Below are 144,179 nucleotides of genomic sequence, written 5' to 3'. Positions count from 1 at the left end.
TTGCGCTTGGACCCTTTCTGCACTGCTGCCAGGATCGGCCCACATTTTTGTATTCAGTGGACACATTAGACCCGGCTGAACACCTCCGCTGTTAAAAATGAGAACTTCATCTGTTTTACTATTTTCTTTGATAAGATATAGTCATCTGATAAAATATACAGTCAAGAGAGCGGTGTGGATCTGAGAACAAACGGGGATAACCGATATTCTAGTTGACATTAAGAGGAAAAAATCGAGCTGGGCAGGCCATGTAATGCTAGGATGGATAACCGATGGACCATTAGAGCTACAGAATGGATACCAAGAGAAGGGAAGCGCAGTGCAGGACGGCAGAAAACTAGGTGGGGTGATGAAGTTAGGAAATTTGCAGGCGCAAATTGGAATCAGCTAGCGCAAGACAGGGTTAATTGGAGATCGCAGGGAGAGGCCTTCGTTCTGCAGTGGACACAAATATAGGCTGATGATGATGATGACAGTCATCTTGCACGTGTCACTTCAGCTTGGCACAGAATACATTGAAACATGCAATGCATAACGGTCGCGTGTGTTCGAAGGCCTAATTAGGCCCTTCAATGAGCGGGTCCGAGTCTGGCCCGGGCCCGCGGCTTCACGCCCGAGCCCGGCCGGGCCCGCGGCCTCAAGCCCGAGCCCGGCCCGGGCCCCACCTCACGCCAACGGTTTCATATAGAGTGTCTGCGGTCATCGAGTGAGGTGTGTTCACGTTTGCCTGTGCGCGCGTGAAACCATGCTTGTTAATAAGGTTACCAAGTGAATGCTTACATGTTTACGCGGCCGATAAAACTACTATCGTTACTTTGTATAGCTGTCTAATAATTTGCTTTCGCAATCGATGCTCCACCTTTAGGGCGAAACTTCGACATTTTGCTTCAGCCAATAAACAAGTCCACATGGCGGGCATCTCGGAACACCACCACATATTCGCGAAATTGCAGATACAGGGCAGGGGTTTCGCACGCTCCCATTAACTTTTTTTTTTTTGAAGCTATGAAATCGCAATATAGCTGTGAACAACAAAAAATGCAGTTTCTTTATTCGAAAAATGCGCAGCTCTGCATCACATCCGTCATCATTACGAAAGCGCAAAGTTTGTTTTTGCAAGAATTCCGCATCCCAGCGCAAATTTCAAAGCACTTGATCTATTGACAGCAAACCAGTCAACCAAGACGGCGAATAAAGGCGGCTATGCAACTGCCATGGGTGTTCAGAATAGAGCCTTTCATCCCAATGTGTATCTCCATTTTTGATACTCAATGCCAAAAATGTAGTTCGTTCATTTATCAGGCATACAGGGTGTTTCATTTTACTGGCACCAAATTTTTAAAACTTGCCTGTGGCATATCCCGCAATTATAATCTTTGATCTAAACTACTCGATGAAGCGGACATTACTTCCACGAGAAATCAAAACGCCTAGTTGAATAATTACCATAATTACGCTAATCAACTTTTTAATTAATCATTTTACGGCACATCTTTCAATCTACAAATTATAGCCGCTGAGTTCGCCAGGCGTATCCACTTGGAACGAATTCTCAGTACTGAACCAGTTTCGAGATATTTATTTTCAAAGTGTTCGACGAAATGCATGGGCGTTCCAGTTAACTTCCAGTGCTTCAATGCATAAAATAGCCTTTTCCTCAAAAAGTTAACTGGAACGCCCATGTATTTCGTCGGACACTTTGAAAATAAATATCTCGAAACTTGTTCAGTCCTGAGAATTTGTTCCAAGTGGATACGCCTTGCGAACTCAGCGGCTATAATTCGTAGAATAAAAGTTGGGTCGTAAAATAATTAATTAAAAGTTCATTTCCGTAATTATGTTAATTAGTCCATTAGGCATTTTGATTTCTTGCGGAAGTAATGGCCGCCTTATGGAGTTGTTTAGATCAAGGATTATAATTGCGCTATATGCCACAGGCAATTTAAAAAAAATGGTGCGTCTAAAATGAAACACCCGGTATACCGTCTTCTCATAAATTTTAATCAATCGTCTCCTCTACACCTACAGAGGGAACGTCTATGATCTACTTCAAGTCGTGAGCCTACGCCTTGCCAGGTTCTCGAATCTGCATAAATTGGTTTCATACGATTCTGTTGATTTTGTATCCCCCACGCCGGGATAATGAGTGCGACGCTCTACTGTTTAGGCAATAGTGGAAGCGTGGCTTCACTTGAGCCAACGACGAAGGAAAAACAAAACCTAACGAGAAATTTGCAAACTAGGGGTGCCGTGCTTATAAAATAACGAAGGCACGTGCGTGCTCTATATGCGTCGTCTAAATGAGCTAGCGGGGATTAGGCTGGAGATAGGGCAGCCGGTAACGAAATTTGTAATATTTTCATGAAATAAAGGATATTATTATTATTATTATTATTATTATTATTATTATTATTATTATTATTATTATTATTATTATTATCAATTCATAGAGCACGTTCAAATTATCAAGACTTCGCACAGCGCGAGTTTATTATACGAGAGATTTGTTGCTTTTTCTCACGTTTTAGTGATACAGCGGGCTTACTAACATCGGTGCGAGCTCTAAATTTGGTTATATAAAGCGCTAATTACATAACCTCAATACGCTTGGACCAGCATGCAATGTAATGCTGGGAAATGGCGCAATCACAATAATATAATTCGTTAATGCAAAAGTAGGAGTCTCTTATGCTAATTTCAAATGTACTGAAAATTAGAAATGTAATATCAGAGTAAACGTTCGAGAATAAACTAATTTTATTATCGCTGTATATGACGCACTTTGTTTCGCCACAAGTCTGCGGATTTTGATGTATTTTCGAAAAAAAATTGGCGAAGATTGATATCCCAGCTCTCCAAAATTGGGTGCCCTCGAACGCGCCTTTGCAAACAAAGAGTGAAACGAATAAAACAACAGACTTGTCTGTTGTTTTATATCAGACATGCAGACTGATCGAAATATTTGTCACATGAGTTTAGCACAACATTGCTATAAACTTGAGAAACAAAGTGGACAAGCACTCATAGACGCCCATCAGCAGAATGCTTCATTATAGAAACTACGTTACCTAATACCATCAGGGAAAAAAATGTATACCGCTAATACAAAGTGCCCAATTTCTTGTGGATTAAGTCCAAAAGCAAAAACAAAAATACGACGCTTTCAATGTGAGCGAAACCAGCAATATGTTTTGAGGCGCTACCTGAAGAAGCCTGCAGTATTTTTTCTATTGTTCCTAATAAAGAAGGTTTAAAATTAATTAATTAAATTATAGGGTTTTACGTGCCAAACCAGTTCTGATTATGAGGCACGCCGTAGTGGGGGAGACTCCGGAAATTTTGACCACCTGGGGTTCTTTAACAACACCTAAATCTAAGTACACGGGTGTTTTCGCGTTTCGCCCCCATCGAAATGCGGCCGCCGTGGCCGGGATTCGATCCCGCGACCTCGTTCTCAGCAGCCCAACACCATAGCCACTGAGCAACCACGGCGGGTAATATAAATCATGGTTGCGCTGAATATTACCATAACACTTTATTATTATACTTATGGCACATATGTTAACACTGAATGTGTTCAGGAACTTCGTTTCGGAGCACATTCGAAAACATCAATTTCAATTGCGTGCAGTGCGCTATTGCGTGACTCTGCTTGCCGCGTTTAAAAGAATGCCGGCGAAATATGAAAGACAAGAGATGACCAACGTGCCGGAGTTACCAGCCAAGATCAAGCAAGCCGATACTTCCTTATGAATTAGCTCATTCTAACCTTGCTAAAATAAACATTTCTGACATCTGTTTTAAAAATGTACTTAAAACATTCACCGCCCAAACACTCCGTTCAGATGGTTAACCACCGAAGCTGAAACGTGTGGCCCCGGTGTTTATCACTGGGTTAATCCCGACGTTCATTAAAGTGTTTCTCAAATATTTTTTACGTCTCTGTGTTTCATAATGAGATCATACATTCCGTCGGCTGCGACGGAGACCGACGTCACTGAGGCTATATGCCCGCAGTACGCCGTTGTCGCTTGCGTTCGATATATCGAGTTTGCTCGGTGGCGTGGTTAGCAGCAATAACCTGCCATTGCCCCTTGCGATTCATTGAAATTAAACTGCTTCAAAATTAAGTCTGTCCGTTACTCGGTGAGATAATGAATGGCTCATATCCCCTTAAGCAATAGCTCATCCCCCCGTAAACGCGGCCTCTCTCATACGACGACAGAAGAGAAGTGAAATTTCGCGCTGGAATGTGAGCGGCAACGCAGCCAGCTGTGGAAGACCACGACGGCGAACGCGGGAGTAGTGGCACGAGCCCATGACGAGCGCTACCCGAGCACGAGCGCTACCCGAGGGGCGCCAACGAGCCAACTGCGGAAGAAGGCGTCGACGCTCGACCCAATGCTGATGATGATAGTTTCTGTGGACAGGCGACTAACAGACGCTTTTGTAGCGAAAGCTACATTGGCCACATTCTTGTCGTTTCGCTGTGGTCGGTGGCTGCACCGCGAGTTCAGCCGTTGCCTAGCAACGGTCGCAGCTGGCAGCGCCACTCGCCGTGCCATCTGGCATGTCGTCAGAGGAGGAGCCGGCGAAACCGCGAGCTGACCCGTTGCGTAGGATCCGCCGGCGTTGCCTCGCCGGAGCAGCCGGCGTTGCATCGTATATACGAGGTCTGTTAGAAAAGTATCCGACCTTTGGCCGAAGAAAAAAAAAAAAAACTGGCGTAACTGGAGCGTTGGAAACCTAATAATCCTCAAAGTAGTCTCCTTTGGACTCCACACACTTCTCCGAGCGGTGCTGCCATTGTTGGTGGTGGTGAAAACTTTTATTGGCTGTATTTACAAGTGAGAGATAGGGACGGCCTTAAGGGCCAACCCTTTGAAAACTGTAGGAGGACTCCCTAGTCCGGGACCGCTGTGGCTTGCGCAGCGGCGCGTCTCCTGGTCACGAGGGCTCTCTGGCCCTCCAAGGTCGAGCAGCTGAGCAGGGCAGCCTGCCAGCTCTCTCGGGTAGGGGGGGGGGGAATGGGAGGGGATTGGCGGGACCGCCGGATTTGAGGTACATGCCCACACCATGTAAAAAGGATCCGCGAACGGATGATCACAGTGCGGGCATCCCTCGGAGAAGGCCGGATTGAAATGCTTAAGTATCGCCGGCCACAATATTGTGTTAGTGTATAGACGTAAGAGCCAGCGCGCGTTAGTCTTAGTGAGGCCCGGTGCCGGTGGCGGAAATCGGAGCCTATTCGTTTTGTACATATTCGTGATGTCTCGAAATGAAGTTACCAGATTAGGTTCTGGAACGTCAGGCGATGGAAGGCGAGGCGGGTCCCAGGAATTAAGCGCTCGGGCTGAGGCATCGGCAGCCTCGTTACCACCTAGCCCTGCGTGGGCCCGAGTCCAGATGACGACACGTGGATTTGGGCGGTCTAAATATTCACAGCGCTTGAGGATACGAGCGGCGCGAATAGTGATGCGACCTTTGGTAAGACTTTCAGACGCAGTCCGCGACTCGGTGACGTTAACCCGAGATGCGGGGTCCGCAACGGCGAGGGTTATTGCGACTTTCTCCGCGTGAGTGATGTCCGTGACTCGAAAAGTGAGCTCTTGAACGGGTACGTTTTCATGGACTACGGCTGCCGTGTACCACCCGCTGTGGTGAGGGCCAGACGCGTCTGTGTAGAAGACTCCAGGGTGGGACCCATTGCGTCCCTGCGAGGCGGTAACCCGCGCAGTCCCCTGCCTTCATAAGTCCCCCTAGTCATGTTGTAGGGCAGAGGCTGGATGATCAAAGCAACACGCCAGTCCTCAGGGATTGTAGTCCGCTCTTCTGTCTGATAGGTGTAAGAGATATGGAGGCGGTGTAACAGGTTTCTCCCAGCGTGGGACTTAGTAAGTCGCAGGTACTGGTTGTTGAGATGGGCCTCTTTCAGTTCCCCCTACGTGTTGACCATGCCCAAGTCTGCCAGACGCTGGTTAGACCCCGAGATCTGGAGGTCTAGGGCGCGTTTCTAGATTTTACGGAGAATGCATCCGAGCGTGTTCTCATCGCATTTGCGCAAACGCAGGAAGGTGTCGAATAGAGGATTCGACTGGTCACGAAAGCGTTGGCGAGGCGCAGAGCATTGTGGCTCTTTAGACTGCCCCCTCCCCCCCCCCCCCCCGCGTTTTCGAGACCCGGTGGACTATGCGGCCTACCTGATTCCCGACCGTACGTAACTTGCGCAGGGTTGTATCGACTTTTCGACTCTTGTGTATGAAGAGCCCCAGGATGCGGATTTCCTCGCGTTCCGGGATAGGCACGGTATGCAGTGAGAGTACAATTTGAGTCGTGTCCTTTGATTTGGGGCGAAGATGCACGTGCTATGATTTAGTAGGCGAGCATTCGAGACCGCAACGTCGGGCGTAGTCATCCACGACCGATGCTGCTTGTTGCAGGCTGGCCTCAGTGCTACCAAGGGAACCCTGGTTGCCCACAGCATGATGTCGTCGGCGTACAGAGCATGCTGCACTCCTGAGACATCCTTTAGCAATGGGGGGAGGTGAGCCATGGCGAGATTGAACAGGAGAGGAGAGAGGACCACTCCTGGTGGTGTTTCTCGTGTACCCAAAGGGTACTGGCCACGCTCCTTGTCTTGAATGCGCAGGTACGCCTGCCGTTCCATCAGGAACTGACGGGCTTACCTGAAAGCATTATGCCCCCAGTCCGGGTGGGACAGGTGGGCGAGAATGATGTCGTGAATGACGTTATCGAAGCCTCCCTTGAGATCTAAGGCGAGGACTACCTCGTCGTCACTGGGATGTTCGATCAGTTCTATAGCGTCACAATGGAGTTGCAGGAGGATGTCCTGAGCAGAGCACTGATGACGAAAGCCGTACATAGTGTCGGCAAAGGTGTGGCGCGCCTCGAGGTAATCGGAAAGCCAATCTCTAACCATTGTTTCCATAACCTTGCCCACACACGAGGTTAAGGAAATGGGTCGGAGATTTTCGATGTTTATAGACTTGCGCGGTTAGGGAATGAAAGTGACTAAGGCCGGTTTCCAATAAATCGGTAGTGGCTTGCGCCCTTCCCAGATTTGATTGAAGTAGTCAAGGAGGTGAAGGCATGTCGCGTCTGAGAGGTTGGCGAGAAGCTTAACCGTCACTTGATCTCGACCCGGCGCAGTTCCTCGCTTCATTTTGGATAGGGCCGCCTTCAGATCGCGGAGTCCAACACAGGGATCCAAGTATGTGTTCTCCGAGCCTGCATAGGAGCACGCCGGTCCGAGCGAGTCCTGTTGGCTGCAGAGATATCTATCTCTAAGAGCATGTGCTAGTTTATCCCCGTCACCCGCATAGGCGTGATACGCGCGTTGAACATGTTTTTGAGTTTCTGTGCATGTTTGGCTAGGGTCGATGAGGGCCCTAAAGAGACACCACATGTTGCGGTTTGACATCTGCTTGGCGGGAGTGTTACAGCGTTCTACCCAATTGGAGTCGGCGAGCTGGGCCGCGTATTCGTGAGTTTCCTGGGTGAGGGCTGCGATGCGGATTTTGAGCTGACGATTATGCTTTTGTCGGCGCGATCGACAGACTAGGTTATGGCGAGCTTCGCAGAGATGCCGGAGATGGTTATCCACCGCAGGCGTGGCCTCTGAGAGCTCAACCGTCTGCTCCGTTTGAAGAAGTGACGTCACGAGGTGCTGAGACCAAGTGTTGTAGTCCTGGTGAGTTATGGAAGTCGGATTCGTGTAATCCGAACAGAATTTGGTCCAGTCCGGAAGTTTCGCTTGGTGGTGGGGATGGGTAAGGTCTCATGAGAAGAATGCGATGGTGACTGCCGAGGGTTTCCTCAGTATTGAGCCAGTCTGCATGTCTGATGTGCTTGGTGAGTGTGAGATCGGGACATTTTTCTCGAGTCATGGAGTTACCAATGCGGCTCGGGTGTGCAGCGTCCGTTTGGATGGTGAGGCCCATGGTGGAAATAAGTTCCGCCATTTTTCTACCACGACGTTCCTCCTTATGGTAACCACAGTGGGGACTAGGGGGGTTAAAATTGCCTACTATATATGACGAGCGGTTCCCTGTCTGCCACTGTTCGGACTAAAAACGTCGGCGTAAGTAACGTTATGCTGTTTGGGTGAACTGTAGATGTTGAGGATGTGTATGGACAGCTCCTGCTTTCTAAGCGTGAGGAGAGTCAGCATAACATACGAGTAAAGCGGATCGCAGTCGATATCCACCGAATTGGCGGTGCAATTTCGATGCATGCTAAGTGAGGTTTGCGCATCCCTTTGGTACACTGCATAATTTCTGAGGGTGGTGTGCTCGCCTGGCGCCTGAAGAGCCACTATAGCGGGCAGGTTTCCAAGTGGAGCCGGAGAGCAGCCCTCTTAGTGCGTGCTTTGAATCCCCGGCAGCTTCATTGTAGGGTTGTAAATGGATCCTAATTTGCGCGGCCTTGGGGCGATCTAGAGCCGTTGGCCGCCATCGTGGGAGCTAGAAATTTGAGGGCCTCCAGGAGAGCAGAGAGGTCCATAGGGGCTCCGCTGCTCGATCCGGTGCTTACATCCGAGGTTGCGATCGAAACTTCGGACTGTCTGTCAACCGTGCCCACCTGGAGGGGGGTGCGGTTCGATCGCAACCTTGGATGTACCTGGAGGGGGGTGGTTGGGGTGCTTGTGAATTAGATATCTGTTTAAGTTTGGGGCGGCGGGTGCTGAAAGCGTGTTGGGGCAACTACCCGGGATGCGGTCGACAACGGTTTGGAGGACGGCGGCCAATCGGTCCTCAATCGTGGTCACTATGGATGCCACATGGGCCTCTAAGCTGCTAGCACGTGCCTCAATCGGGGCGAGGAGTGCCGTGGTGTCCCTGTGTTCAGAGAGGGCACTATCCATCGCCTCCGGCGCCTGCCCGGAGGATGTCGGGTTAGGTAAGGGCAAGCGGTTCGCGAGCGCCTCCACCGCCTGCGTTAACGAGGCAACCTGGGCCTGTAGCTGGCGGATTACAATTTGTTCTCGGGTGGGAGTGGAAGGGGTCGGCAACTTGGTGTGAGGGATCGTGGATGGGTGGGGGGGGGCGGAGAGGCTGCCCCTCCCGAGCCGCTCACTTGGGGTCCTTGCCGGACGCGGGTGGCCCACGAGAGATCCCCCTGGGCGGTTGGTTTTGGTTCAGGTGATGGCGGGTGCCGTTTGGGTGAGGCGGGCGAAACCTACCTCACAGTGGACTTCCTGGTTGGTGGTCCATCCGGAGTTGGGCCTCGCTGGGAAGGCCCGATAACCACCGCGTCAGGGTGCGGGGGTGTGGTGAGTTGGTGGCAGGGGGCTGAGCCCTCTCCGGTGAAGCCCGAGGGCCCATCTTCCTCGGTTTCTGTGGGCGTCGACGTTCTTGCTTCTTGGGGCCGGCTTGGGTGGAGGAGTGGGTGATTTGGGTGGCGGCGTATTATAGCGCTCCTTACAGCACCGGTCCTCGGTGACGTGAGGTCCGTTACATAGAGCGCACCTGGGCGTACACACGTGAGGGGCGTGGGCGCCATCCGTGAGCGGCACCGCTTTTCCGCAGATGCCGCAGATGTCTGGTTTGGGGCCGGGGCAGGCGTCAGGTCGATGCCCAACGGAGCCGCACCGACCGCACGCTGGTACAGTTTTCTTGTACGGTTGCACTGGGATCAGCAGGGCGTCGTAAGAGACGTACCTGGGCTTCGCCTTGCCGGAAAAAGTGAGACGCACCTTACTGAAGGTGCCCAATCGCCGGACGTGTAAGATTTCGCCTTCAGGCCAGTAGAGGCTTTCACGAAGAGTGGGTTCGGTGTCGAAGCTGTGCACCGTCACTACTAAATAACAAGAGTCTTGAGTGTCCGCACGCAGGTACCCGAACAGGGCACTGGTCCGACGGGTGAGGGAACTGCAAATTCACCGACAAGTTTGTCCGCTATTTGCGGGTTCGAGGTGTAAGTCAAAATGAGATTTTAGTCCCGCACCATCACAACTCTGCACCAGCCGGGTTGCGGTTGCTCCAAGGTGGGGGATGAGCGCGCGATCAGCGCCGTTCTTAGGGAAAACGGTGGCGAGGGATAACTGCGTCCGGGGTTTGAGTACAACGACGAAGTCTGTTGCTTTCGGCTTGGGTAGGGGTTGAGGTTGCCACGAAGGCGGCTGCTTCTTCCCCTGCTGCGATCCCGCGGAGCGCGGCGCGAGAGTTAGGATCATGTGCGACCTTCGGCGTCAGCAGCTGCGGCCAGGGACCGCCTTGGCGGAAGCCGCCGTTACTGCGTTGCTCGCTTGCTCTCGGCGAGCGAACGCGGCAGCGAGCGCGGCGCTTTTGAAGGGTTTGGGCAGCTCCGGTCTGCTGTCCGAGGACGGCACGGTTGTCCATATCATGCTGTGACGGTCATATACAACTTGGGAGTCCGCCACGGTTGCGGTCGCGGTGCGGAGCCGGCCACCCATCTTGCCGGGAGGCTCCATGGCCGTCAGGCCTAGCAGCGTGGCTTCCGGCATCGAGACGTAGATAGCCCGTAAAAGACGTAGAAGGGGTCCACTTGGCAGAATGAGATATCCAGATGCCGTATCACATTCCGGTTATGGAGGGGGGGTCCGAAGAGGTAGTCCGGGGTTCCTAACGAAATTCGACCAAAGTGGTGTGCTGCACGTCCGATCCGGTCGCGCGCTCGCAGCGTTTGTTCCTATTGTTGCAAGCATTCCGAGAAGGCCTCTTTCGGAATGCAATTTAGCAAAGCTGTCGTTGCAGCCATAATTTCCTCTCTTGTCTGAAATCGAGCTCCTTTTAATGGCCTCTTGATTTTGGGAAGGAGCCAGAAGTCGCAGGGGGTCATATCAGGAGAGTAAGGAGCCTGTTGAAGTATATGAGTCTGGTCTTTCGCCAAAAAAAGTCTGAATCAAGTGCGAGGAATGTGCAGGAGCATTGTCGTGATGGATGCGCCAATTTCCTGTAGGCCACAACTCGGGTGTCTTGCGCCGCACAGCATCACGTAGGCGACGGAGCACATCCCTCTAGTACTCTTTTGTGATTGTTTGACCCTGGGGTGCGTACTCGTGGTGTACTACAGCGGGGGAGTCAAATAAATCAATCAGCATCACTTTGACGTTGCTGCGCACTTGGCGGGACTTCTTTGGTCTTGGTGACGTGGAATGTTTCCACTGTGACTACTGGGATTTGGTTTCCGGGTTGTCACCAGTGATGGTGACGACCCGGACTCGCCACCGGACTCGTCACACCCAAGACTCGTCACCAGTGATCTTGTTCATGAAGTCGGGGTCAATGTTTGTGCAATCCACCATGTCCTGTGAGACTTCAACACGAAGTCTCTTTTGCTCCACTGTGAGCAGCTTCGGCACGAATTTCGCCGCAACGCTCTTCATGGCCAAATCTTCGGTCATAATGAAATGCGCAGAAAAACTGCTGGTGCCAACCTCTTCCGCAATTTCTCGGATAGTCACACGACGGTCCCGCATCACCATAGCGTTCATTTCGACAATTACCAGGTCATTTAGGCATGTTGATGGCTGACGGGAGCGTGGCTCGCTCTTCACCGAAGTGTGGCCGTTTTTAAACCAGTTGTACCACTACTTAATATGTGTGCTGCTCTTAGCATCATCACCGAAAGCCGTCTGAATCTTCCGAATGATTTTCACTTTGCTTTCACCCAGTTTGTGGCAAAATTTTATGCAGTAGCACTGCTCCAGTCGCTCCGGCCTTTTTACTTGTAATAAAGAATCCGACGAGAGCACTGCGCACTACCCCACTCAGACACTGCGTCCCAGCGACTGACGCTATAGGCAGGCGGATGCGCATCGCGCATGCGCATGAAGGTTCAAGGTCAGCTGATGCAAGCGCGCTTGTTTCATATCCTTCAGGTGTTTGTAAAAAAATCAGGTCGGATACTTTTCTAACAGACCTCGTCTGTTAGAAAAGTGGCGACTCGGTGAGATTTGTTGGCAGATATGGAAAGTGAGTCGGAGAGACTGAAAGAAGCCAGACTTCGTCGTCGGAACGAATCCGAGAGGAGGCAGCGAGGCGAGGAGACGGAGGAAGAACGAGCCGCACACCTCGAGAAGCGTCGTAAGTACAAAGCGGCCAGGCGAGTGCATTCAGATGAGGATGGTTGGTCTAGTTCGGCATCTCGTGCCAGGGGCGCGAATCAACGACGGAATGAAGCACCAAGTTAAACAATAACATTAACCATACCTCTCCCTACGCACACCCAGGCACAACTGAGTTATGCCACAGCCATTTTTTTTCGCTTCGCGTAGCCATATCAAGCTTCTCTTTAAAAATCTTGCCCTCACCTTGTACAGTGGTGTTTTTCGGAGCAACTGTGTCACCTGAAAGGCGTCTGGCTACCCTGACCACGCGTTAGCTTCAGTAGCCGAGGCGCAAGTTAAAAGAGAGTCAGAAAGCAATATCTCTGTCAGTAGAGGGGTGCTTAAAAAAACTAGAAAAGCTAGCGGTAATTGCGTACATTCATCGTCTCGTCAAACAATGTTAAAGGGCCCCTAAACCACCCAGACGTCAAAATTTAGTTGTGGTGTTGCAGTTATGCACGAGTCTACAACGAGCACGTAGCCACGAGAATGTTTCGAAATGGTGCCGTAATAGCGGAGTTACACGCCTTTGATGATCGAAACACGGCCCTCGCTCGTTTCGCTCTTTCCTTCGCTACTCTCCTCATCGGCTGGTCTCCCCTCCTCGCCGAGTGCTTCTCGAAAGGTCACGTGACATACGTCATCGCCAACGCGCTTCTCAAAACACTGTCCACTTCCGGTTAAGGCACGTCCACGCTAGTGGCAAATATAGCCGCTTCCAGTTGTGAAATATGGCACTGCGTCCATCCATGATTGCACGCATATTCTCAACCGGCCTCCTAGCAGCAGCGCATTAAGCTGCACCTTGGACGAACGAGAAGCTTTCTTCCGACTCCATCCATGCGCAGCGCTCACGACCGGTCGTGGCTTCGCTTCGGCTATAGTGTACTAGAATACGGTTGAGTGGAATGAGTGGTTGGCGCGGCGCATGCTTTGCAGTGAGGCGCCCGACGTGCAAAAATACTGTGGCGGCGCTGCGATAGAAGTGGATTGGGCCGCATCAAGGTCGCGCCGTTACAAACTGCTCGCGATACTGCTTGGCAGGGTCATTCGTACTACTTCGCGCTGGTATTTGCGTTCAGACCGCTCAAATGGTGTTCATAATTGCATATGGCATGTATTTATGCCTTAAGAATGCATTCCTTTCATTCTCTATATTGTTTCATTTTTTAATGCAGCTCGGTGATCTTTTTCCGTCTCGGGTCGGGTTCGGGCTGGTTTCGAGCCGGGCTCGGGCCGGGCTCGGGCCTAAGGTAAAGGGGTGGCGGGCCGGGCGGGTAACGTAGATTATTTCCGGGCCCGGGCCGGGCCCGGGTCTCGCCATAACACTTTTGGTCGGGCTCGGGCGGGCAGCCCAACATAAAAACGGGCCCGGGCCGGGCCCTGGTTGGAAAAATCGGCCCGTGCAGTGCTGGAGAGTATATTATCGAACATTTGTGGGTAGCATGTGTGGACAGAAAGTCAATTCCAAGGATTAGGTCATGGGGACACTGTTCTAGGATAGCAAAAAGAACAGATATGTGACGACCAGAAACACTGATGCGTGCCGTGCACACTCTAAGCATGGCAGATGTACTCTCGTCGGCTACTCGGATGCTACGCGAAGCCGCGGGCATCAGGACTTTCTGAAGGCGGCGGCGGAGGTTCGAGCTCATTACAGAGATTTGTGCGCCGGTATAAACATGAGCAGTGCCGCCACACCATCAACTAGTACTTCAAGAAGGTTGCACCGTGTATGAGGGACAATCAGAGGATTTTCAGGCAGGGTCGTAAATGCAGTATCACATCCGACGTCTGCGAATTGGCTAATTGTCCGAGAGGCGGTCAAAGGGAGACCGAGAGTGGCGCGGTTGGAGTGAGCGAGACTTACGGCGCTGGGGCGAGGGCGAGCGGCGGGTTCGGTTTTTCCTAGGACGACATTCAGCACTTGAGGCCTCAGGATGGAACGATGGAGCATATGGTGCACGTTCCGGGCGCCACCGATTCTAAGGGTTTGATCGGGAGGACTTGGGCCAGCGGTTGCGGCAATGGAGGGCGATGTGTCCGATCCTAGAGCATGCGGAGCAGATAGGACGATCATCAGGCGCGCGCCATTCGGTCGGATCTCGAGAACGTGGCGTGAAGGTCGTGTTCGGTGTAGCAGCAGCGATGACCGGGTTGGGAGCAGCATTACCGTTATGACAGGCGGGTAAAATGCCCATATTCGCGACGTCTTGACGAATCATGACCTGAATTAGTGAAATAGTAGCCAGGTTGTTGTCTTGCTTACCGTTATGGGGGGAGTAATGGGTGCCATGGCCCCGAGTTCTCGACGGACGATCCTGGTGACGTTTTGTGGAGCTGGCGTTTGACGAAGCGTGTCTAAACCTTCGCTTGAGGACGTGGCAGCCGTATTGGCAAGTCAGTTGAAGCGGTTAGTGATGCGCTGACTTTGCCCTGCTCAAAACGACGACATTCTGCGATGACCGACTCCACTGTAGCACAATTCCTACACAGTAGCAGATAGAAGGCGCCATCAACTATGCCTTGCAGTACATGTCCGACTTTGTCCACTTCAGGCATGTCATTGTTGACCTTGCGGCACAGAGACAACACGTCCTGAATATAGATGTACGGCTCTGTGGACGTCTCGACAAGAAATTGCGAGTTCTTTCTTGGCTGCTAGTTGTCGTCCCAAATAGTTCGCGTAATTTCTGCTTGACGTCCCAACTTGTCAAATGTTCTTCATGCGTTTCGAACCAGAGTCGCGCAGTGTCCCCCAAATAGAAGATTACATTCGCAAGCATTATCATCGGGTCCCACTTGTGATTGTTGCTGACGTTCTCGTACATACCCAGCCACTGTTCGACGTCCAAGCACCGACCACAGGATCGCCGCCCGCGACAATATAAACGTTGTTAGTGTGCGCTTTGTCCTGTGGCCTTCTTCCTTCCTTTCTTCCTACTTTTTTTTGCGCACTAAAATAATTTTTCCTTGTCAAAGCTGTGCGTTTGATTAGTATTTAACTAGAGTGGCTATGTTTTTTTCTTGTTGAGCGTACACGAGAGTTGTGGAGTGGAGCCCTCCATTGCATTTCCAGTCCATTCTGGAGAATGGAGATCTCTGGAAGTCCACACCTTTTAACTTCTCAGAATGGTAACATTTGTACCAATCGCACTAGTGTGGTGGCTGAGCTGGTCCATTACATTCCTTCGGTTTCAGTATCAGATATTGTTTCTTTATAATTTTTCACTACTTTCACACCTGAGACAAAGAAGAAAAAAAACATTATTGAACTCTTAACAACGTAACAAATAGTGTTACGTACTATTTTTTCGCACAAACACAAACACACTTTGATCATCCTGGCTTCTGTTGCCTGTAGTCTCTCGAATCGTTATTCGTTCGGCTAAAGCAAAGTTCAAAATAATTTCTAGCTTGGTCCCCCGTAGAGGTTAGCGCAATTATTTGAGGGGAGCCGCAGGCAAGAAAATTTAAAATCGCGTTCTAGAAGAGTACTTTGAATGGTAGCACAAACCACACAAGTACACAGAGAAGAAAGACCACGAAAACATGGTGCTAAAGGAGAATGCTTCTAGATTGCTTATAGAAGGAGAATACTGCTGCGGCAGAATGTGTTTAGAGTTGATGAAATACCTGATGTCTACTCCAATATTTTGTTTCACATTGAATGGCCCAACCACGGACACCATTATCCAGCACGCCTATTTGATCGCATTTTATCGCGCCTTCTTCGATACTCGATAGTATGTGATAACTGGAGCGTGTTTTACAAATCAGTGTCAACTCGCGCAGGGTGCCACCGTTTTAGAAGTGGAAATGTTACACTTTCTTATCTTTGTTCCAGATCGAGCACGCTATTGCAAAATGTTATATTCATTGCCAACTGAACTTCTTCACAAAAAGTAAAGGGCCAAACTCTACCTCAATGTTGTGATACATTGTAACGACGAAATGTTTACGGTTCATCGGAACTGTAGAATGTGTAGGATTTTGTGTTTATAATTAGGGTTGCAGAGGTAGTCACCTATAAGTAAGCACTAAAGGGCCGCACGGTGTAAAAAAACTATAAATGTAATAGATTGGCGATGTCCTGTGTACCCGAAGTGGCAAATTTAACTGTTTTGTAGGAATCTCCCTGCGGGGAGGGAGATTCTCGCGGTCTTAGGAGTCGGCTCCACTGTAGCGATGGAACGCACATGTGAAATGTCAGATTACTTACGGGACAACATTATGGTTGCTCCTTTTCCCAAAAACGTGCATTCACAACACAATGCGAGCAGGCGCAAAGCTAGGGCTGTGGCAATGCTCCGAAGGATAAAAGCCTCGCCTCACACGGTCACTATCGTTGATGCGGCCCAGTACGAGCCCACAATCGGAGTTCGTCGCAACGGTAGTCATTCACGACGGACACGTCACTTGTGCGGCCTCCATCAGAGACAGCACCCCGGCTAGGGCAGAGCATGGCTGCGATCGCTCTGGCACTTCTCGACGATGAGAGAGCTGAAATATTTACTGACTCGAGGGCGGCAGTTCGGGCATTTGCCTCTGGTACCATCGCCGAGGAAGCTCATCGAATTCTCAAAAGCAAAGTAATCCAGCCACATACAATCACGTGGTTCCCGGCACATCTCGAACCCCAACTCGACTCCCTCCCCAACCTCAATGACATCGCACACGTCCAAGCGCGCGAACTAACCCTCCGTGCTGACGCCACTGCGAGTCGAGGCTCCGTCGATTCTAGGCTCGTCGAGTTCCGTGACACTCTCTTCACCTTCAACGAGGTTACAAAACACTACTACCTTGGTAGGAGACTATACCCTCCCCCACACAGCACACTAACCAGACCTCAAGCTGTCACACTACGCATGCTTCAGACGGGATCATATCCCAACCTGAATTTATTTCATCACATCAATCCCGACTGCTTTAGTCCAGACTGCCCTAGCTGCGGACAACGTAGTACTTTAGACCACATGCTCTGGGAATGCCCCTCGTTACAGAGGGGCCCGCATCGATGCACTGCAGAGAAGTGGAGCTCTGCTCTTCGGAGCTCCGACCAGTCATGCCAATTTTGGGCTGTTCAGAGAGCCCACGATGCGGCGCTGGAGCTTGGTCTCCCCGTCCCGACGTGGGTGCGGCCCGCGGCTTCGTCGCCTCCCTGAGAGGGGGCAACGGAGCTTCTCAGGCCCTTCATTAAAGTTATTTGTCTGTCTGTCTATCTGTCTGTTTTGTAGGATCAACTAAGACCAGTATTTAGCGCTCCCGGACCACATGCCCATTCCATTCCAACTCTATTCCGTGATCTCGGGCTTCCATTCCATTCCCAGTCCACTTACAAGGCTGGTGCCATCATTCCATTCCCATTCCATTTCAGGTGTTTGAGAATGTGCAATGATTCCTGAATTGCCACTCCGCAATTGTTGCGTACACAGAGCTGACACACTATTATCTATTATGCTGAGAATTTTTAATCGGCTGATTTCTAGCGTGGTCGGCCTGGGCTCAGATGGTCGCGTTATAAATTTTGACTTCAATAAAATTCTTCTTTATTGGCGAAATCACGCACAACACAAAACGCGAACGGCCGTCGCAATGATGAGCAGAGTGAGCCAAGTGATGCTGCGAAAATGTATTATGCACTTATGCTCACACACAAACACATACACACTGGCAGACAGACACACATACACGCAGAGACACACGCACCCACAGACACTGACACATATTGGCGCCGACACACAAATGTACAAACACGCATACACACACATACACGCACACAGAGACACCCACATGCACATACAGACGTACGCAGAGAGAGCTTTGTGTGTTGAAACGAACAGTAAGCGCCTTCTAGCAGAGGGATTGGTTGACGAGTTACCATAGCGCTGAAAGGATACCACGAACGACCTCCATAGAAGATGGAAAAAGGGCCCACGGCGGCCAAGAGAATGAAAGGCTTGCGCTTACACGCACCGAGTCTCACGGCACAAATGCGATTGTGCGACAAATGAACACCTCTCCTTGAGAGCCCTTTTCAGCTTCACCTTCTAAGTGGCCACATGCGCACACCGATCGAAAGAGCATGTTCACCCAAATGAATAACAGGTGTGCAATGTTCTTATACCAACTGTGCGGCATGTTGGTGCAGCGTGTGTATCGAATGTACTATGTGAAAATTCTCTGAGAAGCAATGTAGTTCATTTCACAGAACTACAATTAGGGCTCACACGATTTGTGATCGCGTCCCTGAACAGTGCTGTTCGTGGGAACAAGCATTTTCTATAAAGAATGTATACTTAAGTGTATCGTTGCCCTTCTGATACGCCGATCAAATAAATCGGTTTGCTTAACGAATATGCTAAAGACATTTCCAGATTGGTTTGTGCGGAGTGGTGGGTCAAGAAAAGTGCAGGAAAAGGCAACGGGCCGTGTCGCATTTTTGTAACTCACAGCCTTGGCTGGTTCCATTACAACCACACGGGAGTTGCCTGGATAATAGCAGTTATCTCTCCGTTGCTCCTTCAGAAACGTCCGTACGGCAAAATGCACAAACGAATGAATCTACTTTAATTAAAACCATGAGCTCCCTTCACTGCAGGTATGCTTAAAAGATGATTTCATAAACCTTAGGGTCATTTCATAGTCATTTTTTACTACGAGTATTTGCAGCGCAGTTCAACGGAGTAGAAGAAGAAAGCACACGAAAACTTTGCCCTGCAAGCAGGAATGAAAGCGGCAAAAGCAACATAATTTTACTTTAAGGCATTCATTCGCAGCACGGCTCCATTAGACTGAAGAGGTCCGAAAATGGCGATGTCAAACATCCAGTGACCTGACGAGAGTGGCGTGAAACACAAAACTCAGGAAGAATTTAGGCTGATTACTCCCCTATGGGACCGCGAGAACTAGGTCATTTCGCGCCTCTTGATGATCGCTCTGTAGCAAGGGAGTTCATCAAAGTTAACGAACGATTTACCCCTTTAGAAACACACCCATGTAATGTTTATCTATCTTGAGTCTTCCTCTGATTTTCTTTGTCTTCTTTTTTTTTGCATCAAGCGACACCATTTCGGGATCTAGGTCAAAAGAGCAGGCAAGAATCCGGCTTCACATTTTTCATGTTTTCTGCCTTAGTCCGTGGTACAAAAACGACCGTGTATCAAGCCCCAAGGCGACACTAATGCACAGGTTCATATATGCATTTGGTTCTTTGGAAGTCATACTGTGGTATTTCAAACTGATAGTTTTAGCGTTACGTCGCGTGCAGTTTTGGTAACAGCAATAAAGCAATTCGGTTTAACTTCGTAGTTTCAATTTTGAAGCGAAGCTTTCTTTGACTACCGTCTCGTAGTTTCGCCTAGGTCGCTGGTCGGGCTCTCACCGTGAAGATTCCTCCTCACATTTAAAAAAAAAGAAGCGCATCCTGTAGCGGGACTCGAACCTCGGCCCCACATTGCCACAGTCGGATACTCCAGCCATTAGCCCACATTAGTTTTTCTTTTTTCATGGCCAGTAAAGCACAATGCAATTTCATAATGCAATAAGTCTAAGAAGCATTTATTTTATCATGTGAAGTCAACTGTTTGCTGTGCGAGAAACCTTAGACTGTGGAACATGTTCTTATAGACCGCAGGTATCATTAGGATATACTACATGGAATGATCAGACAGAAGCTACCAGTCCTACCCTACGTTAGCCACTTTTTACCAGTTCATAATGAAGGAGGTAGGCCACATGATATGATAATGCTTCTAAGTCTGCACAGGCTGTAGGAAACAAGAATGAGTGTTCGAAGCGCAGATTTACATATTTCATTTCATATTTATTCAAGACAACTTAGGGAGGTGTCTTAGATATGGCAAAATGATTTAAAGTTGTTTGGTTTGGCCATGCCATATAAGGTCGACAAGGAAAAAATCGCATTGACCATCTGCATTAGGCCCGTTTCACATGGTGCGATTTTGCAGTGCGTTTTTCGCAGCTACGATTTCCGCAGATGCAAAATTCGCAATCCCGTTTCACACGGATCTACGGCAGCTGCGTTTTTCACATACTCGTTAAGCATTCTGACTGGCGAAGACGTATGAGCGAGCCTCCTCCTATTGGTCGTCTGTTTCCATCGCTACAGTGGCTACCACCGCATCTGAGTTTTTCGCAGAGAAGTTCAGCACGCCGAACATCGAAAAAAAAAAAACGCACGCACGAAGGGTCCGGCGGCCTATTTTACGCAGCTGCGAATTCGCAGACAAAATCGCACTATGTGAAACGGGCTTTACACGACAGAAGTGTTCATGAAAATCAGGAACCACCTGACTCGGTGGGTTTGGTGAATGACTTGGGTGCTTTAAGCAATTTCAATCTACACGCTACCTTTTGCATGCAGCTAGTGTGAACCATTAGGCCAGAATCGCACGTACACTTCTAGATGTAGATGTAGAGCGTAGATGGTTTACTTTTATCGTGCCAACACCACTAGGTATTTCAAAATGTGGCCACGTGTTCATTATGACGATGACTTCCCAACGCCCCGACGGGCGTTGTCCATGATGCGAACGGTACATATCATGTCAGTGCCAACCAGCTTTTTGAGATGATTGAGCAAGTTGATTGAGCAAGTTGATTGTGATTTCCATACTATGACACAAAGCGACAACGGAGGACCGAAGAAGCATGTCATAGTGTTGATTATGATGATGATTTACAAACCATGGCACATACAACGATAGATTGGTAAAGAAGTGGGCGCTACATGTGCGCCATCACAGAAGGCATACAAATAGCATACCATAGCCTGCCCTGAACGAGCTATTTGAGATAATAGGTACGTATTGATGAAGTCTATGATTCTCATTGTATGGGACATACCCACAACAGGGGAGGGGTGAGGGGAGGCACAATCGCTTAGGGACGTTTGAGGCACTAGTCTGCAGGGCCGCGCGGCGGCTGCTAGTAACTGAGTGTGGGTCTCTTATCTCCGGGGCCGGGCGCAGCGACCTTGCTGAGCGCAGCTCCTACGTGCGTAGGGAGCGAATCGTTTAGGGCGCGTTGAATGTCAGGCGGTGTCTGGGCCACGCCGGCCGCGCTTTTAGGGGCGAAGCTCCTTATAGCGGCACCCATTCGTCCCCGTCGTAGTGTGTAACCAGTCTTAACGCTAGTACCAGATGTCGGTATAAACTAAACGTATTATGAAAACAAAAATTCCGAAAGTTGTGTCCGTAGCGCGGAATCGAACCAGGGACCCCTCGCTTCCGAACGCGCGGCGCTAACCACTACGCCACGAAGCGCACATGGACACACGCACCACGATGACAATAAATACCCAACTTTAACGAAAGACTGGCGCGTTTCTAACGCGTTTGTGCTAGCGCGTTACGGCCCGTGTAAGAAGCTGGTGTAAGACGCTGTGGCCTCTCCGCCTTACCCCCGTATTCATAAGCGCTCCTCGACTTGAACTTGACTTGCCACCGCCTTGGGCAGCGCGTTCGAAACGCGTTGAAGGCGGTGGCAAGTCAAGTTCAAGTCGAGGAGCGTTTATGAATACGGGGGTTATACTCTCTCAGCAGTCATGTGATGGCGTCGGCAAACGCGGTGCACGTTCCGGCATGTGTAAACGGCTGCGTAAGACGCTGTGGCCTCTCCCCCTTACTAGAGAGTACTGCACGTTTCTAACGCGTTTGTGCTAGCGTCCCCTTAAGCGGGAGATGGTGCAATTATAATCAAGGGCGCTGTTATAAAATAGGAATGACGTCACATATGGCGCGTGTCATTGGTGGAAGTCAATCGTTCGATTTAGTGCGGCGAGACTGGGCGAATTACACGGAAGATTCACGGTTTACCGATGATTCCCTCCGGAGCTTCGCCCACTCATCATCATTCACCCCGTGGATATGTGGTGTTTTTATTATTGTAGCGTTTGCTGTAGTGGCGGAAATCCTTGCAGTAGTGGTGGTGTGGCATGACGGCTTTTGATTTCGCTGAACTCTGGTGGTGTAAACAAGCGGATACTGCTCGCGTTTGAGCCCCGGTGCCGCGGCGGAAGCCGCGATGCCAGGCGCCGACGCTAAGCGGCGGTTGTTGGGGTGTTGCGGAGCGCAGCGTAGCAACACCCCAAATAAAAAATACTGCTCCAGTCAGGTAGACTGCTCCCTCCCTGATAGTGAGATTATATTTGCATCATCGAAACAGTGATGCGTTTACTTACGAATACCATCGTTTCTCTCTCTCAGGCGCGAGGACAAGCGGGTGCGAGAGAGAAACGATGAAATTCCTAAATAAACGCATCACTGTTTTGATGATCCAAATATAATCTGACTATCAGGGAGGGAGCAGTCCACCTGAATGGAGCAGTATTTCTTAAATTTCTTAAATGACTATTTCTTAAATGACCGCCGCTTCGCGTCGGCGCCCGGCACCGGGCGCCGACGCGAGCAGTATCCGCTTGTTTACACCACCACAGTTCATTTTGGTCAAAAGCCGTCATGCCACACCACCACGACTGCAAGGATTTCGCCACTGGAACAAACGTTACATTAATAAAGCACGGCCGGCGTGAGCCAGACACCGCCAGACATTCAACGCGCCCTAAACCATTCGCTCCCTACGCACGTAGGAGCTGCGCTCGGCAAGGTCGCTGCGCCCGGTCCCGGAGACAAGAGGCCACGCTCAGCGGAGACCAGTGCCTCAAAAGACCCTAAGCGATTATGTCCCTAGGCACCTAGGAGCTCCACGATTGCCATGACAACACGTGTTAAGCGGAAATCTCCGCTGTACCTACTAGCAAATGTAAAGGCGCGACCAGGCATGTGGCGAGCGCTCTTAAAACAAAGCGCTGGCATGGCTTTCAGACCCACTGCGCGTGCGCTACTTCGCCTGCGCTGCCGTCGCTGGAGAATGCGCTGCGCGCGCTCCCCGCGTTCCCGTGTTCACGCTATGTTTGTCCAATGAGTAACGCAACTAGGTGGAAATGCTTCCTCAGCCGCTGCTGCCAAACGAGCTGCCCGAGAAGACCGCCGAGAGGACCCTGTCGTTCAGAATCAAATTGTTCGCCACAATATATCGCGAACGCAAACCACCCTTATTGTTCATCGTTACGGAACAAACTTATTATCTGCCTAATTACTTCGCTGTTATTCTTTATTTTTAGATACGCGCATCTCGATCATGAATCGCAACGTTCTCCAAGATCGAACGGACTATTTTTGCCAGCCTAACTGCTTGTTTACTGCCACCTATCTAAAAGCACAAAACGTTGTGCGTGCCGGTATAGATAAGAGAGTTTTATGCGTCGGCGAACTTTCCATAAATGAACGCGCTATTCCTACAAACAGACGAGCTTGATTATTTCTGCCTAGCTACGCGAATTCCACGAATGTAGCCGCTGTTCTTATCTACATAGCAGCTTCTTTATTGCAGCCCATTGAAACGATACTTCGTTGAAGAGCTTTGTGCATACGAAAACTCTCGGTGAACGCAGGTGCTGCTTTTAAAAATTTAATTGTTTAGTTACCATGGCCTATCTAAACGACACATAAACGTGACGCGTGATGACATTGATGACAGAGGTTTTCACTTAGAGCCAACAAAACAATGTCGCCTATGTAAACAAAAGTTCGCGCTGCAAACCGAAGAATGATCTATTACAAAAAGGGAAACAAACACAAATGGGTGTTATACCTGCACTAATGCGTAAACGTGACGCTGCAACTATGCGTGTATGTGTGATTGATGAGATCATAAAATTGCGAGTACGAGTTTAAAGGCTGGCGCAGTCTCTTTTTAGAGAAAAAGCTCTACTACGCCATGTCTCCCAGGGTCACTCATCGCGTCGCAACGACCTTGAGCCGCCGGAGCATAAGTGTGGCAGGTATGACGTCACGCCACATAATCCGCTGCGGAGAGGCGTCGCAGCTGCCCTCGCTTGGAGCCTCGCCGCTGCGGTACCACAGTGACTAGGTCAGGGTTTAACGGCTGCTTCGCCAGCGCGCCGGCAGCTTCCATGGCGCGCCGAATGTGCGTGCACTTCAGCGCAAGCGACAGGCTGAATGCAATCATCCAGTAGATATTGATAGACGGCATGATGCGATACTTAAGCAAAGGCAAAGTTGCCTGCTGAAACACCGGAGCAAAGGGTGGCCAGATTAGCACGTTATAGAGAAGCTCACCAAGCGCGGAAGCGTGCATTTAATAAACACTGTGTGCATAGCCTTTGCAAAACCAAGCCAAACAGGCCTCTAGCTCGTCATAACAAGGTTTACAAAAGTTAAACCTCAATCAATTTTTCTGCTGCCGATTGCTACTGTTCTCTACCAAAGTGCATAACCTAATGCACGTTCGATGTTGCACCTAATGTAACGTCGAAGAGCCGAAAACATTGCAGCAAACATAGCATAAAACGTTATGTCCCACTTGGATTCTTGTTACGGTAAAAATATTTTCTTAAACATTTGTAGTGTGCCATATTTTATTTGCTGTATGACTGTCTATTTCTGCATTGCTCATTTGTTTACAAATCACACCAGACAATATGTACCTTGTAATATTTTCTGTTCGACATAATACCATGACATCAGGTAGGCATAAAGTACTTCGTGTACCAAAACGCCGCCTTCTCGTTTTTGTAAAACCTGTTTCTGGGCCCCTTAGCCCTCATATACAAGCCTTTGACCAAGTAAAAGCATCGTAAACATGTTTTAGAAAAAAAAGCAATTCAATCCGTTTAAGATAGTGTGCAGTAAAATGCTATGAGACCTTCTACTATCCTCCGCGAGAGGCTTCTTCGTAAATTTAAATCGGCCTTACCTTAAGTTCAACATGTATATCGGCATCCTTTGGAAAGGAACGAAAAGAGCTAGATGTCATTATCTTAAATAGGGTGTTCTTTAGCCACACCGCATTTAAAAATAGCTATGGAACATAGCACAATTCTAACCTATGAGCTACATTACTCAATGAGGCGGCCACTACTTCTACGAAAAATCACAATGCCTAATTAACTAATCAACACAATGACACTAATCGAATTCAAAATATTCACTGTACTGCACTAATTTCAATCTACGAATTCTAGCTAGTGAGTTTGCAAGGCACATCGAATTACAATGAATTCTGAAAATACCTCCGGTTTCGAGATATGCACTGTCAAATTTTCGATAAAAAGCATTGTTACACTTACTTTTTAAGAAAACAATTTTTTATGCTTTGAACCACAAAATTAATTGCAACGTCAATGCATTTTGTTGGGCCCTTTAAAAATAATATTTTTAAACTGGTGTATTTCTGAGAATTCGTTCCAAGTGGATGCACCTTGCGAACTCATCGACTATAACTTGTAAATTCAAATATGTGCTGTTACGTAAATAATTACGAAGGTAATGATTGTACATGTGGTAATTATTTAATTAGGCGTTCTAATTTTTTATAGAAGTAATGGCCACCTCAACGAGCAATTTTTCTCCGTGGTTAGAATTGCGCTGTCATAGGTCATTTTTAAGTTTGGCACAGCAAAAAAAAAGCACCTGGTATGTGTCAGTTGGTTGCACGGTCAAGTAACTACCGTAAAAGCGTAATTTACTTTCTCTCTGCGCTCCAGACCTCGCGTTAGAAACGTTTTGGTGGCGGTATTCTGAACGTGGAGGAATCATAAAATTCGGTTATTAGATTAAACATAAAACATTTCTTTTTCTGGAGACAATTCTAGATAGAAGCTTATTTTTCACCAGTGCAACCATGTGACATAACCGGAGGCGGAAGTGCGGAACACTAATAGCAAAGGAAAACTACAGCAATAGAAAGAGCTACAAGGTTTTTAAATTTAGGGTTATATGCGAGGATGTGAAATTTCTACGAATCGGTCATTCATTATTTGTAAATTGAGCTTCTCAATTGAACAGAGCCATATGCTGGAGTTGCTGTTCTTTTGCGGTTCAAGCTTAGTTGGGCATATAAAAAGTGCCGGAGCTGAGGCACTTTCCCTACCAGAAATAATAGCCGAGGAAAGTCAAAGAAAACTTGGGACATGTGGCGCTGATCGGGCAATTTGAGTTGCCTTTCGCTACGTTATTAAATATTCCATACCATATACCGCTACGGCACCGCTGCGTCTATTGCGTCCTGGATCATATCAAGCCCCGTTTGCCTACTTAACTACCCCTATATCGAGCTGTAGCGTGGAAACAGCGGCGAAGTGGTATTTCCATAAAGGTTTCTGTTGCACGATTGAACAAGCGAGTGAACAAAAGGCTGTCCCACATTTTTTATAGCGAATCTGTTAAGGGCTCAGTCTCCGATAGTGGTGTCCCCGTGTCGAAAAAAAAAATCACCGCATATCAACGAAGTGAATGATGATGAGTGGTCGAAGCACCGGGGGAGCATTCTGGTAACCGTGAATCCCCCCCGTACATGCGAGAGCGTCGGAAGCGGCGGCAAAACGCCGGAAGCGTTCTCTACCTGAGCTTGGTGGCGCCGATGCTCGGTTCAAGCGCGAGCTTCGCGAACCCTCAGCTCCGGGTCTGCTTGCCGGCGTTGCCGTACTGCTGCAGCTTTGCGAGCCCTCAGGTCCGGGTCCGCATGCCGGCGTTGCTGTGCTGCTGCAGCTTCGCGAGCCCTCAGCTTCGGGTCCGCTTGCCGGCGTTGCCGTTTTGCTGCAGCTTCCCGTGCCCTAGACTCCGGGTCCGCTTGTTGTCTGCGTCACCGTGCTGCAGCAGCTTTGCGAGCTCTCGACTCCGCTTGCAGTTGAGCCGCCACTCTCGCCTTTTCATCCATAGTGGGCGCGCCGTTATCAGAAGCGACCGTTATCATCCATGGCTGAAGAGAGAAAAAGAGTGCGCGTCGGGAACGAACGCCCTTGTGCACTGCAGCGCCCCTAGCGGACTACATGCAAACCAGAGCTACGGACGAGAGAGAAAGGGAGCGTGCGTCGGGAACGAGAGAGAAAGAGAGCGCGCGTCGGGAACGAACGCCTTTGTACACCGCAGCACGTCTAGCGGACTCCATGCAAACCAGAGCTACGGACGACGGGTGACGAGGGAGGGACAAGGCTCGGCCCTAAGGTGCTTCGCCCCTAAAACTCGCATTTGGGATAAGCTGTATGTGCGAGTGAAAGCGCGTGAGGGACGCGCGCTTTCACGGGGAGTGAAAGCACGGCGGAGAGCAAACGCGACTTCTTCCGTCGAGCGAAAGGCCGTGGGCGAACGGGGGGGAGGGAGGGGAGGTGACGTTTAGCTGTGGCACCAAATGCGAATCTTGCGAGTTGGCGCAAGGGGCACTGGCGACTCAATCACCCACGCGAAAGGAGGAAAGTGGGAAGTTAGCGTGGGAGGGAGGGAATGAGGCTTTCGCGCTGCGAGCTATTAAGTGCGTACTTGAACTTTGTGCGGCGACGGGTGGTCGCGCGCACGTATCTTGAAAGCAATCTGCAACACGGCTCCTACCTTTGTATGCGCTGTGCTCACGCCGCTAAGTTTCCGTTGAAGCGATAGAACGCATGAACCTTCGCTCGCTGCTGCTGGCGCGCTTGCTCACGCCAACGTTTTGACAGCGCACGTCAGCAGCGCGCAGAACTGTTGTCGACGGCGGCGATGTTTTGCCCGAGTTCGCACTGAACGCGCGCGGCGTACCAACCTTTGAAGAGCGTGCCAACCTTTGCCGTACACCCTATGGCGGTGTACCGTAGCGATCATAAGGCCATGGTCCTTGTGGTGACTGAATAAATTAAAACAGCGGAACATATATATTTCTCATTCTTTAATACTTCAAATACCCAATTACACCATCACATCTTAAGAGTCATAATTGGAAATACATAATTTCCACCATAGTACAGCTTTGCTCGTCTTCCATCTCCACCCCGGTTGAAGGGCTAACAATTTCTTTTATTATACGTAACGGGACACAGAACGAAGCTAAGAAGGAGCGGCTTGCGCGGAAGCACGCACGCACAAGAGAAATTGTGCGTGGGATGGACATTGCATATAAGGATCGCCCTTGACAAGCTCTGTTTCTAAGAAGTGTTTGCTCTCGCAAACCTTTCATATTCAGATGCAGCAAACCTCCTGTGTACGCGAAAATACTGTTTTGCAGACGTAAAAAAATGCGTGAAAAAAATTGTAATCCACCCCAATCTATGCCACGAAGCTACAATGAAAATCCATATTGATTTCTCTGAAAGAAAGCTTCGATGCTGAGGAAAAACTTAGAGGACATTTAATCTTCGCCATTAAGAGTAGAACGCGATAGCATTCAAAGATCCCTGACGGTTTATCACGCTTTCCGGAAACTGCAGCTTAAGTAACCGTAATCTTTACCGGGAAACGCTGGCGGCGAACGCTATGCACGAAGGTGAGCTTCCTGGTATAAACGCGGCCTGTTGCGTGGGCCAATCCGGGAGATAGTGCACAGCCACGTCAAAAAAGCAACAAAAAATACAACGTTTTCACGTTTCTGTTACTGTGTCGCTCTTCTAATATTTCAATCTGAGAGGATTCAACATAAAGGGCATGCGCTGTCGGTGTTTTGTTTCATGCGATTTGTTTGTGGGCCCTCATTGTCAAAATTCCGAGGAATAACATTGTCAAGAACGTCAAACAAGGTATGAGCAACGTTCGTGAAAAAATGGTGTGGCAATATAACCCGCATATACTGCATTTCATATAGCAAGGCGTGGCATATACATATAGCTAAAGATATACGGAAATTTTCGCTCACGGGACACTGACGCCGGAGGCGGACACCGGATTTTCTGCGACACGGGGTCCTTAACGCTCTCGCGTTAAAATTCGACCTGGAAATCTTTCCAGTTCAGGAATTTTCCCTCAACTGCGAAGCTTTCTTTCTAAGCAAACCATATCGGTTTAATTTATCGACACTGTGACACTTTATGCACCTTTCGGGTTTTCGAAGAACTGATTAGGCGTGACAAATGAGTCTTGGCAGGAGCACTGGCTTTCCCACAGACCAATTTGCTCGTGTCTGGGACAATTTTTAAATGCATGAAAGGGGGCACAAGCTTGTACAAATGGTAGTCTGTGCGACAATGTAATATTCTCAGATTACCACGTTCTCCTTTATCACGGAAAGTAGATCACATGCTGTTTCGTACAAATGAATGAATACAGAAGAAAAAGTTGAACGAGTGTCTGCTTGGGCGTTTCCTGGTGGCTGACGTGTCTGACGATCGGCTAGTGTGGAGGTTGTGCACTGCGCATGCAATGAAAAATGGATTGAATTCCTATGAATTAAGTAGGCTAACAAGGAATCAATATTTGTAAATTTAGTAGGCTTCTAGCAGCCCCCCCCCCCCCCCCCACCCTTAGTACATGTGAACTCGCTTTTCTGTACGGGAATAGTTTGGGTTGCATCTATTCAGTAGAAATCCAAACACAACAGAAGTTCGCAGGAAGGTAGGAATCATTCCAAAATGCTATGTGTCATATGTTCCTTCGTGAACTTGAAATCAGGCGCAGGAAAAATTCTGGTTAACGCTGGAGTAAAGCATGGAAAGCTTCCGGCATAGTCTTCTTGGCGTGAACGGGGGGGGGGGGGGGGATATGGTGGGAACGGGGGCGGGAGGTGATAGCTGAAGCCAATACGTGACGGCCGAAATAGACAGTCCATTAGGTGAGCTCTTACAGAATCCCCTCCCCCCTGATCAACGGTAATCAAACAAGGAATCCACCTGGAGCCAATGTTCCGAGAGGGACGCGTCTTCGGCAAAGTAGGAACTATTCCTTAGGAGTATTTATGTAGGCTTAACTCACTTTCCTCCTCATAAATGGTGGCTGGTGCTAAGTAGCGAAACGAAGTCAAACTTCTGGACCAAGAAAAGCAGTAGGTGGGTGTTTAGTTGGTGTATCAAGGGAGCAGGCAGAGTTACTGGTGTCGGTAATTCCAAAAGTTAATGGCGGCAAAGATTTACCAGTTCCGCCCGAAGGGCGAATCCTTGGCAGCGACAGTAAGGTTCAGCCACAGGCTGCGGTGCTGCTGTAATATACGGGGTGTTCATTTTTAAGTTTTACGAAATTTTTAGAAATCGCCTGTGGCAGGTAGCATAGTTCTTAACGTTGAGCTGGGTTATTTGAAGAGACGGACATTAGTAGCACAACAAATCGAAACACATATTCAACTTATTAACAAAATGCAGTAATTAACTTCTTATTTAAGTATTTTACGACACATATTGCAATTTATGAATTGTAGCCAGTGAGCTAGTCAGGCGTATGCACTTGGAATGAATTTCCAGAATGACACCCGTTTGGAGATATGCGCCACCAAACTTGCCGTAAAAATGCACTGCTGGTTGTTCAACTTACTTTTTTACCAAAATGCTATTTTGTACATTGAAGCACAAAAGTAACTGTAACGCCCATGTATTTCGCTCCACACTTTGGGAAATAATATCTCTAAACTGGTGTAATCCTGGAAATGGATTTCAAGTGGATGCGTGTTGCAAACTCACCGGCTACAATTCGTAAATTGCATGATGTGTCGTGGACTATCTGACAGACTACAGTTCCGACGGATGTTTCCAGCCTCCTCTATTTTTATTAACAGCGAAGCTCTTCTAGCTAACCGTAAGAAGTGGCGCCTGCTGTCGCAAAACCAAAGCGTCAGTGTGTTGCCTAGCAACCACCTCGCGGAGTGGCGTGTGCCTCGCCTCCTCGGCGTGCCGTGCACATGTTGCCTTGACATGGGACGTTAAGGAGAGGGAAGGAGAGCGTGCGCGCGGCGCGCGCAATGTTCGGGAGAGAGAAAGAGAAAATGAGAGCGAAATAGAGGGAGAAAGAAATTGTAGCAGCACCAACGAGGCAACGCACACAGCTGCTGCCGACGTCGCCCGCGTTGCCTCGCCGCGCATGCGCCGAAGCGGTAGCGATGCCATCACCTCGCGTTCCCTAGTAACTGCCGGCGAAAGGGGGCACTCGCTTCGCCCGACACAGATACGGCTACTGCCAGCCTGCCTGCGTTTTTGCTATGCCAGGAACGCGGTCGCTCGTAGGTGCCAACGCGTCGAGCGCTAGTCACGCGAGATGTCGCGAAAGGGAAGGTACCTCCTAAAAAGATGGCTTGCCAATACCTTTCCTACATGCGTAGTTAAGTTCAACCAAGTTAAGACCTAGCGGCAACAAACCTAATACCTAGCAGTAGCAGGCACTAAGACTTGAGGATTGACACTTTCGCTGTGCCTAAGCTTTGCATGACCGAGTGAAAACTTGCCCGCTTCTTTATTTTTTAATCGTTTTATTTTTTGTTCGTGACTTTGCTTTTCTCTTCGCTATTCTTTCGGTCTTTCATTTCCTCTTACCCTTCCCCCAGTGACGGGTAGCAAACCAGAATCTTTTCGGGCTAACCTCCCTGCATTTCCCACCCCGTTTCTCTCTCTCTCTCTCTCGCATGGGCAGAATGCCTAACCAGTAAACAAAAAGTGTAAATTGGAGGCTGTTATTGCCCTCCCAAATGGAATCAATGTTTTCTCATTGAACTGAGCAATAGGATTTCAAAAGTATTAACATCTGTCAGGCTGATATTTATTGCCTTGAAGGATTCAATTTTACATTGATTGATAGGACTAAACCATCTTCATCCTGTCGGTCGTCCACTAAATTTATTTCTTTAGCGTTAGATTGTAATTTATTCCAAATGGTTAATCAAGCCACCCACGGCACAAACATTTTAAACTTAGTTCTTACTAGCACCCCTGAAACATTTGGTTACGTAATTTAATTAGGATGGCTTTAGTGATCATAAGCAGCTTCAACTTACTCTTCATGTCCCCTTGCAGTTTATAACCGTCTCTAACAAAGTTATCCATGACTATAACAAAGACAACAACCACAACATACACGAGGAACTTGAGACGTTTCCTTTTTTACACGTTGTTACCTTCGTTTTCCGCTTCGTCAGCTAACGAAAACTGACTTCTTTTCAAGGAAAAGCTCTGCACATTAGTTTAAATGTAAATTCCGTTAACCAAAATAAGAGGTGATACAACGAACCGCCGCTCAACCAGTACTTTCTAAGGCTAAGGAGCAGGAAAAAAAAAGGTTGTACACAAATGTGAAGCGTGCACGCTCGCCCATGGCTTGGGACTGATATACCCTTTGTTTGAAAGCTTACTGCTGAGCTATGGTTGAGGCCTTCACCGCACGGGAATTGTTGCGCAACTCTCCTTTGTAGCTTCAGTGTAAAAGGCACTTAACACTTGAAGCCGTAATGAGAGCAAGATGGAGTAAATTCAAGTGTTAGCCTATGCTATCGCAGGTAGAACAGCACACACACACACACACACACACACACACACACACACACACACACACACACACACACACACACACACACACACACACACACACACACACACAAAACTGCCTTCTGTAGAGTGTCGATACTGAATGGGATGCGAAAACTGCTTCAAAAACGAGGCCGTCACAATTTTTTTTTTCAATAGTGCGACCCACGGGAAATGTTCCCACTCCTTTCGCTTGTAGACGTTTAGGACTACTTTTTTATAAGAATGGTGGCTGCCACTTAAGTAATACGCATGTTAATATTTACAGAAGCCATAAGGTTGAAGTCCACAGCCCCTTACAAACTTACGTAAACAGCTAATGCCAGGAACTCATTTCGGGGAATGCGAAGTGCATGCATGTAACATACGAGATGGTCGAACAGCCGTAACAGGAATATCAAGTATAGCAGTGACGGTAAGGAGAAATGACAGGCAGCCTAAACTAGGATGCATTACCGACTATGCTTAATGACATGTATAGGGTTGGCTTTTCGATCAGCAGAGATCCTAGAATTTCCCGAGTCCCATTTCTGATGGGCTAAGTTAGAGCAACGATTTAATGCGCGTGCAAGCAATCGCGACAGCGGCCCCGTCATCAGCGTGATATACGACGGTTTATACAGCCGCCGGCGAATCCTGCCAACTTTCGCATATGAGGGCGGCCCAGCGAGCGCCGGTCAGTGAGAGACGACGCCGCGACGGGGGTCCGTGGCCGAGAATCCCCGGTATACACTCAGCCTAATCCCCTCGGAGGCTTCGCCTTTGAGCTCGAGCCGCCCTTCTCTCCGTTTCCTGGGCCGACACCCTTTCACTGACTTTTAACCTTTGCGCGCCCATCACCCTCCAGGTGGCGCAGACACCGACGGCAACGGCGCGTCGTCCCGCGGCGGAGCCTTCCCGGCATGCAGCGCCCACCAGCCCTGCCGGCGGCGATCGATCGGCCGTCACCGTATACGCCAGGGCGCCGTGGCGTTGTCGCACGGGACAGCGGAGCGAGTTGGCAAGTGGGAATAGAGGCGTCGCCATCTTTGTGCTCCTAGCCGTGATTGCCTCCCTCAGTGAGTTGAAAGGAGGTGCACGCCGGGATATATGGAGCTGAACACTCAAAAGGGAAACAGTTGCCACTGAGGCCTCAGTATTCCCAACAGATGACCGAAAATAGTTCAAGAATATAACGAATCACACCTAGTGGAAACGCCAAAATCAGCACACTTATTTTGTTGTTTGCGTCCACCTGTTGGTTGCGGTCCGAAGAGAGGACCGATCGATATCACAGGTGCGATGTCGAAACAGAGGAGCTGGCAGAGAAAAAAAAACGCTTCTTTTGACATTTTTTAGTAGCGTTATAATTCCCTAACTTCGGTGATTGTCCACACCCGAAGCTTTTAGACATAGTGCACTTGTCATTGCAACTTTTTTTTTTAAGGCGCATATTTCTTGCCTCAGACTGCCACTTTCCTTATACGTGAAGACACATCCATTAGTTAATAACCAGAATTACCGTCATAGTACATTGAAGTATACAGCTTAATGATCATGTACTGCGTGTATTCTGTAAACGCAACTTGCTTAGTTTGAATCGAATGCAAAGCGCATCAGTGTTAGTGGACAACAAAAGAAGAAACAAAATGGCGGCGCTTGCCGTACTCTCCACTACAGCCTTTTTATGCGGTTTCCACGCCACCGCGCCCTTCGCTCTTCCCCGTCTGCCAACCTCCTCCCGTCTGGCTCTTTCCCGCATTCGGGAGCCGTTGTTCCGCAGCGCTCCTCCGTAGTCAGAACCTCGGGCCCGCTCGATGGCTGCACTTGCCGCCTCATCTAGCGGACGCTAGGAACTTCTGAGCTGACGGACAAGGTGAGTGCATGAAGAGTGGGCTTTTCGGAACGCGTTCAATACGCACTGCTCCAACGCATCGAGAACATGCCTGGCTCGAAGCGCGAGAATTAAGTGGCGCGATAAATTGCGTGACGGCACTGACCCCACAGATTTCTGCGCTGAGGAGCACAAAGATACGAGGTCCGGTACTACATGTCAACCGCGGCTTCATTCTGTTTTCCCGAATTATTTTTGAATATAGGCAGACCGTGATTTCGCACTCGACAAAGCAAGCTGCAAGAGCATTTGAAAAAAATTGGCAACCGTGCTCCTAAAGTAAGCGCGCGAACACACTGCAAGAGACAGTGCAGCGTACGTTTCGTAGCCGTGTTACGTTTCGATAACAACTGAGCGCTCAGGACTCCCGTCCAAGACGTGCATCACGAGAACACATAAGCATCAATTTTCGCGTCGGTACGATAGCGTCGCAATGCTAGGTGTCACCGTGAACAGCGACAACGTTCAGTGTACTCACCCTGCTTTCGGCGCTACTCCAGTGTGCACTGCGCTGGCAATTTTAACCATTTTTTTCCTTGGCTGAACCAATAGTACCATTAGTGCAAATTTTCTGAGGCTGTGAGTCCTAACCAGTCCTTTCTTGCATTACCTGTTTGGCATTGTTGAAAAAATGGAGTAAAGAATTATGACCTATGAAAGCCGTTAAAACTAGAATTTGACCCATTAAGAAAGCTTCAACTACATTGGCCAGACCAGATCCCGCTGATTATACCGTATTTGAAAGGAACATGCAGGAATCTGTCTGTAGGTGGTGAACTCATGGAGGAAAATTATCCTGGCTTCTTTCTTACGATTAGCCGAAATATTGCGATTGTGGCAACACTAGAAAGGCGACGCTTCTACACATAAGACGGAGTGAACATCGCAACACCCTCTACCGATGTCCTATATATTTAGTAGGTGTAATTAGCGTCACTCCGCAATTATACATATTTAGGGAACCATCAAGGAGACCCCCTGTTAAAGCATGTGGAAACGTGTTGAGTAAATCGAGTTTGCAGTCTACGTAATGAACAGATCTCTAATGAGAAGAGGTCTAGCAAGTTGCACTGTTTTTCACGTGAACCACAAAGCCGCAATACAAATTAAGCAGCACTGAATGTAAGCTCCAAAAAGTCTTACGCGCCGCCGAGGAGACGCTTTACTGGTGCTGGACATATTACCGAAAGAGACTGATCGATGGCGAAGAACACTTTCAAATGAAACCCTTTGTGAATTCGCTCCCAAATTTCTGAGAACGTGCAAAACGTACGAGCGGCGTTAGAACAGCAGCCGAACGAGTTCCCGCTCTGCCCATTTTTCGTGTACGCTTTTATAGATGTATGTTTTTGATGGCGTCAGTTGTGAAGCGAACGCTTCGACCTCATAGGCGTACAATTCTTGTCCTTTTGCAGGCAGAATTAGTTTATGATAGTGCGACTCCCTCGGTAGTGGACAAGTGCTAGGAGTTTAACCGTCTAATTTAGGCACATCGGTTCTGTCTGCTACGTTGTTTCTTTCCAGCTAAATTGAGTGAGTTCTTTCAGACGGTAAATTTTCCGGAAATTGTGCTCGCAAACAGTGACAGCATCTGTAGAAGCCTACAGATGCGAAAGCACGAAAAGTTCTCATTCGACTGATGCCTCTCTTTTTCTGAGGCGCAATCAAATTTTCAATATATTTACTAACCTCACCGTTTAGAGCGAGTTCTTCTTGAGTTTTTTTTTTTTGCGACTTTAAATAGAACTAGCCACTATGTACTTTTATGTAGTATGTTGTTCAGTTCGAAGCGTATAATCACGGTTTTTTCTAGAAAAGCCATCACGTGCTCTCTGATAGCATTGCTTGCTTTAATGCTTTGGTACCTGATGGTTCGTAGTCATGCGCAACTCTTACAGCTTTGTGAAATTACCGGTCATTAAAGAGGGCAAGGAAAGAGCCGTCGTCATCCGAACGAGATTGCGAGCGTAATTTAGTATGTTTTCTGCGCCCTATTATGCGCTAACAGATACGACTCACCGAACAAAATAATGCGCGAACCGCCGCTGCTGCTGCTTCTTGATTCATATTGCCAGCGCTGTAGGAATGAAACACAAAGTGAAGACGCAGACACAACAAACGCTGAGAGTGTCTGCGTCTTCACTTTATGTCCCGTCTCTATCGCGCTGCTAACACGAATCAAGAATCAAGCAACAGCCCGTCCAACAGTATTACTCGCTGTGGCTACATCACACATTCGGGGAAGTTGCCCCATTTTCTTTTTTTTTTCTTTTTTTTTGGCGCACTGGTGCAAAATATCTTTTGAAATCGCCCCCTCTTTTTTCTTCTTTTGCTGTATATATAGGGAAAGGTGAAAGTGAGTGAGCTGTTCCGGCATCTTAGATGGGCACTGCTTAAACAGTTCGGTTCGCGGGTTAAGCTGGCAGTGTCCACGGATTCTTCCCAGCACAGAGCGTGATGCGCCGTATACAAGCGGAGACTTGTAGCATTCGATTTTTTTTTTACTGAGATTACTGCGTCGCAAAATGATATTGATCGGAGGCAGGCCTTCAAGTGCCGCGGAACGAAGAAAAAGGCAAAGTTCTGCTCTTTCTTCTGGCCTAGTATCGAGTACTGCCTTTCAACACCCGCGTTCGTTGCTGTGGAGATCAGTGGAATCGAGTTGAGGGACAAGGCTGTTTTGTATGCACGTAATGACGTGGAACATCGTATAACATGGCAGCCCCGTTGGGCTTTCGCCACCTGTGCTGTACTTACATCATTACGCATATTAACCCGGTGCGCTGGCTACAAGCCAGCTTGCACGTCCGACATAACTTTAGGCGGCTAAAAATAATAAAGAAGTATATACGTAATAACCTTCTTTCTTCCCGTTTATCCAATGCAAGTTCACTACTAAACTACTTTGGGAGAGATGCTTATGCTAAGAAAATATTTATTTATTTATTCATCTTTTATTTATGTTTTTTATTTATCGTCTACCGATAGCGCCTATTGGCAATTACAGTAGGGAGGTTTACATACATAGGAAATAAAAGCAGCTGAACATGTCATAAGGATTACATAACTATTTAGAGCGCGCTCATTTAGAGGCGTATACACAGAGCGCACCATTAAGAAGAGCAACGCAAAGCGATTACTCGTTCAAAGTATCTTGCGTAAAAAAAGCACAGCGTAAGCGCAGCCTAAAAAGACGAAAGTTTCGCGGTTTTAACTTACGAAGTAAAACTTAAACTCGCGTGGTATCACTTAATGAGTAAAAAAGAATTAGAAAAAAGGACGAGAAAATGGCAGAACTGTGAAGCAGCTGAAAATATTTCGCGTGCCTCAGTATCATGTCCCAGGGGTACGCGGAAGGCACTTAGAAAGTAAAAAAAAAAAAACGATTCTTCAGAAGTGACTATCACCACGGCTGAAGGTTGCTTATTCCACTGCGTTATTGTTCGCGGGAAAAATTAGCTAGCAAACTGGGTGTCCAACGTTTGAATTCTCGAATTTCATGTCGATGATCCTGTCGTTCACAACTATAATAAGGTTGAAAAATATATTGTGCTCGTTGGATTCCGTTTGGTGAGGCCTACATAGCATACAAAATTTTTGCACGTAGCTTAACACTTCGATGATCGAGGGGTTCAGAGTTTCATATTTGCTTGAAATATGACGTTCTCACTTTCTTTCTCAATATATTTATCTTACCTAGGACATACCAGGACGCCATGCTTACAATTTTTCTGAGGTTATTTTTATGGAGGGCTAGAGGAGGGTCCCAAAGTTTGCGCGCATATCACAATATTGGTAGTACGTATGATTTGTACAAGAGTTCACCAGAGTGCTGCGAAAAGTTGCATGTGTTTCAACGCGAAAATCCTAATGGTATAGGAGCCTTTGAGACTGTATAATCAACGCGTCTTATCCAAGACAATAAAGGCGTAAAATTGACTACAAAGTACCTACGATCAGTAGCTGTTTTTAATACTCTACTAGACACTTTATAACATGAATTAGTTGGTAAAGAATTCCTGGAAAGCTTCACACATGCTGTTTTTTAAGATATATAGTTTGATATCCCATTTTTAACGTAATGAGTATATGGCGTCCAGGACATTTCGAAGAATACGGCAGTCATCATCACTGCATATTTGTCTATACGAGATACAATCATCTGCAACATCCTTATACATTAGGTTACCTAAGTACTGAGGTCATTGATGTACATAAGAAATAATCAAGACGCGATGACCGATCTTTAAGGTACTCCTGATAAAACATCAGCAGTATCTGATTGTTCTCCATCAACAACATACTTCTGTCTCTGATGCAGGTACGCGGAAATCCAGGAGGCCCACCATAGGGTCAACATAGTAACTAGAAAACTTTTTATCATTAAAGCAAGAAGTACTACCTTGAAAGCTTTCCTTAAGTAAAAAAAAATGGAGGTCGCTTAAGCTTCGCGTTTAAGAGTGGAACGCGATAGTTTTATCGGGCGCTGTTCACATCACATTTTTGTTTCAGTGAGCTTCACCGCAACACAGAACGTGGGAAATCCAGCTTACAAAGACCAAGCTTACACCTATCCCCTTAAAGTCGGCTTCACTTTTAAACTTAAATGCATTGCTGGGAAGACGTTTTTTCAGGGGAAATATAAGTCGTCTCATATTAAAATGTGAAGGCTCTAGCGCCTGTATTTATCATTTTATTATTTGTTTGCTATTGCTCCGACGCGCGCAGGTCCGGTAGAAATGCTTGTTTCCTCGTAGCAGAATTAGCTTTTCTCGTACATTCAAATTAAAATCCGACGCCGAATGGTAAAGTCGTACTTTACCGTTTTTCCAACGGATCTCACTGTGAGAAATTATATTTTTGTTCATCAAAACATTGCACCACGTGGAGGGCCTGCGCGGTCGATGTGGTTGAATGATTTTCTCCGCCATGCGCGATCACACGCCGATTGCCGACGCCGGATTTTCTGCGACACGGGGCCCTAAACGCTATCGCGTTAAAGTACCGTAAAAACCGGACTATAGGTCGAACCGGAATATAGGTCGAGCCCCCAACTAACCAATTCTAAAAATGGAAAACATCTTTTTCAATGGCAAAAGTACCGAAAGACACCCTTACATTTAAACAAATGCGACTCAGCCGATAGCACAATGGTGACAGTATTTATTTAAATGCTGCTCCGTGCCGTGATGATAAGGTGTTGAAAAACACGCGGGTCGATGGTCGCACGATACGAAGCCCACGGCAACCCGCCATGTTGCCGTGGGCTTCCGCGTACTCAATCGCCTTTTTCTTGAAGGCGACGGTGAATTGCCGTCGGCTTCCGCTCATTTTGAAACAATGTGAATAAGCAGCCTGAATGCGATGGCGAAGGCGGCTGTTTGCTTCATCTGCCCATTGTTGCAAGACTTCCATAGGTTTTCCGCCAATGTCCGGTATATAAGACAAGGGTCGACTTTTCGCAATGGCTTTTTGAAAAAAAGTTCGACCTATATTCCGGCTTTTACGGTACAATTCACAGATGTACGATTGTTTATGGAAGAGCCAAATTATGAAACAATTCTGTTAACTGCGTAACACAGGAAAATGTTCAAACACGCACATGAGGATCTTACAACAAACACATGTTATAGATGCTGGACGACTGTTAGACAATATGTTCCGAGGACCTAATTTATTAATATTGTTAAGCGAGGGACAGTCAATTAAACGGGAAACTATTTACATATTATATTTAACAGCAGTGGTTGCAGCGCTGGCTGGTTGGATTCACAGCGCGAGCCCAGTTCGTTCTTCCTGCTCTTTGCTCGAGTGATGGCTCCCACGTGCCTCGTTCCAACGACCAAATACAACACGAGTGTAGCAATATGCACGACTGCAGCTTTTTAACGCGACAGCGTTAAGGGCCCGTGTCGCAGAAAATCTAGTGTTCGTGTCGGTGTCGGCGTTGGGGCCGGCGTCGGTGTTCCGTGACCAAAACATTTACAATATATATTTGCAATATATAAAGTTGCCCATACCTTCTCCTATATTCTTGACAAAGTTATTCCTCGTAATTTTGAGAATGAGAGCCCACAAACAAATGCCCTGAAAGAAAACACCGACAGCGCATGCCTTTTATGGTGAGTCTTCTCAGACTGAAATATTAAAAGTGCGAATAACAGAAACCTGAAAATGATGTCATTTTTTTTGGCGCGGCTGTGCCCTACCTCTGGGATCGGCCCACGCAAGAGGCCGCGTTTCTACCAGAAAGCTCGCCTTAGTGCGTAGCGTTCAACGCCAGCGTTTCCCGGGAAATGTTACGGTTACGTAAACTGCAGTTGCCGGGAAGCGTGAGAAGCAGTGAGGGATCTTCGAATGCTACCGCGTTCCAATCCTAAAGGCGAAGCTTAAGGGCCCTCAAATTTTTTACCGATCAGAAAGAATATATTTATGGTTTATTAATTTCACCGCGATATTATTAAGATGTGGTTATACTGAAGTCGCACAAGTTTTCAGGGGTGCATTCGGTATATCGTCACGACCAGTAGCTTTTGACGCATATAATCTGAGTAGCGTTTCAAACCCCCCGCCATAAACAAAAAGTTACAACATAACTGGTGCTTCGTGCAGAGTAGGCTTGTCTACTGTGGTTGGTGGCAGTAAAAATCCAGTTTTATGGTATGCGTTAGAACATTCGTCTTTTTCGGCTAGCTCAGTAATGGTAACATTGTCTATAACTATACCTGAATTAGATACAGTGCCCTTTCAATTTTTTTGTTAACTTTTCGAACCTCTTTTGAATTCTGTCGCATCCAAGAACGAATTGACTCAAATAAAGCTGATAAAGCGCGTGCAATTTCAGGTTTTATTTAACCAGTAATTGTCTTCGGTTTATGAATATTTCCCAACGACGCATTCATTTCGAATGCTTGATATAGTCTCTTTATTTGCTGTATTGGCCTACGCAATTACTTAGCAAAACATGGCTTACCCCAACGTTCTTTTCGTGTCATTATCTAGGATCAGACAAACCCACTTATAAGAGAAAATATTTCATTCGTAAACATTGTCTATAGCTCGTCAACATTACAAGAGTCTGAAAGAGTTTCAAAGGCCACAAGATGTGCATCGATAGCCGCATTTATCACCGGTATATTATCTTTTGCGATAAACGTAAATTTGTCGTAAGCCACTGCTACTAATGAAACTTCATTTCAATATTCACGGCATTGTGATCCCTAATTCCCGCAATTGCATTAGTTGACAACATGACATGTGGCTTATCTGTCAGAAAAAGGTCGAGAATGCAGTTTCCGTGGGTCGGTTTAGAAGCAGTCTGTGATAGCCCGAAGAAATTCATAAAATAGGCCATTAGATCAATCAAGGCACTAGTTGAAACACAAAAAGAAGGCTGCTGGTGCTAATCGAAATGAGGGAGGTTAAATCACCTCCTATAACAATTAACTCGGTATCATTTGCTTCGGTTACAGTTAAAAGCTTTAATAAAACACCACTAGAGCTTGTTGGTGGTCAATTAAAAGAGCGCACTGACAGCCTTTTACCATTACAATGTTTCAGCTGACACTAGACCGCCTCACAGGAACTGAGTGCTATCTAAATTTCATCTGAAGCAGTGCGACGGTCAACGAGAATAAAGAAGCCCACTTCGTACCTATTTCGATGCTTTCTATTTAACAGATAAAGCCGTCGGTAAAGACTTCGTTATTGGCGGCATCATTTTCTAGGCCATGACTCTGTAGCAATGACCATAGACGGTTTAACCATGCGAATAAGGCTCATCTAATAAGATTTAAATGCTTGGTCAAATATATTACAAAAAAGCAGAGGTTATTCTGCGACGTAGCGTTCTGTCATTTCGCCTGCACTACGTGAATATGGAATCGTCATACATATATTTGACATCGTTTGAATAAGCGCTAGCATGGCGAAATCATGGCAAAGACGAAATCATTTTTTTTTTGTGATCCATGGTGGAAATCCACATAAGCATTGTTTTTTGTCTATCATTTTCTGATCTTTTGACAATCTGATGACTGATGCGCTCAGTTTTCTTGCATTCTTTCAGAAGCCTGCCTTCCTTTAACTGACGTAACGCTTACTATTAAAGGTCTAACTTAACTAGGATGAGATTTACCAATCCGATGAATTCTCGATTGATTAGGGAGAGTCGCCAAGCTGTGTAGCACAAAAGTACGACACCCGAGCTCAGACACAGACCATGGTTCATGAGTGTCAGAATCTGTTACAGCGTAAAAACAAGAGCGAAGCGTTGGCTACTGTTTTCTCTATCTTCAAGCATCAAGCGCGTTCTGCTGTTTACAACTAACTCCACTGCACTCCTTCACTGCTTCCTCTTACCTTGACAGCGCCGTAAATGTATATTCCCGGGAAGGTAAGCGCGCTGTTAGATCAGCCATGGTAGAACCTTGTGCGGTTTCATTTCTCTGTATAATACCAAGTTTAAAAAAATATTCTGCCCAACATTAATCGTTTGAAGAACCTTATTATCAGCACCCGCGCTCAGCTCGATGTCTCCACAAAAAAAAATCAGTAAGAAATAAAATTTTATATGTCGTAATAGAGCAAAAGTGACCTCGCATATGACGCTGGCGTGTAGAATTGAGTCGGACAAAATTACGCAACATTCGGGGTGTAGTAGCCGGCAGGATTAGTACAGGGACCATTACACGAGAAATGTTACTAACCTGCTAAGGTAGCAAACATTGCTCGAGTGCTGCCTCCATTGCCGCGCCAGCTACACGCAAAATATTGACGCAGAAACAAGCCAATGTTCGTAGACTGGCACATGACATTGTCCAAATTCAGCTGCGTCACTTTTCCCAAACGTGTTGCAATCAGTGTAGCTGTCGCTATGCCATGCAAACATGCCGTTGACGAAAATGCCTCACTGGGCTGTGCCACTCTGGCAGCAAAACAGTTATGGGTACAGTAGTAGGAATAACGAAAAAAGCCCAATATTACGATCACAGTTATGCTTTAGAGGTTGTAAGAAATTATAAGAGCAAAGCAATTTCATTGTATATTTACGTATAGTAAACAGTGAATGCATGAGAGATGTGACGTCAATATACATAGCATACGCTATGTCTAATACCCAACATTATAATGAACATATAAATGAGTGCTAGCGCTTATATGGTCACGAGTTTGTGATGGTGCGCGGGAAACAAGCAGGCAGCCAGAGGTGAAGGCTAAAATGGAAACGGTTTTGGGCCAACTGGTACCCTTTATAAAAAAAGGAAATATTCTGTTTATTCCAAAATTATGCACGCCTTTCTTACTGTATTAGTTTTTATTAGTTATTACAGTTAGCACGAGTTTAGTCATAGGCTTGATTTGAGCAGTGAATTAAATTGTATGCTTAAGTGTCAAATGACCCACTGAGCGAAATGCAGTTCCACTAATATGAAACCTGGGGAGGTGCGAAGCATGCAGTGATGCACCGCTAATGGGCTCATACTGCCTTAAGCAATGGCTAGTAACCCCGTAAACGGGGCTCCCCATTACGACGACAGAAGAGAAATTCTACGCTGGCATGATGAGCGGCGACGCAGCCAGCTGCGGAAAACGACGACGACGACGAACGCTTGAGCAGTGGCACGAGCGCGTGCCGAGCGCGAGCACGAGCCTGTTGCTTACCGTGACGACGACAGGAGACGCCGACAGCCCGAGCCCATAAGGTGCTTCGCACCTAAACGATAGAACATGGGTGTGGCGATAGCAACAGGTACGGTCCCCACTCGTCCAATTGAATGACGGTGCTTGCGTCTGACGACTTATTTTAACTGCGTGAGCGAATTTTTCGGATGCGCTTGCAGAGACGTCTTCAATGCACAACATAACACATACATCAGTCTATGCTTCAGCAGTGAGCTACGACGGGCCAGTCTCTCAAGAACACACTGTAGTGATTTCAAAATGCAGAAGCGACGTAATCAGGGGAGCTCAACTTACGCGAGCTGATTGTAGGGACACGGAAAAGCATTGCAACATTATCGAACAAATTCTATTCTACTTCTTCACGCAGACAGCGAAACATTTAAAAAAAGGCTTCGCTGTTATTAGACATTAGTATCTAATTAGTCTCCAACTTGTAGGGCGCACATCTCGGCGGGCAATGAATTTATAAATGTTCCGATTCCTTTAATTTCCAACCAATTCTACGCTGCTGCAGTTTTCTTTAATTTTACTACAGCTACTGCTTTAACCGAAGTGTCACAAACGCAAATCCTAAATGCAGATAATAATGCGCCTCAAGTGCTTGAGTACGTACAAACGGGAATCCCTGAAACTTAGATTTTTATGTTCGCGAATGTAATTAAAGATCAGCAACTACCTGCCGCTGTGACTAAGTGCTATGGCTTTTTGCTGCTGAGCACTAAATTACGTGTTCGATTGCCAACTATGGCGGCCATTTTTCTATGGGGCGAAATACAATAGAAAATTTCCGCCTCCATTTCAACCTTTGAATGTGGAAGTATAGCGAAGCTATTGCCGACGTCACACAAGCGCCACCACCACAAGGCGTCGCACCGTCGACATCAACGCAGCGGCCACGATGTGGTTCGCGCCCTTTTCGTTGGTGCTTCGACGGCGCTGTGCACGTTCGCGGCGTCCATACGCTAGCGCGTAAACCGCGTTCACCAGGTGAACGCCAATGTGATTTTATTGCGATATAAATTATATCCTCCTGCGTTCCAGCTATGGAGATTTGTCCAATATATTGGGCATCAAATACTCCATTACTATGCCGTCCTCAGCGTATTTTTCCGCGTAAATACCATTTGTCCAATATTTTGGACACCTACTAGTGCCATCTATGAAGCTTTGTCGAAGTTGCGCCATGCGCATCCAGAAATAAAGGAGACGACATGGCGGCGTTCAGCGGAGCGGCCTTCTACGGCGACCACCGGAGATGTAAATGCTGTTCATGGTAGTACTTGACCATTTTTCCGTGTTAGTTATGATTAACTGGAAAGGTAATGATGCAGGGAGTATTCTGAACGGAAAATTTTAGTTGCGCGTACACTTGCGTTTCTCTGCTAGGGATTTTATGTTGCATGTCCAACATATTGGACATTGGCACTCAAGACCATCGTTGCGAATGTACGGACGCCACGTGCAGTGCCTTGAACGCGTGTTAATTTTGGTGTCACGAGAAGTTTCTTTTTGCTTGCTTGTCTTTTAAGTGCGAAGCACGCGAGAAGCTCGGGCTACCGGTGTGTCATGTCGTGGTCACGCGCAAAAACGCAGTCAAAACAAGTAAAGAATTAATCAAAACCGGTTCAAAAAACCTAACATGCTTGAGAATAATCAAGCATTAAGCGCATTAATTAACAGAAACTCGTGAAAGTCATTAAAATCTTGTAATTTGATCGCATGTCGTCGTGGCCACGCGCAGCAAAGGCTTTGGCTCCACGTGCGCGTCGCTTTGCCTCCATGCGCATGGCGGTTTCCCACCAGTTGTGCCTTAGCACAGGTGTCAAAACGTATGTTGGATTGCTAAACACAAGATAAACACAGGATAAAACATCATAAGCACAAGGAACACACCGGCGAATCACTGCTTCGCACTTCCCCAGCTTTCACGTTGAGTAATTACTGCAGAGTTTACCAAGGCCACTGTACCAAATTTTCTTTTATGGCGTGCATGGATAAAGGGCCTCTTTTTTTCGTTCATGGGGACAGGCCTCGCGTGTCGGATGGCACGGCGGAGCAGATACTCCAGAGCAGCTCGTCAGAACTCGACTTGTCGGACAGCAACGATGACACTATATTGCTGATCCGACTTCTTCTGCGCCCCTTTAGGGCCAGAAATTAGGACCCACTTCGTATTTTATTTGATATTTGTAAAATGTTGATTATTTGTGGTTTTTCCAGCATTAGTAACAATTTTCTTCTGTAAAGTAGCTTGCGTTGATGCAAGCCCACTACTTCACAATTTACTTGATAGAGTTCCGGTGTCCAATATATTGGACCTCATGCCATACTAAAACCATGGACATTACTGAAATAATAAGCGGCACTTTTTATCTTTGTTGTCTACACGTCATATCTTGTAAGTTTCAGGAAAATCTGTGAACCTAAATCCACCCCGGAAGTCACGAGGATATGGACACTTCAAGCGGATTTCTGCCGTCGGCGTCGCCGTGAGGTTCCGTATAGAGTCCAACGGCGATGAAATCGTCGCCGCGCGCCGTAGGCTTTATGTGAGCGAGGGACAGGGACGCGCGCTTTCACGGGGAGCGAACGCACGGCGGAGAGCAAACGCGACTTCTTCCGTCGTGCGAAGGGCCGTGGGGGGACGGGAGGGAGGGAGGGGAGGCGACGTTTAGCTGCGGCACCAAATGCGTATTTATATAAAAGCGTTGCGAGGCGAGAAGGTGGTAAAGACTTCCGACGCTGCTCGACGAGCGTCCCGTTCTGATTTCGTCGAAAACCTCCGAGCCCAGAGGCACCGGCAACAGTCACCAACGGCGCGTGCGTTCGGTGCGAACGCGGGCAAAACGCCGACGGCATCGACAATAGTTCTGCGCGTTGCTGGTGTAGCTGCATGTCTAAGTGTATACAGCTGATAAAACTACTACCCATACTCCGTATAGCTCTCCACTAATTTGCTATAGCAATTGATGCTTCACCTTTCGGGTGAAACTGCGACATTTTTTAACAGTCTTGCCATGATGTCGATTACGGTCACAGCACACCTTGCGCAACCAATGCAACGGACAGAGCGCCTACTCATCAAGGACAGATACATCGTGTGCACACGTTCGTGACGCGCTCACGCAGATGTGCCGGAGCGCAGCATGTATTGTCACGCTAGTAGACCCTCCGCCTGGGGCAAGTGCGTTATTCAACTAATTAAATGTGTCAAAGTAAAGTGCGTCATAAAATTTGTAAACTAAAACTAACACGCAACCTGCAGACATGATACCATCGGACTGTTTTTTGAACATACGAGAAAACATAATTCTGTTACGCGGAAACTCAAAATTACACTTGCTCCGGCGACGAAATTTTTTCTTTGCCGACGCGACGGTGTGCACGCACGGACGCAGAAAATTTGCAGGGGTAGCCATATAAAAAATTAGGGGGTTTTGCGTGCCAAAACCACGATCTGATTATGAGGCACGCCGTAGTCGTGGACTCCAGCAAATTTCGACCACCTAGGGTTCTTTACCGTGCACCTAAATGTAAGTACACGGGTGTTTTCGCATTTATCCCACATCGAAATGCTGCCGCCGTGGCCGGGATTCGATCCCGCGACCTCAAGCTTAGCAGCCGAACACCATAGCCACTAAGCAACCACGGCGGGTGGGTAGCCATTTACAGCTTCACTGTAAAACAGTCGTGTACTTCGATCTAGGTGCGCGTTAAAAAAGCCCAGATGTTGAAAGATATTAGCTGCATTTTATTTGACAAGCAAGCACGGCAAATGTTTCGTGTCGTGCTAGAATATGAGTTCTTGCTACTTCTACGAAAACTCAAGCTCTTGGGCTTTACACTCGACAGGCGGTGGACATGCGCTCCGCTGATATAAGCGATAGAGTAGAAAGGAAACTGTATTATCAACATTATTAGTCAATTTGCAGGGTTGAGACGAGATAACACAACATCAGCTTTAGTACGCATTCGCACTTGGATAACTGGACTAAGGATAGGATTATCTTCCTGTACTGCACGGACTATCCTTTAATTTAGACAAAAAAAACGCTCTTCAACTACTACTAGCCAGGAGGCCTCGCACATGTCTGGGCATACATCGTTCCGCACCCAGCGCTTTGATAATTGTCTAGCCTCGCCAGTCAGCTTTCCATGCACTAAGATTTACAGAAACTTGCCGTCACTGTTTTCGGTTGGCAACACAGTGTGGCAATCAGCCCATTTCTCGAGCTATTCAGTATCGAAACTAGGCGTGCCTGCATGAGGTTGTAATACAATGTAGAAACCTTCGGCCTGTTCATGAATCCAGGCCCGCAGGCGTGTCGCATCCCCCATTGCTACTCAGAGTCCCTCAAATCTTCACTTCGATTCCGGAATAACTCGTAATTGTGAGATGCCCGCAATTGCAGTGACACAATTAACTTCTTCCCATCTCTACACTACACACGGGGATTGCGTTCGCACCTATGTATACCTAAGGTTCATGTCGGAATCAAAACTCTACATCGGCGTTCATTATACCAGCATACTAAGGGAGAGGAGCTTATAACTCTGTCACTTTAGAACATTTATAACCTCGAAGTTTTATGCAATACTATCTGCATTGCGCTTTATATGTGTGCAGTCAGGAATTCTTTGCTATACTCGCGGACAAGTTTCTATGGCAATGAAGGGAAAGCTACGGAGGCAAAGCGCGCACTAGTGAGAGCGCTTCTGAAAAGCGTCCCGCGTTGTAGTCCACATTCGTTTAGGCTGGGGAAGATAAAGCATAAAGTCCTTACTAGCAACAGTTCAATAAGACAGAACACACTACTGAGTGTAAAAGATTACTTATTTTACAGGTTTTCCCTTCCGCGTCTGGGCAAACGCGAAACCGTCCCACGTGGAAGCTGCGTCGATTCAGCGTCTGTCCCAAGCAACCAAAAGCACTGTAAAACACTGCCGGACTACCAGGCGCGGTAACACATGTGCAGCAGCCACGTACGCGCCTGTAGCTTTTCCCTTCATTGCCACGGAAAGTTGTCCGCGAATATAGGTAGTTTTTTTTTGTAATTCGCAAGTCTCATTGTTGCGCATAAAATAAATCAGCTGAGGAAAATGAAACGGCTCATTAACATAGAAGATATAGAATGCTTACGCGTTAGCAAAGGATTTTCAACGTGACATAACTTTCCAGTGGTGCCCGGATCACTGCGAAATTAGAGAAAACGTCACTGCTTATGAGACGGCGCGCGTGGCTAACCTAACGTACGTAGGCTCCCTAACCTAACGGATGAACTGTCACTACTACCTCTACGGTGAATGATGTGATTTGTTTCTTAAACAACGCTTACAGTTGATTGTCCGTGGAACATTGGTTCGTAATTGGTGCAAAAAACTTCCGGTTGCACTTCGTACAACCCGACATGCAGTTCAATATGGGCATTGAAACCAGCCACTTTCGTGATACAAGGAATCACAGGCTTCGGCTAGGCACAGACTATATCAAAAGCTTCTTTTATAAGATATGAAAAAAAATGACAGCTCTACGCGCTCCTGTCAAGAGAATGAATAAGACACAGAGCCCATTTTGATATTTCACTGTAAGAGGTTTTCGGCAAAGCAATACACATCAGATAGACGACCGCTATCATTAGGACAATTTGGGGTCCATGACCACTAGAATAATTGAAACGCATTGCGGCAAGTGCAGTACTACAGTCATGCTGAAATCAGAGATGTCCAAAAGATACAAAATGAGATAACAATTCATTTCATCTATTTATTCTTATTACTGTTCTTCCTGCTGTCATTGTTGTTTTGTTCTTTTCATTCAGCAGATATTCATGCCCTTGTGTTTTAATGATTTTGTGGCTCCTGTTTCCTAATGTGCTAGTGTTCTGCTTGAAATCTCAACTTGAGAGAGACTTCATTTGCAATTGCCATAGAACATTATTATATTGTTAACGGCTATAGGGTTTGGATGTTTATGTTGCGTGAGAAAGTGTATTTCGCGCACGCCAATGAGTACCTGCTTGTTTTCCTGTAATCGCTGTTTCTGTTATAATAATTAGGAGCATAATTACCATAGAAGAGGCGTAGCCGGAGCGACATATAGACACAAACCTCTTCTTTATCGCAGTCATTTAAAAAAAGAGGCTTCTAATAGTGATGGATGCGTAAAAAAAGTTAGGTTTTTCCGCCGCGTGTTCTCTTTGATGACCTTTTTGCAGACTCGCTCTGACTGAATATGTGACCAGGGGCGCTAAAACATAAAATGATTCCAAACTGTTTTGATTCCAAACACCTGACGTCAAATTTACGTAACCACCGACGCAAGCATCGGGCGGTGGCCCGCAGCGTTGTCTGAACAACCAAATCACTCTCCTCGTTTATAGGGGGTCACCTTTGTTCGCTTTCAAAGCCAATAGCATTGTATAAACTCAGCGGTTTTTCTTATCTAATTGACTGACAAGAGGCGAGGAGCACGCTTTAGTGGAGAGGGTTTCGATGGGGCGGAGCCACCACAGTGAAAATAGATAACCGCACGAAGAGAGTGGTGCCGGCTTCTCCGATTGGTCCACCTCGCCTTACTTAGCTTGCGGTAGGCTGGTCGAAAATGGCTGCGGCGTGCAACGGAATGATAAGAATGCAGCTAAAACGGATCCTCAACAAGGAAGACTTGGCAGAGTGATGTCGTATGCATGCCGAAAAGGCTCGATAACATTTTACTACCATGCGAAAAGTTGACGCACAAATAAGGTGCCGGCTACTCCTTAGATCTTGAATGAGTCTAACCTAAAACATACAGGGTTCAACATACAAGAAAACATGTCAAATAACCTTCTCATACAAGCAATGTTTTCACGGCTACACGACAACGTAAAAAAAAAAACTTGGTACATGCAATGAAGAAGTTCAATATCTCCACGGCGCTGCAGAGGAAAGTCTGAAAAATACAAATAATTATGGCACTTGCAATATAGTCTCTAATCATTGGGTGGTGCACACATAGTGTAAAGGCAATATCACATATAGTCCGAACATGATAATAAACATAACGTAATCCACAAACACATATACATATACAACGACATTGAAATATCAGGAACATTATCAATGTTAATAACGGCCAACAATGCCGCTCTCTTCCAGAAATGTTGTTAACGCTTTTATAGCGCTCTTTTGCAAGGCCGTTGTTGACCAAGGGCCCAAAGTTTCCGTAAACTGAAAGGTCTGTGGTCTAATGTCATTAGAGTTGATTTAAGTCGGCGTCTTGGTGTGTCGTGATGTGGGCAAACGTAAAAAAGGTTCGTCATGCGCAAACAAATACATGCTCACCGACAGGTGCGAGTAATGAGGGTCTGAGCTATCGGCGGGCAGCCATCTTCTATTCCTTTCGGAAAGGGGCTATTCTGTGGCTATTCGGCAAATTTTTCAGTTTTGTTCGGCATGTTAATGCATTTTTTTCGAGTACACGTCACTTTGACGTGATGAGTTTTCGCGGTTTTGTGAGGTCGCGTGACAGACAGGCGAAGTGAGTGTAGCCAGAAAAATATTGGACAAATAGCAGAGGGCTAAAGCTGAAAAGGCGTCGAATCAGAAATGACTATTTTCTTTTCTGCTGTTTAACGATGCATAATCAGTATGTACACGTTATACCAGATGAAGAGCTATCGCGGTTTTCGCGACGTCACGTGACAAGAAAAGTTGGGAGTGGCCAGAAAATGTTTTGACCAATCGTGGAGGCTGATCGCAGAAATCGGAAGCAAAACAGTTTGAAATCATTTGACGTTATAGCGCCCCAGAATATCCTGTTTTTGTTTCCTTAATTCATAATACGTGTTCTAGAATGTCATAACTTTTGCACATTGTGTGCACTTCTGCTATTAGTGGAAGCCGGAACCCTTTCTACGATGTCACCTTCGCGCGAGTGCTATGGCACGCTCACGCTCTGCAAGTTATCTATTATCCTGCGTCTTGTAGACGCGTGTTTTGCGCTAACAGAAGGTATCACGCAACAACAAACAAAAGAAGGAAGGTGACCGTACAATCTAGGTCCCTAATGTCATTGTGCAACCGGCTGCAGTCCAAGCTCCGGTCCTGTAGTGGCGTAGGAATCCCAGGAGCCAAGACTCGATCACATCCGCGTTGACGTGTTGACGCCAAGGGCAGCGTAATCAATGCTCGTCTGATCCCCGGTAAGGCTTCGCACTCCCTAGAAACACCGCGTCGAAAGTTACACCGCAAGGTCTCGCGTATCCCCCTCAGCGATTCCTTGTGCCTTCCCTTTGTTTACTGTGTGTCCTCGTGCTTCAAATAACATCGTTCGGGGACATGCCCCGCCCACTCGTCGTTTCTTGTTTGCATGTTCAACGCGCATGCGCATGCTCATCTCGCGTTTGCCTCGCTTTGCCTGAATAAAATATTATTCTCAGCTGCGCCCACTGAATAAATAATGTAGTGTGCCGCCAGGAAAGAAACACCTCATGAGTTCCGTGAGCCGTAGTGGTAGGGAGGAATAATTTGGTCCACCTGGAGTTCTTTAACAAAAACTACTATTTGTTCCAGATTTGCGTTTTTTTTCCGAACACGCTACACGGAATGTGGCCGTCAGAGCACGGAAGCGAACCTGCCACCTTCGGGGACTAGAACAATATAAATATTGACAAGTGATGATACGATATTGACAATTATTATTGCGAATGAACTTTGCACTTACTCCACATTACAACTGTTTCAGCTGCATTTCCTTCCTATCCTCTTAGGCTGCGAACTTTTGGGGAACAACGTGCTTTCAAAACACTGTAGTTCCTGGAATGAATGTATGATGCAGAGCCAGCACACATATTGCAATACTAGTGAAGCAAAGCTTTGGTGGAGCGGTCGATGATATTTCATGCAACTAAATGCGACACGTATATTTAACTTTATTTTCATGGTGAGCAGCGAGCAATCTCATGCAATGCGTACGTATATGCACTACAAATGTCCTAACTTTAACGTTGTGCTATGTTTATATTCATGCCCTGTATCGTTGAAAAGCTATACCGAAATGCAAACAACGATTTAGGCGTATGCACGCTGTGACACGTCGACGCCACGATGTCCTGAGGATGGTGTTGTTGTGTGATGCTTGTCGGGGGAACACTGGCAAAGAGCAGATGCATGCACAGAAAAAAAACGACGCATATGCAGCTACGTTAATGCGTTCTGTACCTATTGTGTCACAGCGACACACGCCCATGATGTGAGCTCATTCAAGAATGGGTCAGTGGTCCATACAGTAGCCCAAATATAACAAAAAATTCTAGATAATCAATGAAGCTTTCAGTATTATGCACTATTCTATTAATAGAAATATCCACTTTAAACGTGCACGTATGAGTGCCTAATATATGCGCAGGTTTTAATCGACTTCCATTACGAGGAACAGAGGAACACTGACTGGTGCCTCTTCTATGCCGCGGGCTTGTCTCGTTCTCACATCGTTCTCACATTGTTCTCATAAAACCTCATTAGCAATCAGCGCTTTGTCTGTTTCTTCCGTTTACCTCGTCCCATGCGATGTTACTGTTTAGCTGTAAAACATCACACTATGTTATCCTTCACCGCAAGCAGCACGCCAATACTGTCACCAGGCTAAATTGTCCAATCATCAAGAAACTTTCTTGAACGCACGCTCCCGCAGTCACACTTTTTCTTTGCAGATTTCTGTCGCAGTTCCTTTTTGCTCATGCATGTGCTTCTGCGCAGGCGCACAAATGAGCTTAAGATGTCCGTATCAGACCTTGCAAACATACATACACAACCTAAAAAGAAATTATCGTGGTCTTTTACGCTTTGGCCCATGTCGTTAAACGCGCAGGTACGACATGTGGGGCGACCCGAAATTGTGCAGATAACAATATCGCCTGCGTAGCGGAAGAAAAATAGGGGCCCCGCTTCTTCTATTACGGTATATTTGAGAACCTTTCTAGTGAGGCTTTCAATCAAGCCCACGGCCGGCACTGCACGCTGTTTACAATGGTGCACTAAACCACCTTCGGTGCTTATCCATTAAAAGCTGGTTGAAAGGTGGGCGTTTTTCATACAGCAAAAACGTGATGCTATGCCTTTGTGAGAGGGCCGGCGCGTTTTTCTTCCTCATTACCGGAACTTGTATCAAGAACGAAACACAGCATAAACTAAGTAACCATGGGGCTGCGTTTACTGTTTTATCAAGGCGCTTTGAAAGACGGAGCCATTAACGCGGCTTGAAACACATCTTTGTCTCCAGGAAAGTGATCGTAGTAAGCGAAGAAAAGCGAATGCATTTTGAGCCGTCTGGTGATATTTAGTTACCGAATTGATTTACAGGAGCAAACGAAAGACCACAAGAAGCATGGCTCGCGCTAATGGACTCGCGCAAAATATGTGAAAGCAAAAAAGAACTTCCTTTTAACAGGCAGAAAAATTCTTAGCAATCTATATTTGCCATGACACAGTCTCTTCGAATGGGGGGCGACTGGAGTGTTCTAGAGAAAAGCTGTCGGCGGAATTCAATCATTATCCATGCAGTAATATGCATAGATAATGCAGTAATATCCATGCAGTAAGTAACTAGTGCTTACTAGTTAAAAGCACTAGTGAGTAGTGCTTAGAATATATATATATATATATATATATATATATATATATATATATATGTACATGAGGGAGGAGAGTGAGAGTGCAGAGGCTGCCGCACAAGTGAAGACATTTTAATAAACGGGCGCTTCGGCCGTGGGCCCTGGTCTTCATCTGAGGAGAACATGAAGCCCTACAATCGTTGGTTTATAAACGAGTGGCTGTTATATACCGGGTGTTAAAAATTAAGCTTTACGGAATTTTAAAAAATCGACTGTGGCACGTAGCATAATTCTTATTGTTGAGCTGGGTTATTCAATGAGGTGGACATTATTATCCTGAGCAATTCAAACACATATTCAACTAATTAACAAAAAATCACTAATTAACTTCTTAGTTATTTACTTTACGACACATATTGCAATTTACGAATTGTAGCAGGTGAGCTTGTCAGGCTTATCCACTTGGAATGAATTTCCAGAATGACATCAGTTTGGACATATGCGCCATCAAACTCGCCGTAACGATGCATGGTTGTTCCACTTACTTTTTTATCAAAACGTTGTTTCATACATTGAAGCGCAAAAGTAACTGGAACGCCCCTGTATTTCGACTCATATTTTGGGAAATAATATCCCGACACTGATGTCATCCTGGAAATTCATTTCGAGTGGATGCGTCTTTTAATCTCATCGGCTACAATTCGTAAATTGCATGACGTGTCGTAAAGTAATTAACTAAGAAGTTTATTGGTCAATTTTTGTTAATTACTAGAATATGTGTTTCGATTTCTTCTGCTATTATTGTCCGCCTCTTCGAATAACCTAGCTCAACGATAATGATTCTGCTACATGCCATACAGCGATCTTTAAAAATTCCGTAAAGCTTAATTTATAACACCCGGTATATACAGGGTGTTTCAGCGAACACTTTAAAAATTTATTTAAGGTTGCCTGTGGCAGATAGCCCGATTCTAGTTATTGAGCTGGTCTACTCGAAGAGGCGGACATTACTTGCACAAGAAATTGAAATTCATCATTGAATAATTAACAAAAATTGACTAATAAAATTTTCAACTAATTACCTGATGGCCCGTATTGAAATTTACAAATTTTAGTCATGGAGCTCGCAAAGCGGACCCACTTGGAACGAATTCTCGAGATGACACCAGTTTCGAAATATTAATTCCCGAACTTTACGGAGAAATGCATTGGCGTTACAGTTAATTGTGTGCTTCAATGCATAAAGCGATGTTTTGTTAAGAAACTAACTGGAACGCCAATGCATTTCTCCGCAAACTTCGGGTATTATCTCGAAACTGGTGTCATCCCGAGAATTCGTTCCAAGTGGATCCGCCTTGCGAACTCCATGGCTACAATTTATAAATTGCAATACGGGCCATCAGGTACATAACTGAAAACTTAATTACTCAATTTTTGTTAATCATTCAATCATAAATTTCAATTTTCTGTGCAAGTAATGTCCGCCTCTTCGAGTAGACCGGCTCATGAACTAGAATGTTGCTATCTGCCACGGGCAACCTTTGAGAATGTTTGCAAGTGTTCGCTGAAACATCCTGTATATATATATATATATATATATATATATATATATATATATATATACACCGCCACTAGTAAAGGCACAGGTACAGCCGAAGAACAACCACAATAGGGAAGCAATAGAAAGCCAAACTACGAGAAGTGGTAAAGCAACAAAAACAGTTTGTGCCCAACACGTCCGGCGGACATATCTGCTTAGTACTGGCAAATATACTCAAATATAGCAGCAGGCTACGACAACAGTTTTCGATTAGGGCGAAAAATGTCATTTGCTAAAAGTTCACGTAAAATCCGTATTTGCTAAAACATTCACATATGCTCCCGCTATTCCTTGACTACGCAACGCCTCCTTGTGTTCTTATAGCTCTACTCAATTAGGCGTCATTTTGTTATCTAATAAAACAATATAGAGCTTTGTTGTATTACCTATATTTCTCAATTACCTGATTGATTACCCGGATATGATCCAGTGTAAAATACCCCTTCTTGAAGCCAGCCGGTCTCTTGGCTGGTTAAAGTGTCGCCTTCATTCTATTGGAAATTAGCTTAGTTATTATTTTCTGCAATACAGGATGTAACCTGTCTGCAAGTAATCTGTATTGCAAGGTAAAGGGTCTATATTTCATCAATTGTTTAGGGTGTCCCTTTCTATAAATTAGTATGATTTTGACATTATTCCAACTCTCTGGAACATTTAAAGTCACGAGGCATTGCGAGTAGTGTCGCGAGCTTTTAGTGCGCGATATCACTTCCAACTTTTTTCAAGTGACTCTTGTTCCATTTTGCGCTGGCGATATTTCTCTGGACATATGTCTTCCAAAAGCCCTTCTAATTCATTGCTAGTTACCCGTGGAACCTCTGTATGCAGTTCGTCAGTATATCCAATCGTTATGTGGCTTCTCTGGGCATTGTACAGTTCTGTATAGAATAGAGCACTGCACGGGCCGATTTTTTCAGCCCGGGCCCGGCCCGGGCTTGTTTTTACGTCGGGCGGCCCGCCCGAGCCCGATCAAAACTTTTATGGCGAGACCCGGGCCCGGCCCGGGCCCGGAAATAATCTACGTTACCCGCCCGGCCCGGCCCGCCACCCCTTTACCTTAGGCCCGAGCCCGGCCCGAGCCCGATTCGAAACCGGCCCGAAACTGGCCCGAGACCGAAAAATAATGCTTTTCAGAGTTTAGACGCCCGAGAATAACTCGCTGCACCTTACATGCACACCACCAGAAAGCCCGAGCCCGGCCCGGGCCCGCGTCAAAAAACCCGAGCCCGGCCCGGGCCCGGGTCAAAAAGCACACGCCGTGCCCGAGCCCGGCCCGAGCCCGCGAAAAAACTGTTCTACGCGGCCCGGCCCGCCCCACGGGCCGGGCCGGGCCCGGGCTTTCGGGTCAGCCCGAGCCCGTGCAGTGCTCTAGTATAGAATACCTCTGCTGCCTTTGTCATCACAGGAATTGCTGATGACATTTCCATGTTTATATTTCACTGCATACATCTTGTTATTTCTACTGCCAAGTTTCCTTGTTATTTCAACCTGTTCCCTTTTTTTACTGTAGACCTCATCTATCATAGTTTTTAGTTTCGGATATCACTTACTATCCTGTTTATCAGTTCAGCTTATTCTATATTACTCCTTTAGTTTGTAACTTTTATTCATTGTGGCTTCTTTATTAGGTCTATCCTTACTTTAGAAAGCTTGCCTATCTGCTCGCTCGGTGCCTTGCGCCGAACTTCCATTGCGGCCCGTGAGATTAGTTTATTTACTGGTCTCATTCAGTACTTCTATGCTATCTTCATTTTCACATATGAAAGACTCTGATATCGTCACGAGCACTAGCCTTAATTAATCTGCTTTTACCCTGACGGCTTTTAGTCTCGCCTATTTGTTCTTGACTATTTTTGGTTTGTCTCTCTTGAACTTGAAAGCAATCTTTAACTTCGCTAACTTAGCTAATTATGGCATTGACGTTAGAAAAACGACGTGCATTTTTGTCTTAATACGCGACCAAATTTACTATTGTACGTGCGCGAGAAATTTGTTCCGTAAAAGCGCTGTACCCGCAGTTTTGGGAAAGCTGTAGCAGGCAGAGGTCACAAAGTGGGGCAGCTCATATGTGCTCTAGATCGCGACCTTCGTCAGCAAATAACAGCGCCACTGATTCGCAATCCTATATGTGGTACAATTTTGGGAAGACTTCAGCGAGGCAGTGCCTTGCACACTGGCTCGCTTGCTTTCGGAGAAGGAGTGAGTCGTGTGTGCAAAGCTATTTCCGGTCTACTCGAAGAAGAGTCAGCGCAGCAACAGGAAATGAAAAGACTGCCTGCTGTCAAGAAGACAGCCAAAAGAGGTCGCCATTGAAGGCTCGGCATTGACGTGCCTCATCCAAGAATAGACTCCAATCGACCCTCTGACGTTTGTGGAAATATTGTTGATTTCGGCTCCTAATGATGTTACTTAATCTGTCTTGCAATTGCGGAGAGCTTTTTTGATACTGATCAATACTACCGAACACATGAGATTCTGGAAGGTTAAGTAGGGACCACGTACTAGCGACGTCAAATGAAACGCGAACAGCGGAGCGCGTGGCCGAAGCATAACTGCAGATATAGTGCACACAATCCAGTCATCACCAATGACCGGCGCGTACAGCGGTGAGCACTGTTAGGGTGAACACGCGAGCGCGTGGCCGACGGCACTGTCAGCGCCCCGTTACGGTCATCACTGGAAACATTGCGCATGCGCATCACGCCTTCCGCGAAATAATTGTTCCACCGCGCGCATGACGTCATGAATGCACTTGTTCGTCGTCTGCTAGCCGCATTTTTGTTTTCTAAGCCCATGCATCCTGCATTTTAAGATTTCTTTAAACATCTGTGCTTGAACAGAACAAGACAAAAAAACTTGTATATCTATGGGGGCGTGTCTATTCGTTCCCTTCAAAGTTGTTGTGCATGCAACGCCGTATATAAAACAACCAAACATCTTTCGCAGCCGTTCATTCTGTCGCCAGATCGTATTATGGCTAGGGTTCCCGATGATGAACGGCGCTCAATTGTCGATCTTTCCCTGAAAGGTTATTCCCAGCGGTATATTGGCGCTTTAGTTAATAGGCCCCTGAAGACTGAACAGGATAATTCAAGCCTACAAGTATGAAGGTCGCATTCAGGATGCACCCCGCGCGCCCCGCCCTAAAGCTACCACAGACGATGAAGACGCCCTCATAGTTGCAGCTGCTGTTCGTAACCCTTTCTTACCAGCCCCAGCAATACGCGAGGACTTGGATTTGGACGTTTCGGACACCACTGTTCGACGTCGCCTGCGTACTGCGGGCCTTCGCAGTCGCGTCGCAGCGCAGAAGCCACTACTAACGGCGGCAAATAAGGACGCACGACGGCAGTTCGCTGAGCTGCACGAAGCATGGACATCAGAAGAGTGGGGTCGCGTCATCTTTTCGGATGAGTCGACGTTTTCGACGCGACAAGACCAAGGATTGCGTGTTTGGAGACTACCAGGCACACGGTGAGGCAAACTTCCTGCTTTGAAAAGCAATTGTTTTAGTTAACGTCACAATGCCACGCAGGAACGACCCGGACAACGTGCAAGGTGTTTCTGCCAGTGGGAGATCGAGTGTGAACGTGTGGGGTGCTGTTTCAAGATATGGTTTAGGGCCCCTGCAACGTATACGTGGACACTTATCGTCGGAACAATACTGCAACATTTTGAACAATGTGCTGTTGCCATATGCGAGCAGTTTATTCCCAGACTGTGATTACCTGTTCCAACAGGACCGGTCACCGATACACACGGCGCGGGCTGTCAAGGAGTTCCAGGCGGAGCAGCACATGCAGCTACTGGAATGGCCTCCGAAAGGAGCGGACCTGAATGTGATAGAAAACGTGTGGGGCCGTCTGAAAGCTTCTTTGGCAAGGAAGCCCCTTTATTCCGCGACTTCGGACCAGTTGTGGGCGCAAGTCAGCAACGAGTGGGAAAGGCTGAAAGCCGATCGGGAATATGTTCGATCACTTTACGACTCGTTACCGTCCAGAATAGCTGAAGTCGTTGCTGTAAGTGGTCACATGACTCGCTATTAGATTTGCTCATGTTTTTATATTTGTTCTCATGGTCTTGTTTAACTTGAATTGCAAAAGTGCAATTTTCTTGAATAAAAATTAATAATTATCCCTCTTACACTCATTTTTTTCCTTCACGCGCCAATCTTCAATCAGATGGACCTTGAAATGCAGAAGGTATCAGCTCAGCGAACAAAAATGCGGCTAGCAGACGACGACAAGCGTATCGATGACGTGATGCGCGCGGTGGAAAGAGTGTTTCGCAAAGCACATGCTGCGCATGTGCAATGTTTCAACGATGGCTGTTACGCGGCGCTGATAGTGCCGTCGGCCACGCGCTCGCGTGTTCACCCTAACAGTGCTCACCGCTGTACATGCGGTTTGACCGCAATGCGACGATATGCTCCCCCTTTTCGTTTCCGATATGGTTCTCTGTTAATTCAAAGCAAGAAAAGATACTGGCGCAGTTACGATGACGGCGTGAACCGTACCACGCGCACCACTGTTCGCGTTTCACTTGAGACCGACAGCACTTACGGTTTCGCAGCACTGTGCGATAATACTTGCCCTATGCTGCGATATTTCAGTATCTGTATTCTTCGATTTTGATTTACTCACTTTCAAGTAAAAGAGAACCAGAACAGAAGCGAAAAGAGGCAGCATCACCTCGCAGTGTGGTCAAACCGGATGTGCGCGCCTGTCATTGGTGAGGATAGGACGGCGCGTACTATACCTCCAGTTATGCTTCGGCCACGCGATCCTCTGTTCGCGTTTCATTTGACGCCGTTAGTACAAGGGTGCGACTATTTTCACAACAAATCCGTGCAGGAGCGGGGCCTCGCCTCCGATGACGTATCACCATTTTCTTTTTTTACTCTCTGTTTGGCGGCACGGTCGGTTGTACCCCGGTGCCGCGGCGGAAGCCGCGGTGCCGGGTGCCGACGCGAAACGGTGGTCGTTGGCGTGTTGCGGAGTGCCGCGGAGCGCCGCGTAGCGGTCGGTTCTTAGTGCATACATCCTTAGTGCGTCTTAGTGCTTACATCAAGTGAGCTACTCACACATAATTGTGCATGCGACAAACCGTGTCGACAAACAAAAAAGAAGACAACTACAGGGGAGGACGAGCTCGCCAAATGACTGAGGGAGCAATTCCGACACAGTAATCAACCTGCACTGCAACCTGGATCCTCTCCGCTATAACGAACAAGGTTCAACTTTCACGAACTTTGACAAAACCATACTATGAGGAAACTACGATATTAAATTAATTATTTGAAAACGAATTCCGACATGTGCGTTGAATATGTGCTGGGATGCGAATCACGCCTTATTTTGTTACGATCCCTGATAAATCATTTGCTCACGTTTAAACATTAGAGCGTGAATGACCAGCGACATGCATTTCAATGCGTCAGCATTAGAACGCTCATGCGAACGAAAACCCGGCGACGTGCCGTGATTACAAAGTGGCATGGGAGAGGAGGAAACAGTGGAGAGAAAAACGAAATTGTGGGACATCGAAAGTGGAAAGGTGGCACGAGGGAGTGAGAAAGAGTGTGTAAAGGAGGGAGAGTGTTGTGCAACGTCGCATCTTAGGAGCCAATAGGAATAGACGTGGCGCGTGACGTAGCACTTCGGCGCTCACAGGCAATCTAGGAGGCGTCGTCACAGCTAGCAGACCGACGGGGGAGAGGAGGGAATTGCGCGGTGGCGCACTGCGCTTTACTTCGCAGATATCCCATGGTGTTTGACAGGTTCAGACATTTCCTGTGAAGGTGGTTGTGTGAGTAGAGTGTAAAATCTATGCGGTACTTGTCAACGAGATGCATGGCAAGTCGTGCTGAGAAACGTCGCCGAAAGAAGGCCGAGGAGATGCGTCGACGACGACAGGCCGAATCAGAGGAACGCTGTAAGGCTGGTTTCGATGCAGCAGTTGAAGCGCTGCGACGCAAGCGCGCTGCAAAGTAAGAATAGAGACACCAACGTCACTGAGCTAGGCAGGCTGAAGCGAAGCAGGCTCAGCGTCAGTTGCACCCTGCTATGCGTCAGGCAGAATCCGAGGCAAAACGGACTAAGCATCATGCAGATGCCGAATCACGACGAGCAGAGGCTGAGGCAAAGCGGCGCTACCGGCTAAAGGAGGCACCAAAGGTCGAGTGGAAAAGGCTGCAGAGTTGGAGCGCGAAGGTCTTCGGCGCATTGGAGCGACCAATACTTTCGTACGGGACTTGCAAAAGGTTAATACGACATTTCCGTCGGGTTAACCAATTGATCGACCGATAATTTTAGGCGAATCTGCCTACCTTACAGATACCCTAATAACCTTTATTTATTTTTCTCTGTTTTCTGTGTGATCAATGAACTTACTTCGTTAGGATTTCTTATTTTTTTTAAACGAAAACGAAAAGATGCGCGGGGTGCCGCCTTAGGCTTGCGCTTTTTCCAAAAATTTAAATACGTTTTCGTTTAGCCATTATGCATCGGCACTTTTGTTGGGATCACGTGTGCGGGGGTATGTATGTGTGTTCTTTGTGTTAAAGTTCACTTGGAAGTCAGAGCTTCTCCCGTCTTTCCTTTTTGTCTTTGTCTGTTTTCCGCGCTGTGCACATCGCAACAAAAATAGCGGATATGTGTAAAAAACTAGCTGAGTTTGTTGTACCCCTCTCTTATACGACATCACTCATAACTCAATGCGCAGTTTTAGCACGTTAAAACCCGCAATCTAATTTCATTTTTTTATTGTAGAGTGAAACGAGAATCGCAGGACAATTTTAGAGGGAAAGCGAGCTTGATTTAATTATTTGATATGCAATCGTACAAGGCTTGCTTAACTATCTATATTTTGCTTGTGCAATTACGTACGTATACATTCATCCATGCATATGTTTTTGTCTACGTGTACACATATCGAGTAAAATACTGTCTGCGAAGCAGTATTCCTTCGTAATGAAACGCTGGGTCCCATGCGAATCATCCCATTGCCAAGCTGATAATGCTTTGATGAGAACTCGTATTTATTTCTCTGTTTTTTTTGCATTACTTGCCGTCTGCGTGGTCACTGGTTATTTTTGTCTAGCGCAGGGCTTCCTATGCCTGCCTCTTTTCTTTTTCTGGTCTGCGAGCCAGCGCCCCATACTGAAAGCTGGAAATCATCCTCCTGACTTAAACAAGTTAAGCAGTGATCCGAGGTAGTGGGTCCTGTAATGATTGCTCCACGGATCGCCAAACACGGCCAAGCCAGATCGCGCGAGCCATGATTATCTGCTCAGTTGAGTTTAACTTAGATCAGCAGAAGCGAAAGGAGCGGAACGCGGCACTAAAAAGACCGGAGGAGCTGGGAAGCTTGCAAAAAAAAGTATTTATCCTGCTCGGTCAGAATTAATTCAAGGCTTACCGAAAAAGACAAAGGCAAATAAAAATAAGAAAAAAAGAAAGTGAGAGCTCGTTGGCGCCACTGAAATGAACAAGCTTTCGGCATAAGAGCGAGAAAAAAGCCCCTTGAAGTAGAGTTTACAAACATAAAATTGCAGCGATGAGTTCCTCGCAAACGATATTGGAATAGTGTTGCTCAATCAAGGTTGCCACGCTGGAGTCAAAGGAGAGTGCAAAGAGCAACGAATGTAAGCGCCACCTAGAATACATGTGCAAATGTGGCGCAAATAGCCGTGCTGCTCAGATGAAACGAACATTGTGGACATAACACAAACATCAAGCGACAGATTTACGGTGCTAATGAAACACTACAGACATTATTAGACATGATGGGGGAAAGGAAAACTAGAATAAATTGGATGAACTGGCACCGAACAAGCAGCTGGATCATGGAAGCAACTGGAACAACGCACGGAAAGCAAAAAATAAAAATAAACTAGAACAATAGCAGCTGCTAGCAAAAGTGATTGGTGCCTGGGCCATGAGGGATTCGAGTTGGAAGCGTGGTTGCGCCAATCTCGCTGCTGGCCGGGATGTGTATCTCGGCCGCATATATCTCGTGTCCTCGTCGCGTCACCCTGGATAAAAGGCGTCCGGCCGCCAGAAGTTAAGGAGAAAGAGCTGGGCGCAAGTCACGCCATAGTAATGTTTACTTGACCTGTTAGTACTTGCTGGAGAGTTTAGCGTATTTGGACTCCGATACTCCGATATGTTTTGTAAGCAGCTCTGTGCTTCATCTGAACTTAACATCAATGAGAAATCCGACGCTGATAGGTGTCCACTGAAATATTTCGCGGGCGTTCTGCACTGTAAAACACTTGGGTATATGACGCATGCATGCTGCGTTTATAGGTAAATAGCAAGTGGAAACAGTTTTATAGCGTATCTACATCATATTCTGACTTCATCAATGCTAACTGGCGTATTTCGGTTTATCTTCTGCTACTTTATTCAAATGAAGACAGTATTTTCTAGTGGTTCTTAGGTGATTTGAAACTTTACCTTGACAAGTGCTGCTACTAACTTCTACGTATACTAAATAGATAGTTATGACACCAAAATATTTTGTTTCAGTTGAGTGGTACGAAAAAAATATAATTTTAAGCAGTTACGGTGGACCTGTATCCAGACATGCAGTACAGGTGAATTGCGATAAGAACGTTCTTATGTTTGCTTGGGGGTAGGCGGTTCAGGGAACGGTTTAGTGGAGGTGCACATGAGGGCGAATAAAAATTGTGGTTAGTGCTATGGCTCCATGGCAGTCACTGGTCGACAAATAGAAATATTTAATCTGGGCTCATCTTTAAAGGAACCGGAAAGGAAAATATTACCGAGCGTGACAGCGATAGCTTATCTGTCTATAAGACTATCACCATTTCCTGGGGCTTATATATATATATATATATATATATATATATATATGAACGAGACGAAACGGAATCGAGGGGCCCGATTTTTATTAATCATATCATACGAATCCAACAAACAATGACACCAAGGACAACATACGGAAAATTACTTGTACTTACTAATTGAATTAAAGAAATGATAAATTATTGGAAATGAAAATGGATGAAAAAACAACTGTCCACGGGTGGGGAACGGTCCCATGTCTTCTCATTATGCGTGCGATGCTCTTACCATTGAGCTACCGCGGCACCGTTTTCCCATCCACTTTCTGGGGTATTTCTGTTATACAACTAGAACTAACCGTTGGAGTGTTAGCCAGCGCCATCGCCCACAACCTAGGCGGCGGATGTGGAACATCCTTTCTGCGGCAGGCTCCCGAGTACGTGATCCTTTTGGGGGAAGGCAACTGGTCAATAAACCCACATATGCTACCCGAAGGCATCAACGTTGCCGGATTCCAGCCCTCGTTATGCAATGAACGAGACTGTAATGAACGAGACTTGTAATGTAATCAACGGAGATTTGTATTGAACGATACTTCACTAAGGCTTGTGATTTGGTGAGTCATGCTATATTACTGGAGAAACCTGAGAAATATTGTATTCGTGGCGCACTCTTTAGGCTCATTAGTACATATTTGAAAAACAGGCAGGACTATATACTAGTTAATGACATAGCGCCTTCACGTCAAGGAAACATTGAGTGGTTAGACCAAAAACACGAATGAACCACAAAAATATTTAAGTATTACAAAAATATTACAATAACTTAAGCTGCAAAGTGCTTTCTTAACAAATTTGTGCCGTATCGTATGCAAATTGGTGTAGGGAGTATGATTCCCATGATAATGGAAAGATAGCGGCGCCAGATTTCCCTATACGAGGTCTGTTAGAAAAGTAGCCGACCTTATTTTTTTGCGAGCACCTGATGGATATGAAACAAGCGCGCTTGCATCAGCCGACCTTGAACATGTGTGCGCACGCGCGAATTTTTCCCCGCCTGCCGATAGCGTCAGTCGCTGGGACGCCGCGTTTGAGAGAGGAAGTGCGCAGTGCTCTCGTCGGTTTCTTTATTGCAAAGAAAATGGTGTAGCGACTGGAGCAGCGCTACTGCATCAAACTTTGTCAGGTACTGGGCGACAGCCAAGTGTAAACCATTCGGAATATTCAGACGGCTTTCGGTGAGGATGCTATGAGCAGGGCACCGATTAAGGAGTGGTGCAACCGATTTAAAGACGGCCGCACGTCGGTGGAGACCGAGGCACGCTCCGGTTGGCCATCAACATGCCGAAATAACCAGGTCATTGCCGAAGTGAACGCTGTGGTCATACGGGACCGTCGTGTGACTAACCGTGAAATTGCGGAAGAGGTGGGAATCAGCACTTCCTCTGCACATTCCATTACGACCGAAGATTTCGCCATGAAAGGAGTTGCGGCGAAATTCGTGCCGAAACTGCTCGCGGTGAAGCAAAAGCAACTTCGTGTTGAAGTCTCACAGGACGTGCTGGATTCCACAAACAGTGACTTGATGAGCACCATAATCACTGGCGACGAGTCTTTGGTGTATGGGTATGACGCGGAAACCAAATACCAGTGGTCACAGTGGAAGCATTTCACGTTACCAAGGCCAAAGAAGGCCCGCCAAGTGCGCAGCAATGTCAAAGTGATGCTGACTGCTTTCTTTGACTCCCGCGGTGTGGTACACCACGAGTACGCCCCACAGAGTCAAACAATCACCAAAGATTATTACAGGGATGTCCTCCGTCGCCTACGTGATGCTGTGCGGCGCATGAGACCGGAGTTGTGGTCAACAGGAAATTGGCGCATTGATCACTACAATGCTCCTGCACATTCCTCGCACTTGATTCAGACTTTTTTGCCGAAAAACCAGACTCCTGCAGTCCAACAGGCTCCTTACTATCCTGATTTGGCTGCCTGTGAGTTCTGGCTGTTTCCCAAAATCAAGAGGCCATTGAAAGGAGCGCGATTTCAGAGAAGAGAAGACATTATGGCTGCAACGACAGCTGAACTAAACACCATTCCGAAAGAGGCCTTCTCGGAATGCTTCCAACAATGGCAGCACCACTGGCAGCACCAATGGCAGCACCTTCAGAAATGTGTGAAGTCCCAAGGAGACTATTTTGAGGGTTATGAGGTTTCGAACGCTCCAGTTATGCCAGTTTTTTTTTTTGTTCTTCGGCCAAAGGTCTGATACTTTTCTAACAGACCTCGTATAATAAAGTTTGTGACTACATGCCCAAGCCAGAGAGCACGGCATTGCACGCATTGCTCTAACACATAGATTTTTATATATATTTGGTCTCGGCAAATATTAGAAGTGTCCATTAGGAAGCTAACATAACACACTAAATATTCATAAACGTATTCGAAAAGACATTATTCTGTATTTTGGAATATTCGGAATTGACCAAATATTTTGTTACAACTGACTGTTAAACTCCTGTTACCGGTCTTCGTCTGCTAAACAAGTATCGCAAACTATCGGAAGTGAAACGACTCAAGTTCTGAAGGAATACAAAAACAAAATGAGTTATGCAAGTATTGTTTTTGGTTTCGCTGTGGTATCCCACAAGACAACCTGAGAGTTTGGCTTGTAGTCAGTCATGTAGTGTCCTGGCTGTCTAGTGCAACAGTTTCTTCTTTTACTCTAGAACCAGTGATGTTTTCCTTGCAACGGTCCTTTCTACATGTGTTTACGGCCAGACAGGCCCTTGAGCTACTTTCATTTTTTTAGTTTTTCAGAAATTCTGATGTATTTTCGCCAACCATTTATCTTGCCTTTTTTAAAGCTCCTTTCTATAAAGCAGCCACACATTTTTGGAAAGCTTCTTTGCGACCAGGCTCTAGATGATGAAAGGCTGTTCGAGCAATTCATTAATAACAATTAGTGATCCTGTGCTTGCAAACTTCTCGTCACCGATAGTTAGCTATTCTTTATGACTAGTCAGTACCTTTGGGTTACCTACTTATACAGAAATAAACATTTATGCTGTATACGTATATGCGTTGGCGTTCGACTGTTGGGTATTCGATTTGATATTTGGTACTATTTGGGTACGATTCGTATTTGAAAATTTTCGTGTTCCCTCACCTATAAAATGTATATCAGGGTCTCCTGATAATCCTCTGATCAGGATCAGGGTCTCCTGTGAGTAATTGACCTGGAGTGCGTTTGTCTATGTCAATTACTTATATGGGACCCTGATCATGAGAAGGAAAGCTACCGAGGAGCGAAAATCGGTTGTAGTGCATACGGCAGGCGTTACCATATCTTGACTGGGAGCTTAACACTGTCGTTGAAATGGAAAGTGTTCAAGCATTGGATCATAGAGAAAGAAATTCAACAAGAGGGGACACTCGGCAAAAACTGGCAACAGGAAACACGTCACCATACGTCACGCTATACTTTTGACACCGAACGTCAGCTGCCGCGAGCATCGAAAAAAAAAAGAAAGTGAACTTAAGTTAACAGGCATTGATTTATTTTTTTAATTCTTTGTCGCGAAAACTAAAACGTATTGCGTATAAATGAACTTAAGCTTTGCGACTTATTTTCCTTGCCTTACCTAGTCACAGGTAAATGACGCACCACATACATGCGTCATCCGCCAGACACTCCCCCGAAGCCAGCGAGGATGGCTGCGCGCGCGTTTGAGCGCTCGCGCGCGGCGACCCGTCTGTCTCCTTTTTTTCTTTTTTAAATGTAACCTGGTTTATTGGGCTCCCGGCGTATTCTTGAGTTCCTTCTGCACTGGGACAAGACACCACTGCACTATTGGACTACGGCAAGGTGAGAAATCTTGTTTCACAGTCTACGACGATTAGGCTTACCGTACGGGACCGAGACTTAAGACGCAGTTAGCGAAAAACAGCTCGGCCATCCTGGCGCAGTTAATTTGAGTTAATTAATCGTGCTGAAACATGTTTCCGACGCTTCCTATGGGACTATTGTAACTTATTTGGGTTTTTCAGCCACACTGGCCGCACAGGGCGCCGTGTCGCAGTTAGCGAGAACTCAGCCGTGGTGTGTAGTCTAGTGCATCTTGCTAGAAGTTTGTGCAGCTTTCTCTGACGCCGACATTACTGAAAAGTAATTTCGTTACTTTCTGGGGTACTTTTGAGGCACGCTGGCCGCACAGCGCGCTGTGACGCAGTTAGCAATAAGCAGCTCGGCCGTGGTGATAAAGTTAGTTTGGCGTGTAATGAATCTTAGAGGGACAAGTCTGTGACGTTTTTTATGGCTCCGCAAAACATATACCTTCTTTCGGTACTCACGCCTGTTCAAAACGCGATGGGCGATTGCCAAGAGTGATAACATGGGGTATGCTGCTGGCGCCGGCAGAACGCGCGAACGACGAACATATCAGAAACTTGTAATTCGAAAATTACGTCTTCTAAAGGACTGAAAAAAGGCATTGCACCCACGCATTTGTCTTGAGTGCCTGTTGCGTCCGTCTCTATGTATGTAGCGCACCGTCGCGTCACCCGAGGCCAAGTTTCGGAAACGCGAAGTCGCTCGTGTACTTGTGCAGGAAATAATGCCCGGAAATGAGGGAACGCTTGGAAATCAGATGTTTTCATATATGTTTGGGATGAGTCAGGTATTTTCTACGCCATGTATGTAAAAGCGAATTGCTTTTGTTTGTAATGCCGCCCATTCACCGCTTTCGCACGTTTCGCCTCTACACGCAGTATTCCTATGTCTAAATACCAAAATGACTCATGCTTGTAACATGCTGTTACGTGCTTGCAAATGTAACATGCTTGTAATTTACTTTTTTTTTTCAGCTGGTGCTGTCCGGTGGAGCTTCATACAGGAACTACTGCCTTACCTGCTGGTGTCACAACGTTGGATGAACGCACAAAAAGCGCAGAACAAGCTTTCATATAGAGCAAAATAAATATTTCCTCATTGCACAAAAGGTCTTGCGTCTACTTTGTGAAATAGCACGTGGCACAGATTCGATGGGACTTTACGAGATCGTTCGCAATCATTTTTACTAAATAATAAACTGATTCTGCACGAAGAGCAAAAAAATTAAAAAAGGGGGAGGGGGGGGCGTAGCCGGCGTGCTAGCTTGCGTTCAAAATACGCGCGCCCAAAACCGAAACCGGAAGTGATGTAAGTGATTGACACCGACCGCTTGGCACGCTGCAGTAAATTCGGCCGCTGGGCCCTATGGGAGTGTCCCCTCTTGTTGAATTCCTTTCTCTATGATTGGATTCTCCTGGTGCTAACGTAAAACGTGAGGAGCACGAACTTGGACGTTAACAAAGAAGCTCGAGAACACGTTAAGGCCGTGCAAAGAGCGATGGACCGATAAATTCTAGGAGTAACGTTAAGGGACATGATGAGACAGGCGTGGATCAGAGAACAAACTGGGATAGCAGATATTCTAATGTACATTAAGAGAAAAAAAATGGAGCTGTGCAGGCCGGTGGGACAACCGGTGGTCCATTAGAGTTATAGAATGGGTACCAAGGGAAGGGAAACGCAGTCGAGGACGGCAGAAAATTAGATAGGATGATGAAATAAGGAAATTTGCAGCACAAGTTGCAATCAGCTAGCGTAAGACGTTGATAATTCAAGCTAGCTTGGAGAGGCCTTTTCCTGCAGTGGAAATAAAGAAATGCCGCTGATGAAGTAGGTAGGTAGACAAAGGATTGATAAATGATTATATCTAGAAATTAATCAAAGACAGACAGACATATATATAGATGCATAGAAAGCAACAATTTTTAAGTCTCATTTTCTTTGCAAGAGTTTTGGTGCTTTGCGCTTGGGCAGCCCAACAGGCCTATCATTGCTAAACTTGAGGCTATTCTTCAATGGGGGTTATGTGATAGCTTTGGTGTGAATGTTCTCACACAAAATAGTCAACCTGAGCTTCTGCAACTTTTACTATCGCTGCATATATGCTCTTTAACGACTCTGTTTTAAACTGAATTATGCAGTGAATCAATGAACGCTATCCCAAATATTGTTATTGCAACAAATATATGCCTTCAAGCACACAATTCCTTTATTAAAGCCGTATGCATTTGAGAACCGATTGGCTGTTCACTTAATTGGCAATCATCGTCGATAGTTACAACGCAATTTTACACATTTTTTATTTATGTATTTATTTATCTTGACTATATTCTTTTTAATTTGTTCATTTGTTTAATTATCTCAAAAGCCTATTGAAGGGCATTGATTTTGGAGTGAAACACTTTACACACCAGAAAGAATTTAACACACACCAACAGAATATGCAACCGTGTCCATTCGATGCCCTTTCAAGGCTCACGCAGATCTTGCAGCAAGTACTTCAAGCGTTTCACTTCATTCTTTGAAGGATATTCATCGCTGAGTATCTTACATAAGCGCAGCGGCGCTTTTTCTTTGTTTTATTTTTCTACGTTTTCATGTGGCAGCGTAGCTTGCCGTATTCTCCCCCAATTACTTTCGATGTGCACACGAACACGCACTAATATTAGTGCAGCCTACGAGACTACGTGACCCGGATCTAAACAAAATTGACCATGTCCACCGCTGTAGCCGGCTTGTTTTCCGCTTGTAAACAGTTGTTTCTGCCATTGTTATGACTCAGCTCCAATGTGGAACTTGCACGCATGAACACGTCCGGCTTCAGCGGATCGAGTTTCGATAATTACCACCCGCTATAGCGTCTCCAGTTTACCGAATCAATGGACATTACGTGTGGACCTACCATTGTCGCCTATTCTCAGAAGATGCATGGCGCGATATTGCGCAATTGCGAACCTGATGCTTTAGTGGGTTCGATCACGTTCGTTTCCGTGGTGCAAGCGCTCTTTCTCGTTAACGTTGACGTGGCAGCGTGTTTTTCTTGTTGGCACTCTGACATTGGCTCAACATACTGCGTGACGCCCAGTCGCACACACTGGAGCTTACGAATGAAATAGCTGCGCAAACAAGATGGAGTGTTTTATCACATTACAAGTAGAGGCGATTTTTGTTATGAAGTTTAAGCGTTAAAATAAACCACAATATCGCGTAAGCCGAGCTTCAGCAGTACTAGATGGTTGGCTTCATTTTCTGAATTTTCCTATCTTGAAAGCCATCTGTGACGGAGACAGAGTCCACCGTGTGCTGTGTTTTCGCAGGCCTATAGTTCGCGCTGATGCGAGGGCCAGGATGAAGGTCAATTCACTGACGGCCGCGCTCCCTCACTCCAGCGTTTCGGCAGCGAGTCTCCGGGTTCGTCCATTGAGACATGTTCATGTTTGCTTATGCGTGCGTGACACCATACTTGCTAACTTAGTATGCCTATATTTACAAGTTTATACGGCCAATAAATACATAATGAAAGTTGAAGAACAAAAGTTCCTTAGCGTTCATAAAATCGATGCTATACGGGAATGCATGGCGCGTTGTACACATCAGCATCGTCCTTTTCCAAGCAGTGTTTTCACACCATAAAGACATTGCAGATGCTAGACACCACTGATCGCGCTAGACGAAAGTGGACAGGAACACCACCACCAGGGCTGTGGCTCGCGCATATCTTGTCCAGGGTAATGTTAAATTCGCTTCCGTTTTTTGTTTTCACTTTTTACAAATATCAAAAGGCACGTAATGCCCAACTTTAAACAAACAAACATGTATGCAGATTCTACAGACAGGTATCAGTGACTGTGCAACGCAACTCCAATGTCAAGCACCTTTGACATGCTGTACAAAACCTGGCCTCGTCTTGGTGTAACCAAGAGACTTCGTCAACATTGGCTATGCTTGATAAACACTTCGGCAGCCCCTCTCCCCTCGAGTAATCCTTTTTGGGACTTCCATATACGATATAAATGAAGTTTCTTGTACAGTCATTTGTTTTTCAATCTGCACCATCATTCTGAAGAAATTATACCTTTCTAATAAGTAGAAAGACGTGTGTAAGAGTCGGTTTGAAAATTAATATGCAGAAAACAAAGGTAATGTTCAATAGCCTGGCGAGGAATCAAGAACTCACCATCGCCAGTCAGCATCTAGAGTCCGTAAAGGAGTACGTTTATCTAGCTTAATTACCCACGAGGGACCCTGGTCAGGATAAGGAAATTTACTGAAGAATAAAATTGGGTTGGAGTGCATATGGCAGGCATTGCCAAGTCCTGAATGGGAGCTTACCACTGTCGTTGATAAGAAAAGTGCATTCTGTGGGTGCTAACATCATCACCATCAGCCTATATTTATGTCCACTGTAGGACGAAGGCCTAACATTTGGGGCCGAAACTTGGAGGTTAACAAAGAAGCTCCAGAGCAAGTTTAAGGCCACTCACAGAGCGATGGAACGAAAACTGTTAGGCCTAACGTTAAGAGACAGGAAAAGAGCGGTGTGGATCAAAGAGCAAACGGGTATAGCCGATATTCTAACTGACATTAAGCGAAAGAAATGGAGCTGGGCAGGCCATCTGATGCGTAGGATGGATAACCGGTGGACCATTACATTTACAGAATGGGGGCCAAGAGAAGGGAAGCGCAGTCGAGCATGGCAGAAAACTAGGTGGGCTTCATGAAGTTAGGAAATTTGCAGACCCAATTTGGAATCAGCTAGCGCAAGACAGCGGTAATTGGAGATCGCAGGGAGAGGCCTTCGTCCTGCAGTGCACATAAATATAGGCTGCTGCTGATGATGAGGAATAAGTAAAACATCTAGCTGTTGAATTTGCATCCACTACTGCGCGAGAATTGCCCACTATTTGCTTTCTTCAAGAATTCTTTGCACGATGTCTCATTCTTTTTCCATGACGAACATTCCTTCCACACACTCTGCTTGATCCCCTTACAAACAACTAGTGTCGCACGATTTGTTCAACTCAATAAACAGCTATTTATTATACTTTCAGTCGCGAAATAAACAGGAAGTCTTATTTCGTCCTTCTACCTCTACTGTGATCCTTTATAGCCGTTTTGTCAATTAATAGACTAAACGACAAGGGTGCACATTTTCTGGTCGGGTAGTCGCACACTGCCCCTATCGCAGCCCGGGGCTCTAAGGATGTTATTTCTTTTTTTGAATGTTTTCCTACCGCTAATGACGGCTTCCAGCGTGACGTCATAGAGATCGCTGTGCTCGGAGCTCGTAAATATTTGTGCGGTAAAAAGGAAATGAGAGGCTCCTTCGTCATCATCAGCCTAATTTGTAACGTGCTAAGAACACATACCAGGTATTTTTTTTAAACATTAACGGAATTTTTAAATATTAGCTCTGAGATATAGCACAAATATACTCAATACGCTGAATTACGCGGCTAGGCGGGCATGACCTACACTGCAATTTATGCAAAATGCTTAATTGACAAATCGACGAAATCTCACAAATGAACTATTTAATGAATACGTATTGCAATACAGCAATCGAAACGTGATTTCACACGACACATGTACTTGGAAATAATTCTTAAACTAGCACCAGTTTCGAGATAAGCGTGGTAAAACTTTCGGTAAGATGCACTATTATTCCATTTACTTTTTTAAACAAAACTTCGTATTACGCATCGAAGCTCAAAAGTTACTGGGATGGGAATACATGTCGTCGCAAGCCTTGGGAATGCATATCCTGAAACTAGTATCATTCTCCGAATTTCTACTAAGTGGATATGACTTACCAAGGGCTGCAATTCATTAAATGCAATATCTGCAGCAATGTGATTAGTTTAGAAGCTCATTAACGGTGCTTCGTTAATCAGTCAAGTATTCATTATTTTTTCTCGTACAAGTATTGTCCGCCACTCAGGAAGCTCATGAAACAGAATTGTACTACATGCCATTCAGTTATTGTTTGTGAAAATCCGCTTAATGATAATTTTTTTCTTAAAAAGGCGGCGGTGGGGATTTAGCGGGAACTATTAAATTGCAATTTCCTCATGTGGTTGTGGAGGATAAGGAATGGAAAAGGAGCAGAGACGTGAGGACAGATTATTTTTGCGCCGTTCATTAAGCGCTGGGAACAAAACTGCTAGAAAAAGAAAGATGGAGTGCGCTTTAATTCATCTCCGTAAGGACTGCAGGATCCGAAATGGGCACGAGAGCCGGCCAGCTCAACATTATGGCCATGGCCCCGCTGACGGGCCTCTTCCCCGGGAATTCTGGGACCCAAATACCGGTCGGGCAGCTAGGAATTCCGCCAGCTCGTATATAAACGCAGGGGATGGCCGCACGGTGCGTCTGCGGGTCTTGCTCAATGCGGTATCCATGGCAACTCCGCTTTGCTCTGCCCCGCCTTTGCGATTCTCTTCCCTTTGAAGAATCATATTTGCTTGCGCGCTCGGTTCCCAAAGGCTTCTGGAATGCATTATGGACAGTCTGCGCATTCTTTATGCGCACCGATCTGGTGGACATTCCTGTAAGGGGGTGGGAGGGAACGGTCCTCTAAATATATTTTCTTCCATTAAGGAATCCTTCAGTGAAGGCATAGCTCGAATGCACTTAGTGGATACAAAAATGTGTTTCGGTTAACCTCTAAATTTCATTATTAAGACATTTCATGTGGAGAGGCTGCTGACTAGCAGCTTCATAAGCTCGCTCTCAGAGAAACATAAGGTAATTGAGAAATTTTAGTCTGCGGAAGTTATGCGCTAATTTTTTATGCTGTACAGTTTTAACGTCGGTTAGCAACGGAAACATAGCATTGGAAAGAAGAACATTAGTGTCAGCATATATGAATGATGGTTCATTCAGAAGTGGTTGAATGAGCCAAAGGTACACTTTACAAATATTCGCTCCCTTTGGCAAATTTTTTTAACCACAAAAATAATGGCGTCTATCCTTTGTGCAGTTCCTTTCTTTAGCACTGTACGTTTGATACCTGTCATTAAATATCGCAGCCTGATACGCTTGGGCCATTTGTGACTTCGAAATAAGCACAGCGGGAAAGTGTTTAGCAGTATAGTCCATCGTAAAGCAACATATCTCACCCTTATGAATCCAGGAACTACCGCTGTCATTTGTTTGCATGTGCGCCGGTTTAAAACGACAGCCTTATGTCTAACTACGGGAAAGAAAAGTCGCCTTTAAGCAAAGTTCGATTCTGTAGGCGTCATGAGCAATAAACTGGAGGCCACGCATTCCATGATGTACAATTGTATCTATTCCTCTTCAGCATTGTCACTTCGTCTGTCATAAGGAGACTTTCACCAAGCACCGACAATGTTGAAACTGCGCAATGACCAACCTGCGTAATTCAATTCGTAGGTTCAAGAAGATGCTTGCTGCATAAGCTTACAGACGTTCGAGGTTAAACACATTCATGCTTCTTCCTTCTAAGCCTTGCGGGAGTCCTTCTCAAATTGTAAGAAAATAAACGTATGAGAGTATAATTAAAAACAAAATGTATTATCTGGGAATATTCGATATGCAGTCACTATGGATCATTAGCGGCAACACCCCACTACATAGCGCAGTAAACTTCGATTTTTGGCTTTTTCTAACGGCTGGCTTATTGTTAACCAATTTAGCCACGCCACTATCATGTCGCTGTCGTTAAGTAATCACACACAGATTATTTGCGGCATGCTCCAGGGGCAGACGTCAGCTTTCAGGTCGGTGCTTGCTACTAAGTTTGGTGCAAAAATAGGGCCGGGTCCAGAAACCGCTTGTGCACAATTACGAAGCAATACGCACACATCATTTCTTCAGAAACTAACGCTAAGCATGAGGTCACTTTGCGCTGACACGACGACTTCGCTGCAACCGATCTTCTAAGCGTTTTTGAATTACAAGACACGTGTAACATTTACTTCTAATAAAGACAGGTCAATAATATCGTGAAGCGCAGGTGTTTTCTAAACATGACATAAATGATGCGGCGTATGCCGCCAAAATATGGAAGCAAGTGACCCTGGGCGTCGCCGCAGCCTTTTTCCAATTTATTTTTTGGCTCGATCTTCTTCGTGTCCTCATCATCATCTTTCATCACTCTTTTTCTCCCCTTTCCTTTTCCCCCTGCGCAGAGTAGTAGGCCAGAAAATGCTCTCTCAGGCCGACCTCTATGCCTTTCTAATAAATAATCTATCGGTCTTGTCTCAATCCGGCATTGACCCTTGATATCCCGATTCAAATGTATGTACCACAGGCACAATCATCATCATCATATTCAAATCATCATATTCAAATGTATGATGATGATTGTACCACAGGCACAATCATCATCATCATCATCGCATTGTTGAAATGACAATGGTGTGAAGTGAGCCCTGTAAAAATCGCACTGCGACGCGTGCGACTACGTCGATTTTTTTTTCGCTCCAGCCGCAGCACGTGAAAGAGCCTTAGTCGATTAGGTGTGATATAAGGCAGGAAGGAACGCTTCTCATGGTCGCTAGTGTAAGCCCCCTCGCTAGTCATTAACAGTAGGCCAGTGCGACATGTTGGCGCGTCGCAGCTTGCAAGGCAACTGCTGCTGGGATGATGGAACCACGCCCTGGCACCTCGCGGGCGTGTCACACACGCTGGCATAATGGGCAGCTCCGCCAGTTCCCTTGCAGTCGTCGCACCGCGGTGGTGCACGAGGCGAGACTGGCTGGCAACCTTGAGCGTTAGTCAGCGCCAAGTGAAATATCAGACATTTGCTTGACCTTTACTGTTCGTTCTGCTCACATGCGTCCGTGCAAATAGTAGCTCAGCAGGAATGCTAGTGCGCTTATACTGTGGCTGTGCGTGCGCACAACGCCCGTGGCTGCAGCGGATGGCCGAACGCTGCCCTGTCTCCACCACCGAGCCGATTGAGTATAGAGTGGGACGCTGCGTCAAGTTCGTGCGTGCAGCTATGAGATAACAGCAACTTTGGTGACCATATAAACCTCCGCGTGCCTGCAACAGACGTGCCATCGACAGTGGGACGTTAAGGCGGCGGCGACAGCTTGAATGCTCTATCAGCGTCCATACAATTGCTGTCGCAATAATACTGCATTATATAAAAAACATTTAGAAGTCCACCATGAAGACGACTTTTCAGTGCTGTATAGAAATAAAGTGGGTTAGCACAACGAAATTTCTCGGTAGAGGAGGTAAGGACACCAATTTTTTTTGTAACTTTCGCTCATTAACTAGATGTGGTCGCATTTATTCTTTCTGTCATTGGGACGCTGCTTCAGTATTTGCTGCCGTCAACTGAGTAATTAAGTGACCGATTGCCCATGTGCTTGCGATAGCTTCTTCTATTTCACAAGGCAACGAGAGCACATATTTTATATTTCTGGAAGTACAAAGCCGTTTAAGGACAAGAATTACGACAAAAAACAGTATAAGATTGGGATGGGAATTGTAATGACCTACAATAGCTTTCAAATTCAGCAATGGAAAGGTTGAATGAACAGAACGACGAGTCCTTAGCTTGAGCTTGTTCTTCGATACTTCCGTCGTTCCTTCCTCGCTGTGTTATACCAAAAATAGCGCCCTTAACGATGTTAGCCCAGCAGGCAGACAATCAGCGGTGTTGGCCTGTCAACACCAAGCATTCGATATGTATGCATTGAATGGGCGTCACACAACGCTTGTGCAAACGGTCTGCCAACACATGGCGCAGGCGCCAGCCCTGGTTTTGACTTCACACAGCCGGTGGTATCTTCTTCTTCTTTCTAAGGTTTTACGTGCCAAAACCAGTTCTGATTATGAGACACGCCGTAGTGGATGGCTCCGGTTTAATTTTGACCACCTGGGGTTCTTTAACGTGCATTACAACGCAAGGACACGGGCGTTTTTGCATTTCGCCTCCATCAATATGTGGCCACAGCGGCCGGGATAGCCGATTGTATCGTGACAAATAATAGCGCAGAAGCACACAGGCGGCCAGAAAAAGAGACGACAGGCGAAAGCAAACACCGGTGTCTCAAAACAAAGCCTTGTTGGTAGTTAGCGCAAGTCTTTCGTCTCTTTTAATGCGAAAGCATTATATACGCCCCATTATGCGAAAATCCGTCCGTCGGCATTGGCGTGACCGAAATATGGTGCCAAAGGTGGCCGACGCCGCAAGGAGTAAAAACACGTAAAAAATCCTCCGATTGACGCCACATTTCCCAGGAAGGTTCCTGTAAACGAAGTAAATTAATGGCTTTTAAAACCAAAATTTGCTACATTTCGGTCTGGGTGGGAATCGAACACTGGCCTCTGGGGGCCGAGACGAGCACGCTTTCCCACAGTTCGGGCTCACTAAAGGTGTGCTTAGTGCGTGCGTCATTGCACACGTCACGTCGCTGCCACGTGGCTGACTAAAGATGTGGCCTAGTGCGTGCGTCATTGGGTACCTGACGGCTCAGACAATAAGGGAGAAGGTGGCGCCGCGTCATAAACGTAGAACATGAGCGCGTTAATTAATTTCCGAGCTCTACAAACGATATCATGCTTTAGCATTCCCACACGTAGGCAGTGTTAGCTGTCGCTTACCAATTTTTTTTTCTGTCCGTCTGTATGATGATGAACCAACAAGTCCAAGCAGCAACAATACCGAAGCTTGCTGATATTTATCCCGCAAAACGACCTGCCAAATTGGCGCGCTTCCAGTTGAAGCCTAATGAGAGAAGCTAAACCTAAATATTGAATTACAGTGCGGAATAAGTACGCCGACGGGAGAAAAGGTGGACACGCGACTTAGTTATACGAATGATTTATATTTATTTCGAAAATGAGAACAGAGTATAGCCCACATCTGCATCGGCATAACTATGTACGCAAGCAGTAAAATGCAAACATGCAGAAGTCAGTTAAAGTGCTTGAACATACAGGGTTTTTCAGCGAACACTTCCCAAAATTCGTAAAGGTTGCCTGTGGCAGATAGGATAGGATAGGAATAAACTTTATTTGTCCAACGGTTATGGCTGTTGGTGCCCGGGGCTAGGCTGCCAGGGGTCCATCGCCGGAGAGAAATCTTTAGAGATGCTCGGCAATAGCCCTGCCCCGCTGGACGGTCCACACCTGGTCCTCGGGTGCCTCGCTGAGGAGGGCGGCTTGCCATCTCAGCGAGGCGCCCCAATTCAGAGGGTCCTGCTGTTGTCTTCCCCCTTCCTCTTGGTCCTTCTTCCTTATGGCGTTGGCATTCCCAAAGTACTTCAATTTTTTGTGCAAGTAATGTCCGCCTCTTCGAGTAGACCAGCTCATTAACTAGAATTGGGCTATCTCCCATAGGCAACCTTAAATAAATTTTGATAGTGTTCGCTGAAACACCCTGTATATTTAACCTCTTTATGGGATTGTACAGCACTATACTAGTCAATATACCGAGTAACGCAATGCGTTTGAAGTTAATTCCTAAACAATAGGAAATCAAGAAGGGATCCAGCAGATGGATTAGCACACTGTTGTATCGAAGTTGGATAAACAGAGATAAAGCGCCCCAGGAAAGCTGGCCAACGTTTCGATATGGTAGATCTGTCTTTGTCAAAGGGTTTTCACAAAGATAGGTTCACCTATCGAAACGTTGGCCAGCCTTTCTAAGGCACTTTATCCCTGGTTATTCTACTTCATCATTATCTTCATCATCATCAACCTCTATTTATGTCCACTGCAGGACGAAGGCCTCTCCCCTGCAATCTCCCGGGAAACTGAACCTGGCAACGTTAAACACGCGCACCGTATCGAGTGAGGCTAGCTATAGCAGGGCTATTTGAGGCATTGCCTGGTATATTATTGGCTTAGTTAGGTTAGAAATGGTGAGCCTTATACAGTTCTGGCTAAGTGCCACGTCCTCTGCTACATAGGTCTTCCAGATAAGAGTGAATTCGGGGTAGGATTTCTAGTCGATAAGGATATAGCGGGCAACATTGACGAATTCTACAGCATTGATGAGAGGGTAGCAGTCGTCGTAATAAAGCTGAATAGGAGGTATAAAATGAAGGTAGTACAAGCCTACGCCCCAACCTCCAGTCACGATGATGAAGAAATGGAACAGTTTTATGAAGATGTTGAATTAGCAGTGAGAAAGGTGCAAGCTCAGTATACTGTAGTCATGGGCCACTTCAATGCAAAAGTGGGGGAAAAGCAGGCTGGTGAGCAGGCAATTATTGCCAACTACGGCATCGATTCTAGGAACGCTAGAGGAGAGCTGTTGGTATAATTCGCAGAAAGGAATGAGCTGCGAAAAATGGATACCTTCTTCACGAAGCGCAGCAACATGGAAGTGGACCTGGAAAAGCTCTAATGGAGAAACAAGGAATGAATTACATTGCATACTCTCGGCCGATCTAACTTTATTTTCACAGTAAAAATAGGAACGATTAGATGACTCAATGATTTCCTCTGGATTGCTTTTACTATAAAGGCACACATTTTAAATTACCTCGGTTTAGTAATTAGGCACGTTATCAAGCAAATTAGACTAATAACAATTTACCGAAGAAACATACTCGAGTGCTCTCGATGGAGAACTTGAGCGTGCCGCCCGAGGATTCTGTAACCGTTTCCTGAACTCTAAAATTTGATACGGTTAATTTCTTCGTGAAATCGCCAATCAGGGCACACGTAACAACACGAATAGACACAAGCATCTGACAACGCTGTTTTAAGTTAAGGCAAACTAACCTTGGAGGCCTATTTCGAGAGGATTGTTTCACGTTAGACTCCCAACGTATTGTAGTACTCGTCGAGCATGGCAGTGTATCCCAACCATAGCGGAGGCGTGGTTTTATACGAGTAAAAAAGAAGCGCAAGAAGAATTGTCAATGCGTTCAAACGTAACAAAATGTAAACCCCTGGAGTTGCTTTAATTATTGTTGCTTGTATTTGTGCAGGCTAGGGCACGGCCGCCGGCATGCTGCGCAGCGGCTCCCTGCTTGTCCTGGTGGCGGGCCTGGCGCTCTGCCTCGACCTTGAGAACGTCCAGAGGTCATCCCACTTCCCCGGCTCCGCCGGCCCCTCTTCTCACCAGGGCCAGCAGCACCACTATGGGGCCTCCAAGCGGACCTCAGTTCCCCGGAGGGACCCCGAGGAACTCCACGGGCGGCCCCTGGTGGCTTCCTCCAGCAGCAGCCCAGAAGAGAGACTCTACTACCGGCTCCTCTCCAGCCGGATGGCTCGGCTGCTCCCCGCGCTCTTGGGCGAACAGCAGCAGCAGCAGCAGTACGCCGGAGAGGCTCCCTTGGTCGGTGCGTCCTCATTCTTCGACGACGACAGCGACGACGAGCGGGATGACAGCCGCCATGATGGCCGCGCAGCCGGCAACGGCGGCGTGGCAGATGAGGACGCCGGAGAGGAGGAGCAGGGAGACGAGCAAGAGGCCGACCAAGTGATGATGTACCTGCCCAAGAGAAGCGTTGTCCACTCCACAGCTGGCAGCATGAGGAGGAGGCTGCAGCAGCCAATGTTCGGTGAGTGTTGTCGAGGGAGAGAGCGAGAGAGGAGAGAATGAAAATGCCAGTGGTCAATGAGACGCGCGTTCGGTTTGGTACCCCACACATGGGGAAGGGTGTTTAAGGATGAAAAAAAAAGAGAGAAGAGATAACGCCAGTGTGCCGGTTCAATCGGAGGTACACCTCGACATCGCAGGTCATGACTTGAACGTTCCCCATGGCCAGTGAGCTGACCCGAATATCATAGCCTAAATTGACAACGAAAGCCTAATCCCTTCTGATACATTGTGAACCTGGCACCTCCATTCCATGGCGGCGCGCGGTGAATTGCATTGTCGGGTTATTTAAGCAATGCCTACTTTACTTGCTCTCCCAGGTTTGGCTTGGCTGCCTGGCTCTTTGGTGCTTTTGGGTCGGCGTTTCTCAGTTGATATATTTGTGGATATATGTATGTAGACACTTTAAATGAGTGCCGAATGAAAGTACTAATGAACGGGCTGATTCAAACCTCATTTGCTGACAAAATGTGCACACTTCCGTTCTGTGTAACAAAAAACCTTCCTACATAAAACCTAAACATACGAGCATAATGTCGGCTCACAGGCATCTGTAAAGCACCTCTGTCTGGTAATGAAAAAATTAGGTATTTTTTAATGTTTAACGGGTTGTTTGATTCGCTTCAGTTTCTTTGATTGAGCCACTTTGTGTGTGCCACAGGGGATGTGACCGGTTTTGGCATATCCTCCAGATTCGGCATGTCCCAATGTGACAAAAGAGGTACAGTCTCTAAATATTGTTTGAAACGCGTCGTACTTTCCCATGCATAGAGCCGTCATCAGCATTCTTTCCTCGACAGGCATCATACATGGCCTTCGTCTTTGTGGCCCCGCTGCGTATATGTCTCGCACTGTGCATCCACCTGACTTGTATTTTGGCAAGTTTGTATTTTGGCATAGCTTGTGGGCTATTTCGTGCATTAATTTAAATATTGGATGAGAATAAGGTTGTGGCCTTTCTGGTGGTTAAAAAACACATTCAAAGCGATTACACGTTGATATCGCTTGAAAGCATACAAAATTGTACGCATCACCGTTAGTGGCCGAGCATTTCATTAGCGGCTCGAATAAAGCATCGATTTATATGGATTCAAACATGTTTTTTTACGTTTTTTTCTAAAAATCACGTCATCAATGCTCATTTCCCGATTTGCGATGGTTACATTTATTGCACACCCATGTGCATTGTTACCGTGGATAGAATTGAAAAAATATTTGTATACTATCGTAACTATAGTGATGCATGTTCACAAGTTCTCAAATAGACTTGTCTCCAACATTTGTTTTTGTTAGGTGCTTGACAACATTTGACCCCTGAAGACAGGGGTAAATGGAGATCGCAGGGAGAGGCCTTCGTCCTGCAGTGGACGTAAAAAATATAGGCTGATGATGATGATGATGATGATGATGATGACAACATTTGTCTCCTGTGCAAGACATCGACATGTGAAGTCCGTAAAGCACGCGAGCCTTACGATAGAGCCCCCAGCGGTTGCTGAAGTTATCGCGTTATCCATGTGTATACAGCCGCATATTTGCTGCCACTTGTCAGTGGTAACCTGGTCTGCGGTAAACGTACGGTGGTTTTTCAGACAAAGAACATAGGCACACGCCATCTCAACATTAAGTTCCATGCCAAAACAGAAAAAAATTTAAGTCCAGGTGCATAAACACCCGTCTACTGAAACTGTAGATGAGTTAATCAGTTTATTCCTTACATATACAATATATGCGTGAGCTAATTAAGTAATTAAACCCTTCGTCCATGGTCAATGCGATTGCCTTCTGTGCTGCATTTCAATGGCATACAATATCTCGCCTGTGAGCCTATTTCCTTATTATCACTGCCTCAAATAAATAAGAAGAGCAGGTCTAGAGCACTGCACGGGCTCGGGCTTACCCAAAAGCCCGAGCCCGGCCCGGCCCGTGGGCCGGGCCGGGCCGGGTAGAACAGTTTTTTCACGGGCTCGGGCACGGCGTGTGCTTTTTGACCCGGGCCCGGGCCAGGCTCGGGTTTTTTGACGCGGGCCCGGGCCGGGTTCGGGCTTTCTGGTGGTGTGCATGTAACGTGCAGCGAGTTATTCTCGGGCGTCTCAACTCCGAAAAACATTATTTTTCGGTCTCGGGCCGGGTACGGGCCGGTTTCGAGTCGGGCTCGGGCCGGGCTTGGGCCTAAGGTAAAGGGGTGGCGGGCCGGGCTGGGCGGGTAACGTAGATTATTTCCGGGCCCGGGCCGGGCCCGGGTCTCGCCATAAATGTTTTGATTAGGCTCGGGCGGGCCGCCCAACGTAAAAACGGGCCCGGGCCGGGCCCGGGCTGGAAAAATTGGCCCGTGCAGTGCTCTAAGCAGGACCTCCAGAACGCTGGCCCTGTCATAGCCGTACATGTATATATTGCAGTAGACATTCGTAATTGGACCGAGGTGTCAATCTTCATCTGTTCCTGTAGAAATAGTGAGGAAATCGGCAAGTTTTTGCATCATCACCGTCTACATCATTGCGCTACCATTCTTTTATCGCACCATACGCATTGTTTATGCTTAGGAGTGCTACTATAACGCAGTGTTTGTCGTGTAAAACCTATAGGAGACTTCTCTAAATGTCAATATGCTGAAGATCACTGCTCCGTTTTCATTACACTATAGTTGTCCGACTCATATGCGTACCGGGAGGTAAAGAACGCTCAACAAACCAGTCCTGGCAGTAACGCAAACTGAGGAGCTGTTCATAGTGGGAACTCTCCTCATCACACACACACACAAAAGCATAGCCCAACTTCATTGCACAGCTGTTTCTTCAAAGTTCAATCACAAAGGCACGTTTGGTGCACCTAAGCCGTGATTCGCTGCAATGTGCCGAAAGCATAGATAATGCACGCAGCGTGTTTCGCCGTTTCGGAGTTCGGTTCTGCGTTTCCGTGGCACGAGTTCCACATACCGATAGTTATAGAAAGATTGAGCACTGTCGCTGTGACGTTCAGAGGCTCAACATGACGCAACAGATAAGCGCAACCAAAATGAGCCTAACTGAACGCGGCCCCACCAACAAATCGCACTTTTACAGCTGAGCTGTTAAACGCTAGTTTCTTGCGGCTTGGGTGAGTAGGAAAAAAACATGGCGGCAGCCCCAGAGCTCACGACCGGCCGATCCCGGGGATAAAAACGGTGATAAAAGCGTATCACCGGGTATGCCTAAGCTGCGTTTAATCGCGAGAAGTCTCAAAATGTATTGCGATAAAAAAGATATCGTAAGAAAATAAAGCAAAACCGGAATAGACAGTGTTTAGGATGGATTTTGGTTTGACGTCACAGGCTCTATATAGGCAAACCACGTAACCTTATCTCAGTTCGCTTCCCCCCGCGCAATGGGTACGCCATGTCAGCACCACTTGGATAGCACAAGGCCTACGCACTCCGGTAATGACGTCATGCTAGCTGGCCCGACGGCCACAAAATGTAATAGGAATGCTCCCGCGTAAGCAACAATAATTTTGACGTCACCGCTTTCGTCACGCCAGCCTTAGCAATGGAAATTTCGGGCCAGGTGCCATGGCGTCACAGACCGGAGTGCGTAGGCCTGTGATAACTAGGTGGTGTTGGCCGTGTACGGTGAGGACTACGGAAGAACAGGGCACCTGCTAAGAACACCGTCGTGAACAGGAGCGGGAATGTGCGCGGCGACGGTGGGCGGCTCGTAATACAAACGAAGATCGTGCCGGAAGCTCCAAGCGTATGCACCTTTGGTTGGATCACCCCTACCGACTCGAGTACCGTCGTAATTGTGGGTGATTTCAACATAAACAGGTCTCGGCCAGACGGGAAGTCGTTCCTGGCATTTCTCTTGGAAAGGTTCGTCATTCAATTTTACACAAACATCGGTGCGCACACGACACGTCATCGGTAGTGTATAGACTTTTCATACAGCTCTGGTGGCCATCCACCTTCACATAGTGGAATTGATCTGAATCTTTTCTTACATTTTAATTACCGTTAAGGAATGACTGATGCAGCAAACCGATTGCAAACTCTTGGCCATCACGTCCTTTTATTTCCAGATTGCAGCACTTCAAAAAAAAAAAAGAGTACAGGGATGGTGGATAATGCTATAACAGAAGAAAAGCATTCTCCACAAAAGCATTGCCGATTTAAATTTTCATGAAACACCATCTCTCCGTGCATTGCAGGGGCAAACGTACCAAACACGAAATTTTATTCAACTCCATATTAGTGCTATGCTATGAGCTGTATAGAATGAAATTGAAGCTACATATTTGTGTACTTTACCTCACTGACGCTTTTTTCTCGCCCCGACGTCTGCCAATTCTATCGCTATTTCGTATTTTTATGTCGGCTATATCTGTATACAAAACAAAATATCAGCTTTCTACCATGTTTTCACGTTCAATAAGTGAAAATGCTAGAATGGCCGCTGCATGAACCAAATAAGCTAAAAGGACTTTGTGTATGTTCTTTGAATTCAAAAGGCGTACTTCGCAGTTTCTTTTTCTTTTCTTTTTTCTTGCATTCCGGTCGGTACATAGCGTGAGACGCTAATGCATTTTAAATTATCAGCCTTTGGTGTGCAGCTCCGCTTTGGCAACGTCGATATTTTCTCGACGTCGAAGTGTTTGGAAGTGCAAGCGACAGATCCCACCTTCTATTGTTCCGTATGCGCACTCCAAACAATTCTGCATAAAAATTGGCAAGTCACATTGTGACAACTTTGTCTGCCATTTACAGAAATGCAAGAGGCACTCAGCCATACGATGAAGACATTGATGTTTTTCTGAAGGCACTGGTTTAAATGTTAACTTATCGGCGCGAAGGAATACGTTTATGTATACATCATTTTTGCGGTGCTCATATAACCCCACAATGAATGGGCTAAACATATTTCCTTTGCTATTTACCGCTGCTTTGAGGCACAAAGAATGCTCGCGATTAAAAATGAAGCGCATGATTCACAAACTATAGTGAACATGATGCTAGGGCCGATGCACTGCAAAGATTATATTTCAATTATTTTTCTTTTCGTGATGCGTGAGCATTCGAAGCGATGCTCTGCCTTCGAACTTGCCAGAATCGACTGGTCGTGTGCGGTGGATGACCAGCAAGAACCACAATCCTAGACGTCCCAATATTTACTTCATAACGGCCCAGGGCCTGTTCACAAGGTCGCACGGCATCACCAGAGACACGTGTGTGTAATAATGAGCTGTAAACTGTAAGATATAAAAGGCACACTACTAGTATCTAAGTGCTACCAAGCAATGGTAAACGCTGACAATAAGTTCAACAAAATAAGTAATTTCAAAGCAGGTACATAGGAACTTTTTGTGGCTCTTACTCGGAAAGGACCTGTGATGTCAAAAGGCGAGGGCACAACGCGTAAGAGTAATGAGGCCACGGTCGAATTGTTGGTTCGCTCATTTAATGGCAGAGCTTAGCATCCGGTCATAGTGGCATCACGATGAATTTATAAAGCCTTTTATTGGTGTAAGCATCCAGAAATAAATATATACAGGCGTTTGTGCATTCAGATCCTTTAGAATGCGACTTTTACAAAAAATTGAAGGTGCGCCTCCTGCGCACCAGTTTTAACGTTGCAACCACTTATCGCAGCAGTTCGAGTAGGCAGAGCAGGGAGCCCCATGATAGCGAAAAAAAAAATGGCAGCGTATCCATGCTTTGGAGACCATTGGCTACAGTAATGCGACTAGCAATCTTATGATCGGTGTGTAATATTGGATCCTTTAAACTATTGAGCAACTTTTTATCAGCCAGGCACGGAGACGGTAAGAGGACTCAGGGAAAGACACACGTGAAATGGATTCGTGCATGGGGCTCGTGCTGCAGCTAGACTCCTCTCGCGCTTCTCTCTGGACACGCGGCGCCGCCTAGCGGCGACTCCGGGATGAATAGCTATGCCTATCCACCAAGCGGCCGCCCTCAGCGCTGAGGCGGCGCTGTTGCTTCATTATATTTAAGGCTACTTACCACTTGTACCACTTGTACTTACAAGTGGTACTTGCACTTGTAGTACAAGTGGCACTTGTACTTACAAGTGGTACTTAGAAGTGGTTACAAGTGGTAAGGCTACTTACCACTTGACCACTTGATGATGACCACTTGTACCGTCGTCAGGCATCAATTCCGGGAGAATTGGCTAAGAAGGGGCACACACCAGTTTGACGTACGCATTGCCGAAGTTGTCTTCTCGGTCGAATACCCAGTGGCGCATACGCAACGACCCAAGTTGTCTAGATGGCCAAACGGCAGCCAGGAGCAGGTTGTCTATTCGGGCACTTACTTAGTGGCACATGTCGCCTGCTCAGTAAGAAAGCAGCCAGCGCATACCTTGTGGCCCAAGCTAGTAGATAACTTGGGTCGCTGGGGAGATGAAAGAAGATAGACACGGACAAACAAACGTACCGCGAAGTGGATGGTGTTCCTGATAAATGCCTATCGCATTAAAATAACTCATAAACAAGACATCTGGAAGCATATACTCGACACGTGTATGAAAATGTATAAATTATTTTCTGGAATGAGTACGTGTATCAGTGACAGGAAGTGCGTTTACGGGGGGTGCTTTCAAGTGTAAGAATAAGTAACAAATCAACAAAACTGCTACAGTTAACATCGACACGCAACAGAAAAGTTGAGACATGGAGCACGAACTAAGAGACAACGCTAGGGTTCCTAGTCTCAACGTGATATACAGCGGTGTTTAGGATGCATGATTTTTTCATCGCTGCCAAAGGGTAAATGCAAGTAATTCACATAAAAATTATTTGAAGAAAAGCACGTCGTATAATTCCAATAAAGGTTTTAGTGAACACCCGGTGCAGTTACCTCTATTTACGAACCTATTTTCACTTATATTTTGTTTTGTTGTCTGGCCCCCGACACTCCCATAGTGTGGTTGTCACCCCGGCCTTCTAGCCAAAAAATTTCGCCATCCCTGTTTAAGGCCTAGCAACGCTGAAACAAACAACTCTTTGCAATTTTAATTACAAAATCAGCGCTTCTTGTACATAGTCCTCAGCGTGAGATGTGTGGGCGAACTGCATGTGCTCTTGGGACAAACGAACGACAACGCAGTAGTGGAAACAATCAAAAGGGCGTTTACTGCGCCTTTAATACACTATTGGCTGCTAGCCGAATTACTACGCCGATGGACACGCCACAAAATGAGGAGGTCCGACTCACCGCGACCGGATAGCGAGCAAATATGTTTGCCCCATGGTGGAAACCGACGCCTAGTTGTTCGCGTGTACGGTCACGCCAACGGTGGCGCGTTCGTATGATGATCGTGGTCTCCATTCCGGTGCCAAGCTCCGAAGCCTTTCCTGGAGAGTCCCGCGAAGCGGGTCGGGGTTCGCGCGAAAGTTCCGCACTGCCCGCCGACCCGACGTCAAAGAGGAAGCGCCTTCTCCCTTTCGCGTCGAAGCAAGCCCGCCGTTAGGTGGCGTCAGCCGCGCAACACTAGCACCATCTCTCGTAATACGCCCCAACCACAGCCAAACTACGGTTGAAGCGGGCAGCTTGGGCACTACCATTATGATACACAGTCACGGTAGCACTTGGGAACCGTCCGGTAAACAACTCTTCGCAATTGTAACTACAAGTACAGCGCTTCTTGTACATTGTCCTCAGCGTGAGATGAAACTAAACAATGGCTGCTTTTACGATTTATTTCTCGCTCATTGAGAAGGAGAGCAAGCAATCCAGCCAAACTAGGATCGAAGTGGGCAGCCGTTACCTTGATGATGCACAGCCACGGGAACCTACGGTAAACTTACCTGCACCCGGTACAAACCATACATGTACAGCCGTGGCTGCTGGTGTCGGTAATGGTAAGACAGTAACTGTGTGCTAAAACTCTATATTGATAGCGTGACCGACTGGTCACTTGATGTTCGATTTCTTACGCGGTATCACTCTTCCAAATACGCTTCTCCGGATTCGGCTATGTCCACCTGCCGCTTTACCCGCCACGACAGCCCAGTGGCTATCGCGTTGCGCAAGTGTTGCCAGGTTGGACGAGGCGGCGTATCCCAAAGCTAAAGAAATTGTAGCCCAAACGTAGCCAGACACAAAAAGAGCAAGAAAAACGTGTAGCCAAATACAGCCACGTTTATTTGCAGTCTCATTTGTACATACATTTATTTTCACATTCCACTACCGCAATCCTGTTATGCACAACCCATCGTCGCAAAACGTCCCAGATGGCCGATCCTTGGCATCAACAAAAGCGCCACTGTGCTTGCTTGCAGAAGCGAGGGAAAGAAGTTGGCCCCGGAAACTCTCAAGTACCAGTAAATAGAAAGACATAGCGAAATCGAAACAATTGTGCATTATGCTTTCGAATGTGATGCACAACCTGACATGAGATCTTAGGCAATTGCGCAAGTAATTAGTAATATAATTTTCTCGAATTTGTTAAAAAAAAAGGCTACTGAAATATTCATCAGTTTGCGCAAAACACACTTTGTCTCATCGTTCTATCTTGTTTTCTCCTTTTTACAGCAAAGCTATTAAGGGCTCACTCTTCGATGGTCGCGTGCCGGCAATAGAAAAATTGGCAGCCGATTCACGAAGTGAATGCTGATGATGGAGGGAAGCTCCTTGGACGATTATGAAAGGTTCATGAAATATTTATTAAGTGATTACGAGACTGTGCTTCGGGGTCTTGCAGCCGTTACCGGCGTGCTGCTGCTTCTCGTGCTCGTAGCTCGGGGTTAGCTTCGCGGCGTTGCCTTTGGGCTGCCGCGTCTCGTTCTCGAAGTGTAGCATCAGAGTCACCACGTTTGCGTTTACGTTCGCGCTCCTCCATACTGCAGTGCTAAGTGTAGCTACAGCAGCGCGGCGCCGGCACCTGCGCGCGGTCGGTATGCGTGCTGCGCGCGCTCTGCGAACGGTTTTGCGCATGACGTTGTGCGCTTGCTCGGAGAGGGGTTTCGGAGCGGCGCCGGCGCAGCGCAACACCTGCGCGCAGTCGGTATACGCGCTGCGTGCGCGACGGGGAGCTACGACGACGACCGCGACAACTGGACATCATGAGAGCCTAAGGAGCTTCGCTCCTAAAAAAAGAAATCTCATTGGCAAAATCTATTGACGCTTTTTGCGGAGCAGTTTGTTTTAGAGAAACGAGATGGCGCTCAAGGCAGCGCGCCATGCCTTTCCTCAGCGACCGCGCACGAATACGAAACCATTACCGCTTCTACCTTGCTTCTGTGCGATCAGCTGTCAGAAATGCAACTGAGTTTTCGCTAACACTGTGCTCCAATCATGCTAGATCTAATCATGTGGATTGAAGACGTGTGCAGTAGTTGGCTGCAAAAATAATGACTGGCATGTTAAGCAATAGAATGAATCTGTGTAGCCAAGTTTGCGGACCGCTGTTGCCACTGTCACAACGTGTTACCGGCACTTCGTGATGTACGGCTTTCCTCGAGGATACATAAGTTTGCTCATCCGCCAGCCTTGTATCGCTAACCTTCAAAGAAAGGGCTTCATCCCCAGAACGTCGGAAAGAGTGAGTACCACTCATTAAAGAATGACAAAGATAGTAGCGTCGCCTCCTGTCATAGTAAATTTCGCGCACGTTATCTACACACCTGTCCCAAATGGCAGGAAAACTTACGCCCAATCTATCGCCCACGTATCAAGAATAAGTGAATGGGCGCACACTTGAATATATGCGCACTGTATACGCACGATAAATGACAGATTACAGCGATGGCGCACGAATGGTGGAAGCTGAATGTTTCGTGATGGTCCACAAGAGTAAGCGAGTTACTAGTTGATATATATTTGCTACAAGGTATTACAGTGTACAAAACAGCTAAGCTTGAAGCCTTGTGCACAGCAAGAACAAATCTATTCGAACTGAGCACACCCGCGATCGGTTAGGCAGAAAATAATCAGAGAGTGGCCGGACCGAGGAACTTCACTGAGTCAGAAACTGACCAGCCACTGCTTCATAATATTGGCGGAATAAAGAACCAAGAGCAAAACACAATAATCCTGGCTGAATTCATGAGCGGAATGTTTGATTAGCTGGAATACATAATTAGCCCCGCTTTTGGAACCCGTTTTTAGAACAACCACTATATACGCTGCTTGCGCCGTTTGAACATTGCTTAATCAGCTCCGAAGCGCTTTTGCATGTTCTCTGAAGCTGTGATCAAAGCTTCGTGTCGTCCACCTAGTCACCGTCTACGATATCTCCGAAAACAGAGGTTTTCTAAGCCGCGCCGGCGTCATACACTTCCATCGTAAACGAGGAGGCAACGGAGGCAGTTGAGGCAAGCAATGGACGCGTCACCACCTGATAAAACATGGCAGCGCCCACGGGATCGCCGCGAAAACGGTCAATATGTGACTGAGAGTGCGCCAGGGCGAGGGACGCACGCTTTCACGGGGAGCGAACGCACGGCGGAAACGCGACTTCCCAGTGGAAGGGGAGCGGTGGGCGAGGAGGGCATCGAAGCACCCTAGACTGTGCGTGTGCGTGCCCGCTCTCCCACTGGGGCGCATGCGCGCAGCCCTGCTGGGGAGGTGTTTATTATACATAAGGAAGAGACGCTTAAATTCTGCAGCCCCTGCCGCCTGTGCCGCTAACTCTCTCTGGGCTCTCGCCCACCTCTCCCCTAACAGTGTCGACAACGGCGCTAAGCCGTTCCCTCACGTAGTCAGCTTTTTGACAGCGGTTGTGTGCGGTCACAAAAACAACCCGCACAACTGTTGTCGACGGCGGCGTTTAGGGAGCCTACATGCAAGCGCTTGCATGTAGGCTCCCTAGCGGCGGGGTCTTGCCCGCGTTAGCACCGAACGCGCGCGGCGTTAGTGACGTGTTTACAAAGAACGTGCCAACCTTTGCCGTACACCCTATGGCGGTGTTCCGTAGCGACCATAAGGCCATGGTCCCTGCGGTCACTAAATAAATGAAAACCACCGGATCATATATATTCATATTTCTTTATTCGTTCATATAACAAATTACACCATCACATCTTAATAGTCATAATTGGAAATACATAATTCCCACCATAGTACAGCTTCGCTGGTCTTCCATCTCCATCCCAGTGGAAGGGCTGACAGTTTTTTTCTCAATTAGCTTGGCTCGGGTTAGCTGGGACACACTCTATATAGTTTCGATTTACATCAACTTGGCCGCCATCTGAGGTCTCTAGCACACCAAGAACCTGCATTAAAAAAGTGAGAGATGACAGATGCCTATCAAGGTCTGAATCGGTGTAAGCGAAGCTTTAAAAGATTACTGCACAATACGGCACATCAGTGTAGAAAGCGCGCAGTCGTTTTCGGCGACGAGCACGTCCCCAACGTAAGTCGCTCGAAATGGTAAAAGCCGCGACGGCGCACACAGAGCAAAGCTAAATTTCAAATTCATAACAGTGGTAATCCTGCGAAAACAGGTTACTGTGAAAAAGCAAACCATGTTCATGTGCTAATAATAATTGATGGCATATTGCGTGCCAAAACCACGATATGATTTTGAGCCATGCCGCAGTGGGGGACTCCGGAATAATTTTGACCATATGGCGTTCCTGAACGTGCACCTCAATCTATGTTCCCGGATGTTCCTGCATTTCGCCTTTATCGAAAGCTGGCCGCCATGGCCGGCAATCGAACCCGCGTCCTCGAGCAAGCAGCGTGACACCTCACCTGCTAAGCTAACACGGTAGGTGATGTTCTTGTGACGTGATGCAGTGATGTTATCGTGGCAAACATGTTTCGATATTAGCACAATGAGTACCTGCATCTGTGACGTTACGGGCAAACTATCTCTACGTAAAAGCACCAGGACCGACCTTTGAGCTCGGGGTCTTGCTCTCATTCCTTTTGTAGGGTGAGCTACACTGGCCGAGGTTGAGCAGTTGCGCGTGGCTCCTGGAGAGCTGTGCTGCGCATGCGCGAGGAGCAGTGACGTCACACGGCACACAGCTGGTGCGCCGGGCGTTTGCCCGGCGTTTGCGCTAGACCCGGCGTTTGATCGTTTGCGCAGGGCGTTTGCCAGTGTGGTATAGCCATGGAGAAGGAGTGCGAAATTGCTGCTCAGCGACGCAGAAGAGCGGAGAAGCTTAACTCATCGGATCCCGAAGTAGTCGCCTGGCAATTAGCGGTTGAGCGTAGGAATAACGAACAGAAGAAGGCTAAACGTGCTGCGGAGACACCGGGGCAAAGGGAGGAAAGTCTAGCAAAGTGGCGTCGCCATGAGGCTGAGCGACGTTCCCGACCATCTCAGCAGCAGCAACAAGACGTCGTCGATGACGTCAAGGCTCGCCGATTGACAGACTATACGGTGAAACTTAGCGAAAGCGCCAGTGCGACTCGGACCTTCGAGGCGGACTTCGTAAACAATCCGTTTGGATATGTGTGCGACGTGCTTGAAAGACTGTGGCACATGAAATACTTGACGCCCGTAAGTAGTGCCACGCGTGAAACGTTGAGTTTAGCGGCGCCGCCTGAGTGGGGTGAAACCGTGGCGCGGGTTTGTACAATGTGAACGAACTTTCTCGTTAAGCAGAAGATTCCGCTCTTTAGCGTTACCAATGGGTATCGTTACCCGACCATGCCACCAGGTCTACCGGTTCTGAACGATGCGGCCGAACGTTTACTTTCGCCACGGATTCCCTTCGTTCAGATCCGTATTGCTGCCAGTGAACTGCCAAACATAGCGTGGCCCAAGGGTGAAGCCTGTGCCGTTCAGCTTTACGAAAGGGGTGTGGTCATCGGAGCCGTGTACGTGTCGCCGGACAATTCAGTTAAAGACACTATAGACGTAGTGGCCACGTCTATACCTAGTCGTGCGGCAAGTGAACTATGTGTGGTGGCTGGTGACTTCAATCGTGCTCCAGACTCTCTTGGTGTTCCTTTCAAGGACACGTTTAACCTGGACTTAGCCAATGTTCCAAATGTACAGACGACCCAATGGGGAACCACCATTGATCGTGTGTATCACAGACAGACAATCAATTCAAAATACTGCGTTGGGGCCATAGAGACGGCAGCGTGTTACTACACTGACCACCGAGCCGTCTTTGTGGCAATAGAAAGCAACCAGACGTTGAGCAAAAAAAAATATATATATACATGTGTCACATAAGGCGTACACCGTGTGTGTGTCATTGAAGCAGCAGCAATCATGATAATCAAGCTAATCCTTGACAACCAGGAAAGCTAAGAATAACCAGTTGAACCTTCGCTCACGCTACGTATATCCTGGCATAGCCGAGCTAAGCCACTGCTAATTTTTTTATACTTCCTCGCATACTTGGCCCACTTCCCCATGGTTCGACTCTCCTCTAGTGACACCGGTTTCTGTTCTCATGGACTCGACCGATCTTATGAGAATTTTCAATATCATTCAGGTAGAGCGCTGCATGCCTCTGCTTCCTTATAATGCTTCTCATTGAACGCGAGTGGGCAGATATATTTTTTTCCAGCCTCTCGCCCAAGACGGCGCGTCCACCAACGAGCAGGAAGAAGGCTGTAAAGCTTACCCTGATAAACCTGGAGCAGGTCGAAAGCGGTGCCCGGCGCGATACTTCGCCCAGTAGTCATGGTCATGAATACACTGGAGCGTGTCATATACCCGTGTTTTCCTTCTTTCATTACGACCCTATTTTACAGTTCTTCCTTTCTGAGCATAGCCACGTCAGTACTGTGTGCTATGCCTCCCTCTACTCCCAGGCTCATCCCGATGCCAGGGTATCGGGTGTTTGATGACTGAAACCGATTACACGAAGATTAGACAATGTTACTAGCTCAAATAATAGCCCAGTGTAACTTTAAGTGCTTCAAAGATCAAAGCCACCGGCTCAGACAACGGCACAGCGAAAGGGGGAGGGGGGGGAGAATTTCGCGCACGCCCACAAGCACAGGCCTGCAGCCAGCTCAGCCAGCTAAAAGATAGCCTTCGAGATTTGTTTCGACTTGATTTGCTTCTACTTTGGAGCGCGGATTAGGGCGCCACTTATAGCCCAGACAAAGCCAGCTCGCAAATTTTCAGTAGCCCAAATATAGCCACATAGCCAACTAGCCCAAGTCGACGCCAAAATTTTTTTCCTCTAGCCAAATTTGGCTACATAAAGCCAAATCTGGCAAGACTGCGCTAAGCTCGTTGCTTAGTTTAGGTGCACGTTAATGAACCCCTGGAGGGCTAAATAAGTCCGGAGTTTCTGAATACGGCGTGCTTCATAATCATGTCGTTGTTTTGTCTCGTAAAACCCCATAATTTATTTTATTTCACAGACCATGTTCCTTGCGTCATGTCTGAAATACCAATCACAAACATATGCAGCTTTGATTCGATTCTTTTTCCAGAAATTATTTCCTAAAATATTTTTTCACGTGGGAGGCATTTGATTATATCCCTGAGCACGCACAGTGATTGTCACCTTCGTCCTTTTTCACTGTTTTCTTTCCTCGCACTGCCGCTATTCTAGCGCATGCGCTTACCAAACACGTAATAAAGAAGCGCGTTCCTGGTCATTAAGCATTAGTTCCATTTCAGCGCCTCTGGATGTTCTCATCATTCATATCTGTGTGACCGTGTTTTCTCAAGTGCACGGCTTAACGGAAATCATGCATTACCACCTAGCGCCTCAATACCTGAGAAGAAATTTCATTTCTAAAATATGGCAGATACAGTTTGAATTTCGAGTAGGAAACAGAAATTCCTGGAGTGATAATTCATTAACGGTGCGCCCCCTCCCCCCTCAATAAACGTTACTGTAAACTAATTGACGAGTCGCGGCCGCTGCGGTAGCTGCTGTTGCTTGAAACAATGGGTGCGCCGGTGTCATTAGTTTGTTAGGTGATCGTACGTGGTCTGCAAGGCGTTAAATATCTGTGTATCTCAAAGGATACGGACGTAACCGCATACGAGATGCTATGGTGAGTTTTTTTGAGCAGGGTTTCGTCGGTGACGCTGACTGTGCCCGGTTCACAATGGCTTGGATGTATTTTTTTAGTGAGATCATAACTCCATTATATTCACGTTCCCTTTCTTGTTGCGGAAATCTGGTACATTAAAAAATATTGTAAGCGAATAATTAAAGGCATTGTTTGTTTTCCAATTTTTTCTTGTAGAATGGGAACTATAGTGTACGGGCTATACAATCGAACGTTTCGCATTTTTCACTTCTGCTAGTGGACATTAGATGCGCGTTACAATCGATGACCCGTTAGAACCGAGTAAATGTGGTAGGTTCTACCGTGATACCATATTGTTTACTTCCTGCACAGCGCCAAACTCTGACGAAAATGGAGGAAAGTCCAGAATAGAGGAAATGTTCTGAGCAACTCGGGCCCTCAGCAGCAGCTTCCGGTAGCCTGACCGGTTGACCTCGCCATGCGCGTGAAATTTAATCACCCCAGGCGATCTCGGCGCTTCGTGCTTACGAAACCTCGATAAAAGCGGGTAGAGTAAGCTGTTTTCGTGGACAATGCCGGCTGTTCTCAGGCTAACAGGAGCAGATCGGGCTACACGAATGGAGTGCGTAGTCGGGCGTAGGCCGCCTACCAGCACTTGTACGGTTCAGCTTACTCATATAGAATTTCTAGCAATTACGAAACGTTTTCAACGAAACTCAATAGCCTTTCTACAGAAACGTTACACGAAGTCTGTCGGAATGTTAAGGACCTCGACAACGAGTTTCATAACGAAGGCAAGGCACATATAAATGCTTACGCAACGGGTCGACAGTGCGCTGACAGGAACTAGGACCTCAAGCGCTGCTTGTATATTGATCGTTATGTCAGGAGAACTCGCGATCACGAGTAGGGAATCTGCTCGCGTGTAGTGCCATTGGGTTGACTCCGCCGTGCACTTGCTGGTTGAACAGCTTACACCGGGCGTTGCAACCTCCGACTACTGGATTGCATTCACTTACAGGCCGACATTTCTTGCTGTTTGAATGCTTAGACTAAAAAGAAAAAAACTACTTAAATGCTCTTATAACAAATCCAGTAGACGCGATTCATAAATAAGCTAATCAGCGCTTCATCGCTTCGACACCGCGTCCCAGCTGGATGGCTGGCGGCGGGGAGGGGGAGGGGGTAAAATGTGTACGTCTGGAGAGAATATGGTAAATATTAGTAATAGATGTTCCACAGTAACATTAAAATAAGGCGGACTTCACTTAAAATTTGTTGTGCACGCTATCACATGATCGAGTTTCTTATGAAGGCGCGCGATCCTATTCCCGCGTTTAACAAGCTAAGCGTTGTACTTGTTCCGACGGCTGGTCTATTTGTGCAAAACAAGAGACCATGCAGTAAATGCTGAATATAAATGAGAAAACAGATGGCCTAAGCAACACACTGTAAATGTAGAAGGCTCCTTGCGAACCATCACGCGAAGGGCATTACGACCTCACCAGGGAAGCAGACCCGACAAAAGATCATTTGTTACGAACGACGATCAAACAAATGAAACAAAAAAGATAAAAAATACGAATGACGAACTCGGCTCCTCCAGCGTTGTTTTATCTTACCACATCACACTTACAGCCTCTCTTGTGGGAGTGCCCATTGCTTGCCGCCCTGTGGCAGCAATCGAGCCCTTTCCTTAGCGCTTGTCCTGTCTCGACTTGTCACTCGTCCTTACTGCGCCATCTTAGTTGCATTACGGTGAATAACCAACGTGCCCAAACATATTCTCTTCTGCGGCAGCAAGCTCTCCGGTGACTGCCTCTCCGCGGTTCAGGCAATGAGCTCTCCAATGAATGGTGCACATACAGCAGCAAGCCCGTCTACACGAACCTTTTAAGCTTCATAAAGTGCAACGATCTTTATAAACTCAATGAGCGTAGGCCCGGAAGCCCCGTATCTTTTTGTTATGGTTCGTTTCGTTTTTTTTTTTGTCGTTTTTTTTTTATTAAGCGCCTGCGATAACTCACTCTTCCACACCGCCCGAAAAATTATTTGAGCTCGTTCGTTGCTCCGTGCTTGTTATAAACAACAACACACGGCCATAGCAGCCTGTTAAACAGTCAAGTTATGAAGGTGCTGTAAAAACATGCAGTGAATCCCTTTCCTGTACGGTGAATGTCACCTTCGTTTCTGTGTAAAATAGTTTTCTGTGTAAGTTTTGTAGTAAAATAGAGTTCTGTGTAAATACTAAAATTGGCCTTTCTGGCACAAATTGCTCGATTCGTGTTCGTTTATTTGATCAAGCGAATTGTTTCCACGCAAGAAAATCCGCCTTTTTGAAGTGTTTTCTTATTTTAAATTTCTGACTGTCTTTTAGCGGTTATGCTGGTCACGGAGCTGATCTTGTTCTGTCTTAAAAAGAAAAATTCAGCAGATCCTATATACAGCGAAGCTTTCTGTGAGTCGAAACACGAGTACATGGACGCACGCGCGTGCGCACGCACACAAGCACACACACAAGCGGGGGCGCACACAAATTATACCAAGCCTCTTATTAGGCGGAGTGGCTGATTACTAGCGAATATGACGGCCGCATTGAACGCATCATGCTTTTAAAAGCAGCATGCGTATACGTACGTTGCACAATTAGAATATATTCTATCGGCAAGAAGTGTTAACCTCCTCATTATCGTGCAGCCGCGCATGCGTGAAGGCGAGCTTTCTGGTTCTTTTTTGCCCACAAGGCCGGCGCCACCACTGCTGCGGATGGATGGATGGATGCTATGAGCTTCTGTTTGAAATGGTGCGGCGCCACCAAGCTCTCGTTATTATTTGGCCTAGTGTCCTACCTATTCCAGTAAAACACGTTGTGGGGCTAGTTGGTGCATAGCTTTCTAAAGATGAAGCGCCAGCACACTAAGAAGGAACAAAGACACGAAGCGCCTTGTCCTGTCTTTGTTCCTTCGTAGTGCGTTGTCACTGTTGGCGCTTCATCTTTAGAAAGTCCTACCTATCTTTAAAGAAAACCAAAGAATTCCAAGCATCAAACTTTCTGGACTACTATTGGGAACTATTGGCAAGCGGGCATATTGACACTATTGGTAAACACTATTGGCAAACGGGGATAGCCGATATCCTAATTAACACTAAGACAAAAAAAATCGAGCTGGGCAGGCCATGTAATGCGTAGGATGGATAACTGGCGGACCATTCGAGTTACAAAATGGGTACCAAGATAAGGGAAGTGCAGACGAGGATGGCAGAAAACTAGGTGGTGCGATGAAGGTAGGAGATTTGCAGGCACAAGTTGGAATCAACTAGCGCAAGGCCGGGGTAATTGGAGATCGCAGGGAGAGGTTTTTTTCCTGCAGTGGACATAAATATATGCTGATGATGATAATGATTGGGAGCTTTGGTTTTATACACCTCCGTTGTTTGTGGATGAGTAGAGAAGAGTTAGATCTGCTGGTGATGCAAAGAACTCAGTGGCGGTGTCATGTGGCTCTTCCGCTGTGATGGGTTGGTCTATTCGGCTACAGAGCTGCCAAGCAGCTCCTACGGCCACGAAAAGCCGGCGATGGTCGCAAAGAAAAATTTCGCTTTCAAAGACACGGCTCAAAACAAAACCTCTGTTGACACAACATTATTGCGCAGTTACTCACGTGGCATTGTTTTCCTTCGCCTCTGAGATGGAGATATCCGGTGTTATGCTAAAGGATTATCTGCCAGATCTAGCGTATTTTTAGCGGGCTTAGTGGCAGAAACAACACATTTCGCGGGCAGCTTATCTGCTGATGCATTCCGGACGGAATTTTTGCTTGCTTAGTCATCGCGCTTTTAGAAGAATATTTACCAGGTTCTCGAGCACATTTAATCCTCTTTTGCAGGAGTATTTCGCTTGGTTCGAATGGTAGGTTTGTTTTTTTTTTGCGGCCTGTTACTTTTGTTTGCTTGTGGTTGTGGTTGTGGACGTGGGAACAGTCGCCCTAGCAGCACAATTTGTACTGCAATGCACGCGCAATGCGGAGGTTTTGGGCTTGAGTAGCACTAGCGGCAAGCGCTTTTTTTTCGTCCACTTTCTTTTACAGATAACGTATACTTTCTTCATTTCAAATAAAACTGGAAATAATGTCTCCCACGCTTTCTGTGGCTTCATTATCTGTTGCCTTCATACGGTTGTGACTAACCAAAAACGAATCCCTCAGTTCCCCTTCGTCTCGTGCATTGTATACATTTGTGCATATCTCATTTTAGCTTTAATGCACAAGGCATCTGCAAGCTAGCAATATATGTGACTTGCAGCTTTCCTATCAGACAACCAACCTTGTTCCCCTCGCCTTTTCTCCATTCAAGCATAATAACTTTTTTCTACAGTCAAACTAAAGTACTACATCAATGTTCACAATGGTATACGACGCCGGTAATACCTGCGTTGATCTGACGCAGCTAATCTGCATAACTAGTAAAGTTTCGGTGCTGCCTTTCTAATGGACAGTTGGCACTTCTCTGTGGGTTTAACAGCTGTCAGGTTGGCGTCTAATTTTGTACTTGGTGAGATAGCACACAAAGGCGTTTGACAAGTCTGTTCACGATTCCGTTCACAAGTCTCATATTAAACGAATCAGATTACGCACTGAATGGTTATCAAGCTCTCCGGAGGCATACCATTAGTGATTTAAGCAAATTGTTATGGTGGGCATTCCTTTTTAGGCGGCAGTAGATAGGACTCATTAAGAATGGCATAGAAGTAGAACGATGTTTCAACATTGCTTACAGATCTGGTCACGTTTTGTTGATAAAATAAGAGTTACTTTAGGAATAAGCTTTATTTACCGCTATTTGCTCGATGCTGGCGTCCTCGTTGATCTTGCGAGAGGAGTATCTTGTATTTAAGAGACGAGAAATTCCTAGTGTCAGAAATACATATCCTGCAACACCTGCCATGGCTGCTTAGTTGCTCTGGTGTTGGCCTGCTAAGTACGAGTTCGCGGCATGAAATCCCGGCCAAGGGGGCCGTATTTCGATGGGGGCAAAATGCGAATACACCCGTGTACTTAGATTTAGGTGCACGTTACAAAACCTCAGATGGTAAAAATGTTCCGGAATCCCCACTACGGCGTGCCTCATGATGCTGAGGCACGCCAGATCTGATGCTGATGATCAGATCCTGCTACACATTGTGCCGAATGCGTTACGCTACGAGATTACCCGATAAGTGTCTAAAATACGTGTATCAGCGTTATCTTCCCAATCTTGTCACTGGCAAGGGGAGAGGACAAAGGAAAGAGGCCGGGCTCATTATAAGACCAATAAAGGGGAGGATTTCTTAGTCCACAGAGCATATTCTTAAGCACTTGAGTCTCGCCGGCAGTCGTGCAAATGTTGCCCCATGGCCGACGCTGTTCTGCCACACATGTCTCGTGGAAACTACAACCCTAATAGCATGGTAAATATGACACCCCATCACACGAAGGCAGCTTAATTAAAATAATATTTTCTCTTTTTCTTCTCTTTCCGATGAATCCTGATGCTCGCCTGGCCGCCAGCTGACATGGATCCGTCGGGACCAGTGTACGGCATCCGCAAGCGGGTCGCGCCTTTCAAGCGCCGGCTGCACGTCCAGGTGGCGAGGCGAGAAGAAAAGCGCAAGCGCTCCACGCGACGCCAGCAGAAAGACGCGGCGTCTCCCTTCCGGCGGAAGACGCTTAAGAAGGCGTTCGGCAAGAAGCAGACCGCGGCCTCGTCGCTGAAGGAGCACAACCCGTCTTCCACGTCTTCCTTCCGGTTGGGACACCAGGGCTCGGGAAAGAGCTCCGCGGTGCCCTCCGTAATGGGTAATGCCACTCTTCACAAAGGGGAAGCCAAGACCGACAGTAAGACTTCAACAGGCGGAACGAGCAGCGGTGGCAGCAAGAAGAAGTACCACATCATGAAGCGCAGCAGTTTTAGCACAGACGACAAGGTGAGATGGCAGCGCGGGCAAATAGAACGTTTTTGGCATGAATGAGTACGTCTTCGGTCTGAGCAAGCGTTTACCAGTCTTTCGCAACATAAGTTTTGCACGTTTCTCTCGCTATAGGAATGTGCGCCGTACAATAAGCGCATGTGAAAACGTACGACTACGAAAGCAGTTTGGAGGGCAACAAGCCTGTCAACTTTTTAATATCCGCATTTACAGTACATAGCCAGTGAGAAATCGTAAACGACCGTCTCTATACATATACGCAGTTATATAAGCAAATGTGCATAAGTGGGCGCCATCGACTGCGGCATGGTGATTGCCATTCTGGTAACAGCACATGGTGTAAACACTGACCTGAACTGCATTTTTTGCGACGCTTGGAAACATTGATCGTACGCCCCCCCCCCCCCCCCTCCTTATGCCTTCGGGGCCTTAAGGTGCAATAAATGAAGCGAAATGAATACGTTGTTGTGGAATACCAGGCCAAAACCCTCAAGAAGGCACTTGAGAGAACCTGGCCACCGAACGCACACGTCGGCATAAGAGTAGTTAACAAAATAAGGTGCAATGCATTTTACATGGCGCATATACAGACATAATCATGAATGCGCGTATTATACAATGTGTATATAACAAGCACTTCGGATAAACTAACTTTTAAGATTAGCAAACGTGAGTAAAAGCAATCATTTATTTATGTTAATTATTAGCATCGCGGTAATACACTCCGTAGTCATTTCAACAAAATTTGGGCGGTATTTAAACTAAGCGCCTTTTGCAATATTGTTAGCAAGTACTCTAGCATTTATTTTCCATTTTTCATGCGATATTCGTTTGCATACTAATCTTATCGGGTTTGCGTGTATTATATTTTGCTATATTAACCGTTAGTCTAGCTAGCGTTTTATCTCGCATTAATATTATTAAGCCAATCAAGTTTTTATTGCCGGCCCAAATTAAAGGTGTACATATGGAGCGGCCCTGCCCAATACTGTGTTTTATAAAAAGGTCCCCTGTATGAACCTTTTGCATATTGAATGCACCCCACGTTATTGTAACACATGGAACTGTCCACATTTCAACGTAAGGGAAGAATTCCTATAAACCCTCTCCCTCCAAGAAAATAAAATATATTGTCCCACAGGGAAAAGACGGTAGGAATTCTCGCATAACGCTTTTGCTGAATTTCGCCGCCAGTAAACGCAGAACAGTAATTCTTGTGAAAATGTAGATGACAATGGCGGCCACAAAAAAGAACTGTAAATGCGTGCGTGCCGGAAAGTTACTGAGCGTAGGTATATAAGGTTATGTACCTGAACTTTGTAAACAATAATTAGGATAAGACGACCACACGAAAAATAGCTTAACCAAGAAACATAGTGAGAAGTGTATTATGAAAATAACCAGTACCCACAATAGTTGTGCGTAATACAGGCCCATCAACATAACGTTTTGTTAGTTTATTGTTTGCTTGCGCGTGCCCGCCGGCTTCGGATGCATGGATTGAGGTTCGCGTCAAGCCTTTGCCTACACATTTGATGTTCCCCACTGCTCTTCATGACGACAATCGCCCCAACGTGCGAGGAGGAGGAGGAGGAAAAAGAAACTTTTATTGAAACCAGCAGTTTAGTTGGCTGGGCCTAGGCCTCCCACGTGGTGATGTCGAGGTCTTGCCTCTTCGCCACCTCGCATGCTTCCTGGGTAGCCGAGAGTCAAGGTTTAAAAAATTGTAGCAATAGTATCTTCAGATAGCCCCGAGTAGCGTACCATTTACTTTTCGTGACCACGAACATAATGTTCGGAGTGGAAGATCACTGTCGCTCGTGTGAAAACCTGCTCGAATTAGTCAATAAATGATGTCCGACAGCGAAGTGTAATCTGCGTACAGCACACGACAAGTCAGCGGGCATGGAGTGCTCACTAGGATTGAGCAATGAGCTTGGTGGTGTAATGTATTCGCTAACTTGTATCAGGAGGTAGTAGAATGGAGGCACGAAAAGCGGTGATGTACTTCTGTCGGGCAAGATTTTACTACATATTGCAAGTTTAAACAGCACCAAAGCACGAAGCCATAGATACCCCCCCCCCCCCCCCCCACTCCGGGGCCCATATTGACAAAACGTTCATACGCTAGAATTTTTCTTAAGAGAAATTTTCAGCCAATGCTGACGTTGGACATATAAGCGAAGTCGGGTGTCCAATGGCCAAGACACTTTCGACAAAAATTTGGTCCCAGTTTTCTACAGCGCTGGTCTTATGTGCATGTGTGTCTGTGGCCCCAACATTTCGTGCTGTTTTAACTTGCAATACGGAGTGAAATGATTCTCGGTAGCCGAAGTTCGAAAAACCATTCAAGGAGTGATCCTGACACTCTTGCGGTTCAGGGCCCGATTTCACAAAGACTTCTTACGCTAGAAGTTTTCGTAAGTAAGAATTAAAACCAATCCGGATGCCAGACATCATTAGCCGAGGCAGCCAGCCAATGGAAACCGAACTTACGAAAGAAAAGTTTTGTGAATCAGGCCCCAGCAGATTACTAATGGCTAGCAGCTCCTCCGAGTGATCGTTCGTTGGAAGCACACTGTTCTGAACGCGGTTTAGCGGAGTTGGGGGTAGTATAGGTGCCTGGTGAAGCAAGCACACAGAAATCTATCTGAACTTTCCTGTTGGTAGCTGCACTTCTACACCACGGTGGAAACCGCCTCAGTGGAATCAAGTGTTCTCATCGAGTTGTCAGTTATCAAGACGTCAGCGATCATTTCGCCGGAACTTTTGCGTAAGAATTGCTTACAGCTGAAACCTAGTTGTCAATTATAAGGTAATTATAACCCATATTTTTGCTAGCTCAAAATATAAAAAGAGCAATTATGCACTAGATTTTTTACAGAGTGTTCGAATCATTATATTATCACATTCTTGAATCATTGTGCTTTTAGATGGAAGCACCAGTTTTGTACCGCAATTCGCAGTTGTCATGCACTGAATGAAGCTGCACTTATAGATGAACGCAAATATCGCATGGTAAAGCTAATTCGACTGAACCTTCCTCTTCATGCAGATCACTGGAGAGCTACGCAACATCTTCGGGGACGACGAAGACAATCAGAATAAACGGGACAAAAAGACGTTGAAGAAGAGGGAGAACACAGCGAGCGCGCTGAAAGGTGAGACAATTCTTCGCCGCCATTCGCATCACGCGCGCTAGCGAAATTCAGTCTGGCTGAAGCCGCTGAAGAAAAGAAAATGCTTTGAGCTCCAGGATCGCTGCATCTCTCGTGCTAGCGTCGCGGTTTTGTCGCGTCGTCTTGCAACTGCAGAACGAAATGTCGCTTGGAATGTTGCTGAGTGTATCAGGTGTGGGTGTCGGCGGCTCGCACATCACCAGCAGTCATTCCGTTGAAAGAAATAAAACATCAGGGATGTTCCGTACCACAAACGCGATTGAACATATGACATTTATGTGCACGGACAGATTCTCTTTATCATGCATTTCTATCTTCAATCTGCCGACGCCTGCCTCATGAATAATAGAGTGCGCGCTGCTGCTTTTGGTGCTGTTCTCACTACAGTGCCGGTCTTCTCGCTGCCACTTAATAGACATTCCGCTGACGTCGCTCCTTCTCTATGCTTCCTGGTTCGTTGACTCGATTGTGCATAATTCGTTTTCTTGATGACACACACTCGTCTGGAATGGGTATGGAGGTCCTTCCTCATATGCTGTAAACGCTGCGTGGCATGACAACCTGCAAGGTTTCTGCCCACTGAAGTGTGCGCCGGTCGTGCTGGTGTCCTCTGTGTGCTTCTTTTTCAAGTCTGAGGCCCTGAGCAATCGTTTTTATAGTTTGTGTCCCGGCGTACAGCACAGTCATCGAGGAATTTGTCACCATTAGATTATGAATTATGTAATATTCAGCGACCGTAAGATTGCTGTCGTCTTAGGAGAAGAAATACCTTCGCCACGCACGGCGAATTGGCGAGCAGCACGCTCTAGGCTGTCACTGCTTATTATATTTATTGACGCACTTTATTAGGCAAGTTCAAGTAAGCGAAAATCCGCCTTTCGAATTTCGATAGGTATCACGTACTTCCGGAGTACGACGATAGTACTATCACCGACTATCGTCTGCTAACGCTCGGCCGCGCCCGCCCGCTCAGGAATGAAAGTTTGGCCACACTGCTTTTCAAAGCGTTGCCGCCCGGGTCCCACTAAGTTCCGTTTGTTTTGAAAACTCAACTATAGTTTGAACTACGCGAAAGATAAGGTCAGATCAGACGTCCGCTTGCCGGCGCGTGCTCACTCCTGGACGCTCCTGGCTAGACGCCTTGGCAGGATTCGCTACGTATATTCAGCTTTACTGCGCAAAATGCGCAACTTGGATGTGGATGTGCAATTTGGATGTGCAGGGTAGCGTAGATACCGCTGCCGCCGCGGCGTGGTGCGCCGAGCGCACTCGCTGCGGTCACTGCGGCTCGCTTTAGGGTGCCTCGATGCCCAGCGCCGCCGTCCAGGGTGGAGACAAACCCGCTGGCGCCGCCATATTGAGTCACACGAGCTGAGACTCGGCTACGCTTGCGTTTATAAATAGCGTTACTCGCGGCGCACTTCCAAGTGCTTTGCCTTGATGAGGATTTTTTTATCGGTATCGCATCTTCACATCTTTATAACCAATAGCCGTTAACTCGTCGAAGGTCCAAGACGTAAATGTATGGCGCCGGGAACATGCCCCAAGTTGCCTAATTCAATTTACATTTAACATGCCGTGTGTATGTTTGAAATACGCACTATTTTTTTTTTCACTTCGATGCTTGGTATATAAGGTTTGCGACCCTCTGTGTGTGGAAGTTTTTCTTTTTCGCTGTTGTATTTTGGTTTACACGTCACGCCTCCTTTACCCTAGCCAGCCACTCGCGCACGGCAGTTAGTTTCCCTTGCGTTGCGCGTGCTCTTCGCGTTCGTTGCAATTATTTGACGATATCTACGCGCAATTTTGCTTTTTTTTGCCCACAAAACTGTGTGCTGACAGGATTAAGCTGGTGTAAAAATAACTGCGATGCGAAAATAAGATTTAGTTAGTGCTGTAGAGAAACATGTAACGTAACTTGTCTGTGTCAATCTTGCCTAGTACACACAAGAAACCAAACGATGCACAAAATACATTTACTTATAATGTCTAGTACAATCAATCATGAAAGAGATATGTACATGAAAAATTATATGTACTGTGTGGTGCCTGAAGGTTATGTTCAAAGACGAGATAAAAAATAATTCGCAAGGTAGGCTTGACACACAATTCGGGATAGTGAGAGTTTTTTTTTAATTTATTCATTACATGGGGGGGGGGGGGTTCAAGCCAGTACATCAACCTTATTACACACAATATAAATCGAAAACAAGAATGCAAACAAGAAAATGCAACCGCGGGTAATATTAATCAAGATATCCAGCCAGAATACATCAGCTACCATCGAATACGTCGCATCAGCCAAAAACATCGATGGCGAGTACAGAACATTTTATAAATAACCATTAGAACACTGATAACTACATTGAAAAAATAAACAACACTGCATACATATCACGTACAAAAACCGTAAATGAAACTAAGACAGTCAAATACAGATTAGCAATGTTTTTCACTTCGAAAATATAGTTCATGATGATGTAACGCTGTTGACTTTAACAGACGGCGCCCATCCTGTCGATTTCCCTCGTACTGGTCCTCTTCAAAGTGTTTCTAAGTACAAGTAAAACAACAAAAGTGATTATGGATATGAAAAGTTGCCTTGTAAATACAGCTAGAGAACCCATTACAGTGCTTAAAAATAAATTTTCGCAGAAGTAATGCCGTATTACCTCGCTTCACATGTTTCGAAGAAATGCACAGGCTACAACAGACACCATGCCAGAAAGCGCCGAAACATCTTGGTTCCATGATGCCCCTTAACTCTACTACACCTGGGCATACCGTGCACAGGCATTTAAAGACCGTCAGCGTACCCACTACGATCGGGAATGAGCACGAATGACCATCGGCTTACGAGCACCACGCTACAAATATATTCGTCTAAAAAATCAGCTATATAACGTAACAACCTGAGATCCGCAAGGTATCTGCTGAGAATAGAGAAAATCATAATGCTTCGCTTGCCACGTACACAACAGCCGCTCTCCCCAGAAGAAACACTGCGTTCTTTAGTCCCAAATAACCAGTAGCGAAAAAAGAAACTGAGGGGAAAAAAAGAAACAAGAGACACACGATGTGTGCTTCCAGTGAAAAAGTAAAATAGGTGGTTTACATGACGATTTGTAGCTAATGTAAGGCTATTTCGCGGCGAAGCATTTTCGTCAGTTCTTAAAATAAGGGTACTACTCGCATAGATTGAGCCGATCAAAACGGCAAAAGCCTATGCGACGCGCTCGCAAACCATAGTCTACTCAGCATCGGTGCAGTGCTTAGTTCGTGAGCGAACGTAGGTACGTGAGAGAGGTTCAGAGAATAGTTTTGTATTTATGAAAAACACGATGCGATAGTCTAAACTTTCTTGGCACTTACCTCGCAAATGTGGGAGCTATCCGTTGCCTTCCAGTGATACCGCTTTACTTGGGCTTCCCATCTCTTCCTTCGCTCTGGGTCCCGGGGGAAGCGTAAACAACGATGCCCTTTACGCGTCGATCCGGTGCACTTGGGAACACAACAGCCCGTCATGTCGACTCGATGCACTTGACAAGCTTGTCATTCATGCGGCTGAACACTGTCCAGCAAGTAGAAGCGTCAGCGAAGCATCCGCGCGCACTGTGTCTCGAACTAAGCACCGGCACCAAGCACTGGCAACCGCTCGCTGTGACTCAAGATGGCGTCGCAGCGAGAAAGCGGCGGCGCGGGTGCGGTCAAAGGATGGCACCACCCGGAACGGCGGCGCTGGCATCGAGGCACCCTAGCTCGCTTAAGGGAACAGCGTACTCTGATGGGTATCTGTGGGTGACATGACTCAAGGCCCGAGCGCAAACATATGACAAACAGGTCGTCGGCTTCCGGAAGTTGCACACCTTCGAGTTGTGTCACCATGATAGTCGACGGTCGTTACACTAAGAATCCTTTCAGCGCGAGTGCGGAGCGCGGAATCCATCGCCTAACCGATCTGCGAGCTGCCGACGTTAGTTCGGCCCTCGGAAACTGTGTGATTGTCGTATACATAAGTGCGAAAGGAAATGTGCTACTCGCGTCACACGGTGCGAGAGTAACCGCGCATAGCTATTTAGTATATTGTAGCAAAGCGAAACGATGACACGTTGTGAATTCAACAGTAAGTTGAGAGATAGCCTTTGAGTTTGGCGCGTCGTGGGAAACAAAATCGGAAGTAGTGGCGTCTGCGTGGACATGTAAAACCAAACTTGAACGGCGCGCCTCGGTGACGTTCAGCTGGCGGAGAGTTGCGGGCGCCAACTCGCTATTTAATGCCTTCGCAGTGCAAGGCATTAAAGAAGGACCGGGCGCACCGCGAACGCGATATATTTATTGCCAATAACCTCGTTTATTCTGAATGCGTTGAATTAATTTCTTGCTCCAAAGCATTTCTGAACTAGTCTCTTTTAACATCAAATGCATTTCTCGACTTCGATAAGAAAATTACTCCGTCTCCCGCTAAAGGGAACCATGTGTGGATGCGAAGCAGCGGTGAGATGGTTAGCTTGAGCGGGAGATGGTTTCGCGGCAGCGGCCGGAGCGCTCATCGCGGCGCTGCACAGGAGAGAGAACGAAGCGCGCGCGCTCCGTCATTTTCATACCGCGAAACTACCGTGGCGCCCCCAGCGGAATATGCAGCTGTCGCACTACCTGTCGTGCGCGCCGCTCCGGATTCCTAGAGGAGAGAAAGGGGGCCAGCGTAGGAGAGGAGAGAGAAGGGGAGGGGACGCGCATGCGCTGTGGGGGTGTTGGACGCCGCGGGACGCAGGATGGGCGGACAAAGCCCCCGCGATAAGCTGCTTCGCATCTAAAAATCACAGGCCTGCGCGGGACACGCAGCACAGTCACAGCGTAAGCTGGTGGCGCGGCTCAAGAGTAGCTCCAATTTGGGCGCCACGCACAATAGGGTCTTCGTGGCAATCTGTTCGCCTCGATTTGACGAGAACGATCTGAACTGCCCGCGCGGCGTCGACGGCGAGCTGCGGCTTTGAATGCTCTCTGCACAGCAGTCTGCTGGGCCCGATCAAGCCTTACAACTGTAACTTACATGTCGGGCACGCCGCGCTTGGCACCTTAAGGCAACTTAACCAGATGGCGCCACCATACTGGCGGAGGCTCGGCAGCTCGGGAGCACGTTGCTTGCGTGCCTCGTCTGAATCGCATATCGTCGTATGTGCCTGCGCGCTGCGTTTTCAGGCACCTTACCATACTGGCGGAGGCTCGGGTCATCTGCCCCTGCTCGCTTGTCATATAGGGCATTTCAGCGGGCCGATAGCAAGCGCTTGCGTGGCTCAGTGGTAGAGTATCTGGCTCTCACGCAGTGGGCGCGGGTTCGATCCCGGCATGAAACGCGTAATTTTTTCGCATTTCCAGCGATAGCGGTTATGGGCCAAACGCCGCCGGCGGCGGCATCATAGCAACCTGAAACGGCTATTGGAGTGAGCCCATAACAGCTTACGCTGTAAAAAGTGTTTTAAGACCCCTTTAAAGACCAGCAGTGAAATGCGCGGGACTTATCGCATGCGATCGGCCACTTGTTAAGCCTCCCCTTAAAGGGAACTGTAGGTTGAGCTGTATTACTTAATTGCTCGCCTACACTGCCTAAAGAAAGAGAGATCACTCAGAAAAGCAGCTTGTTAAGCCATAAAAGGCGGAAGAACTAAAGGCAGGTGGTGACGCCATCCTTAGGGTCGCACCTGCTCGCCCTGACTCCGTGCATATCGATGGTGCCTGCTCATGCCTAGTTGGTTTAGTACCGGTATCGGTATTCATTATTTCATAGCATTTTTCACTAGTAGTCCGTCATGCTTATATTCGTCGAAAATATAAGCATGGGAGATTACAGCTCAGTCATATAGCTCACCAGACATATATAGTTCTAAATGAACTGCATGTTAACATAGATCGAAAGGCAGGAAGAAGGCCGTTGTGCATTCAGAACTGAAAGAACTCTAACTGGGACGAAATATTTATTTAAAGGCTCATTGAAGTCAAGAAAATAATTTGGCTAGTGGCAAAATCAATGAAGGAAAAATGATTATATGCTGCCTACTTCAAGTAAATAAAAAAAAATGTCACTAACAAAGCGTAGCAAGCAATTACAAACAAAACCAAGAGCCTTTTGCCGATTATCGTGTGCCTTCGCGCTTTATTCGCAGCCAAGTTTGAATTTATATGCACGAAATATCTCGCTTGTTGGCTTTACCGTTACCACGCGCTGAATAATTTTAAATTTTATATTCACTGCCGTATGCAGGTTCATCGGGAGTTGAGGACGCATCGGACGTTGTGCCTGTTGGCAGCGAAGGCACAGCGTCCTCGACCAAGGGTGGCGCTGGAACCGCTACCGACGAGGACAAGTTCAAAAAGTGGCTCCTGGATGAGTACTACCGCACAATGGCGCTGTCATTCGCCAGCATGCGCCGCAAGCGCATGGCCACACACCAGGACACGCTGGACCTCCGCCAGGTCAAGAGGACGACGCTGCCGCCCTCTGCCCCGGTCCCTGGCACCGCTGACGACCAGTTTCAGGCATGTGCATGCTATATACAATGGCCACTATTCTCATGGCGGAGCGTTGCTTACTGCTTTATTTCTTACATATTCAGTCTATCTATCTATCTATCTATCTATCTATCTATCTATCTATCTATCTATCTATCTATCTATCTATCTATCTATCTATCTATCTATCTATCTCTATGTGCCCGTCGTGGAGACGTAGTTGCTTATTCGTTGCGTCGTTAAGGCTGCGAGCGCGGGATCAAACCGACACCACCGCAGCACTCGCATATCGATGGGGGCGCCATGCAAAAAAAAATTATAATAATAAAGGAAAAAAAACGCCTGTGTACTGTGCATTCGGTTCCAGGTTGTGAAAACTATTGCGGAGTCCGTCACTACGGCGGGCCTCATAATCGTTCCGTACTTTCCACACGTAAAAACCCAGAACTTATCTCTGTATCTGTGTCTTTATAGAGAAGTGCCATCACGGCAACATTGCGTAAACAATCCCCATTATTCGCACAACAACGTGCAAAAACAAACTTAACCAACTTAGTCATGCAATATATCAACTCATGTTATTTAATGATTAATCCAAGACGACTGTTTATGTGCACGGACTGTGTGCTGCCTCGTTTAAGTCACTTTCGTTACCCTAATGTAAATATACATGCAAATAAACAAAGCTTAACCTGGCAATTATGTGGCGAATATGTCGCTGTTCCTGCTCCCGTGGTTCAAAACTTGTTAGTTACCGATGACATAGCCCTATGATTGAACAAGATGAAACAATTGTCTATAGAACATTGCTTGTACTCAAGTTTTGCCATACCTTTGTGTTAACGAAAACCTAACTACAGCCGTTTACGTGCATTGGATAATTATGGAATGATATGCTTCCATCCTGACTGCTACAGGCGGCTTGATTAGAATTCCGTTGTTTGTTTCGCTGCAGAATAGATTTATTGCAGGTTGGTAACCATCGAGAGGCATTTTGTAAAGCCAATTTTAGTACGACGAAAAAATTTCGGGAAGCTAGGCAGCAGGCCGGAATTTTATTTTTAGAGCCACTACCTGCATATGGGCACTGCCGGTGAACCTTCGTCGTCGTCTTCATGTTCCTTATATATTTATGTATAAGTACGCGATAACTTTTCTTATGCCGTATATACAAGTTAGATGCTATAAATTCAACCACCGAACGGGCTCAGACCTGTTCTGAATTTCTTGACTCAATGATTCATCAGCATATTTGAGAATTGCAGCGCACTAGCAATAGCCATGAAACATTCCATTCGCAATGTTTGTTTTTATTCTAAATCTTCTTACTATTAAAAGTGAGAAACAGTACAGCTCACCATCTTTAAATGATGTAACTTTTCGGTGCCGTTGCTGTTTATGGGCAGTGCAGGGGCGTCTATGCGATGCCATTACAGGCCCTACACGACGAGTTGAAGATTTTGAGGGTGCTAGAAAAGTTGTCTCACGCACATATGTTGCAAATGCTTATAGTCGCCGCTGCGCACAGTTAGAACATCGCTCGAGGAGTTCAAGAGCAACGCTGAACCTTGCTGTCACTGTCATTGCTTGGGCCTTCGGGCAAAGCTGACACTTTCTGCTTTCTTGTCATTTTCATCGCGGTCGCCCTGATGCGGCGTTCATCCGATGCTAATCTCATTATATATCCCCGCAAAAGACACACGGATATCGTTGTAGCTGAGCAATGCTAAAGCACGGGTGCCATTTTAGGGAGCATTCTTCAAATGAATACTCAGGATGCACATAAAAGAACGTGACAAGGACTCACCAGGCACTTTTCACAACGTGAGACCGTTACGTTTATTGCAAACCTGTCATTCCTAATTACACATTGCAGAAGTAAAATTGAGCGTAGCCAAATTGGACTAGCGTACTAAATTGCGCAATAGCCAAGTTGGGAGCACCATCCAGACAACTCACTTGTCACGCAGGGCAAGGGCAATGTATGCGCTCTTGACCTTTCTGGAAATAGTGGAAAGCGTAGCGAAGGCGGCGTTAGACTCATGGAAGAAAGTATCAACACGACTCGGTGTTAACTTGACAGCAAAAGCTACATTGAACTCAAGGTAACGACTTCAGCGAAAAAAGCAGGGTCACCTGAAGCACGCGAATATTGTTGAAAGGTTGGCAAGCACAGAAGATTGACATGACCTGCTCCGTATTAGCCGCTGATCAGTACGTGAAAGGTACGCCGCTCGTGCTTTCTCCAGTTGTTATTTGCATACCAGGCTCATAGTTCATGCACGAAGCGAGCTGTCAATGCAAGAAAGCATGATGATAAGAGGCATGGAAACATGCACGTACTCCCCTTAAGCAAGCCATTAGGCATATCTATTTCCTTGTGGATCGGACGTTTATGCGCTATTTTACTTCTGTTTTTGTTTTTCATTGCCAAGAGCAGGCGACCATTAGTTGCAGGCGGTCAATAGGCTTGCAATTGTCAGCCGATAACTTTTCTGGCCTCGTGCCGTTTTCTGAGTCTTGACTCTTCTTGTTGCCGTTGTACAGAGCAGGGAGCCCGCGTTTGTCGCTAATTGCTATTTAAATACTCGAAGTCGCTGTGCTTGGCCGACGTAGAAACCTAGTAGAAGGCAGATCAATAGTTGGTGCAGCGTGCGGACAGTCTAGCCCAGGACATCGGACCTACAATACAGGCTGTGCTACTGAATTCCTAGCCTTTCTCATCACTTCTTTTGCCCGCTGCACCAATAGATCTACCATTAGTTCCGTTATTTGGTGAACGAGAGATAACAGAAATGCGATAAATTTTCGGTGAGGATTGCAATATTTGAACTGTAAGCACTTTTTCGATGGCACAGTCAATTCCAAAGCGTCCTGGTGTGTTGAAGTATCACTGAAATGAAATTTCATCCCGGGACTCATTTTTTTCCCTGATACGATACAAACCACAAAAGGGGTCGAAAACAAAACAAAATCGTGTAGTTTCTTGCGTGAGCTCAAATATAGCTTGACTAACACCACTTTAAAAAAAGAACGTCAAGGACACAATTTAAAGCTTTGTTTCATTTCTACATGCAAGCCAATGCTTCTACGGAGGGGGGGGGGGGGGGGTGTCTTTAGTAGCTGCACCATTTTTTTAAAGGTTACCTGTTTCAGATGGCACAATTCTTACCCTTGATATAAATTACTCGAAGAGGCGCCTACAACTTCTAGGATAAGTCAAAGTGCTTAATTAAGTAATTCACATAATTATGATAATGAACTGTTTAATTCATTATTATTCGGCACACACCTTAATCTATGAATTGCCGCTAGTAAGTAAGTTAGTAATAGATAGCACCCTCTTAGTAACTGCGGTTAGTAACAGAAACCACCCTTTGGTAATTGCAGTTAGTAGAGACTTCGCAAGGCTTATTCACTTGGAACAAATTCTCTGGACTGTACCAGTTTGTAGATAATAATTTTCAAAATGTCCGACGAAATGCATTGGTGTTCCAGTTACAATAGTGCTTGAATGCATGAAACAGCGTTTTCTTTCAAAAATATAACTGGAACGCCAATGCATTTCGGCGGACCCCTTCAAAATTAATATCTCAGAATTGGTGTAGTCCTGACAATTCTATCCAAGTGGATACGCCTTGCGAACTAACCGTCTATAATTCGCAGAGTGAAATATATCCGGTAAAGTAATTAATGTATACTGATTAGCGCAATATATTAATTATCCAAGTAAGCATTTGGATTATCGTAGTATCACTGGCCGCCTCATCGAGTTATTTAGATCAAGGGTTATAATTATGCTATCTGCCACAGGAAATGTAAAAAAAATTGTCCAAATAAAGAATTACCCAATGTGAGCGCCTGCGTATGTACGTGAACGCGTTCGCGCTCGTGGCGACGTTGTGCTCGCCCCTCTGTCTCTATGGTCCTATGTACGAATGCGGAACGCACCTGCGTGATGGAAAGCACTGGCTTGGATCGACACCCCGCATTCATTGCCACATTCTCAGTTTCGCGCGGTTTTGTGCGTGGGTGACATGTCGTCAAGAAACGTGCGTGTGAAATACGAGAACGTCACGGTCCTCCTGCTATGGCGTTCCGTGCCAACCTCTACCCATCAAGTTCCCCTCGCAACAGCCGCAGCGTGGGTGTGATCGATACCCGAGCGATGCCCGTGCCCAGAGCCGCCCCACGAACTGAAGAAAGGCGGCGGTAGATTCGCTTCGCTGCGCTGTCGCTCGATCACTCCGTTGCTGTCGTCAGTGGCCACCTTGCGCTAGCTTCACACAGGGCTTGCTAAAGGCAAAGTTATATGCATGGCGATGGCCTTCTATAAATAGGATTCTGCATGTCTGACATTGCACGCCATTGATATAGATGTGCCCCAATGGACGCGTCATTTGTTGCAATTTACTGACTCGCCCACTCTACTGCCGAGATTTTTTGAAACGAGTTCACTTTCCACGTTTTTGTACTCCAAAATACAAGCAGCGTACTATAATAGCGCACTAAAGTTTGCGTTCGTACTGTATGCTGTGATTACATTTTGACCACATTTATCATCAAGGTAACGGGGCTTTGAACTTGAATTTATCACCCAATTTACTCCAGCGACAATCTCTGAAAACATAAAGCGACAAGCTAGAATACTGGTCAATCTTGAGACCGAGAAAGGTATGATGCTGGCAGCCTCGTGAAACCCTCAGTGTGTATTGTGCAGTGTGTGTAGGTTACAGAAAGTCGCAGTACTATTATTATGTACTGGTCTTTCGACTTGTTGTTCCTGCTGCTGTTGTGTAATGCGAGGAATCAGACCACGTTATTAAAGTTATTCGCACCCTCTATGATACTCTGCTTAGAGATGGTAGCAAATGCAGCGTTATTTTGATCATTTTGTTACAAATTAAGTAATACATACTGACATGACACTCCTTTTGAAAAAAAGAGAACTCAATACTCAATCCGCCTGTCTTCAGCGCCTCATGACTTCAACCTCTATACCTGCTAAACTATCTCGCGGTCAATAGCTCGTGCTTTTACACAAAAATAACTATATTATTTTCCAGCAAGTGTAAATGCCTCAGTGGTGTTGCTGCGCAGTAGGGCGTTCGATATGTCTGACGTAACACATAACTTAAGCGCCCTTCTTGATTCGCAGGCAGTTGAAGACAAACTCCGCACCATCGAGGACGCCATGATCGGCGAAGCCGTGGCGCTTGTTCGAGACGGCGCTAGTGACGACGCCGAGCTGCGGGCTATCAACGCCGGCGTCGCTTCGCGACTTGACGCCGCCTACGACCTGGAAAGCGTGCGACAGTCGTTGGACCACCTTCAGTCGACGCTGGAGGACATGCGTCGCCAGGAGCTTCAGGCAGCCCTGGCGGCGGACGGTGACGACGCCGAGGAAGAGGACAGCAACTCTGCGGCATCCATTGCCGCCGCCCCTGGTGTTTTCCGAAACGACGGCGCCGACGTCGAGGAGTTGACGCAGGGCTCTTCGTGGGCCCAGCTGGCCGACAAGCGTGAGATGCCCCTCATTCTTTAATAATTGCTGTTAGAACATGAATGAGCAGTAAGGGAATTGCTACAGCGATATTATCACCTAAACTGTGGTCGTTTACTGCAAGCGAGTCTAGGAAAATTGAAAAGAGGAGACACGCAAATTTGTAAGACACACCTTAGCCCTTTCGCTCAACATGTTCTTTCAGATCAGTATATGCGCTAATATTTTGACAGGGAAGGGCCAGGAGCGCCATGCCTTTTCATGCGCCCTGGTAACGCGTTTAGTGAGGCATCATATAAAACCGAACAGGTACATTTCTGACGCAACGTGAAGCAGGCCATCGGAACAAAGGGGTTAAATAATGTCAGTAATATTTATCCACATAGCGAACATCCGCAAAACAAATATACCGAAAAAGAGAAGTTTACGTAAGTATTTTGATGGCTGCTACTAAGTGCGATTGGGAAAGCATTTAATGCTTTTAAATAACGTTTTTGCGTGATAAACTGTACGCACAAATAGAAAACCAATTCGAAATGCTGCTGGGATATTTGCAAGCGTCTCAGTGCCCTAGCGCCGTTCTAGGTCTAGCAATAATAAAGGTACATATCTAGAGGATTCCTGCAATGAGCGACCCTCCCACCTAGAGTGATCCACAGCTCAAACGCTCGGGACACTGTCTCGAAAATGAAAGTTTCTTTCATCATCATCATCTTGCACTATACCTTTTAGTAACGCTGATTTCATATGGGGAAACAATATGCCTTTCAATAGTGAAGATAAAAAAAATCACAGCATATCCACGGGGTGAATGATGATGAGTGGGCGAAGCTCCGGAGGGAATCATCGGATCTCCCGCTTAAGGGGACGCTAGCACAAACGCGTTAGAAACGTGCAGTGCTCTCTAGTAAGGGGGAGCGGCCACAGCGTCTTACGCAGCCATTGCACATGCCGGAACGTGCACCGCGTTTGCCGACGCCATCACATGACTGCTGAGAGAGTATACCCCCCGTGTTCATAAACGCTCCTCGACTTGAACTTGACTCTGGCGCTGAGCCGTGCTCCCTCAAGGGCTGCAGAAGATAGCGCCAACCTTTCCCTTTCCCTCAAGAACCACTTATCATCACTTGAACTTGACTTGCCGCCGCTTTGGGCAGCGCGTTCGAAACGCGTTGAAGGTAAGGCGGAGAGGCCACAGCGTCTTACACCAGCGTCTTACACGGGCCGTAACGCGCTAGCACAAACGCGTTAGAAACGCGCTAGAAACGCGGCCTTTCGTTAATGTTGGGTATTTATTGCCATCGTGGTGCGTGTGTCCACGTCCGCTTCGTGGCGTAGTGGGCTAACGCCGCGCGCTCGGAAGCGAGGGGTCCCTGGTTCGATTCCGCGCTACGGACACAACTTCGGAATTCTTTTAACACGAAAGTGTTTTATGCCGGGGTCCACCAAGACTTCACTGACGTATTTCCGTCACGGATATGACGTTCTTACAATGTACACGAACATAATACAAAGAAAGAAACCAGAAGAAAAAGTTCCACAAACATGCAAAATTTGGAAATCGAACCCACGACCTCTCGGTCCGCGACGATAGATCGCCGAGCGTTTAACCCATTGCGCCACAAACGCATTTGCAGAGAGCTACACAGACGCGCCTTATATATCTAACACTCCTCCGTGTACCCGCGCTCTTGCTCGGGGCGGTGCCGCCGCCTACGAGCAGAAAAGAGAAGTACTGCATTATGACACTAACGCGCACCGACAGTGAACGCTTCGGTGGTCTCAGCGCTACGACGCCTCGATGCCAGCATTCGAAGGGACGCTGGCATCAAGAAGCACTACCAACGCCACCTAGGTGGCGTTCACCGCACTCAGCACAGCGGAGCGTGGCCTCCGCAATTAGCTCTGAAAATGTTTCTGAAGTTGATCGCGGAGGCTGCAATTACGACGCGCTGTACGCGCTGATTTGACTCGGTGACGATTCAGTTACGTGCTTTGTCTTGCGCGTTGTATTAGTGTGTCAGTTACGTGCTTCGTCTTTCGCGTTGTGCTAGCGTGTGCAGCGTAGTGCAGCTTCCATATGCACGACGGTTGCTCATGGTCATCGACGTTGGTAGTCGTGATGGAGGAGACGTGCCACCAGGCGTCAGCGTGGGTGCATCAACGCCTAAGGGCGCTTTAGCCACAAAACACCAATAGACATTATATATCAATGTGCAATAAACATTACACTACTTCTGTGAAGACTCGTTTCACTTTCGTGTTCTATACCGATTCCTATATAAGAGGGATCAACCACATTTTTTTCTCATTTTTCTCAGACTGGTTACACACTACTACTACGACGACGGGGACGAACGGGTGCCGCTATAAGGAGCTTCGCCCCTAAAAAATGGCAGTGGCTTAGCTCGGCTATGCCAGGATATACGTAGCGTTAGCAAAGGTTCAGCTGCAGTGTCTCCGCAGCACGTTTAGCCTTCTTCTGTTCATTCCTTCTACGCTCAACCGCTAATTGCCAGGCAACTACTTCGGGATCCGATGAGTCAATTAAGCTTCTCCGTTCTTCTGCGCTGTTGAGCAGCATTTGCGCTCTCCTTCTCCATGGCTATACCACACTGGCAAACGCCAGTCAGAAGCGCAGCGGCTCCAGCGCAGTGTCAGACGGCGACTGCACAGCGAGCGCGCGCCGGCGCCAGTGCGTCTACCACGGCTACGACGTCACTCCTCTGGAATGCGCAGACCGGCGCCGGTGATCCGCGCGCGGTGGCGGCGGAGTGCGCAAGAGGTGCCGGCTCCGGTGGCTCCGGTGCGCATGCCGTGTGACATCACTGACCCTTGCGCATGCGCAGCACGGCTCTTGATGTGCCGCGCGAAACGGGCTTGGCTAGGCCAGTGTAGCTAACGCTACAAAATCTTGAACAAAGTTCTAACCGTACGCGTAACCGTCGACTAAGCAAGAACCATATCATCAGTCCCTGTTGTAACGAGAGTAATGAAAAAAGTGGTCGCAGTTTCACCTGAAAGGCGAAGCATCAATTGCGATAGAAATTTGTAGAGAGCTATACGGAGTAAATGATAGTAGCTTTATGAGCTGTATAAACTTGGACATGCAACAGCACCGGCAACACGCAGAACTAATGTCGACGCCGTCGGCGTTTTGCCCGCGTTCGCTCAAAATGCGTGCGGCGTTGGTGACTGCTGCCGGAGCCTCTGATATAAATAGGCACTTAGTGCCGCCGCTAAACGTCGCCTCCCTTCCCTCCCCCTCCACCACGGCCTCTCGCGCGTCGGAAGAAGGCGCGTTTTCTCGACATATATGGTGATTGTAAAGGAGGAAAGAGACGCCTACTTCTGCAGCCCTTAAGGGAGCACGGCGCAGAACGCGCGTTTGTTCTCCTCCGTGCGTTCACTCCCCGTGAAAGACGCGCCCCTCGCGCCCTTTCACTCGCACATACAGCGTTCGGCGCGCGGCGACGATTTCATCTCCAAATGACGTCATACGGAACCTCACGGCGACGCCGACGGCGACGGCGACGCCGACGGCAGAAATCTGCTTTTGAGTGTCCATATAATTGCTATCGCAATAAAACGGTGGTATTTTAAGAAGAGCACTGGTGCGTTTCACGAGACGTTTCACGTGATGCTCTGCTGTATCACTGGCTGTTAGTGTCTTTTCTTGCTTCGGAAAGCCTTCACCCTATTAGCAATCAGCTCAACAGCTTTACCATATTAATTTTTTATGATAGAACGCATTATGTTTGCATAGCAATAGACATAACAATGATTTTCTAAAGCATCATAGCTAGGCTAATGCGGCTTAAACATCCATGCCACAGGTAAACAGACTTGTAGAGTAGCCAGAAATGTTTTTCAGTCCACGGCATCATAAAAAACAACTTCTGCACATCTTCCTGACTTCAAATTACTTCAATACAATGCATTGGTCGAAAACTTGCACTTCCAGATGATATTTCTCCAGGCAACATCAGGCTTCGAAGAAATAGTTTGCTCTTTTTTTTTCACGCCACCATTGGTCTCCTAATTTTTGCCGGCGGCTGTACGTGCGAAGTTGTTAGCGAGAAGGTATTCACGCACGTAATCAGTATACATTGGCGCATTTAGAGAATGTGAGCGGTGAATTTGGTAGATGGCGTTGTTATCACGAAGTTTGTGACAATAACATCGGTGAGGTGGAAAGAAAGGGTAGTTGTTTGGCCGAAAGGCAGGAGTGTGCAGTCTGGGGAGTTTTAAATGCGAAGAATTTCTTGACGAACATCTGCTACCTTTACAGTATCTATCTATCTATCTAGCCGTCTACGTCTTTGTGCCCTCATGGTCGTTTCATTAACTTGGTATGTACCAATATTGGCATACTGTGACAAGTGTATATGACGAACATAAATGACATGTTATGACATCAATGTCATGACATGCGTGTCATATGGGTCATGAAACAGCCGCCTATGTCCTGGCGCTCTCATGATCGTTTCGTTAACTTCGTAGGTACCAAAATTTACATAGTATGACAGAAGTATATGACGAACATGCGTGTCATGTAGGTCATGACAATTACCCAGCGAAAAAGATTAACAGTCAAAAACCACTGAAATGAGTTCTGTCGTGGGTACTAAGTGAAGGAAACACTAAAGGATGATGGTAGAAGTCATAGTCATGATCATGACTCAGCAAAAATGGTTATGACTTAGCGAAAAAGGATTAACACTCAAAAACCAATGGATTGGGTTCGCATGTGGTACTAAGTGAAGGAAAAGGCTAAAGGTTGGTGGTCGAAGTCATACTCATTAGCATGACTATGGCGTTCGCCTAAGGTCTCTTAGGTGTAGCTAAAGACCCCTGACGACTCATGACACGAATGTCATGACATGCGTGTCATGTCAGGCACCGCCGCAATGCCACCCTGGCTCTCGCTCTCGGAACATTGTGTTATCTGCAGGTTGATCGTCCGCACAAGCTCTCGCATGCGTTCTAACTGCGCCTCGGTAAGGCCAAATCAAAACGCGCCAAGCGTCTGAACGTGCTCGCTGGCCCGCAAGAAGTCCTTAACTCGAAAGACCGCTCAGCGGTGTTCAATTGGACAGTAATGCTTTCGCATTCACAACTTATAAGTGCATAGGTGTCCTTGGATTTTTTTAGCTCGCCATTATGGAGACATATAGTTGCCTCTTACCCACCGAGCTGCTTTATATATCCCTTCACATGATCGTTTTTGTGTCTCTCTTCTTTGTTGTGCAGAGAACTGCCCCGCCGTACAGGTGCTCAGCAGTTCGTGTCCAGCGGCGGCGCAGTCTGCCACCCCGGATCCAGCGATGCAGAGACTTCTTCTGGACGCCTGCCAGTGGCAACAGACATGCTATGTTTGCGTACGTACTTCAGAATTTCACCCTTTATATTACGCAGTTCGTTGTTCTAAAACTGTACTGACGTCTGAACACATAGAAGTATAAGTTCTCAGCCACTAACAGTATGTAAAATAAACGAGTACCCGTGCTGATTTTTTGTACAGAAAGAATTCAAGGACTTTCGGCGAAGCAAATGCGCATATAACAATGTAGCTGTTCTAAATGAGCGTGAAAACTACGTCCTTTGTTCTTTATAGTGCTATGCTGCTTCCTTATAAAGTTGGAATATAAGTGAAATTAAAAAAAGAAGCATTGCTAGTGTGTTCTCCAAGTATTTTATGTTTTCTGTCGTGCCTGACACTCCGGGGGGACTTCATTTAGTATCGTTTGCCTGTGTTTTTTTATTCATTTCTGTTGCAAGCGCCATTGAACGCACCCCGACAACATCTCCGGGAGGCAAGCTTGCTTTCAGTGCTTCCACATTGTCGCTCTCTTCACGGAGTTGTTAAATGGAGCGCCAAGTTTTGTCAAGTGAATATTGAATACAATATCGATACTGGCAGGGGTAGCCTGTTTTATGAAAGCCTTTTATTTAATCGCAGCCAAGTCCTCTTAATTATCATGATAATTGCGAAAGCTCTGCATTAGCCCTCATCGACAGCAGATGACCTAATTGTGGCTGCAGTAATAGTGTAGCATCTGTAAATATGATACCAAAAAACCCAAGGTCAATGCTTGCCGTGTACCATAGTTTGTTTCTGTCAAAATGGAAGCCTGTTAGCGTGGGATTTTCGGCGCCCCCTGAGGCAGTGTTTTATACTCAAAGAAAAAAACGTAGCGCTTACCGTGCTCTCTGTATTGCATATACCAGATTTTTCTTTTCTCACGAGCGAGCTCGTTTATGCCATAGGTTATCTACTGTACGCTGACCATAGTCTGGTATCGAAGCTTTCCAGCACATCACTTAAACTTTGTTCAGTTTGTCACTGCAGGCTTGCTGCGCCGTCTTAGGTTGCAATACATACAGCGCGTCAATGCTCTTTCACGATTGAAGCAGTGTGTGTTCGGGCTAGTTGGTGGTGACCCAATCTAAATTTTTTTGTGTGTGGCGTAAGAACTATGCGCAAAACACAAGAACCTGCAGGCTGAAGTCCTAAAACGACTGGGATCATATTTATGCAGAGAAGAGAAACAATCATGAAATAGGGGAAGTAAGAAGAGAAGAATCAGCCACAATTATGGATATTTAAATTTGGCACGTTCTGGATCGCACTTCGAGCAACGGCTACGCGAGAAAAGAAATAGGTGCAACTAACTTCTCTTTATCGTTTACCGTTCTCCTTTATCTTTTCATTTGTTTATTGTACAAGTTTAATCAAAAGCACATAAAGATTTTATTGGCAGGTTTGCTTTCTTTAACTTCCCCGTTCATCAAGCAATGAGCAATAATGTTTAGTATGTACGGAATGCATGGCTTATTATAGTAAACTAGGGTTTGCAACGCGTGGCCGTCTGAGGCTATAGACCTTCTGGGCGCTAGGCCCGGCTTCAGAGCATTTAATAGAGTTGTGACAGTTGTGTGCCACCGTACAGCTCCACTGTCCTAATTCCATTCGTTGTGTCTGCGCAGTTCTTACGAAAACTGTCGCGTGCAAGAAAGGGCATTAGTTTTATTAACAATCTGGACAATGGGCTAAACCACATTTGTTGCATGGAAATCCACGAACAGAGCATTCCGGGCCAAAATATTTCGTGTGAAGTAAATTCACTTCTGGATTTGTTTCCAATGGATCGATGGATGTAAAACATTATTGAAAGTCCTGAGGTACGCGACTCAGCGCGCAGCGGGCCGCTCCCACGTTGGGACAGTCAGGCCATGCCCGACCGCCGCATCGTGGGCCCTCTGGACAGCCCATAGTTGCGCCCCGACATCGGGGCTCTTGATGGCGGAGAGCCCCTTGTCCTCATTTATTTGTTCCGTGCCTCGCAACGAGGGGTAACGCCAGAGCATATGGTCTAGGCTAGCGAAGTCATTGCAGTGCCTGCGAAAACTACTGGCATAAGCGTCCGGATAAAGCTTGTGTAATAAAGCCGGGCTGGGATACGAGCCTGTTTGCAATAATGACAGGATCAAATATTATACTGTCCCTAATGAAAACTTCGTAGCGCTTTCATAAAAGGGAGATTTTGTTGTGATGATTAGGTGTTACGCAAGCGACCAGTTGTCACCTTTATTGTATTCTCGCTTCTAGAGGAATAGCTCTTATCATTTTCTGTATTAACATGCGCAACGTCTAATAGCTTTAAAGCCTTCAAATAGATTTATAGATTTCTTTTGCCCTGGCATCATTTCTTGTACCTTTATTATCAGGAAATGGGAAAAATTTTTACCCAGTCAAGATGTACAACTCCCTTTATGACGTAAGACTACGAGTATTGGTATCTTCATTGCTTAAAATTGCGTAGACGCACTACCAAGAAAATTTTCCTTCTTGCCATTGTAACCTCTTTTGCGATGGAATTAAGACTCAATTTGCCACAGTGCATTGCGAACTGACAACAGCATCTTTGACTGTCATTCCAACGCTATTTTCGACGTCATCAGGAGTTCAAAAGCGTGGTGGTGATGATAGCATAGATTGCCGCTTTGTATATAAAACTGAGATGAATATTACTTAGAAAAAAACATTTCGTTTTCTGCCTGTCCAAGAGCGTTATCTTAAACAACGCTAAACGGCCCTGGTTCATTTAGGTCGCTTTATATGCTAGCCCCATTTTTAACTGCGGAATACCTTAAAAGGACAAGGTACCAATTTGTGCAGCGGTATACACTTTCATACACAACGGGACCCTGATAGGGAAAGTACTTATGTCTGTGACGCCGTCCCACCCATTTTCACAGCACCAGGTTGCACGGCTGTACCGATATACAATCGCCATGTCCTTAGAAGTATTGGATTTTACAAGAAGGCGGAAATTGACTGTGAGCAATCTATGCAAAATAGCGACTTCGTGCAGGAAAAACGTTTGTCGGCCCAGTGCAGTAAAAAAAAAAGACCAAGAAGTTAAATCGGTCTCAGTGCATAGCATTGCAGAGTATTTCGTGCATAACAAATTGCGAAAACCATTTCCTCCTCTAAGCAGAAATTATTTAGCTAAAACTGTCTATTGAGGGTATCAAATAATCTATCATACGGTGTCAAATCCTTGAAGATATACCGTATGTAAAATCTGAATTCCCCTGCCACAATATGAAGGCTCATGAAAGTGCCCAGCCATTCGCTTTCTATGAACGTCGCTATTTTCTTGAGTACATGCGTTTCTGACTGAAAATAGTCAGAACAGAGAAAATTATTCAGCAGATAATAATGTAAAACTGAGGCATGCATGAAATGTTGAGTTCCTGTGTTTTTGAAACCGAAGTGGTGCAGTAAAATAAAAAGAAAATACAGTTCACTGTAGGTACCCATAGAATTAACAAGCAGGCTCCATATTTGCATCCCCGTCTCCCGCAATACATCCCCGACGACACGATTCGCTAATCTAGTACAATCGAAAAATGTCATTCTCGTATTACAAATTGAGTAAGTCGCCGTCTCCTGTGACGCTCACTGTCCTAATGTGTCCGTAATATCCTCGATTGAGTCAGTCGTGTAAGATTTTACGTTTCGTTGGAAGGTTTAACCGTTTTCAAGCGATTGACTACTATGGGTGATACAAGAAAGCTTTCCATTCAAAGACGCAATGAAGGCTCCTGCGGAATTGAGTGAATCGGCCATAGGATTCAGTGTGTTGATATCGAAATTCAAGCACTTGTGTCCAAAGTGCGCCGAGCAAGAACATATCCTGCCTGGCGTGTGTCGTAGAGCTTCCCGCTGCTTACATTCTAGAGTTGTAAGACGTTTCTTACTTTCCACTTCATTGAAACACTAACCATATTTTAAAGCGCGCACAGAAATCGCTATTGTGCACTGCCTACTGCTTTTGACCAGGTGCCCATGCATGCCTGCAACCACGCATGGGGATGACGTCGGCACCCATGCATGAATCTCTTGTTGGAAGCGCATACGTATAGAAAGCGTCGCCACCCATACTTTGTTCGACGCGAAAGAAAGGGCTCCTCGAATAGTAGCGCGTTACAAGCAACCCTATTACTGTTGCCGGCAAACCTCCTGAGGTTTCACTTTCACATACCATAAGAAGAGTGTGTTTAGAAAACACTTATTCAATTTTGGTTAGGATCTTTGCTACTATGTAAATACCAATGCTGAATTGCGCAAGGCGATTGCGCGCAGTGCTTTATGGTTACGTGTCTAGACTTCTGTGTTATTTTTAAAACTCTTGCTAAAATTAGCCGGTACACTGTGCACATCAGCGTTCCAGATCTGCTAAGCCGATGAGCCAAGAAGGCTACATTCTGCCGCCAGCGGGCCAGCCCCTATTTCACTGAGTAAATATTGCCAGAAACACAGTTTCAGTTGAAATATGTAGAAAGCTACAAATTATTATTTATGAAATAGACACGTACGATATGTGGCATGAGATGTAGTGACCGTCAAAACCTGAGAGGAGTGGAATAACATGCGTCGGGGCGGAAAATGGGGCAAGTTGGTAGAGTTTTCTGGCTGCAGCTGCGAGACTAGATGCACATTGAACAAAAGGAGGGGACACAAAGCGGCGCCGATGACCAATTGAAGTTTGTTTCAAGACAACATCCAGCATAAGAAGCATAACAGTCACATGATCTTAGCGCCTAGGCGCAATCAACGATCGCTATAAAAAATTTGTCGCAGTTTCACCCGCAAGGCGAAGCACCAATTGCGATAGCAAATTAGTAGAGAGCTTTACGGAGTAAAATACTAGTTTTATCAGCGGTATAAACTTGGACATGCAACAGCACCAACGACGCGAAGAACTGTTGTCGACGCCGTCAGCGTTTTGCCCGCGTTCGCACCGAACGCGCGCGGCGTTTTTATATAAATACGTATTTGGTGCCGCAGCTAAACGCCGCCTCCCCCCCCCCCCCCACCCCGTCCCCCACAGCCTTTCGCGCACCGGAAAAAGTGGCGTTGGCTGTGTATATATGGAAAGGAGGAAAGATACGCTTCTTGCAGCACTTCAGGGAGCACGGCGCAGAACGCGCGTTTGCTCTGCGACGTGCGTTCGCTCCCCGTGAAAGCGAGCGTCCCTCGCGCCCTTTCACTCGCACATGCATCACCGTTGACGTCATACGGAACCTCACGGCGACGGCGACGCCGACGGCAGAAATCTGCTTTGGAGTGTCCATATAATTGCTATCGCAATAAAAGCAGCTTTCTGTTAAACGGATGGATGGTTTCTTGAAATAAGCTTCAGCTTATGTCGCATTTGGTGTCCACTCCTGTAACTCTGCCCCGGTCTAGTCGCGCTGCTGCAACAATGAAGATAACATGCATGTAATTGTTTGTTTTTTTATAGAAAGAGAAAGTATCTTAATGTTTTGTTGGGTAAGCGTTTATTGTCGAAGCGCGTCTTAATGCCATGCTAGTAGGCGTTAAATGTGTGGTGAGAGTTACAGGTTTCTTGGGTATATAGACAAGTCTAAAGTAACTGTATAGCCCCATCAGTCACGAATTATGATCGACTGTCGATAAATGTATGAAATTCGCATAAATTTATGTCAAGGTGCTGCAGACTCCAGTAAGCGAAAAGCAAGGTGGAAGAATGATGCTTTCTGCATTTTCGGATGAGTCACCGTAATGACAGGGTTATTAAGTATCTATTGCGCACTAAGTAGTGATACAATTCTTCCTAAAAAGAATTGATTCAGCTAGCGTCAATTAATTGCACAAGTTAATTAATGGTTGCATGCACTACTAAAAAAGAAGAACATATTTTGCAATAGCTGCAGAAACGTCCCACGTCACACCTGCCGTCAAACACTCTAAAGTGCCTTCTCCGAAGTGATCTTCGGAATTATTAGATTTCCCTAAGAAGTAAAATGAAGGTACCTGAGGTAAGCAGAACGTTCAATTTACCCTAAGCTTAATTTTGTGGACTATTCCTTGCCATCACTGCACAGGAATGGCAAAAATAACTCGCACCCATAAATGTGTACACCGTGATCGAAGGTGACAGGTAATATATTGAGCTAGTGAGATATGCCTGTTTGCATGAACAAATGAGAACCATTCATGTAACTTCCTTTAAATACAAAAGGAAGGCCTTACGCTCCAGGTAGGGGAGTATATGAAAAATAATGCAATTGTGAGCTTTACTGAACACTTTAGTCACTTCAGTGAACAGCGATATATGAGCGAGGCCTGCACCAATCGCTTTCCCGCAAAGCAAGTTAGGCAGTATAGTCCTGTCATAAGCCGCGCTCATTACGAAATGGAAGATTGACTGCACCAGTGCTGTACCACGACGTGTGTACGTGCTGCATTTTCTGACAGTTCGTGTCACATTTCGTGTCTGCAGGGTTCTTACTACGGCCTCGGAGCTGAAGACTGCGAGGGTGGCGCCGGCAGCCGCGGTGGTTCATCTCAGTTCACGCGGCTGCTGGTCAGTCAACTCCTCCTGCGTCAGGCCAAGAGCGGCCAGACTCAGGCCGCATGCGCGGAGTCCTGCGTCGCGGACTTCCTGCTGAGTCACTGAGCAGGAGAGAAGCAGTGGCCGACTTCCACGGATTCGCACTGGAGCGTCCAGCAAAGTTTGTGAAGGAGATTCCGCCACAGGTCGCTGGTGCATGGCAGAGCTAAAGAGCTAAAAAAAAAGCAAGTACCAAAGACAACGCGACAAGGAGATGACTTGCAGCTGCGTGTGATTAGCGTGTTTATTTTATTAACATTTAACCCAGCCCGTGCCTCTCAGGTCTGTAGTCAGTGAGTCATGCTAGGTTCAATATATAATTGCCCTCATTTTTCTGTGTTCACTTGTATCTCTTCGGGTATGTGTAAAACGTGCAGTGTTGGTACGGAAGGTTTTTTCGATGTTTTTTAGGACCGCTCGATATATTCATTAAGAAATGCTCCCGGATGCGGGTTGAACACGCATGCTATGCCGATGAACAGCAGTTTCGAAGTTGCCTTTTAGGCAATGGTGACTCGAAGGAGTTGTTTAATCCAGCCACGGATATCTATATGTGGACATTTGCAAGAACCTCCTGTTCTTGGTGTAGGAACAAATCTGCTCCAAACCGAAGCATTTTTTATTTGTCTGTGTATTTTGATGAAAAACATTATTTCCTGCACTACGGGTTTGTTTGAAGTGGCGTTAAGAACAACTTATAATTGTAAAATCACCCATTTCTGCACGTAATCGTCACTGCACGCCTTTATGTGTACGTCATGGACATGTTTACGTATTTCTTAGCTTACGCCGTTTTTTTTAGTTGAAAAGCATTGAGAAGGTTCTTGAGAAGCTCGCGCCGCTACTTTTGTTTCGATACCGGCCATTTTATGCGATCACAGTCCATGGTGCCTGTTATTTCGGTTGTATCGACCTGTCTAAAACATTAGGGGTGCATGGTATAATTTCGAAGTTAAAAATGTACCTCTTGTTCGAAGGATGCTGCGACAAGGGTTGGTCACTTGGCTTCTTGATACGTAAATCGACTGTATTATCTCTCCAGCAGAGGAGGAGCAAATATTCCTGGCCTTCCCCCCATGCATCTGAGCGCTATGTGTGCTTGAAGTTCGAAACCGCCAAAAATATTTCACACATAATTGCAAAGATATGAAATATTCATGTTGAGAGAAAGGTCCTGTTCTCATCAGTATATTTGCATGATTCTTGCTGTTGAGTAATTGTAATTTCTACCTGCGCACTTGTTTCTCAATTTCTGTCGTGTTGAAGACCACCACAAATGTTTTCTAGATGCAGTCAATAGTATATGTTGATAGTGTGGCGATTGCGTGATTTCATATATCAGAAAGAAAGGCATAAGTTGCAGGTGGCAGGTGACACGTGGTGTGGTAAATGAAGTTCTTTGTCCCGCTTTCTTGCTAAAAAGCGGGTAAAGAGTAAATCTTTGTCGAATGTTTGGCGCTCTATTTCGGCGTAATGGAGTGTACAAATTAAAAGTGCACCTTGCTTAAGATTGCCCTGAGTCTTGCGCATGCGTTTCACCTTTAGTTAGTAATTTCCATTGAAAAGCTTAAAACGTCCCATTTTTCAAGACACCGAGAGGCCGATCTTCGGGACTTCAGCCACCTTGAGTCTGCAAAGACACAAAATACAAAGGCAATAGATGCTCTTGAATTTGCCTGACCGCAGTGCGCGCACGCGCTGCCAAGGAGGTGTGGATGCTCTCATAGAAGGCATGAAACGCGTTACCAAAGTGTCTCATCTGATTATGGTATGTGCACTTGTGATTTGTGACGTCTGCACATTTCGCATACGATCGCTAATAGCACAGCGTTGGCGTCGCGGTACGGTACATTTGTAAGGGCAGGTGGATCTTGATTGCTGTGGCCGCTGCATGTTCCGACCTGATTCAGATGACCTCATTTGGGCGTGATCTTTTGTCGTTTGTGCCTGTTGTCCGTAAGATATCGCGAAGCCGGTTTCAGCATATACACATATAGCATTGACGTGCCATTTTTGTCCGAATAAAACACTGCAAATGTGTTCAAATCATGTGATACCAATAAAGAAAAATATATACTGTTGAATATGCCTTTGTTCATTTTCCTTTGCAATTTTAATTTTTTCGAAAGCTCACTTCGGCCAGTCGTGGTGGCTTAGCGACTATGGCGTTGCCCTGCTAAGCACGAGGTCGCGGGATTGAATCCCGGCCGCGGCGGCCGCATTTCCACATTTCGTTGGAGACCAAATGCAAGAACGCCCGTGTGCCATGCATTAGGGGCACATTAGAGATCCCCAGGTGGACAAAATTAATCCGGAGTCCCCCGCTATGGCGAGATTTATAATCAAAGCGTGGTTCTGGCATGTAAAACCCCAGAATTCCATTACCTTCATGTCGAAAGCTCACCTAGAGTATTTTGCACATTATTACATCAGACAATATATATTGATAAGGATGGTGAGAACGTGTATTGTCACCTTTTAGTGACTGCGAAGAAGCAGACCATGGCACCGCGGCGAGTGACAAGAGTATGTGTTTATTGAACGAACCTAAGCCCGCAAAAACAAGTTGCACAGATGGAGAAGGATAATTACAAGCACGTTCATAGTGAACGAATAACAGCGCGAACTAACGAGAAGGCGTCACATAAGGCGCATCTGTGTATCGTCTTCTCTTCTCGTCAGTTAGCGCTGTTATTCGTTTAATATCAATCGAAACCAACTAACCCACCAACAAGCCTTCACAGACACATGCGGCAATCGTCGAAATCTGATTTATGGGTGGAGTGCATTGGCGTTTTATACATGACTCATTGAAGATTTAACTGTAATCGCTGGTAATTGCGTGCGTACTAACATGTACAACACTATTTGTGTCACCCATCTAATATCATCACACAGTGCCGCAACAACATAAACATCAGATGGAATCGGCTACAACAATCAAGAATGTTCTGGCACACACACGCGAGCCTGGCGCCTAGCGATAACATGTATTATTTCATTACTTCATTCGCTGCTGCAGCACGCGTACACACATCCTCATTGGTTAATCTATTTCACTGAAAAAGAAATGATTCTCTATCTACACAGGACTGTCTCTAGAATTGTTTCTCACTCACCTATAACTCTTGTAATGCAGGGTGTCTGAAAAATAATAGTTTGAAGCGTTTAGCTTTCTTTGGGAACTAGTGATTTGCTATGCGTGTCTATTCGTTTCCGTGTGCTGATCCCGAAGACAGTGCAGTCAAGCGCAGCGGTAAGAATAAGGTAGGCCGTATCGGGAACGCAGCCGGACCCGCCGCGGTGGCTCAGTCAGCTAAGGCTTTGCGCTGCTGCGCACGATATCGCGGGATCGAATCCCGGCCGCGGCGGCCGCATTTCGGTGGACGCGAAATGCAAAAACGCCCGTGTGCTTGCGTTGTAGAGCCCGTTAATGAACCCCAGGTGGTCAAAATTAATCCGGAGCCCTCCACTACGGCGTGCCTCATAATCAGAATTGGTTTCGGCACGTAAAACCCTAGAAAGAAGAAGGGAACGCAGCCGGAGTGGGGTACGTGAAACATCTTCTACGTGCTCCAGTGGGTGAATGGGCGCTACAGGGTACACAAATAACGTAACCAACTACACAAATTGCTGTCAAGGAAGACGGATTTGACCCGCGCTGTAGCCAACTCCCAGAGCCTGTGGTAGTCAGGCGCAAGCGCAATCTCTGGCCATTGTCCCAAACTCGGGCTGTTGAGTGTACCCTGGATGCTCCTGGTAGATGCTAGTCGGTTGATTTCGTCACATACCTTTATGGTAGTAGCAGACCTCTCTTACTGGTGCACTCGAGATTCCCTTACACTAAACTCAATGGAACCAATGATTTTGCATGCGCCCTCCAAGTTCGAGTGGCTTTACCCTGCGCCTCTAGAGCCCGCCGCACTCGTAGATGGTTAGGGCTCCTGCGCTTACCTGCGTTTGTTGTGTGTACGCTTCCTAAGGAGGCCGACAAGTTCTCGCGTTGCTTGGTTCGTACATTACTGAACATTAAAGGACAAAGCGCTAAGACACAGGACGGTGACGAGAGGAGACAAATACGGCGCTGCCGAGGTAGTCAAAGAAGCTGAGCCAGAATACGCATTTCCTCTCTCTTGCTGCCGGAGTCATTTTACGCCATTTCTGGACCCAACGTGTCGAATGCGGGGATGCCATAACGGACGAAGTCAAATCTATGCAACAAAGGACACACTTGTAAGCCTGTAACTGCTGATGAGCACCGGTCTCACTTCCATGGATTGTCCTTACTACGGCAGAGTTAGCTCTCTCAAACGCGAACGCTCTAGCTCGCATCGACGAACATAGCGCCTGGTTACGCTTCTGTGGACGCTGCGCGACGCTTGCTCTGATTGCGTCAAGCGTGTCGTGCAATTGGCGTCATTTGCGCATGGTACACATGCGTGATCGGTGGGTATGAGCCACATGTGACGTGTTTCGTTTGGCTCCTGCTTTTTGCTCATTTTTCGAATGTTTATTGAGTGTGTGTCCTTGAACTTCCTACATTTTTGGATCCGTGAGGTCAAGAGGAATACGCCGATACCCGACTTTTATGGGTGGGTGGACTTTTGTGACTTTTACTGCCGTTTTTCTATGAACCCCGACGTGACTGTGTGTTGACCCTAACCGCGTTAGGGTTAGGCATCGCTCGCCCGCCTCTTCTTTTCCACGGACTTCGTGATGATGGACTGTGAGGTGGAGGGGGAGATTTTAACTCCTGAGGACTTTACTAAAGACTCCGGGTGGCAGCTCGTTGCCGCCAGACGTTCAACGAGAAGGAGAAACGCGGCCGCCAACCAGACTGGCGCCGATGTGGTCGAAGTTCAGCCTAACGCCGGTTCCAACGCTCGGTGCCGCCCCGACCACGCGGGCATTAAAAGCAAGATTATTCGAGGGGGCAGGATGCCTCCGCTGCCCAAGGAGGAGGCAAAGATCATCGTGCGGCCTAGGGGAGGTCTATGTATCAGCAAGGTGGGACCTACTGCGGTTGCCGACGCCATATGGCAGGCTGTCGGACTCGATTCGGTGACACGGGACACCGACACGATGTGTCCCAACTTTCAACAAAATATAATGGTGATCAGCACACCCAACAGAAACAACGCTGCACGCTATGTCGGTATCTCGGGCATCTCCGTCGCCGATCGACGCTTTGAGGTGAGCGCTTACGAGGCCGCCCCCCACTCCACGTGCAAGGGCGTCATCCGCGGCATCTCCCTCAGCGACGGGCCTGTGATGATCGACAAAAAGCTCGTCAATCCAAGAAACCCCACGGTGCTCGGCGCCAAAAGAATCAAGAACACCGGCACCGTGGTGGTTCTGTTCGACGGTTACAAGGTGCCCAATTTTGTCTCGTACGGCGGCATTATCGTCAAGTGCACTTTATTTCGCAAGCAAATGGACGTGTGTTACAGCTGCGGCAGACTCGGGCACCGCTCCGACGTCTGCCCTTCGCCCAACGAAGCCATCTGCAGGGGATGCGGAGAAGCAAACCCCGACGCTCAGCATAGGTGCGATCCCAAATGCAAGCTCTGCGGAGGCGACCACCTTACGGCCGCCCAGGAGTGTAAACAAAAATTCCAGATGCCGTATCTCGTCAGGCGCAGACGGAGGGAACGCTCCCGCGCCCTCAACGACGCGAATCAAGCCCGGCAAGCATCGCCTCAACGCCGATCTGGCCGCAGCCGCTCCCGGTCCAGGGAGAGATCCAGGTCTCGTGGACGCACCAGGAGCCGCACCGTCTCCAGGTCCAGGTCGGGATCCCGGGTCCGATACAAATCTAGGTCCAGATCCGGTTCCAGGGGCCGCCAAGGTTCCAGAGCCCAGCCATCATCCGGACCTCAGTCCGCCTCCACAGGCTGCGGGAGGCAACCGACCCTCGTTTGGGCCGATCTGGTGCGTCCCAAGCCCGGCGCCAATACGGGGGCCGCTCCGGCACCTCGTAACGACCCGCCCCCAGAGCAAGCTAGGGACTCTGAAGTCATTCGCTTACGCAAAGAGAACGACGACCTCAAGAACACGATCAATAGGCTCGTTAAAGAAATGGCGTAGATCAAGAAACTTGTTTCGAATGCGTCGGGTAACGATGTGGCAGTCAGGGCCTCCGAGACTCCAATCCCAGCTCCGGTAGACGGTACTGCAACGTCCTCAAAACGCAGGGCAGTCGTAAATCAAACATGCGAATCGGGAGTGTTGTCCGCAGAAGTCAGCGAGATTAAGCAAACTCTCACTGCGCTGGCAGACAGCCTCAAACAGGTCGCCCCTAGCGTTACTTTCCTCACCGACAGCGTTCGCCAAATTCAGGTTGCGCTCGGGGACCCCAAAAGGGGCCTCGGAGCTCTCGCAGATCGCATTGACGCCATTGAAGCTCGAATGGCTTCATCCGCCACCGTCGTTCAACCGCTGCTGAGGGAAGCTAGACTTAAGTATCCCACCAGCGCTCCGACAGAAGGTCCCATTCTTTGCGCAGCCCTAACTGCCCCGTGAGGTGGTTGTCCGTCCGGTCAGCCCAATAATGGATAGATCAAAAGAGAGTTTTCGCATTTGGCAATGGAACTGCAGGAGGTATTCTAACAAGAAAGCCCCGCTGCAGCAGTTTTTCAGGTCTTTGGTGATCAAACCTCAGGTCATTGCTCTTCAGGAAACATTAGTCTCCGCTGCCTCGCTCCAGGGCTACAGGGCCGTGTCGGGCCGGCCTGGGGGGGGGGGGGGCGAGGCATTTGTACCTTGATCGATAAAAGGCTTACTCATCTCACCCACGACCTCAAGCTGGGGAGCGATAGAATCGAATATGTCATGGTTGAGATCCTGCTCGACGCGCCGCAGCGGAATCAGCGCAGAAACAGTGTCTTCGTTCTCAATATCTATAGCAACCCCAGGGACTCGCGCCAACAGTTCAAGACCATCCTCAAGAAATCGACCGACCTGGCCGGCCCACGACCCTTGGTCGTCGTCGGCGACTTCAACGCCCCGTACGGCCTCTGGGGTTACATCTACGACACTACCAAGGGGCGCAACCTGTGGCAAGACGCCAACGAGATGGACCTCACTCTGGTCACGGACAAAGCTTTTCCCACGCGTATCGGCAACTCCGTCACCCGGGACACGACACCCGACCTCGCCTTCGTCAAGAACGTCGAGGACGTGGGCTGGGAGAACACCGCCATGGAGTTTGGCAGTGACCACTACATTCTCGAGACCCACTTCAAGGTGGCTCGGAGTAGGGTCAGGGAATTCACATTCGTCGATTGGGACCATTTTCGCAACATTCGGGAAGAACCCGGGAGAGCCAGGGAAACCACCAGCCTCGAAGAATGGTGCGAATGCATCCGCAACGACGCTTCCGCGGCCACCAAGAAAGTGGAAACTGATCTCGACGTCGAGCGAATGGACAGCAGACTCGCCCATCTCATCGAGGTCAAAAACGCCCTGCTCCGTCGATGGAAGGGTCAAAGGCTCAATCGCAGACTCCGAAAGAAAATCTCGGAGCTCAACAAGGTCATCGATGACCCCTGCAAAGCGCTATGCCAGCAGCAGTGGGACGAGCTCTGCGAATCCATTGACGGACAGATGCGCAATGGCAAGTCCTGGGGTATGCTGAAGCACCTTCTCGACGAAAGCGGCTCCAAGTCAAATCAGAAGCATACGTTGGCCCGTGCCCTTCACGAAGCCACCAGGTCTCACACGGTTGATGTACTCGTCTCCAAGCTCATTCAGAAGTACCTGCCCATCCGGCGCGACGGGGATCCGGCGACCCAACTCCCTGACTACCGAGGCCCTCCTCGCCCCGAGCTGGACGAAGACTTCTCCGTTGCCGAGGTCAGACAGGCCATCTTCGCGCTCAACCGCAAGTCTGCGCCGGGTCCGGACGGAGTCACCAACAGAATGTTGAGAAACCTCGACGACCCGTCGATTGTCTTTCTCACCGAGAAGATCAACGAGTCCTGGAAGAGCGGCGTGGTTCCTGCAGAATGGAAGTCGGCCTGCACGGTGCTGATTCCCAAGCCCTGCAAGGCCCCGAACATCGAGAACCTGAGGCCGATTTCTCTAACCTCCTGCGTCGGCAAGGTCATGGAGCGCGTCGTCCTCAACAGACTCAACGGGTACCTCGAAGACAACGACGTTTACACGTACAACATGATCGGGTTCCGCGCCGGACTCTCGACGCAGGATGCAATGAAACTAATCAAGCATCAGATCGTGGACGGCCGTTCCAGAGACGTCAAGGCTCTGCTCGGTCTGGACCTCGAGAAGGCTTTCGACAACGTGCTCCACGCCTTTATCGTCAAGACCATTTCAGACCTAGGTCTCGGTTCCAGATTCCACAGCTACGTAAGCTCTTTTTTAACGGACAGGAAGGCCAATCTTCGCATTGGAGACTTCCGCTCCGAAGATGTGCCCCTCGGAGCACGGGGCACTCCTCAGGGCGCCGTAATCTCCCCCACACTATTTAACATCTGTATGATTGGTCTCTCCGAGAGGTTGGCATGCGTTGAGGACGTCAAGCACACCATCTACGCCGACGACATTACCATCTGGTGCGCCGGGGGATGCGAGGGCAGAGTCGAAGAAGCCATGCAGGAGGCGATCGACGTGATCGAGGAGTATCTCCGCCCCACCGGACTTCGGTGCTCCCCCGCCAAGTCGGAGCTTCTGCTTTACAGAAAAGAGAAGGGAAGAAGACCGAACGATTGGAAGCCAGTCTCCGAAAGCAACATCTGTCTTCACACTTGTGATGGAGGGGTGATACCCAGGGTCGACGTCATTCGGGTCCTGGGCATGTTTGTCGAATTCAACGGCGGGAACGGAACGGCTCTCCGCAAGATCATCGCAAAGACGGACAACGCCTTCCGCCTCGTTCGCAGAATCGCAAACAGACACAGAGGCATGAAGGAAGCCAATCTCCTCACCCTTATCAACGCCTTCGTATTATGCCACTTCACGTACATGATTTCTATGCACAACTGGCTCAGAGCGGAGCGAGACAAGCTCAATGCTCTCATCCGCAAAGTAGTCAAAAGGGCTCTCGGGCTACCCATTAGGACCCATACCGAAGATCTCCTCAAGCTGGGGGTACACAACACCGCCGAGGAGATTGCCGAAGCCCAAGAACGTGCGCAACTCGCTCGCCTGACCACCACAGCGGCAGGTAAACGCATCCTCGAGGAGCTGGGTTACCCTCCTGTGGTATCTTCGAGGGTCAGTACCCCGATCCCTAGGTGCATTCGAGACAAGTTCGAAGTGGCCCCCGTGCCTCGAAACGTCCATCCCGTCCACAACGAGGGCAGACGCAAGGCGAGAGCAGTAGCAATTCTGAAACAGATCTATCAACAAGGCATCAGAGCACGCTTCGTCGACGCCGCGGAGTACAGCGATGGAAAAACCTTTGCTGTCGTCGTGGTCGACTCCAGCGGCAAGCTTTCCAATAGCGCTTCAATTCGTACTTCAGACCCCGAAGTCGCCGAGCAAGCCGCCATCGCCCTCGCCCTGCTAGACGGTCGTGGGTCTGAGATCTACAGCGATTCCAAAACGGCAGTTAGGGCTTTTCAGAAGGGTCGCATCGCCGAGCAGGCTGCTCGTCTTCTTAGCGTCTCCAATCCAGATGCTCTCACGCATCATTCGATTCACTGGTTTCCCGCTCACGTAGGGTCGGTCGAGGGTGCTCCCCCGAACCTCAATGAGTCTGCTCACGAGGCTGCGCGCGACCTCACCGACCGCGCTTCCTCTGTAAGGAGAGCCGACACCCCTCCCCCCCACGGCCACAGGGATGCTCCCGCTACTCACAACGAGGTGACAAAATTTTTCTACATGTCCAGAAGGGTCTTTCCACCCCCTCACCCCAAATTGAATAGGGCGCAAGCTGTTTCGCTTAGACTTTTACAGACCGGCACATATCCGTGTCTGGCCGTTCTGCACGAAGTTTACCCTGACGTATATCGCGACGACGCCTGCCCATCCTGTGGGCAGACCTCCACTCTAGCACACATGCTCTGGGAGTGCGGGTCGAGATACCCCAAGTTCAGCAAGGATGAGTGGGACTCGCTTCTGCGTAGCCCCACTCTAGACAAGCATATCCTGGCTGTCCGGTGTGCCCGCGACCGGGCTGGTGGGCTAGACCTGCCGGTCCCGACGTGGGACTAGCCGGGTGCGCGATGAGTTCGCGTCCTCGCCGGACCTGTAATAAAAGTTATTTCACTCACTCACTACACATGCGTGATCAAGCTATCGCTTCTTTCCTCTGCACAACGATATCAAAGTAACGCGTTCGTGTGGTACGATTGCGAAGGATAAGCTATATTAGGGTTGCATGTTTTCGTTAACTGCGGTTTTAGCAAGCGACCCTCTACTGGCCAAAATGGAAGCCCGTTTTCGTCAAAACCAGTCGGCGGTAGCCCCGTACGACCTTTATCGGTGGTACCATACGGTCTCTCACGGTGGCACGATTGTAAAGGGAGTGTTCGTGCCGTTTTCAATCGTGACAGCTAGCGTTTTCAGACACTCTCGCCTCTGGTCGAAGACGTAGATAGCGTGCCTCATAATCAGAACTGGTATGGGCACGTAGAACCCCAGAAAGAAAGAAAAGACGGAGATGCTGTCGTTTCAGAGGCTGCGTCTCTACAGACCAAGTACATTCCCAACCACGACAGCCCGCAGTACGGAGATTTTATTGACCCTTAAAAGGAAGAACTCGATGCACCCTTTACCTTGACGAACTGAAAGCCGTTATTCAAAAGTTCAAAGAAGCCAAAGCTCCGGGACCAGACGAAATTAGGAACGCGTTCCTCCGGAATCTCAGCGACACATATCAAGAATATTTGCTACATCAGATGGACAACATATGGATGGGCAAGGCTCCCCTACTCACCAAATAGAAAGCAGAGATGATTATCTTTATCTCAAAGCCAGGAAAACCAATAAACATATGCAACACAAGCAAGCTGTTGGAGCGGATGATACTATACGCCGCCATCAAGGTCACCTTGAAGAACACGAACACATCCCCTACCACATTCTGGGCTTCAGGCTCAAACTGTGCGCGCAGGACATCCTCCAAGCGTTAAATGAGGGGGTAATCAAGGAGCCTAGTGTGTCGCAACTCAGAGCAATAGTCACTGCAGATCTGCATAAAAAATATTCGACGATGTAGCCCACGACGCCATATTAGAGGAAATGGAAAGAATGAACTGTGGAGCCGCCATATACAACTACTTCGGTCCATTCTTACAAAATTTAACACTCACCGCCACGAACCATGAATCTCAAGAAATAAAACACCCCCAGAAAGGCATTCCTTGATTTTCATGGGTTGCTTTTTCTGGGAGAATTGATTTCACCGACACTCGCCACCTTAGCCACACTTAATATCTACAGAGTTCTGCAAAAAATCACCAGGTTTCAACATCTCCTATGCACCGACGACACCACCGTGGGCTGCAACTGTCTTTTTACTCCGTAAAAAGGACGGAAATCTGCGATTTTTTTGTGGGCTACTGGTAGCTAAATGAACACATCCTACCCGACTCGTACCCGCTGCGACGTATTGACGACGCTATTGACAATGTGCGAAATGCAAGGTTCTTTCCAACTCTAGATTTGAAAGCCGGGTATTGGCGGATGAACGTGGTTGAAGAGGATAAGTACAAGACGGTCTTCCGTAGATCTTCAGGCTTGTACGAGTTTAACCGAATGCCTTTCGGACCGCGAACAGCCCTAAGCATGTTCCAGTGCACCATAACACAGTGATGGGTTCGCTGACAGAACACGCCTGCGTTGTGTACCTCGGCGACATACCGGTAATCGGTGCAACGAAAGAAGACCATGTACAAAATCTCTACAAAATACTGAAGACGTTAAATGACGCCGGATTCCGACTCAACCACGAAAAATGGCAGTTTGGGATGACTTCAACAACTAATCTTGGTAATGGGATATGCCAGGACGGCGTACAGCCCCTTCCTGAACTAACAGTGGCCGTAATCAACTATCCCGCGCTAACCAGTATTAAACAGCTGCAGGTTTTTCTGGGAATTGCGTCGTATTTGCGCAAGCTTATCCCCAACTTTGTGTCAACTGCTGTTCCGCTGACGGACCTGCTTACAAAAGGAGCTGAATTCCAATGGAGGCTATCACAGCACACCGCATTCGAACCCTCAAACACCAGCTTACTCAGAGTCCTGTTTTGTGCCACTTTAAGGAAGATTTGGCGACCGAAGCAGATACCGATATGAGTCAGGTTGCCGTAGGGGCAATCTTGATTTAGCGTGACCCGGGCGGCGGTGAGCACGTCGTCGTCTACGCCAGCGCTAAACTCTCGGATGCGGAGCTTTCCCTCGGACGAACTGGAGCGTAGGCAAGAAGTTTTGTCGCTATTTATTTCACCGACAATTTATGGTTGTAACGGATAATTCCGCTACTGCATGGGTGTTTCAGAAACAATACCTGAAACACATGTTTGTACGATGGATGTTCGGCTACAATACTACACTTACGACATTCGTCACCGTGCTGGAGCACCAAACAAGGTTGCGGATGCTCCATCGCTGGACGAAGGCTGGAGCATGTCCTCTCAGCAGGACGTTTCGAATGGCCAACGCGTCAAGAAGGATTTGGTGTCCCTTGTGAATTCCCTCACAGATAAGGGACGTAATGCCAAGTTTGTTTTACGCGGAGGCACGTTGCATCGTCACCACTGGGCCAATAAGCAACACAAGAACCGCCTTCTAGACATTCCTAGCTTCTTGCGCTCGAGTATTTTGCGTGCCATCTACGACACACCCGATGTATGCCACGTCGGCCATCGAACTACTTTGCGCAATGCGCAAGGATGTTTTTGATGACCGAGAATGAATAAGAATCTGCGTTCGTATGTCGCAAGCTGTGAGGTGTGCCAACAACACAAATGGTGTCTCGGGTGTCAACCTGCGCTACTTACACCCATAATGCCTCCTGAGACAATTATGCGCAATGTGGAGATAGATCACGCCGAACCTTTACTAACCGATATATTATAGCCGCTGTGGAGCACTTGTCAAACTTCTAATGAAGTCGCTGCCGTGCCTTCGCTTGTCGCCAGCTACGTCATAACATTCCTATGGAACCGCTTCGAATGGAAACACAAGGAGATAACAACAATGGCCTCCCTAAGAAGCTCATCTACGACAGGTCTATGACTTTCTGCAGCCGCGAGCTCCGTACTTATCTACGACTATAGCGGGAGTTGAGCATCACTTCGCGTCAGCCTACCACCCAGAAGCGAACGGTCTGACGCGAAGGTCGAACCAGACCATCCAAGCGCGACTTGCACCGATTGTAAAAAAAGTTTGGTTCAGGTTTAACTCTTTTAAACCTAGTTACCACGAGCGAAAGGTCTGTTTGGCTTGGTTTTGCAAAGATTATGCAAACAGTGTTTCTTTAAAGCACGCTTCTGCGCTTGGTAAGCTTCTCTATAACATGCTAATCTGGTCTCCCTTTCCTCCGGTCTTTCCGCAGCGAACATCGCATTTGCTTGAGATTTTGCAACCTGCCGTCTAGCTATACGTACTGGATAATTGGATTCAGCCTGTCGCATCGCTGAAGGTGAAGCGCACACACAGACGGCCCAGCCAGCGCGCCATCCATGACGAGACTGAGCGACCAGCGCCAGCGAAGCAGCTGTTAAACCCTCGCTGGTCACGTGGTACCGCAGCGGCGAGGCTGCGAGCGAGCGCCGCGGCGACGCCTCTCCGCAGCGGATAACGTGGTGTGACGTCACACCTGCCACACTTGTGCTCATGCGGCTCACGCTCCGGCG

At 47.1% G+C, this 144,179-nt stretch overlaps 1 protein-coding gene across 1 annotated transcript; it reads left to right on the top strand.

Annotated features, from left to right (window-relative positions):
- The first annotated feature begins 34,113 nt into the window (after nt 1-34,113).
- On the top strand, nt 34,114-132,424 carry LOC119441619 (uncharacterized). Its single transcript, XM_049661463.1, has 8 exons — nt 34,114-34,230; nt 81,752-82,327; nt 102,817-103,232; nt 106,291-106,396; nt 112,674-112,952; nt 118,084-118,443; nt 123,678-123,805; nt 130,244-132,424. The coding sequence occupies exons 2-8, from the start codon at nt 81,772-81,774 to the stop codon at nt 130,418-130,420; spliced, it is 2,022 nt and encodes a 673-aa protein (XP_049517420.1). The 5' UTR covers nt 34,114-34,230; nt 81,752-81,771; the 3' UTR covers nt 130,421-132,424.
- Nucleotides 132,425-144,179: the final 11,755 nt, after the last annotated feature.

Source organism: Dermacentor silvarum, chromosome 2 (genome assembly GCF_013339745.2).
Source record: "Dermacentor silvarum isolate Dsil-2018 chromosome 2, BIME_Dsil_1.4, whole genome shotgun sequence".
Taxonomy (NCBI): Eukaryota; Metazoa; Arthropoda; class Arachnida; order Ixodida; family Ixodidae; genus Dermacentor; species Dermacentor silvarum.
This window is presented reverse-complemented; position numbering and strand designations above follow the sequence as displayed.

What these genes read in the sequence shown, in the direction of transcription:
- LOC119441619 (XM_049661463.1), top strand. Translation starts at nt 81,772, where the DNA reads ATGCTGCGCAGCGGCTCCCTGCTTGTCCTGGTGGCGGGCCTGGCGCTC. An exon ending in TGACGACCAGTTTCAGGCAT is followed by an intron (nt 112,953 to 118,083) that starts GTGCATGCTATA and finishes ATTCGCAGGCAG; the next exon opens with TTGAAGACAAACTCCGCACC. An exon ending in GGCCCAGCTGGCCGACAAGC is followed by an intron (nt 118,444 to 123,677) that starts GTGAGATGCCCC and finishes TTTGTTGTGCAG; the next exon opens with AGAACTGCCCCGCCGTACAG.